Below are 141,460 nucleotides of genomic sequence, written 5' to 3'. Positions count from 1 at the left end.
GGCAGTGGAGAGAAGTGGTTAGATATAGTCTGAAGGTGGAACCAATTAGATCTCTGACCAATTGGTTATGAAATGTGAAAGAAAGAGGAGAGTCAAGGACAACTCCAAGTTTTTAAAATCTGAGCAACTTGAAAGATGGAGTCCTCATCAACTGAAAGAAAAGGGAAAGGATGCGGGTAGATTGGGTATTGGGGGGTAGGGAGGAAATAGGAGTTCAGTTTTAGACATGCTGAGTTTGAGATGTCGATCAGATATCCACAGAGAGGTGTGGGCAGTTGGATATGCAAATTGAGAGTTCAGGAATGAACTTCAGGGCTGGAGACTTACATTTGGGAGTTGTCAGCATCTGGGTGATACATAAACCATGAGATGGATGGTGAGTATAGAGGAAAGGAAGAGGACCGAGGTCTGAGCCTTGGGGTCCTCCAACAGGAATGGATCATGGAGATAAGGAACATCACCAAAGAAGGCTTGAGAAGTGACTGGTGAGATAAGAGAAAAAGATTGTGTCCTGGGAGTCAAGTAAAGCAAGGAGAGAGTGATCAACAAGATCAAATGCGGCTCGTGTAAGGTAAGTAAATTAACAACTAAAGAATTCCCCGTTGGATTTAGCAACATGAAAGTCATTGTTGGAATGGTGGGGATGAAAGCCCGATTCAAGCAGATTTAAAAGATAAGAGTGTATACCTAAAATATGTGCATTTCATTGGATGTAAATTTTGTCACAAAAGAAAGAACTGTAAACAAATATTGTATATTAAGTAATAACATGCGTACTGAAGTATTTCGAGGGAATTGTACTGATTCCAATTTACTTTGGAATGCATAACAAATTAGATGGATTGATGGATGGATAGAGCAATGGATATATGGTTAACTATGTGATAAAACAAGTACAGCAGAATATTGATGGTAGAATCTAGGTATTGGATATACAGGTGTTCACCATAAACTTCTTTCAACTACACTGTATATATATTTTTTAATTTATAATAAAATGTTGAGGAGGGAAGAGAGTAAGAGGAAAGGAACTAAGAGCTGAGACTATAGGTGACGCTTTCAAGGAATTTTGTTCAAAGACTACACAAATAGGAAGGCAGCTGGCTAGGGAAGTGGAGTCAAGGAAGTTTGTCTTTTTGAAGATGAGAAAAATAATAGATGTCTTTACGCCACTGGGAATGATCCAGAAGAGAGAAAAAGAATGATGTTGTAGGAAAGAGAGAAAAGCATTGCCTGTGCAATGTCTTTGACCAGACACAAGGGGATGGATCTCGTTCACAAGTGGAGGGGTTGACTTTAGATGAAGCACAGAAGTTCACCTATGGAAACAGGAGGGGAGGCAGAGAATGTGGGGGCAGATGCTGGTGGGGGTGGGGTGGGGAGGGAGAGACTAGGGAAGTTCTCTTGTGATTGTTTCACGATCCCAATAAGTGGACAGCAAGGTCAACAGGTGAGAGTAAGGGCGGGGAGGAGGTGAGGGTTTCAGGAGAGAGCAGAAAGTGGGAACCACCCATCCTGAAGAGAGGAGAATTAATGGACTGAGGGCATAGCAGGTCCTTGCCTGCCGGTATTCAAGTCTCATTGGAAGGTCGTGGTCAGCACGGCTGTGTGTTTTCCCCCAGCCTTGTTTAGCTTCACTGGTACAGGCATAGAACAGGTGGAGAACTGGATTTTCTCAAGGAGTCAAGTGACCGTAATAACTGACCATGGAATTATAGCCGGGGACAGAGAGAGGTGCGGATGTTAAGGCACGAGGGGCCACGAAACGGTGATGGGAGGACGGGAGGTTCCAACATCCGGGGATCGTCAGATAGAAACACAGGAAGTGGTAAGTAGAGAGTTGGATGCATGAAATTGACATTGTGGCTTATTGATTAAAAAAAAAAAGTGGTCAGGGAGCGAAAGACTGAGGTCGGGTGGAGGTCAAGATTACAGGAGGAGGGATGGTCAAGGAACTGAGAGGCCTGAGGCTTGGAAGGGTCATCGCACACACACTGCGAGCATCACAAATGCAGACTAGAGTCGGGAAAAAAACACAACAGTGAGCCAGGAGCCCAGATCGCTGGGAACTGAGGAGGAACGAACCAGAAGTCAGCAGGAAACAGTGCTAATGACGGGCGGTAGAGTGTTGGCTCTCAGACATGAGCTCCGAAGCCCAGGGGTTTTAGAATGAGGGGAGAGAGAAGGGTTTGTACGTACCAATCAGGAGCAAGGAGGACACCTGTGCCAGCTGCAGGTCCAGCGGTACAAGGGCTACGTGAGGAAAAATGGCCACGGCTTGAGAGGACAGTGGGGCAGCGGTGTCCCAAGGGGGAACCAGGTTCTGTTAGAGCATGTGCGTGAAGGGAACTTCCAGGGAAGGAGGCAAGATATGGGGATTTTTGCTGATAACCAACCATGAACTCCAAAGGGAACAGTGGAAGTTTTTCGGAATGGGGGTTGGGGGAGTGGGAGAAGCGGACACAATCAGGCATGTTGATCCTTCTGGAGATGTAGCGAGTTCAAATGTGGGGTAACTTGGGAGTCTGGAGTCCTGGTGGTTATGGCAACACCAAGACAAAGGGTCTCATGAGATGAGCTCTGGGGTGTGAGGCAGACGGTGGTGGCAAGGCAGGAGTGTTGGCGGCAGAGGGCTGGTGTTTGGCGCTCCCTCTTTGCCCCTGAGGACACATGTTCAGGGTCTCGCCTTGTCAGCAAAGGAGGAATTGCACTCAGTGCTGGTTCAGGAGCCAGACACCTTCAGATTGCATCCTGGCTGCCTTTTACTCGCCTCTTACCTCTCGGTGACTGAGTTTTCTCACCACTAAGTAGAAATAACATCTATCTCCTAGATGTGTTGGGAGGACTAAATAACTAATCCATGAAAGCATTCAACAAATGCTAGCTCTTGTGCGAGCCAAACAGGCAGGGCTCACCTCAAGCCAGGCCACCTCTGGACTTCTCAGTCACGTGAGCCAAGAAACGCCCCTTTGTCGCGGGCTATACTAGCTCGAGTAGAGTTTTCTGACTCTTCTACCCAAGAGATTCCTGGCACAGACACGCTTTTGATCTCCATGAGGCAGATGAGGAAACTCAGAATCAGAGACGTTAAGTTGGTTGCTTAAAGACACACAGCTAAGATTTGAACACAGGTCTGCCTCAAACACAGTCTGCTCACCACTGATGCAAAGCCCAAGTGATCAGGACCCTCCATTATTTCTAATCAAGTCTCTTCCTCCCAAGAGAACTCTGCAAAGGCCAGGAATGGACATTTTGGGAGCGAGAGGGGCTGGTTTGACAGCCTCCTGACCGTGGGCTAATCGCCCTGCAGAGTAGTTTAATGGGCCGTAGGCTGTGCTTGGGAAGATTAATTTTCACATGGTCGGGTGGTCCAGATCCAGGTCTGTGCTCCCTGGAGTGTGGTGAGCAGTAGACAGTGGAGAGGTGTTCTCACACAGGCACATGTCGTCTCCACGCCTCCAGTATCCAGGACAGCATGAGTCAGAGGAGGCGATAGCCCAGGGGTTTAATCTTGAGAGAAGGATGCCAGGCTACACAGCCACACTCTTCACCCCCACCTCTGTCTTCTGTTCTGTATTTACCAATGCTGCTTCTATTATTTTTTCTTCATTTCATGTCTTCTTTTTTTCCTACATCTCCTCTTTCCATAAATGTTTTCGAATCATTTACAGAAAATATATACAAGTGGAATATGAACATGAAGACAAACATCAGACGTCAGGACTAGGTAAACCGTAAATTAGAACAAGAAGTATAAACTAAGGCGATGGGGATGGCCTGCAGCACCACCCACACCAAATGTGATATTTCACAGTTGCTGCGGTTGAGCTTCCTGGTGGCCAAAGCAAAAATGGGAAACAGTCAATTATGTAGTTCAGAATATCTGAATAATGTGGATAGACACACAATGTGCACTCAGAGGAAACAAAGTCTTTTCCAGCCCATAGGCCCTCCACCCCAAAATTTTTCATACGTGTGTACAGGTGTTCCTGGCCACATCCCCAAAGATACATGCAGTAACAGTTTTCATAAGCCTATTTCTTAGAGTATCCTTTGAGGAAAGCCCACAAAATAGCCCCGAAATACAACTCATAAGAACCTCTAGAAAGCAGGGTCAAATGCAAGTTTCTAATGGTTTAGCTTGATCCAATAGCACTTCCCAAACTCTTTCTCAGAACCTCAGAGTTATACACAGCATTGATAACTGTTCTACCAGAAGAGGGTTCCACAGGCAGATAAGGTCAAAATAAAATCAGAATTAAACAAAATCAGGTTTTTTAACTGGAGGATCTCTGAGCGCTTTTAACACTCACATGTCCATGTGACTCGAAGTTCGATGGAACCCTCCTCTCCATTCACTCCATATTTTTTTCAGGAGCATCTTTTAGAAGCTCACAGAGCTAGAGACCATGTTTGAGATGCGTGGCCCACCCTTTGAGACATGCTGATCGATGGGAATGGCTGAGCTAAACTCCTCCAGATAAAAGTCCTCTCAATCAGGCGTTTGACAGAGTTAGCCACCCGTGGGGACAGACCCAGGAGTGCAGTTTCCAGGCTCTCGACCTCACGTGGAAAGGTGCTGGCTCAGGTAGTAAATGGCCATCAACTGTGATTGGATGGCCATCAGCTGTGGCTAGTTGGCCGTCAGCTGTAACCAGTGAGCCATTGGCCATGAATATAACTGCTGTGGCTACACTAGCAGCAAATGGGGGCTAGCAAGGAGATGGTGGCTGAGCTAGCAAGAGCGACTGCAGTTAGCACAGCAGATTGCAGCTAGCAAGTGAGGTTTGTTGGCAGAGAGAAGTGGACGGCAGGTTGCGGATCGTGTAGCTCCTGCTTCCTGTGTCTCCAACCCAGCCGCCAGCGAGAATATAGTGGTATGACTCCCCTATCTATGGCTCCATGGGTGTTCCTTTTTGGCCTCACCATATCCTGTGTTCTCACGTGGGGTGCGGGAGCTGAGACCCCGCATGACATCTTGCATGACACCACCTGATAGTTTAAGGCAATGGTGTTTGACGTGGTCCAGACTTTGGCTCTTCTCTTACTCTCGTGATGAAATAAGGATATTTCTTCCTCAAACTCCTCCTTTCCAGGACTCACACTCTTAGTCCAAACAACTAGAGGACACGCAATAGAGATTGCATAGAGGATGAAGATGAGAATTTCTCACAGCCTGTGCGATGCTCCATCTCCACCAGGTGGGGACCAGGTGTGCTCCCTGGGGGACCTGGGACAGATACAAAGGTGGGGTTCCCTTTGCCTACTGGCTTAGCTGCATGGAGCTGAAGAAGCAGTTAAAGGAATGGAGTCTCAAAGACACGCTAGATGTGTCCCAGGAGATGGTCAGAAGTACGTCAAGGAAGAGTTCCAAGTGGAAGTCTGAACTAGAGCTGGCCAACGAGATAGGGGAGGGCGGGGGACAGAAAAGGCAGTGTCATGCAGGGTCTCCAGTCCCGCTCCCCACATAAGAACACAAGATATGGTGAGGCCAAAAAGGAACACCCACGGACCCATAGATAAGGGGGTCATGACACTATAATCTCGCTGGCGGCTGGGTTGGAGAAACAGGAAGCAGGAGCCACATGACCTGCAATCTGCCGTCCACTTCTCTGCCAACCCACCAACCCCTTGCTAACTGCAATCCACGATTGCTAGCTTAGCCACTGCAGTTATATCAGTGGCCCATGGCTAACCGGTAACAGCTGATGGCCAACTAGTCACAGCTGATGGCCGTCTACTACCCGAGCCAGAACCTTTCCATGTGAGGTCGAGAGCCTGGAAACTGCTCTCTGGGAAGCTATCCCCACAGCAGTTTAGAGGTGGCAGTGGGAAATGGGTCAGAACCCTAGAATCATTCCAAATTCAAAAAAGTGTGGCCTTCGGGGCTTGTTATCTGGTTTCTGTAACCTCAGGAGTAGATGCACTTTGATAATTCTGAGTCGGACAAAAGTGGTTTCATCTGTTGATCATCAGCCAAGAGCGCCAACCTTCACAGCTTAAATCAGGTTCATGAACAGCTCATCGTACGGTAGTCTGAACCACCTGAGGCTCTTCAGCCAAAAAGGCAGCTGGAGAAGATAACGTACAGATTGCAGCTTTGAAAGGGCAGGATAGGGAAAACCACATGTCCGAGGATGCTCGTCTCAGGACTGTTAACGGTGGAAAGTGGAAAAACACCGCAACATGCCACTCGTGGGACCCGATAAACTGAAACATGGCACATTCATATGACAAAATACCACACGACCTTCATGAATGATCGGAAGTGTATTTATTAATATGTGAAAGAGACGTATGACAAGCTATCAAGTAAAAATACACATTGCCAAAATATAAATAACAGGGTCCCATTTTAACAGAAGAAAACATTTTTGTGAAGTAGGCACAGAAAGAAGTCTAAAGGGATATATCAAAATTAGCACTTGTTCTCTGTGGGCTCTGAGATTGCTGATGACTGTATCTTTTTTTTATGTTCTTCAGTAATTCTTTTTTTTCTTGTTTTACCATAATGGCGGATTTCTTTAAACATAATTATTCATAAAAAGCAGAAAAAGAAAACCAAGTGCCGTGTCCCACTTCCTGCGGTTGGGGCCTGAGGCGCTCACGTTCTCTTTTGCATCATCTCCCCTTTTCCATACTTGATCTTCCTTATCCTGGTGTTGTCATTTAGGTTCCAAATCCCCTTCCTCCGTCTCCCCCACCAATCCATCCTCAGACACACAGATGCTTGGAGGTAGATGGAGGTATTGCCAGCTGGGTTCTGAGGAGCACAGAGACAGGAATTCTGGAATAAGAGTGTGAGCTAGGACATCAGCCAGCCCCGGGGGGAAGAGCCAGGGTGATGAGCCATTTGCTGTGACACAGCTCTCTGAGGCCAGTGGAGTGTGGAGTGAGGGTGGGTCAGCCAAGGTCAGAGGTCAGACATGGATCTGACAGTTTGACCTCGTGACGTCACTGCTCCCTCACTCCTTGCCCAATGAACTTGAGACAGAGCCTAAGACTCAGATCAGAAATGTCTTGTAGGGCATGGGTCTGTGGTTGCCAGCACGTGGGATTCCAAGGCGGTCCATCTCAAGAGAACTGGCTCCGTTTCCCCCACTTGCAGCCGGGTGTGAAATTCTAACCCCACTGAGGCGGTGTTTCTCAAACTCCTTATAATACCTGGGGTATTTGAAGTCACACTGTGGAAGAAACAGCATTTTGAAAGGAAAAGAAACAGGTTTTTACTGAGAATGAATGAGCTCATATTTGTACAGCAATTAAAAAAAACAATTATGTTTTATTTGGAGTTTTGGAAGGACTCTGAGTTTTCAAATTCTAATATTACAGCAAGTACAATATAACGCAGAGCAGAATGAGAAACCTGATGAATTTAACATTTGAAGGCTCCGGAGACATTTTGTACTTCCCCTGAGATAGACTTGCTTTGGGCTACACTCCCGATTCTGCCCACATTCAGTTTTCTTTAAGAAACGCTGGTTGAACAGATCACCAAAGGGTTTTATCTCCGTGGCCCTGGAAGGAATCAATTACATCAGTTGCAAAGCAAGGTGCATAAATTACTGAGTGTCCCCTGAGCAGGTGTGGTTGGAGGTGGGGGCTAAAGTAAGCTCCATAATTTCCTATAGTGTGATTGTCTCCATTTTAGCAAATTAAAAAAACACAAAACTGAGCCTCAATGAAGTGGAAATGACTCGTCTAAGGTCACCCAGCTCGTAAGGTGACAGGAGCTGGATTTCTAACTATAAAGCCAGTGCAGATGATAGGTAAGCAGAGGCGCCTTTCAGAAACAAAGTGGTTCCCAAGCTGAGATAGTAAGAGGGGCACAACAGGAAGTAACATGCTGTCAAAAGCTGTTCATTTCTCAGGGAATAGAAGGAACTTTGTCAAAGGAACTTTCATGTTCTACTTTATACATTTCTATAATATTGGGTGGTTATAACCAATATATTTTTCTTCGTGGTGGTCGCCCAACAACATCAAAGGGTTATTCTTTAGACACTCAGCCCAAATAACTACACTTGGTCTGATTTCAACCTCACCCAGCTACCTTCTTGATTATTGGGCTTTCCTGTAAAGCGGACTCTCTGAGGGAGGGGGCACTGGCCAAGCTGACATCATTGTTGTCCACCTGAATTTCTATTTCTCATTATAAATGAATGCAGCTCAACAAATGTTTTCTCCTCCTATCCTCAACCCTTCCTAGGGTTTAGCAAACGGAAAGGAGCATGATATATGCAAGTCAACGCAGAGGAAAGAAGAAGAGTCTCTTAGCATAGTGACACACAGGCAATAGTACACGCTTGGCCGGGTACAAGCTGATTGCTCGACGTTTGATCCTGTGTCAGACAGCAAGTAAAAGCTTCTTCATCTATTGCTGTGTTATTATTTCCCTTGCAAGGGACAGAAATCCAATTCAGGATGGCTTAAGAATGAAAACTGGGGCAGATTTTATAGGTTAATATAATTTAAAAAGCCAAAGATAGAGAGCTCTGGCTTCAGGCATGGCTGGATGCAGGCATTCAAACAATGTCATCAGGCCTTTTCCTGACTCGTTCTTTTTTTTTGTGCTGACCTTGTTTTTAGGCAACTTCTTTGCATACCGTGGCCAACGCAGCTCCAGAGCTCCATCTCCTAGTTTGGAAACCAAGCAATTGGAGAAATTTCTCAGTTAGTTCCAATAGAAATTTCAGAATTGAATATCAATGGCTTGGTTTAGATCACATGTCTATGTCAGAACCAACTGTTGCAGCCAGTGGAGTGGAATATGCTCATCGGTCTGCCCTGAATTACATCACCTCCCCTTTCCACAGAGCTGAGGACCACACAGGATAACAGCGGTGAGCAGTGGTTACCAAAAGGGAAAACAAGCCACTATGGAAGGTAAAATGAATACTAGGGATGGGGAGAAAATAGATGCCCGATGCTAGATCTGGGGCCCCTTTCAGCTTGATCTGGAGGGAAAGAAATAACTGATAGGGCCGGCCCAGTGGCTCAGGCAGTTAGAGCTCAATGCTCCCAACTCCGAAGGCTGCCGGTTTGATTCCCACATGGGCCAGTGGGCTCTCAATAACAAGGTTGCCAGTACAATTCCTCGAGTCCCACAAGGGATGGTGGGCAGCGCCCCCTTGCAACTAGAAAAACGACAACTGGACCTGGAGCTGAGCTGCACCCTCCACAACTAAGACTGAAAGGACAACAACTTGACTTGGAAAAAAAGGCCTGGAAGTACGCACTGTTCCCCAATAAAGTCCTGTTCCCCTTCCCCAATAAAATCTTAAAAAAAAAAAAAAAAAGAAAGAAAGAAAGAAAGAAAAGAAAAAGAAATAACTGATAGTCAGAATGAAGGCTTGAGGAGAAGAGATGTGATGACCGGGGTAGGGGTGGGGTGTTAGATTTCAGAGATAGAGGAACCCAGGGGGGAGGTGAAGCAAGAGGGCTATGCCTACCCCCTGGGATCAGGGAAAGAGTTGGATCAGAAGAGCTGGACTCTGTAGACCTCAACAGGTGACACGAGCAGATCACTCCACGTGTCCTTGCAGATTTGTCCTGGCCTCAGTGAGGCAATTGTTTGAGGGAGTGGATTGTGCCACCCGCCCTCTGACGTTCAGGGCAAGGTAAAGAGATCACGTTTTCTTAACAGCCATGCTGCTTATGTCTGTCAGTCCCACATGAGTCCTGTTAGCTTGAGTCAGCTTTCTGGAAGCCAATTGCCTCCAGCAAACTGACCAGATTGAGTTTCTGGAACCATGCAGCTGGGAACCCGACCTTGGACACTGGTAGATTCCACAAGCTCCTGCCCCAGAGAAGGCCCCTTGGCGGGCAGCCAGCTGTCCTGCCCTGGCCACACCCTGCTTCAGCTTTCAGGCCTCCAGTGCCTTCTTTATAGCGCTGTGCCAGGATTCCAGGAGACCGCAGATAAGATCCCTGACATGGGGCTTCCTCAGAATAGGCCAAATAAATGGCCGCTCTTCCTCTTACTATTGGGTGTGCAGTGTGCCTAGCACACAACTAATGGCACCTGCTATCAGGTATATGAAGTGCACAGCAAGGTATGGATGAGATGCTTGAGAATCAGTTAACTGTTACTACAACAGTCGTGACTTTAGAGGAACCTACTGCAGGAGCTGGTGCTAATTAGCTGTGGGATGGTTTGTTTTTTTCTGTGTTTGGTTTTCTGTGTTTTTTTCTGCCCCCCACTACTCAGAATACTTTCCTATCACTCCTCTCTTCTTCTTCTTCTTTTTTTTTTAAATTAAAGTTTATTGGGGTGACAATTGTTAGTAAAGTTACATAGATTTCAGGTGTACAATTCTGACAAACAAATGAAGGAACAAACACTCGTCTTTTCTTCATGAGGCCACCTGCTTGCAAATGTGCTCAAAGCACAAATTTTTGGATGATCCTGACATCCAAAAGGTTTTGTCTGAGATCCCCCCCTATCGCGGTGTTTCTCAAAGTGGGGTCCCCCAGTCCACCTGTGTTAAAATCATGACGATGTCTGTTAACTGTGCCTTCTTAGATCCCATTCAAACCTACTGAATCTCAGTCTCTGGGTTTGGGGCCCAGAGAGCTGCACTTTAAAAGGCTCCAGGGGTGGTGGGAATTCTAATGCATCCTAAAGCTCACAAGGCACTCATGAGTCACCTGGCTCCACAGGAAAATCCTGATTCACTCGTAGGCCCTGCCCACTTTGGCCCTTCCATCAGGTAATTCAAAGTCTCCAGGCCTGCAAGTTACTGATTAACCCTAGGTTTCTAGAAAAGAAATAATAACAATACCTGAAGGGACAACACAAACCCAGAAACGAGCTGAGCAGCCCTGGGAGAGTGGCCAGACGATTGTTGTCACCAGGCACCTTACAAGAAGGAAACGGAGGCTTGATACACCCAGCCTAAGGTCAGACTACATCCAGGTGCCAGCGGCACCCGCTGACTGACGCTCCTTGTCTATGCCCAGGCCCTGAGCTGCCACGTCCCACCGGCTCCCATGCCCAGAATGGCCTGCACTGAGGTCCCGCATCAGCTAGCACCCCAGCAGCCCCAGCCTATCTCTGCAGGAGCCACCACCACCAACACTGCAGTCCCTGCTGGGGGTCATCGCGGGTCCACGGATCGTGACCTGGAATGCCTGGTGTGCCGGGAGCCCTACAGCTGTGCCCGACTTCCTAAGCTGCTGGGCTGCCAGCACTCCTTCTGTGCTGTCTGCCTGAAGCTTCTGCTGTGTGTGCAGGACAACACCTGGTCCATCACCTGCCCACTGTGCCGTAAGGCCACCACCGTCCCCGGAGGCCTCATCTGCAGCCTGCGTGACCAGGAGGCCGTGGTGGGACGGCTAGCCCGGCCATGCTCAGAGGTGTGGCTCTGTCCTCAGGAGCTGCTGAGTCCTGCCACCTTGACAGCAGGGCACCCCGGCTTGGCAGGAGAGGATGGGCAGGAGGTGGCAAGTGCCAATCGCGTGGCAGCCCGGCGCCTGGTGGCACACCTGCTCCTACTGGTCTTGCTCATTCTCCTCATCCTGCCCTTCATCTACCCCAGCCTCATCCAGTGGGCACTCTTCATCATCATTGCCCTGGTCTTGCTGATGGCTGCCCTCTTCTGCTGTCACCCCAGCAGCCAGGGCGGCTGCTGGCCCTCCCCCAGGACTCTCTTCTGCAGAGAGCAGAAACACAGCGAGATCTCTTCTGTTGCCTGAGTGCAGCCCGCCCAGGCCCCGTTACTCTCACAGTGAACAGGGTAAAGGGCCATGATGTAAGACTGGCTCCCTCGGGAGATGAAATGCCAGCCAGACTTGCAAGCCAAAGCCAGAATGGCTATCTTGGGTCAAGAACTACGTGCTTGGATGATAGACTCATCTGTCCATGGTACAGCACAGCTAACCTGTTTGGGGTGGGGACCAGGCACAAATGACTTGCATGATAGATGCAAGGCAGGGGGGCTTCTGTTCCTCTTATTACAATGTTCCTGGTTTTTCTTTCTATGCCTTGATGAAAGTATTACAATATTGAAGAACAAATAGAACCAGAACTCCTTTTTTTTTTTTTTTTTTTGCAATTTATGTAGCTGGTTTTGTTTTCTTGCTTTGTTTTGGTTCGGTTTTTTATGTGTGTTTGGTGCAATTTGTTTATATTTCTGCCTCTTACACGGTTTCCCTCCTGGGAAGTTGGAGCCCAGGAGAAGTCCTCCTGTGCCCCCTCCATTGCGGCCATATTGTGCCCATCACACCTTAACAAAGGTGCCCGCGGCTTGGGTCTCCCATTGAGTCACCCCCAAGGAAGGAAGGAAAGAACTTGTGGGGGGAAGTGGTACTCCATGCTGCCGGGGAGCTCCCACATTAAGTCAGCAGAGCTGGGGACCGGTGGAGGGGACGCAGTGGGTCTGGGAATTCATTTGCCCCAGCACCCCGCCAGGATTTCCCTGTCATCGGGCCCTGAGTTAACAGAGAATCTCAGAGCGCCAAGGGCTCCCCCGCGCCACCATCCCCCACAGCAGACCCCGCTGCCCATCTGATGTACAGTCCCCCACTCCAGAATCAAAGTGTATGGGTGCTGCTTTCTTTATTACGGCGTCTCAACTCCCATTTGAGCTTTGGTCGTAAAGATAAGAGGCCCCATAAATGCAACGGTCCTCTCCAGTAACCCCACCTTTTCCGCCTTGCTCTGAGAGTCATTCATCTGAAAGGCTTTTGTGTCTTTTCTCGACTATTTCTGCTCCGTAACATAGAGGAGGCTTCTGCTGGCGGGATGATCTTATAGGGTCACCCAGGTCAGGCCTCAGCCAGGGAGACCCGGGGGGTGCAGGGCAGCGGAGGGTGGGAGATGACATTGTTATCTCCTTGCAAAGGCCCCTTCATTGGGAAGTAGAGGTGGAGCCTCAGAGAGCACGCTGAACACAATCCATTGTCCTTCCCTGCCCCCTTTCCTCCCCGTCCTCGAATGACAATTGCAGGTTGGAGACTTGTTTAGAGTGACTGTACCCTGTCAGGGGTGGGGGGCATGAGAACTCTGCCCCGGCAGCACAGGAACTCGATCACGACCCTGTGGTTCTGTGCTGCTGAACAAGGTCTTGAGCTTCATTGTCCCCAAAATGAGCCAGTAGGACTGGATTATTCCTAAAACGGGGGGGCGAGGGGGGGCGCAAGTCTCATAACACCAGCAGCAGCCTGCGCCAGGGAGCTGTGTCCTGCACAACTAGATTGAGAAACAACAGCTTGGAGGGGAGGGGAGGAGGTGAGGGGAGAGGAGCAGAGGGGAGGGGAGGGAACATGAGGGGAGGAGGTGGAAGAAAGCGGGGGAAAAAAGAGAGAGAATGATAAAAATGGGTTGGCTTTCCTGCAGAATTTTACCACTCAGTCCCAGCCTCCCCTAATGAGGGCTATATTGGCACATAGTCCCCAACCGGCGTGTCCTCCAGTCCCTTGGACAAAGATGTCCTGAAACTGCTGTCACCAGGCAAAGATGTCCTGACACTGCTGTCACCACTCCCCTTGAAGCCCAACCACCTTCTGGCCCTTGGCAGTGTGGAGACAGAGAACACCAGAGGCCAATAGCAGCCCAGGCTGCCCTGGAGGGCAGCAGAGGAAACAGGAAGTGTTGCAAGGGGATGTGAGTGGAAGAAACCAGAGAGGCAGGCCAAGGCTTAAAGCTAAGTTCTGGCCTAGTGTGTAACCAGTAAAAGTTATGGAACTTCTCTGAGCCTTAGTTTGCTTACCTGAAAGTGGGGGAGGACATCCCATACCTCCCAGGGTCTCCATGACGATTCGAAGTGCTCCTGGAAGAGAATGCTGTGTCCTAATGGGCTGCCTTTATCATCAGTCATTGACCCCCCTGGGTGAATGGCAAACAGGGGACTGGCCTGGATGATGGGGTGTAGAAGCCAGTCCAAAGTGGGAGCATTGCCCAAGACAGGCCAATCTAGTGAAGAACTAGTTCTTAGGTCCTAAGCGGGGTTCTAAGGATGGAGAGGAATTGCAGGAGGAGGCCACATTTTATCCCCATCAGACCCGTCTTCCTTGGAGTGAGTCACACCTGGCTTGAATTCTAGCTTCAGCACTTACAAGTCACCTCTCCTCTCTGAGACTCAGGTTCCTTGAAACAGAGCTTATAATGCATTTATAGGGGTACTGGAGGAAGTAGTGAAGTCATCCATGGCTGAGCTCTTAGGGTCATACGGAGATAAAGCAGGGAAATGAAAAGACAAGGCGAGAGAGAGGGGTTGCGTTCTAGAACGTCCTAACAGGAATGATGAGAACAGGCTCACCTTATTCTCTTATTGATAAGGAAGTTTATTAAAACCTCGCTACCAGAATTCACCACCCCCATCATCAGCCTAAGCATCAGCAGGGTCCTCAGCAACAATATAATAAAACAATAACTGCTAACATGATTTGAGTGCACTGTGCAAAGTTTATTACGTATGTTATTACGTATATTATGTGGTAGGTACTATTATTACCCCCAAATTACCAACAGGAATGCTGCGGCACAGAGAGGTTAAGTAACTTGCTCCAGCTCACACAGTGAGGCATTGGTGGGACCGAGAGTAGACTGCAGATATCCAATGAGTGTGGACTTTCAGTCCCTTTGCTGTGTCAGATGGAACATTCCGGGCGCCTTGTGTAAGTATTCAAGGTATGTGCCCCCACCCCTGGATGAAAGGGGGAAGAATTAAGAAGACATGGCATTCCACCATTTGGTTACAGCTTCCTGACTTAGCGAGTGTCTGGGGCAGAGGGTTGTGGGAGCTCACCTGTCCCGCTACCCACCGCCATGTTCTCATCTTACCTTCCAGCCCCTGTTCATTATTGGAACCTCTTTTCAAATGACAAGGAAGTTTTTCAGCCTTTGCTAGAACAATCAAGTCTTTGTGGCAGGCAGAGGAAAGCATTTCCAGGCATGAAGGTCATTCCTGCAATTTCTCAAGCTCTGGGAACAGCATAGAGCACATTCAAAGGAAATCAGATCCCAGCTCTTGAACCTGCCTGGAGCTATTCTTATGAACTTTATCGTCTTGTCAGAGGATCTTGAAATTAATTTTTTTTTAAGGGGGATTATTTGAGGGTCAGTAGACAACTCTCTGAAGAATTCAGAACACCACGGAATCTAGGATTCCACGGATGGAATCTAGGATCCATTCATGCATTTATTCAACAAATATTTATTGAGGGTCTGCTCTGTTCCAGGTACTGAGCAGGTTATTTAATTTTATTTGATAAGGAACTTTGACAAGGAAGGAAAACTAACATACGCAAAGCACCTGTTATGGATTGAATTGTGTCCCTTTCCCCAAAAGAAGAGAGGTGGAAGCCCTAACCCCCACTACGTCACAATGTGACCTCTTTTGGAAATAGGGTTTTTTACAGAGATAATCAAGTTAGAATGAGGTCATTGGGGGGGCCCTAATCCAATATGGCTGGTGTCCTTATAAAAAGGGGAGATTTGGACACAGAAACAGATACACACAGAGGGAAGACAATCTGAAGACACACAGGGAGGATACCACGTGAAGAAGACAGAGACCAGGTGACGCAGCAGAAGCCATGGATGACAAAGATGGCCAGCAAGCCACCAGAAGCTAGGGAGGAGACATGCAATAGATTCTCCCACCGAGCTCACAGCGTCTTGATCACGGACTTCTAGCCTGCAGAACAGTGAGAGACAATAAATTGGTGCTGTTTAAGAAACGAGGTATGGTGGCACGTGTGGCAGCTCTAGGAAACCAATACAGCATCGACCCTGTGCCTGTGCTTGCACCGTGCCTCTTAGCTGGGGCTACTTCAAGTTCAGCGAAATAACTTGCTCAGAGTCTTGTAGCACGTAAGTGGCAATGTTGGGCTCCAAGTCAAGTCTGATTGACTCCCAAGATTAGGTCTTACTTCTTCTCCCGTTTTGTGGATGGGAGACATCAAGATTCAGAGAAGCCCTGATATTCCACTCCCCCCTCCAAAATTGTGCTCAATGTGTCAGAGATGGAGTTGGAATCAGAACCCACACTTCCTAGGGGTGGCCGGTTGGCTCAGTGGTTGGAGCGCAGTGCTCGTAACACCAAGGTCGCCGGTTTGATTCCCACACGGGCCAGTAAGCTGTGCCCTCCAGAACTACATTGAAAACAACTTGACTTGGAGCTGAGCTGCGCCCCCCACGACTAGATTGAAAACAACTTGACATGGAGCTGATGGGTCCTGAAAAAACACACTGTTCCCCAATATTCCCCAATAAAAATTTAATTACAAAAAAAAGAATCCACACTTCCTAAATTATCTTTAATCTTTGCAATAACCTTTGAGCATTACTGAATTATTATCCTCATTTCACAAAGTAAAGAGTTAAAATCCAGGGCGTTAAGGCACTGACGCAAGGTCACAAGTGAGAAAGCTACTAGAATTTGACCGAACTGACTCCAAAGCTACGTCTGCACTTCCCACTGCTTCAAAGTGCTTCTTAGCAGCCTGTCTACACTGAGAAGCAAGCAAGCGTGTTTTTCAGAATGTTTGCAGTACTTACCATAAGAGCTTGTTTGCTCAAAAAGGACAAAACCATAGTGGACATTTGTCTTCTCATCTTTCCTTTGACTGTCTTATATTCAGCTGCCCCCTTTCTCTTGATCTTCCCATCTCCCTGTCTGAGGAAACTGCCCTGTAGCTAATCTTGTCGAAAGAAGAGTTCTACCAGCAACCACTCACCAACTGGGACACTCAGTCCTTTCTCTACCCACTTCCCATTTCATCTGAGGCCGTCACATGATAGAAGTCACATGATCTTTTCCAGAACTTGAATCTGGGGCTCGTGATGGAGGGATGAAGGTTTGAAAGTGGTAGCAGCAGCAGCAGACCAGGTGGTCCCCATAGCTCTTGTTTTCAAGCCACTGGTTGATTCAGTGAACGCTCAGCTTCCTTCCCTACAATCAATTTTTTTTCTATATAGCCAGAATCAGTTTCTGTTGCTTGCAACCAATATTCCTGACCTGACTGGCGTGATCTTTTCACAAGGTATACATATATCAAAACATCCAACTGTACATCTCAAATGTATATAATGTTTATATGTCAAAGATATCTCAAGAGTTGCTTTAAAAAAGATACATATATATATATATATATATATATATATATATATATATATATATATATATATTTGTTTGTGAACCTGTAAGTCACAAAGAAAAATGGTTTAAACATGAGTTTACTTAATGGCCTTGATTAATAGTTTATAAGAAACAAATAAAAATTGTACTTCAAAAAAAAAAGATTCAATAACATCAAACTATTCTCAATAGAATAAGGATTGAAGGGACATAATTTTCTATGTATGATCCAAGGTGATTTAATGCAAGTTCATGTACCAGCTAAAGATATGTCACGTACCACTAAGGATATGGGTCTCGTGCAATAAAAAATGTCAGGCCAGGGGCAAGTGCAAAGCAGTCTTATAGATAAGAAACAGGTAAGGGTCATCACCCAAGCCTCTGTGTGACAGGTAAGGTAGAGGACTACAAAAGTATTACCTGACACACAAGAATGGTGGGGGAAAATATTCATCCAAGTGGTTTTGACCCCAAACCCCTGCCACTTAGCTTAACCAATTCCACTTGATGGTCCAATTAACAAAAAGATGTTAAGTTCTTTGGGTCAAAGATGCCTTGGAAACATAAACAAGAGATTGCTTAGCAATGTAACAATATCCATGGTAACTACAAACCTTCTGTAACACTCCACCCTGGACTTCCTCTGAACGCGTGTCCAGTCCCTCCCCACCGGAGCCCTGTTTACTTCTGAGCATCATGAGGAAAGGAGGGACCATAAACCATCTTCTGAGTCATTCAGTCTTAAGTTCAGCATGATGGCATCATGAAGATGCTCTACGGGAAGGGAGGTGGGACTGCCTTCAGTGATAACACCCCAGAATTCAGTTTCATTCAAAGAACATCCAGGCCAGATCAGGCCTGGAAGGATGGACATCTATGGGACACAGCAAAGGAGCCATCCCCTCCGGGGATCTATTATCTGCAACTCATCCTGCTAGGGCTCATTATCTGAAACCATCTAAATAGCGTTGACTCTGTATTGATATTTAAGCCTACGGGAGGGCAGGATAGCAGAATCTGCCGAGTCCAGACATCTTGTAGCTGGCTCTGCCCTCTTGTAGCTGGCTCTGCCCTCTTGTAGTTCGATGACCCTGGCCAAGTTTCTTATCCTCCCTGAACCTCAGTTCCTTCCTCTGTGTAATGGGGCTAATAATAGCATAAACTGCATAAGATGAAATGATATAAAGGATGAATGGAAAGCATGCAGAGCCAGCCACAGGATAATGTTCCCTAAACAGTATTCATGGTTATTTTTCTAATTTCTGGTAGAAACTAATCCAGGAACTCAGGAACCTATGTCTCCATTATATATTTTATTGTGCCTAGCCCACAGTAGGCACTCAACAAACCCAGGCCCCTTCCCAGGCCTCTTTGATAACAGCTTCCTAACTGGTTGCCTGTGTCCACTCTTATCCCTCTGTCCTCCACAAGGAGCCGGAGGGATCCTTTTAAAAGGTGAGGTCATGTCACACCACGGCCTCAAACCCTCTACAACTCTCCATCTCACCCAGAATAAAATCCATAGACAAGCCCTCCATCAGTGGTCCTGATGCTGGGCACACATTAAAACACCTGGTGAGCTTGTGAACAACACCTATACCTGGCCTAACCCCAGACCAGCAGAATCAGAACCTCTGGGGATAGGGCCCAAGTAGGGTTGCCAGATAAAATATAGAACACCCAGTTACATTTGAATTTCAGATACACCGTGGATAATTTTTTAGTATAACTATGTCCTCGGCAATATTAGGACATATCCCTACTAAAAAAGTACTTGTTGTGTATCTGAAATTCAAATGTAACTGGGTGTCCTGTATTTTTATTTACTAAATCTGGCAACCTGGGCCCAAGCATCAGCTTTTCCCCTGCTGTATCTACAATGCCTAGAATCTCAACCACTTCTCAATAAATTCTGGTTGAATTAGTTAATGGTTATGAAAAGGCTTCTCCTTCCAGCACAACTCTCTAAATGTTTCTTTGGGAGGAGGTGATAGAAGACATCTTAGTAGAAGTATCTTTTACTAAGAATAAGTACATTCTTCAATGTTCAACACCAAACTTCAAAAATTTCAAAGACATACAAGGTTGGACAATGAAGTTCGTGAACTCATCCTAGAAAAAGTGCTACATACCTCATTGCTGAATATCACTACGGTCACCTTCCAAGTACTCCCCTTGGGAAGCTATGCACTGACGCCAGCACCTAGTCCACCCTTCAAAGCAATTTTGGAACTCTTTTTCTGGAATGGCCATCAGAGCTGTCGTCGTACTACCCTTGATGTTAAAATGCCTTCCTTTCAATATTTCCTTTATCTTTGGGTAAAAAAAGAAGTCATTGGGGGCCAGATCAGGTGAGTAGGGAGGGTGTTCCAATACAGTTATTTGTTTACTGGCTAAAAACTTCCTCACAGACAGTGCCGTGTGAGCTGGTGCATTGTTGTGATGCAGGAGCCATGAATTGTTGGTGAAAAGTTCAGGTCACCTAACTTTTTCACGCAGCATTTTCAGCACTTCCAAATAGTAAACTTGGCTAACTGTTTGTCCAGTTGGTTTAAATTCATAATGAATAATCCCTCTAATATCAAGAAAGGCTAGCAACATGGTTGCAATAAGTTCACGAACTTAATTGTCACACCTCATATAACAGAGGGATAAACACATTTTCCTCCACCTTTTCTACCATAGCCTTGATTTTGGATTAGGTCCTGTGTGCTGTTCAGTAGGGGTGACTGGGGTTAGGGGTGGGCAGTGGGCACAGCTGTAAATGGATCCAACACCCAGAGTCAAGAGTGTTCAATGGCAAAGCCATCATGCAGTGACACGTGGTCCCACAAAGCCAATCTGGCTGGAAGGGGCCACCAGACATTGAGAAAAGGAGGGCTGCTGGCTGGAGGTTTTCTGTTGGCATCCACTTCCAGATGGTTACTAATATTCCATCTCAGCAAGGCCCACATGCTCATATGTAACTCTCTATGTCCCTGAAGGGTGCACCACTGATCCATTTGACCCTCACAGTAGCCATATAGGTAGGCAGAGCAGTGCTTCTTGGTCCCAATCGGCCAGTGGGGAGATGAGGAGATGGAGGTCTAAAGCATTCTAGAAAGGCATGAGTCACTGGAAGCTGGTCTCTGACCCCATCCACTGCCTTTTCCATTCACAGTACTAGGCTGTCTCCACCGAAAGAGCAACAGACTTTGTAGCCACAATGATTCATGCTCCCGCTTGCACTCGTTAGCTCTGTGGCTTCTGCATTGCCTGGCCCTGAGCCTCAGTTTTCTGTCCTGTGGAATGGGTGTGATAAGAATTTATAGGTTTGCGAGGGGAATAAGATCCATTTGTGCATTCATTAAATGATCCTGAGCACCTATGAAATGCCTGGCACAGTCCCTGGGGCTGGGCACACAGCAGAAGACAAGGCAACCAATATCCCCTACACACACTCTCCACACTTTTAAAATCTAGTGAGGATAGCAGATAATAACCTCAAACAGGAAAATGAACAAAATAATTCCATAGCGTGAGAACTACTTTGATTAAATAAAACGGGACCGAAAGCTTGGTGTGATTCCTCTGCACTTAGAACAGTACCTGACACACAGTAGGTGCTCAGTAAATATTTATTCAATGACTGAATGTGCTGGTAGTCAGGGAAGACTCCCAGATGCCACCCTGAGTGGACACCGCAATGGAAAGCTGGGAACACTGGAAGAAGAAGGTCGGGGGCAGAGTGCCAGGCATGCGCGCCTCAAATGCAAAGGTCCTGAGACTGAACCAAAGTTAGGGGTCGAGAAACAGAAAAATCCGGGAGAGCACAGATATCCCAACACTCTGTAAACTTCAAAGTGCTGTCTATACATGCGGGGAAGGTGTTTCCGAGGCTGGTTCTTTGATTTTACATAATTTACTCTGGAAGATTTCCTTCCAAGTCACTATTCGATCCTTCCCTCCGGAGCCAAGCCCCTCGCGAGCCCTTTCTGCAGAGTGGAACCTCGCAGGGCCGTCTCTGGAGCGCTGATGTGCTGCTGCTTCCTGGAGGGGAAAATATACCTACAAATCGAGTTTTGTGCCTGGGTGTGCCCGTCACTTCCTGATGCCGGCACCCCTGTCTCGGAGTGACAGCGGGACTAGCCGGGAAGGACACGCAGCCCGCGAACTGGAGCCCGGAAGGCCCCACTCCCGACTCCTGTCCGCCGGGCGGCGGGGCCAGACGCGCTCCGGGCGGCGGGGCCGGGACGGGGGAGGAGCCGGGCGGGAGGAGCCCGAGCCGCCGAGTCCTTCCAGCCGCCGCCGCCGCCTTCGCTTCCAGGTAAGGGGCCCGTCCCGCCGGGGCCACTCCCCGCCGCCACCCCGCGGGCTCCACGCAGGAGCTCCCGCCTTCCTGGCCCCGCGGGCCCTTTGCCCCCTACCCCTCCCTCTGCCCCTCGTGAGCGCGGGATCCACCGGGAGGGGCCGCGCGCTCCCCCAACGCTGAATACCCTGGAGTCAAGGCTGCTTGGTTGTTGCTTGTTTTCTTTCTGAGCCGGAAGTGCCCTTAGAAATCACGTGGTGGGGCAGCTGGGGAAACTGAGGCCGGGCGGAGCACTCAGGTGTCTCCTGCCTTCCAGCTGGAAGCTCTGGGCCCTTAGAAGTCACGCAGCCCCTCCCTTCATAAGTGAAGACGCTGCTCTGGTCGGGGGAGAGAAGGAACTTGCCTGAGGTCACACGGGGTCACCGGGGTCAACGAGCTACCTCGGGTTGCACGCAGCCCCTCCACGCATCTGCATGCACTGGTGAGGAAGGCCTCTGGCACCCCTTGCCCCCTCTCTCCTTGTGCCTACAGCCTCCCATCTCACAGCAGACAACTGAGGGGGGTTGGGAAAAACCTCTGAAGAAAAATCCAGGCCCCCAATGTTACAGGCCAGCCATGTCTCCCCACCCAGCCACTGTTGTTAGAAGAGGGAAGAATGACAGCTACTCACTTGAGAGTGTATTTACAGCTAGGTAAACCGATGCTCGGAGAGATGGAGTGGATTGCCCCAAGCCCACACTGCAAGGAAGGACAACAGAATGAGACCCTGGGTTACCTCCCCCTCCCCAGCCTGACCCAGTGCCTGGCACAGAGTAGGCCTTCCCATGTCCTTTCTCTGCCCTGCCCTGGGGTCACACAGGGAGTCCAGAGCACAGCCAGGCTAGAGCCAGGGTCTTGGCCTAGGGACTACTAACACAAAGTAGGAGTCGACAGGTTAGTTCTCCTCTCGCTAACCCAGTGTTCATTTCACTACAGAAAACATGAAACCCCTTTAAGCCTTAGGGGCATCTACTCATCCATTCAACAAATATTTATTGAGCACCTACTATGCAGCAGAGTGTGATTGTTTTAGCACTGGGATACAGCAGTGAACAAGACAAGTTTTGTCCTCCAGGAGTACACTGCAGAGTGGAATAAAACACTTCCCTTCAGTGGGAGTTTGTCGGGGGTGGAGGGGGAGGCGAGAAAGGCTGGGCAGAGAGGAGAAACCATTGGAATCTTTCCAACCTGTGAAGTATGGAAAGAGGCAAAGAGAAACCAAACCTCACAGCCTCAATCAAGCCCTCTGAGCTTTCAGCCCTTGCTTGTTGGAGATGCTCTACCAGCCTGAGCTTTCTCCCCCACTCCCCAGGGATTTGGGGGGGCAGTGCTAGATGGGTGGGGAGTGGTTCAAAGGAAGCCCTAAATTAATCCAACAGCCTGGAAACCTGGCACTGCCACTTCCTGGCTGTGTAGTCTTGTCACTCCACCTCTCTGGGCCTCTGTTTTCCTATCATACAATGGGGGCCATAATACTTCACAGTGTTACTGATACTATGTCAAAATGCTTCGTATATGGTATGGCACAATCCAAAGCATGGCTTGTGCCAGGGGCCTTGTCAAATCAGGTATAAACAAGAGTGTTTGTTTAGTGGCTCTAGTAACCCTGTTGATAACCTGTTACTGCACTGAGTAAAGAAATGTAAGAGGCAGCCATGAGGGTGGCTGAGGTCCCGGCTCGAGCAATGGAATGCCCGTGTCACAGTCAACATTTCAGCTTTTACAAGCCTGTGCAGCGTCAGACAGATGTGGGCTCAGGTCCTCACTTTGCAACTTCCTTCCTGAGTGACCTTGGACAGTTTCCTCATTTGTAAAATACCTGTCTCCAAGGTTGTCATGAGGATGAAAGGAGCTGAAGCCACAAAGGGCTTGCAGTGTCTGCCACTTGGGAGTCCTTTTGCTTTTTTAGGCCTAAGGCCTAGGAATGGTTGGATGGACACCATTAACTGATTCGATTGCCGTAGCTCAGCATGTGAAGTTTATCAAGGTCAGAGCCTGGCAAATTTCTCAGGAGCCTGAAACCACCTCTCCCTGTACTGGTTGCCACCAGACTGCAGTGGTTGGATCAGCCACCTGGGCCCGCACCTGTGGGACCTGAGAAATGTCATTCGGTGGTTTATCCCTGTGTCCTTTATGGCCTGAATGTTTTGTAAACATTGCTATAGGAGCTACAGAGGAGATGGGGGCCCCGCTGTCTTGCAGGCAGAAGGGGGCTGGAGAGAGGATCCCACCCACTTTCCACTTAGCGACCCTCCACCTGGCAGCCAGACCGATCCAATTGTACCACCCTCTGTTTAAAACCCTGTTGTGGCTTCCCATTTTCTTAGGGTAAAGAACACAAACCTTAACATGGACCACAAGGCCCTGCACAGTCTGGGCCCCACCTATGCCAGGGCTACTCCTCCAGCCCATCTCAGACCACTTTATCAATGCCCTCTGTGCTTGAGGCACACTGCTCCCTCCCTTCCCAGGACCTTTGCACGTGCTCTTCTAGACCATTCCTCCTCACGCTTCCTTTTCACAGGTTAACACCTCCTCATCCTTAAGATCTGAGCCCAGCCTTGACTTTCATTCCAAGTACCCCAGGCCATAAGACATCCCCAGGTACGTGGGAGGTTTAGCTCAAGTGGAATTATTCACTCATCACTGGGATTAATTTCTGCCTGTAACCTCTACACCACCCAGACTAGAACCCCCGTGCCTCCAGGACTGGTCCACGTTCGGTTCGAGGTGCTCAGTAATGAAATCTACCTCGGGTAGGTGTTCATTCATTCCTTCTTTCACCTACTCTGTCAGGCACTGTTCTAGGATACATCAAGAAACATGACACAAAAGCCCCTGGCCTCGTGGAGCTTTCTTTAGTGAGGGAGACAGACCACAAACAAGCCTGTAATCCGCTGTCAGATGGTGGCAAATTCCATAAATAAAAGTCACACAGGGTCTGGTAGGAGCGGGGAGTGGTACCAAGTTTCCCCCGAAAATAAGACCTAGCCGGACAATCAGTTCTAATGCATCTTTTGGAGCAAAAATTAATATACGACCCGGTATTATGATATGATATGATATGATATGATATAAGACCCGGTCTTATAGTAAAATAAGGCCGGGTCTTATATTAATTTTTGCTCCAAAAGACACATTAGAGCTGATTGTCCGGCTAGGTCTTATTTTCAGGGAAACACAATACCTGCTATTTTAGACCTGAATGAACAACTGAGGGAGCTCTGCTGGAGGAAGCACTGATGTCATGAGCATCATCCACTCCTACCCTGATCCTCCTAGTCTGTGGGGACCAGTGCAGAAGCAACCAGCTGTTATACCTGAGAGGAAGTGAGAGGCTTCAGAAGAAGCAGGCCGCACTTTAGTGGGACAAATCCAGGAAGGCTCATGGCAGTCCCTGATTCCCTGTAATGAAGTTGAAAAGAACCTGGGTTTGAAGTCACACAGGCCTTGAGGGTACATCCTGGTACTGCTATGTACCAGCTGTGTGGCCCTCACCGCTGTGAGCCTCAGTTTTCTCATCTGTATAACAGGAGCAGTGATAGTCCTCCTCAGAAGGTGATTGTGAGGCTGACATGGGAATCACGAAAGTAAGCCTACAGGAAATCTTCACTGATTTTATTATTAAACTGTGCTTTTGGAAAAGGACACCATTTGGACATGAGAACCCAGACTGAGAAAAAAACAGCAGAGCTGAGGCCCAAAGTGGGAAACCCAGCATGGGCTGGAAGTAGCGGATGGTTCAGTTCGGCTGAAGGCTGGCTGGAAGAAGGGGAGTAGAGGAAAGCAAAGGAGGAAAGACAGGTTGGGCCCATCCCAGAGATGCTTGGGGCTGGCTGAAAAATGAGATGTCAGCCTGTGGACAGATAGGAGCTAGTGAGATTCATCATCATTTGGTGGTTTTCAAGTGGTGTTTCAAATCTTTGGGGCCACTTTAGGGTATAAACTAGACCAAAGGGAAGCAGTATAGTAGTAGCAGTATAGTATCATAGGTAAGATGGCTGCCTTGGGGCTAAGACCCAGGCACAGGTGTAAATCCCACATCACTTGTCCAGCAACCTTGACCTCCATTCCTCAGAGCCACTCTGTCTCTATTTGTAAAATGGACATTATAGCACCTACGTTATAGGATTGTTGGAAGGAAATGAGATGGTGAGAAGAAAGGGGTGGCACGTCGCTGACATTTACCAGGGACGTACGGCTCCGATTTATGTAATTAAAAATAATTAACTGTGGTGAAAATACACAGAACATAAAATTTACCGCCTTAACCACTTTTAAGTATACAGTTCAGTAGTGTTAAGTATATTCGCATTGTTCTGTACCCCGTCTCCAGATCTTTTCAAGTTGCAAATCTGAAACTCCATACCCATTAAACAACTCTCCATTCCCCCCGCCCCCCAGCCCCTGGTAACCACACGTCTACTTTCTCTCTGTGATTTTGACAACAATATCTCCTGTACTCGTACGTTGGATCATAGAGTATTTGTCTTTTTGTGACTGGCTGATTTCACTTAGCGTAATGTCCTCAAGTTTTACCCATGTGACAATATGTCAGGATTTCCTTCCTTTTTTAAGGCTGGTTATGTATATAACACATTTTATGTATCCATTCATCTGTCGATGGACAGTGGGTTGCTTCCACCTGTTTAGCTATTGCTGTCTTAAACATGGGTGTTCAAATATCTTTTTGAGACCCTGCTGTTCATTGTTTTGGGTATACACCCAGGAGTGGTATTGCTGGATCATTTATGGTTATAATTTGAAGGTAGGTGTTGAGGGTTCCCCACTAGATCTCCTCTTGCCCACCAGCGAAATCCCTGGGTCTCTGTGGAGCAGTTTAAAAACCGGTGGGTCAAATGAACCATTACACACTTTGCCATTTCTCCCCCTTCCTTCCCAGGCAGATTTTCCTCTTGAATTATTTTTTAGTTATCCCAAGTGGAAGCCACTATTCATTCAACAAATGTTTATCAGTGCCTGCTGTGTTTATGTGTGGGCAGAGGGAGACAGACAATAGCAATACACATAAACAAGTAAATGCTGTGATGGGTGCTGTGGACCAAGCAGAGGAACCAGATAAAAGGGCCTGGGGTGAAAGGCTGGGGCAGAGAGGTTTCACTGAGCCGTGAGATTTGAGGAAAGACCAGGGGAGATGAGGGAGTTGGCCGTGTGGTTTTCTGGGGGAAGAGTATTCCCAGCAGAGGGAACCGCCAAGGCCAGGACCTTGAGGTGGGGACGTGCCGGGTGGCATCCGGGAGCAGCAGAAGGATGGTGTGGCTGGAGCTGAATGAGTGAAGGGGAGTGGAGGCAGAGAACAGACTGCACGTGGCCCACTTGCCATTATAAGGACCGTGACTGTGGGTGTGGAGGGAGTCATTTGTGGTTTGGAGCAGAGAAGGGACATGATTTGACTTCAGTTTGAGGTGGAGCTATCTGGATGCTGTGTGGCAGATAATTAGGGGAGAGGGCAGAAAGAAGTGGGAGACTGATGAGGAGGCTCCTGCCGGAGAGATGATGGCAGCTTATCTTAGGGTGCGAGGAAGGGAGGAAGGGCACGGTGATAAATGCAGACCCTGGATATCCACCTCATGCTGTCCCTGTCCTGCTGCCCCTGTCACCAGCCTCTCCTCCGGGCTGCTGAGGTGACGTTGGGATGGGAACTTTCTCTCTGTGCCAACATCCCTTTTTTCTTCTGGTTTGTAGTGGGATTGTCCAAAACCCTCTGGATTCTTCTATGTTGAAACTGTTGCCATAGAGACCTCCTGAGATGCTGCATTTACAACTGGCTTCCAATTTAACTTCTAGATAGAGGTATGGGACGAATGGTTTCTCTCCCAAAATGCCAGAGTGGGGAGGGGGAGTAAACTGGGCCTGCCTAGAATCCTCCCTCTAGAACCATCTCAAGATTATCTCACTGTGCGTGTGTGTGTGTGTGTGTGTGTGTGTGTGTGTCTGTTCTTTGATCTGCAGTCTTCTGAGTTTCTGGCCTAACAGTGCAGTGCAGTAGTTCTATTTGTTGTAAAGGATTTCTTCAGCCAGATGCTTTCCTTTCTTCTTGGCTCCCAAATAATTAGTCCTCAGCCTTCGTGTGACACTCTAGCCATCTCTCTAGTAGTAATGCTCATTTTGCTGTGCTGCAGACTCATTTAAAAATGCATCTGTGACCAGTGAACCAGAAAAGAGGAAGAGAGAGAAAGTGACACCCCCCCCCAAAACACACACACACACACACACACACACACACACACACACACACACACCAAATTTGACCTTGGCCTTCACTGACTGCTCCAAGTTAAAAAAAAAGAAAAGAAAAGAAAAGAAAAGAAAAAAAAAAAACAGGCCACAGGTGGCTGCTAGTGTGTAAGAAAAACAAAGTTCATTTTTGCATGTGATCTTCTAAAGGCCCAGGCCATGGGGTTTTGAAATGATATAAAGGATTTTGAAGAACGATATTGACCATATTTGATTTTCAACTTGGTGCTGACTTTGGAATTTTTTCATCTCCCCAAGGAGGAAATCCACCCATGGTTTCTGGCGGCAGTCAGCAAATACTGGGTGGGCACCTGCTTGTAGGTGCTTGCCTGAGGGTAAATGTTTGTGGAATGACTGTCAACCCCACCGCTACTGACAAAAATAACTCAGCCAGCGTTTATTTTTGGTGATGGATAATGTGACTGGCTAGACAAAAATCATAATCGTAGCGCATCAGAACAAGGTCCCCCTCCAGCGTGATCCCTGGCTGTCCCGTAGCTGGGCTCTGCAGTCCAGCCATGGGCGAGCGTTCGCCCTGTGTATGTTGTTTCCCTGAAAGTCAGGGCTTTTCTGGGTCAAGTGCAGGCCTTGGTGTCTTCACAGTGCCTGGACAGGGACAAGGCCCCCAGGGGGCCCCTGGGAGCTACTCTGTCAATCAGTGTGAGCCCCAGGTGCTGCTGGACCAGCTCTGTGCACGGCAGGTGGCCCCAGGGCACAGAAGCACCACTGGCCCTGACCAGTATACACAGTTCAGGTGGCACAGCCCCCCACCCCACAGTTGCCACAGCTCAGGGTGTAAGGAGTTGGAACAGACAGTCCGTGCAAAGTGCCAGGGCTGAGCTCCGTGAATGGTAGCTGCCTGCCGCCCTGCTGAGAGAGATGTCCCAGGCAGAGGGACCTGTGGAGGCAGAGACCCAAAGGAGAACAGTAGCAGCCAGACTCCTCGAGCCTGGAGAACCCCATCCTTCACTCCCATAGGCCCCTGAACCCACGCCCTATGGACCCACAGGCTGGTTTTGCTACTGGTTTTGCTGGTTTGCTTCTCCAGGGCAATTTGCATATTTCTCTGAAGAACCATCCAGAAGCTGCATAACCTGTTTTCAGACCTAGAGGGGAGGCCCACAGTTGTTTCTTGAAATCCTGGTAAGTATTATTTAAGCTTTTTTTTTTTTTCCTCCAGAAATCTCGCCATTACTTAAAGTGGTCTTATTTTAACTGTTATGAGTTGATGTATTGTATGTTTGCCCCACTAGGTTTAGCTTCGTGATGGAGGGTTGTTGTCTCTCTTTCTTCGTCACATCTGTGTCTCCATCATGGAGGATGGTGCCTGGTACCTATAGGGGCTGTAGGTGTTTATTAAATTAACTGGTTAATTTGGGGAGGAGGTGAATATTTATTTTTAATTTATTTAGACCTTAAGAAAGCATCTTTCAAATTCTATAGAGATATCTCACTGCTTTTTTTCTTTACTTTTTATTTTAAAATAATTATGGACTCCAAGCAGTTGTGAAAATAGTACCAAGAGGCCCCACGTACCCGCACCACTCCCCGAACCGCCAGGGTCTTACAATTAAGTCTTAAATTAAGTGTGATTCCTTAGCCGGAAGAAGTTGGTCTGCACAGTTTGGCCCCTGTCAGCCTCCCCTCCAACCTCGTCTCTTGCCTCCCACCCCTCCACGCCCACCCATTGTCTAAACCCTTTGTCCACCGAGCATCATTTTGGGTCTTCAGCATCTTCTCTCCTCTACCTCTGGGTCTTGACGTGTGCCGTCCCCTCTGCCCGGAACATGCTCTCCTTCCCCACCCCACCCCTGTTTCTGGTATCACCTGCGCTAGGAAGTCAATGCTGGGTTCCAGGCCCCCTCTTTTTATCTCTCTGTCTGTATTTCCCCCGTCACAGCATTTATTCTGCAGGTTTGTCATCATCTGTTTACTTGTCTGTGTCTGCGAGTGTCCTTTTCCTTCTACTGGAATTCCCTGTCCCATCCATCCACAGGGCTGTCCCCCTTCCTCCCTGCAGGCCTCTGCTGGAAGGCCACTTTTCGTCTGCATACCGAAGTCACTTCCCTCCTAACCATCACTTCCCCTGCCTAAGTATTCTTCCCAGATGACCACTTCCTCACCACATGTTGACTGATTTATTTAGTGGACTGTGAAGGGCACGGATCCCACAACCAGACAGCCCAAGTGCAAATCTTGGTTCTACCACTTTCTAGTTATGTGCTCTTGGGCAAGTTACTGAAATTATTATTATCGTCATGTATCGGTGTATTATTGCCTACCTCCCCCTAGAATGTAAGCATCTTGAGAGCAGGGAATTTGTCAGTTTTGTCTCTAATCTGCCCCAAAGCCCAGAACAGGACATCACATATCATAGACCTTTCCTTTGTTCATCCAGAAAGTAGTTATGGAATGTCTACAATATTCGAGGGCTGCTCAGAAAGCTAGGGGTACAGCAGTGAAAAAAAACAACCAGGATCCTGCCTCATGATGCTTCTATTCTATTTGTATACATAAGTAAATGAATAATTTTAAAACGTTATTCAATATAGGACTATGTATTATAAAAATAGAACATGGTGCTAGGATAGAGGGGCAGAAGTACTTTCACCAGGGGCATCAGGGAAGGCGTCTCAGAGGAGGGGACATTTGGGCCGAGGCCAGAATAGTCTCAGTGATGTCAGGAGAAGAGTGTCCCAGGCAGGGGGAATGACAGGTACGAAGGCCCAGAGGGGGAACCAGCTTGCATATCTAAAGAGCAGAAAGACAGCCAGCGTGGCTGTAGTATAGTGAACAAGTCGGATGTGAGGGGCATGACATAGAGTTTAGAGGAAGGCAGAGCCGATCACACAGGGCCTTGCAGGCCTTCCTAAAGGGGTTGGTATTCATCCTGGCGCAATGGGAAGCTTTTGGAGATGTTTAAGCAGGCTAGTGATATGGTTGGTATATATGACAAAAAGGCAACTCGGGCTACGATGGAGAGAATGGGTTATAAGACATCAAGAGTGTATTTTGTTGAATGAATGAATGAATTTGGCCTGACAGAGCTCCTTGTGCACTAAGCGTATCCCCCTCTCCCCGACGGTTAGAGGCAGGCCAGCTCGTGATTCTCTGATCAGAAGGTGGTTTGTTCTTGAACTAAGAACCAAGGTGGGTCTCCCCAGATATTAGCCCAATAAAATCCTGTCTTGGGCTCCTCTGGGTAACAGGAACAATGACCGCCGCCTCCAAATGACACATGGAGTCGGTTACATGTAGTGGAAATCGCTAAGCCTGCTGACATCATGGCTGGCTGCCGCCTCTGGTGCTTTCCTTAGAGCGTGGCTTGCTCCTGTCCCTTTGGTCTGGGATGATCCTCCGGACCAGGAAAAACTGCTGTGAACCTCAAACGTGGGTTCCCGGAGCAAGCATTGGAGGCCAGTCTTGCTGGGTGACTTTGGGCCAGGTTTTAACCTCTCTGTGCCTCAGTTTCTCCATCGGAAACAAGGGAAGAAGGATCCCTGTGCTGGTGGAGAAGAAAGAGCGTGGGGTTTGGAGCCAAAAGTCTGGTTTGACTTTCATCACATACTTACTGTATAACTTTGGGGAAATCGTTTGGCCTCTCTGAGCCTCATTAGAGTAGAGAATTATCATGGCTCATGTCCTGTTTAACCTCGCATGGTAGTTGTGAGAATTAGATGGATTCGAAAGTGGTTTGTAAACTGTTATTGCCGAATAGATGTTGGTTTGTTGCTTCTAACAACTTCAGGGTTATTTTTTTGAAAAGCTAATGAAATATTAGTTGTGGACAGACTTTTAAATAACTCCTCCAGAGAAGTAATATTTTGAGAATAAAAATTTTATGGTTCAGCTGGATGAGAATGAATTTTATGGGCCAAAATCAGTATAGAGTGTGAGTATTAGACTAGAAAATCTCTTGGTGATAGAATGAGAGTTTCAAACAGAGGTAAGTGGCCAAGAGCTCTGGCTTTGGGCTTTGGTCTATCATTTACTGGCGGTGTTACTTCTCCTCTGAGCCTGTTCTCTTGTTTTCACACTGGACGTTACGGTGCCCGTGTTTCCCCGAAAATAAGACCTAGCGGGACCATCAGCTCTAATGTGACTTTTGGAGCAAAAATTAATATAAGACCCCGTATTATATTATATTATATTATACCTGGTCTTATATAAGACCCGGTCTTACATTATAGTAAAATAAGACCGGGTCTTATATTAATTTTTGCTCCAAAAGACGCATTAGAGCTGATTGTCCGGCTAGGTCTTATTTTCGGGGAAACACGGTAGTACCTGGCTCACAGAGTTGGCTGAAACCATCCATGTGAAAACTGCAGCCCGGGCCTGGCATCCAGCAATGGTTCGATAGTGTTAGCTCTCATTACTAGTTACACACTGTTGCCAGCCTCTGTGCTGAGCATTTCGTGTGTTTGTTTGTTGATTATTTTATGCATTTATCTCTTTGACAAACATTTATATAGCATGAGCCCTGTGCCAAACTCTGTTGTAAATGCTTGACAAATACTAACTCCCATGCTGTGTCATTTACTGCTAACAGCAATTCCAGGCAGATACTGTTGTAGTCCCATTTGTAGGTGAAGAAATCTAAGTGCAGAGAGGTTATGTTGCCCATGGTCCCATATCTATTAGATGGAGGTGCTTGGATTCACACCCAGGTCTGTCTGATCCTGAGCCTGCATTCATGTCCACAAAGTGGGCAAGACTGGTACCTTTCCCGGTACCTGCTCCCAGGGCCCTTCCTGCCCCTTGGATGCCTGGCTTGGCTCGGTTTGTTCCCTCTCCTCTCCTCCCCTACCTTTCCCCCACTTCCTTTCTTCCCCCTCTCCCCCTTGATCTGTTCTTCAAGTTCATGTAAATGTAATCCTACAGTATGTATTCTCGTGAATGGCTCTCTGCTTATCATTTTGCCTGTGAGATTTACTCATGCTGTTGTGGTTAGCCAGACTTCGTTCTTTTTCATTGTTGTGTAATATTCCAGGATGTGAATATGGCACCGTTGAGCCATTCTACGGTGGGTGGACATGCGGGTTGTTTACTCTTCGGGACTATTATGAATGGAGCTTCTGTGAGCGTTCACGTACGTGCCTTTGGGTGAACATAAGCCCTCATTTCTCAGGACTGGAAACTGCTGGAACGTAGGGAAGACATATGTGTATTAGCTTTAATGGATAATGTCAAACCATTTTCCAAATGGTGGTACCTGTTTACACTCCCACCAGCAGTGCATACACGTTCTCTTTGCTCCTTCTTCTCACCAGTACTTGGTATTGTCAGTCTTTTGAGTTTTACCCATTTTGGTAGGTGCGTGGTAGAATCTCAGTGAGTTTTAATTTCCATTTCCCTGAGGACTAGTTTACATTCCCACCAGCAGTGTATGGAACTTTTATTGGTCCCTTATCCTGACCAACACTTGGTATTGTTGGTCTTTTAATTTTAGCCATTCTGATGGGTGAATAGCAATGTCTCTTTGGGGTTTTATTAGGTTGGTGCAAAAGTAAGTGTGGTTTAAAGGGTTAATAATTGCAAAAACTGCAATTACTTTTGCACCAACCTAGTAATTTCTATTTCTCTGCTGAATAATGATGTTACACATCTTTGCACGTTGCCCATTGGCCATTGGATATCTTTTATGAAGGACCTAGTCACGTCTTTGGCCCATTTTTAAATTTGCCTCATTTCTTTGTCTTAATGACTTAGAGGAATTACTTACATACTATGGGTACAAATCCTTTGTTGATATACATATTGAAAATATCTCCCCCAGTGCGTGGTGTGTGTTTTCACTCTTCAAGGTGATGCACAGAAGCTTTTAATTTTAATAAAGGCTAACTTATGAATCTTTTCTCTTATGGTTGATAATTTCTGTGTCCCATGTAAGTAACTTTTGCTTACCACTTGGATGCATTTCTCATTGGGATTTTTTTTGCCTGCAGGGCTGGAAATGGCCACATGGGACAGATCCAGCCGCAAGCTGCCTCAGGTGGCCGAGCCAGCCATGGAGGGTGAGCCACAGGTGCCCATGGGCCGGGAGCTGTCCGAGGCCAACCGCTTCGCCTATGCCGCCCTCTGTGGCATCTCCCTGTCTCAGCTATTTCCGGAACCTGAGCAAAGGTGAGTGCTTTTGTCTCACAGAAGGAAGGTACTGCTTCTTCAGGGTGCCAATTACCGACAGCCCAAGCTGCCTGCCAGGTACTATGGGGCACCACAAAGAGGAGAGAGTCATTGTCCTTGCTTTTAAGGAGCTCACAAGCTAATAGGGGGATATGACATCTCTCATTCGGCACTCACTCACCATTGGACGTACATGGAAGGTATACATGAGTAAGATGAACAAAGCAGACACTAACCCTGCCCTCAGCTACGACACAGTCTATTGGGGGATTCGGTATTTATTCATTCAGGTGACATGCATTTGTTGAGCACCTACTATGTGCGGGGTGTACTGCAAGGCCCTGTGGATAAAACAAAGAAGAACAAGGCCTGGCTCCTGCCCTCCCAGTGCTTACAATCTAGGGGTAGGGGGTGTCCAAATGACTGATTGTAATAGCAGACAGATGGGGTGTCATGGGAGCAAAAGAATGACAAGTAAATGACAGTATTACTATCTGCCATTGTCAATATCTAGCATGTGCATGTAAATTGTATATTTAAAGTCCGAATAGCAGTGCTGTTAAGAGCTCAGGCTTTAGCCTTCAAGGCCTTCATGGATTCTATGGGGAGAGTTTGGAGGCAGGAGGAGGCCAGTTAGGAGGCTGATGGAGTCACCAGGGAACCAGGACGGTGACTGAGGTTAGGGGAGGGCACAGCTTAGACAGACTTTTGTCAGGGAGACTGGAGGTGACTAGGGGACAGGCTGGATGTTGTGGACTGGGCAGAGGGAAGAGGGAACTGTCCCCAAAGGTTCAGGCAGAGAGGCCACCTAAACCCTACTAGTCAGGGTATTTGGGGCTACAAGTAACAGGACACTGTATCAAAAGGGCTTAAAGAATAGATTTGTTTTTCTCACTTAACAAGAAATCCAGTGGTAGAGAGTTCCAGGCTTGTTTCAGTGCCTCCAAAAGCCTTCAGTTGGCTTCTCTGCAGCCCTCTTGTCCTTCTTCCCCTCTTGATCACAAAATGGCTGCTGAAGCTCCATCCGTCATGCCCCCAGAGGACAAGGCCCAAGGCAGGAAGGAGGAGGGCAAGGATTCTCCTCCAGTTTCTCATCAGGGAGGAAATCTTTTTCAGAATACCTCAAGAAGGTTTCCTCTTTTGTGTTGCTGGCTGGCTCCAGTCACGTGCCAAGCCTCACCTACAAGGGAGGCTGCGGGGAAAATGAAGGCACTTGCCATTTGAAACCTCCATCATGGGAAGGGATTCTGCTGGCTAGAAAGAAGGGACTGGGGAATTACTGCTGCAGAGAAAGAAAATCCATCAGAGAGGGTGGTCGTGAGGAGGGAATGTCTCGATGGCCCCTGCAGAGCCTGGCACAGAGCTATTGCCAGACACATGTTGGATGTTCCATTGTTAATAATGAAACCACATACTCTATCTGGAGGCTAGAATATATCTCATTGGATAGTCTATTCCCAAGCAAGCCAGATCCCATCTCCTGCAAGGGTTCGACTCTCTCCCTGTTCTGACCCATACCTGGGCCATATTTGGGAAGCCTCTGTCTTTCCAGAAGTTTCCCCTGACCTGATATGCTGGTACATAGGTGGGGAAGAGCTTTGTGTACTTCGTTCAGAGAAGCAAATATTTACGAACCTGGACAGTGTGCCAGGCCTATGCTGGGCACCTCCGAGGATGGCGCACAGAGAAGTGAGTTATTGTCCTGTGTCCTCTCCCACCCACCCCCATTCACGTCCTGTTCTTAGCACCAGCTGCCTGAAGCGTTTGCCTTGGGGCACTTCTTTTCTGAACGTTTTTGATGCAGAGTGCCAGTTCCTTCCCCGTGGTTAATCTTGGTTTTCCTGGGGCCAAAACAGTTTAAAAGACAACCTCAATCTTTTTACAGCCCAGATATGCTGTCGGTTTCAGTAATCTTAAGAAAATATTCTGTGGCCATTTCTTTCCACAGGGGGCTTAAAAGCAAGCCTAAAAAAGACTTCTTTCCCATGCTGTAAACGGCACAGAGGCTGTTTTCCTCCGATTAACTCTTTAATAAACATGGGGACGTGAATGGGTGGAGCAGGGCCCGCAGACGTTTTCCGTAGAGGACCAGGTGTTTGAGCTTGCTGGCTCTGCGGTCTCTGTTGCAGCCCCTTAGCTTTGCTGCCGTAGCCCACAAGCAGCCAGAGACAGTGTGCAAAGGAAAGGATGTGACTGTGTTCCAATGAAACTTCAAATCTACAAGCACCGGCTGCGGGCCAGTTTTGGCCGCCTGGGTAGCTGGCTGGTCCCTGGTGAGGTGGAGGAGCTTTGGAGTGGGAGGCAGGATCCCCGGACTTTAGGGGAGGCTCTGCCCTGCCCAGCGCAGACCCTGAATCAGACATTTAACCTCCGAGGCCCAGGGGCTCCACTGGCAGGGGTGGTAAGGATGCAATAAGAATGAAAGGGGATGTTTGATGCACCTGCTTAGCCAGTGCCTGGCGCACGGTGAGTGCCCAGGAATGTAAGCCCTGGACGGGACAGTCTCTGCGGTGGGTAGGCGTGGCCTCTGGAGTCCGAGAGTTGTGGGCTTGAACCCTGGAGCTGTCACTTAACCCCTCTGGGTCTGAGTGTCCTTATCTCTAGAATGGCAGTAAAAATATTGCCTCCCTCCCCATAGAGTTGTGGTGGGAAGTAACAGGCACTGTGTGTAAAGCACTGAGCACAAGGACTGACGGACAGTGGCTCTGTGATTGTCATTTGTTGTCACTGTTGATGTTCATGAATCTCGTCTAGACCACCAACCACATTGACAAGCAGTGACCGAGGCCTCGCCCATCTAAAATGCTGTTTGTTGTTTGATAGATTGCTGTACTGCCACTTTATCGATTCATTTGTTCATTTAAAGAAACACGTATATAGTGCTTTGCATGTGCCAGGTATTGTTCTAAGCATATGACAAACATTAGCTTAGTTAATCCTTTCAACATCCTTATGAAATACATTTGATTGTTATCGCCTCTGTTTTACAAAGAAATGGAGGCACAGAGAGGTTAGGTAACTCGTCCAAGATCACACAGCTAGTAGCCGAGCTGGGATTTGAAGCAGAGTTTGTGCTCTTTATCCCTCCGCTCTTGTTACAAGATGCTTCTCTGCATCCAAGACTCTTCATGGACACAGGACCAGGCCACGCTGCTGCCCTCAGTCCCGAGCCCTTTCTGCATATAAGTTTACCCCTAAATAATGTTCAGTTCACTTAGTCATCCCCTGCCTGCTATGCAAACGACATCCCATCCGGGGCAATACCAGTAATTGCAGAGAGTAAATTATTATAATTGTAATAGCAGGGTTATCAGGTGCCAAACACTGTCACCATGTCCTTTAATCTTTCCAACCACCCTATGAGGCAGGTCCCGTTATCATCTGGCGAACGTTGGTTGAGCTGCTTCTCTACGCCAAGCCCTGCTCTGGGTACTTCATATGCATCACCTCATTGAATCCTTAAACAACCTTATGAAGTTGGTCTCTTCAACCCATTTGCAGATAAAGAAACGGAGGCACAGAGAGGTCAAGTTGCTTTTGCCAGGTGCTGCGTCGCTCAGACGTCCCTTTAGGAATGAAAGACTTTCCCCCAGCTGCTAAGAGGGCTGCCAGTGCAGCCTGGGCTGGCTGCAGCTGACGAGAGCCACCTTGCCCAAGGTTCTGCCCACTTCCTGGGGCGGCCTTCATCCGATGACTGGCTGCTGTGGGGGCATAAAGGCCGCCCAGAACTCTCGCCCCACAGGGGGCAGCTCTGAAGGATCACCCAATCTTCAGAGCTTCCTGCAGGGTGAGCTAAGGCTTCCGTTGAGACTGCATCGTACGTAGCCCGAAGCGCGACTGCGCCCCTGCCCTGTCCTGCATCCTCCCTGTCCTCCCGCAGGCGCTGGTCCCAGGGGATACTAATGATTCTGTCAGAGCTGCTTCCTGAGGACCTGGGCCATAACAGTGGTGGGACCAGGATTTCAACCTGAGCTTCACTGCTGCTGTCAGGGGCATCTCCCCTCCCGGGCTTCAGCGGCCCCAGCTCTTAGGACTGGAAATGGGTGGGATCTGTGGGGGCCAGGGCTGGGAGGTGCAAGCAGGGAGCCTCTGACGTCTCCCCCACCACCAGGGAACTCTGTTTCTGGGAGGCCTGATTCCACCCCAATCTGGCCAATCAGAACCAGGGGTACACTACCCAGGACAGTGCAGTTGAGGCTGGGGTGCTCGGTTTGGAAATAGACCTGACTTCTCGGTCTCGGCTTTTTCTCTGGGCTGTAATAATCAGCTCCACATCCGCCTGCCCACCCAACACCCCACTTACCACTCTCGCTGCCGTGAGTGGTAGCTTTGAATGAAAGCCTGATGTGGGCTCTGCCACAGTCTCCGAAATGCCATGTGCTTCCTGCAGCTGTCGGGGCGCCTGGGGTTCCTTCCGCCCTAGAGCACCCCAGCCATCCCCCACGCAGGGACTCCTGTGGGACTCAAATCAAATGCCTGCTGTGGAGAGAGACCCCACAGTGGCAGTAAGCATGGTGGGTGGACACTCTTGCTCCGCATTTTATCCACTTCTGCAGTGTGGCAACTTTTCCCCAGAAAGCATGTCCTGGGGGATTTCCAGCAGCAGCAAATCTCCTCCTATGGGAGCTTCTCCTAGTCACTGCCCTCACCTCTGCAGGCCAATCTGGGGGCTCCCTCTGGGGGCTCCCTCTCGGGACTCATCAGGCCTCGATTCCTGCCACTATCCTCGTATATCAGTTAGTTAGTTACAGCCCTGTCTCCACCTGCTGTGAACTTCACATCGGAGGCTGTACCTCATTCATCTTTGATTCCTCATCCCCCAGCACGGCCCCTGCTCAGGCGGCCCCAGCACACGTGGTCAGGAACTTCTCACTGCCCTCATTCCTGTGGTTTATCAGACTCTAATCAAAGGTTTGGGGGGGAGGGGAGCTAAAATCCCTACCACCTGAAATTGGGTGTTTGGCTATCTGTACTCCATGGGCCTCAGTCACCGTGGTCTTTTTGTATGTGCTGACTGTTCCCATCCATGAGCAGATCTAATCTGAACTTCCCCACGGCCTTGTGAGTTGCACAATCCGGGAAGCTTTGGGATCTCAGTTGTGTCTATCTTTCAGCGCCTTCTGCACAGAGTTTATGACAGGCCTGGTGAAGTGGCTGGAGTTGCCCGAAGCCGTCTTGCCAACCATGTCCGCTTTTGCCAGTGGCCTGGGAGGCGAAGGAGCTGACGTGTTTGCTCAGATTTTATTGAAGGACCCCATCTTGAAGGACGACCCGTTGGTGATCACTCAGGTACACCCACCGCCTGGGTGGCGGTTTCCGGGGAAACTAGAACAAATGATTTCCTTCCACAGTCAGTCTGAAAATCACTTCTAGTGGGGTGGGGTAGTTGAAAGATATAATATTTCATCATAATATCCTTTGATGATCATAGCTAATGTTGAATTATCATTATTGAATATTTACTATTGATTTAATTGATAACTTAAATAGTGCTTACTATGTGCTAGTACCTTTAAAATATTAACTCATTTAATTCTCAAAGCAACTTTGTGAGGTAGGTATTTAACTGAGGCACAGAGATTAAGTCACGTGTTCAAGGTCATGCAGCTGACACGCAGCTGAGCCCAGATTTGACCCTGGGCAGTCTGACTCCAGAGCCTGCATTCCTGAGTGCCAAGCTCTGCTGCCTCTCTTTTCAGAAGCAGCAGCTTTGCTATGTGCCCTTGGGCATGTCACTTACCTGCTCTGTGTGCGGTTAAAGCAGGCAGCTTGTGACACGGGCTGTTCGGTGGGACAAGTAAGCAGAGTTAAAAGCAGCCTTCCCCTCCTTCATTTCACTCCCTGAAATTCTCACATGTTTATTTATTTGCTTACTTGTTTGCCTGGTTTACCACTAGCATGTAACACAGAACTATTAGATTGGTGCAAAAGGCATTGCGGTTTAAAAGGTTGAAAATAATTGCAATAACCACGATTACTTTTGCACCAACCTAATATTTTGTCTGACTTGTCCCCCCACTTAGTAAGAGTCAGTAAATATTTGTCAAACGAGCAGGTTGATGACATATCAACTGATTGCCACTTCCTGTTACTTTTCCCCCAGGACCTGCTGAGCTTCTCACTCAAGGATGGTGAGTTGATTTTTCTTCAGTTCTGTAAATTGTGGGCGATCATCTTAGCCCTTGGCCAGTAAATCTAGTGTTAGGTGTTGCCACCTGTAGCTTGGTCCCCCGGGGTCTTTTTGGTGCAAGAAAGGAAAGGAAACCCCGCATAGTTGGGGAGCGGGTGAACACTTCATTCATGCCATGTACTGGGTGCTTCTTAGTGGTTATTTCATTTATTCCTTGCAAGGCCCTGTGGTTTTACCTTCCAAGTAGCTCTTGGATCTGGCCCCTTTCCCGTCTCTACCTCCTGCTCTGGTCTGAGCTACCATCAGCCCGTCCTGGATGACAGCAGCGTCTCCTCACTGGTCTGCTGCAACCACTCTGGCCAGCAATTTGTCCTCCACCCTGCAACACGAATGACCTTTCCCGACACATATCTAACCATGCTGCCTCCTGGCTCCGTCCTCAGGGCCACTCCTGCTGCACTCAGGAAAAAGACCAGCCCTTCCTGATGGGCTGGCCCCTCCCCTACCTCAGCTCTCACTACCCTCCACCTCCCCTCTTTCCACATTGGCCTCTTTGAGTGTGCCCTGCTTTTGGCACCATGACCTCTTTGCACATGCCCTTCCCCAGGCTGGAGAATTTCCTGCTCCTCTTGCCCAGGTACTCTCTACCTCTCCCTCCTGCCTGCACTCGGTCATCACTTCCCAGAGAGGTCTTCTGGCCTCCCCACTGGAACACCACCAGCGCCCTGTCAGCCATGGTTGCAGCTGAATTCCTGGTTCCGTGCTTCTTCGCTTGGTAGCTGGCTCCCCTCCAGACAGTAAGCTCCATGCGGACAGAACCCATGCCTGGTTGTCTTCACCACGTACTTCCGGTGCCTAACACAGCACTGCACGTAGAGCACACTCAGTAAACATCTGTTGAGTGAATTAATGAAATGGATCCTAATACTCCGTTTTATGGATGAGGAAGTCAGCTCAGAGAGGTTCAGCAGTTTACCCAAGATTGCTCCGTAAGTGGCAGGGCAGGATTCCACTACGTTCACTTCCTAGGGCTGTCGTCACAAATTACCGTCGTCGATGGGTGGCTTAAAGCAACAGAAACTTGTTGGCTCCCAGTTCTGGAGACCAGAAGTCTGAAAGCAAGGTGTCAGCGGGGTCTCACTCCCTCTGAAGCCTGTAGGTGAGAATCCTGCAAACCTCTTTCAGCTGTTGATAACCCCAGGCAGTCCTTAGCTTAAAGATATGTCACTCCAATTTCTGCCTTCAGCTTGCGTGGCTTTCTCCTCCTCCTATAAGGACATTGTACAGGTGTCCTCATCTAGAGATCTTTAACTTAGTTACACTATTCCCCCCCTTACCTGCGATTCCACTTTCCAGTTTCAGTTACCTGCGGTGAACCGCAGGTCGAAAATATTAAATGGAAAATTCCAGAAATAAACAATGGACAAGTTTTAAATTGCACATTGTTCTGAGTAGCATGATGCAATCTTGCAGTCCTGCTCTGTCCGGCCCAGGACATGAATCATCCCTTTGTTCAGCATATGCACGCTGTACACGCTACCTGCCCGTGAGTCACAGAATAGCCATTTCAGTCATCAAATGATTTATCAGAGGGAGAGAGAGAGACCACATTCACATAACTTTTATTATAGTATATTCTATCATTGTTCCATGTTATTATTAGTTATTGTTGTGAATCTCTTACTGTGCCTAATTTATAAATCAAACTTCATCATCCGTATGTATATATAGGAAAAGGTAAAGCACATAGAGGGTTCAGTTACTATATAGTCCACAGTTGGAGGCATCCACTCGGGGTCTTGGAATGGCGCAGAGAAGGTTGGTGTCATAGTTGGGCCATTTGTTCGAGACCTTTCCCACAAACTCCATGAGGGAGGGCCCTGTCTGAATTGTTCACCGTTGTATCCCAGCATCTACAACACTGACGGTCACATGGCCGGCACTGAGTGTTGGATGGATGCATGCATGCATGCATGTAAGGATGAAGGGATAGAAGGATGATGGACACGTGGATGCATGCGTGCGTACATAGATGAATGGACGAAATTATGAATAGATAGAAGGATGGATGGATGGCCTTTCTTTAAAGAATGAGCTTAGATACTAGTAGGGTGATTTGTATGAAATTTAGGGTTAAACCATCCTCTACAGAGATTGATGAGTAGGGGCCCACAACAGAGGAGGCAGCTTGATTAGTCATGAAAGCAGCCTAGGAAATCAACATGAAAATCTGCATTTCTCAGAACTTCCTGGAAGGTTGACTTTTACTGACAGTATTGGGATCTTAGTTACAAAACGATGCCATCTTGGCAGCTGGGTGGAATATTTTTCATGTTAATCACTTTCTTCTCCTCTTCCAGTAACAACCCACAAAGCTCTTTGCCCACACAACTGAAAAAATAAGTCTTTTGTGTGTTGAAGGTTAAACTGAATCTGAGCTAACGCTAAACCGGGTTTCTTAACCTCAGCACTGTTGACATTTGGGGCTGGATTCTTTGTTGTGGGGCCATCCTGTATATTGTTGGATGTTTAGCAGCAATCCCTGGAGTCGATTCACTAGACACCAGTGGCACTTCCTGCGTTATGATAACTAAAAATGTCTCCATACATTGCCAAATGCCCTCTGGGGGGCAAAAGCAGCCCTGGATGAGAACCAGGGCTCTAGGACCCCAAATTTGGCCATTTCAGGTGAGGTTGGTTTATTTGTAGTTGGTCATTTTTATAAATTTTTCTAGGTACTCTACGTCCTATACATATATCTGAATTATCACATAGTCTGTAATCCTCAGGTCAACTTCTAAAGTAGGTCCTGTTATCCCCACTGACAGGAGAGGAAAGTAGGCTCGGAGGTTAAGTAACCCAGGACTAGGGTTTCCGAGTGGGAATTCCCACCCATTCTCGGGAATTTTTTTCACTTTTCCATTCCCGAATCTCGAGAAAAGTTGGTCGGGAATTCGGGAAAATCGGCTCCTTGAACCCCAGTGGTTGGTAGTATCGGCCGTCACTTTGTGGAAATGATTCATTGTGGAGAACAGGACACAGTTTATATCTCAGGATTCGGGCACGGGAAAGCGAAAAAAATTCCCGAGATCGGGTGGGAATTCCCGCCTGGAAACCCTACCCAGGTCTACATTTCAAAGTTTCGAAATTCCACTTAAGGCAAAGCGAATCTGGTTGGTACCCAAGAAACTTTCAACTGAATCGTGGGTTTTGCCCTCTGTATTCTGAAGCCAAAGATAGCATCAACTCTAAGGCCTGGGACCCAAATTGGTGCACGCCACGTGGGACATGGCAACCTTTACTGCAAGCTTGGCTCTACTTTCTGACCTGGCTTTTATCACTCAATTGCAAACCCCACCTCCCCAGTGAGTCAGAAAGTTCTGAGGTGAATTTAAGTTCACAGTAACTCAAAGACTCCTGTCTCCCAGAGTCATAAAAGTGATGCCGAGACTGCCATTGGGCTTTTTCAAGTCCATGTTACCTCGAACTTTCAAAGTTCTTTCCTGTGAGGGGGAGCAGGCACCCCGAGGCTGACCCTTAGCTCTCTGTGCTCTACGCCCAAGGCCACGGGTGTACATAAAGGTGACCCATTACCCCGGCAGCCTGTTCTTTGGAAAATATTGGGGGATGGGGCATTGACCCAGGGATCTCGGCTCTGCCCTCAGGGGGCAAGAGTGTGCCAGCCTTCCACAACGGCTGGGCAGCACCAGTGCCCACCCCAGACCCACAGCCACATACTACATGAGCCCTTGACACTCAGCTAGTCCCTCTGGCCTAGGAAGCCCAAAGGCGTGTCCAGAGTCACTCCAAAGTGTGTTCAGACCAGCTCCTCTGACCTTGGTCCTTCGGGTGCGTTTCCAAAACTGCTGGTCCAGGCACTAGACTGGGACCTAAGCAGCCCTCAGGAACAGTGGGGGAGGTGTTATAGTCCCACTGCCCTACTAGGCAGACTAGGGAAGAGCAAGGTCTGACCCAGGTTCAAGGTGAGGCCAGGAGGAAGGAGCAGATGCCAAAAGGCACGGCAGGCTTGGGAGGTGTGTGGAGGAGACAGTTCTGCTCCTACAGCCATGGTTCCTCTGTCCTGAGCTAGGCCAGAGGCACAGCTTCTGCAGCCAGACTGCCTGCTTCACTACTCACAAGCAGGGTGACCCTGGACATGTGACCTGAGTGCTCTCTGTCTCCGTTTTCTCTTTGACTGAATGGAGACAATGTCATGCAGGGTGTCATGCGTGGTCTCAGCTGCCGCTCCCCACGTAAGAACGTAGGACATGGTGAAGCCAAAAAGGAACACCCACGGAGCCATAGATAGGGGAGTCATACCACTATATTCCCGCTGGCGGCTGGGTTGGAGACACAGGAAGCAGGAGCTACACGATCCGCAACCTGCCGTCCACTTCTCTCTGCCAACCAACCTCACTTGCTAGCTGCAATCTGCCGTGCTAACTGCAATCCGCTCTTGCTAGCTCAGCCACCATCTTCTTGCTAGCCCCCATTTTTGTGCTAGCGTAGCCACAGCAGTTATATTAATGGCCAAAGGCTCACTGGTTACAGCTGATGGCCATCCAATCACAGTTGATGGCCATTTAGTACCCGAGTAAGTAACTTTCCACGTGAGGGCGATAGCCTGGAAACTGCACTCCTGGCTCTGTCCCCACACTCCACCCCTACAGGGTCTCGCCTCACAATCTGTGACAAGTGTCTTCCATGAGGGGCCCTGTGCGAGGAGCCTGGAGGTGAATGCAATATCCTAGACACAGCCAGGCTCTCTGGGCACAGCCAGGGTTTCTCAGGGCACCACCAATCCTTCTGGGCACATCCAGACTTCCTGGGCTTCTTAGGGTACCACTAGTCTCCCTGGACACAGCCAGGGCCTCTCAGGGCACTGCCACTGTCTCTGGGCACAGCCAGACTCCCTGGATACAGCCAGGGCCTCTCAGGGCACTGCCACTCTCTCTGGGCACAGCCAAACTTCCTGGACACAACCAGGGCCTCTCAGGGCACTGCCACTCTCTCTGGGCACAGCCAGACCTCCTGGTCACAGCCAGGGTTCTCAGGGCACCATGCTGGAATAATAATGGCTCACAGGCCATTCTGCTAGCGAAGCCACGGCAGTTATATTAGTGGCCAATAGCTCACTAGTTACAGCTGACGGCCAACTAGCCACAACTGATGGCCATGCAATCACAGTTGATGGCCATTTACTACCCGAGTGAGCACCTTTCCACGTGAGGCCGAGAGCCTGGAAACTGCACTCCTGGCCCTGTCCCCACACTAACAGTACCCGCCTCCTCGGGCGGCTGTGAGGACTCAGTAAATCAGTACTTGTAGAGGGTAGTACCAAGTCTGTTCAGAGTGAGCAGTGGACAAATGAAGCTTCCAGTATTAATATAATTGTTAACCATAGGGTGTTTCTGCCAGAAGAGAATATGTTTCTCATCCAACATAATCACCCTCCCCTATTTTGACCTCTCCCAACAAATCTGTTCGTTCGTTCATTCATTCATTCATTCATATGGATGTTCCATTCTTCACTCATACAAAGATGATTCCACATCTGCTTTGTTTTAGGCACAGGCCTAGGTGCTAGGGATGAGCAATGGATTTGGAGCTTATATTCTAGAGGGGGAGACAGCAAAGAGGTAGGCAAATTTAAAAATCAAGTTATAAATGGTGATAAGATAAGAACATATCTCCTGGTGAGGGAATAGAAAGCAATGGAAGGCAGTCAGGGAGGACTTCTCTGAGGAGGTGACATTTGAGGAAGGAACTGAGTGAGGAGCAGATCTTGGGGAGTATATTCCAGGTATTGTCAAGAGTGACTCATCACTGTGAGAGATGACCCCACCCAGAGGAGGAGAGAGGCCTTACCCAGTAAACCCACTTTCTCCCTTGTCCCCTGTGGGAGCAGGACTCAGAAGATACTAAAAGTGGAGAATAAGTCTCAGCTGAAGGTGGGAAGCAGAAAAGGTCTTTGGTGCTGCCAGAGTGGGTGGGCACATCAGAGGACCCTGGCAGACAATGGGTCAGCTTCAGTTAATGAGCCAACACATCCTAGTTGGGATCCTACTAATTGCCAGACATTGTCCTGAGCACTGGGAAACAACAAGGGACAAAGCACAGCTTTCTGCCCAGATGGTACTGACATTTTGGCGGGGAGATCCAGACAGTAAACCCATCCACAGATATAACAGTGGTAGGAAACACAGGAATGGGGACAGGGTGACTGAGGCCCGGGCTGCTCTACTTCAGAGGCTGATGGCTCGTCTAAGGAGGTGACTGATGAGAAGGGACCAGCCAGGTAGAGCTCTGGGGGAGGGGACTTCTAGTTGGAACAGCATGTGCAAAGGCCCTGGGGCAGGAATGAGCTTGGCTTCTTGGTGGGACAGATACTGGTATGTGAAACAAGGACCGATAGAAAGCGAGATAGGAATGGGTGGCGGGAAGGGCCAGAAAATACACCCTTTGTGGACCATGGGAAGAAATGTGGATTTTATTCTAAATGCATGAGGGAGCTGTTGGAGAGTTTCAACCTGGGGGAGAGACCACAGTCCAATTTACGACTTGAAAGAATCATTCTGGCCGCTGTGTGGCAAATAGAGTGCGGACGCAAGCTTGAAAGATTAGAAACCAGGGGGATGGCTGGTAGTTGAAGAGCGATGGTGGACCCGGTGGTCGTGGCGGGCGATGGCCCTGGAGATGGGGCACAGTGAGCAGACTGAGGATGTATTTTGGAGATGCAGCTGTCAGCATTAGCTGGTTGGATGGTGGGGGGATGGAGAAACCAGAAGAATAAACAATACCCAGGCTTTTGGCCTGAGCCCTAAGACAGGGTAGGCAGGCCCTTGAGGAGTGGGTTCACCACCTGGCAAGTTGGCCCGAGAGCCAAGATCAGAAAACCCGAGTGTCCTGGGTAGCCTGGGACCAGTGCCCCTCCCCGACCATTAACCACATGCCTTAAAGAGAACATCAGCTCCAAGTCCAGCAGCCTGGCCACCACCATCCTTGAAATGACCCTTCCATGAGGCTGATATTCTAAAGCCTCGTGCCGGACGATACCTTGGGAGGTTACCTGTGCCCTTGGCAGCCTCTATCATGCCGCCTTAACCAATCAAATACAAATTCGTGGCTAATTATAATTGCCACCAATTAATCACCCCGGCCAAGGCTTGGTTAATTTCCGCAGCTCGGTTATCACCTGGCTGTAATAGTCTATGATCCTATTAGGGAGCGGGGAGCTCCTTTGTTTGGAGCTTTAATTGACCTAGTAACCCCAAGACACAACATGGAATTGTCTGTTCCCCAGCACGTAGACAGTTCTACAACTAGGGAGGCAGCCAAGGGCAGCCAGGCCACGGCTCACTCTCGGGACTCTAGTTCAAGGAAGGAACTGGCTTATGTTACAGAAACTGAAACCTCAGACTTCAGGATTTGGGGGTGCTGTGTCATTTTGAAGGCGAGCCACTACTACTTGAGCATAGTATTATATTGCCTGGCATTGCAGACACCCAGCAGTGGAGTCCAAGTCTGTAACATTCGTTATGGGCCGGTCATGGAGCAAGAGTCCTCAGCTCAAACCCTTGTGAAGTGACTCTAACTATATTTCCATTTTCCACCTGAGTGAGGATGAGCTATTTGCCTAAGGTCAGACTCACAAATAGAATTCCTACCAAGGTCCGTCAAGTCATTAATTAAATATTTATTCTTTGTGCCAGTCTCTCTGTTCTAAGGACTGGGCATAGAGCAGTGAAAAAGAATACCCTCATAAAGTTTATGTTTCAGAGGGAGAGACAAACAACAACAAAAATGAATGGGTATAATATCAGAGAGTGGTGAGTTCTGTGAAGAACAGAAATGCAGTGTAAAGGGATAGAGAGTAATGGGGGGGATTGGGAAGGCCTCTCTGGGTGGGACGTTTGAGCAGAGACCTGAAAGAGGAGGAGGAGCCCCACATGAGGATCTTGCCTTCTAGGGACTGGAAACAGCAAGTACAAAGGCTCTGTGGCAGGAACATTCTAGAAGGTGAGGTCAGGGAGTTGGCCAGGGACCTCGTAGGTCATGATAGGGTTTGGATTTGGTTCTCGTCATGACAGATTTCAGGTCTACATTATCTCCAAGGAAAGAAGAGAACAAAGTACCAGGTGCCCTGACTGGAGTCCCATCTCCAGGCATGGAGACATTTCTGGGGTTGGGGAGGAACCAAAGAAGGGGAGAGACCCAAAGGACAATCAGGGGTGACAGCAGTTCTCTTTCTCCTACTCCTGATCTCCAGACCAGTGGTTCCCAAACCTGGCTATCCACGTTCAGAGACAGGTTCCCAGGTTCCATCCCAGACCCTACTGAATCCGTCTCTTGGAGGTGGTGCTCACTGGGTCCGAGAAGGCTCATGTAACACCCCTCTTGTTCCCACCAGAGGTTGGAACCAGTTGAGAGATTTCAAAGGAGTGAGGTCGATGGAGCTTCAGTGTCATCTGATGACTGGAGAATATGGCGGCAGTTTGGCTGCTTAAATGCGCTGATATGCCCTACCTGAGAGAACCTAGCTGCCCTGCTAAGCTCACTGCGAGGTAGAGTGGGCAGGCAGGTGGGTCCTAGAGGGCAGAGAGGCTGTCAGACGGGACCCAGTCGGGGAGAAGAGGCAGGCAGAGAGCGAGGGTGTGACATCTGAGGCCAAGGAAAGGAGGGTCCTAGATACCCTCCAGGGTATATAGGTTCTCACATAATGCTGATGTCCCACCAGCATTCACATTTTAGGTAACGCTCACCATCACACGGCCCACAATGAAGGAGGGTGCAGAGTAGCTGGATGCCAGGCCGTTGGGATTTTCCCTTTTTGTCAAAAAGATCCAATTTGAAGGAAGCCTGTCATAGTACTTGAATCATAAAGAATTCACCCTAAAGATTAGAAGAGTTCATTCATCCCTTCACTGAATAAACATTTTTTAAGCTCTTACCAAGTGTTGGGCTTGGAGATACTGATGAGTAACTAGTGATGTAGAAAAACACAGACAAGTACCATAAAATGGGATAGATGATAAGAGAGAGGCCTGTGTAAAAGACAGCGGACCCCCAAGGAAAGCATGCTCTAGAGAGGGTTCAGAGACAAGGTGCTGGTCCAGCCACAATTTGGGGGGAAATAGAAGTTCAAGGCTTAAGTGGTAGACAGAAGAATGCCCCTTCCCCTAAGACGTTCACATCTTTGGAATCTGTGAATACGTGTATGTCACCTTACATGGCAAAAGGGACTTGCAGTGAAGCTAAGGATCTTGAGATGGGGAGATTATCCGGGATTATGTGGGTGGGCCCAATCTAATGACAGGGTCGTTAAGAGGTAGGCAAGATGATCTCAGAATAGGAGATGGGGTGACAGAAGCAGAGGTTGCTTCTGATTGGAGGAAGGAGCCACAAGTCAAGGAATGCAGGCAGCCCCCAGCAACTGGAAAAGGGAAGAAAACAGATTCTCCCTTAGACCCTCCAGAAGGAACCTGCCCTGCTGACACCTTGATGTTAGGATATCTGGCCTCTAGAACTGTCTTGTTTAAGACACCAAGTCTAGCAATTCCTTACAGCAGCCATAGGAAACTCATACAGCTTACTTTGCATGAAGCACTGTTGCAGTGATTTATAGTTATTATCAGGAAACATTCAACCAGAGAGGTAAATGATCCAAGGCCCTTCAGATGGAAAATGGCAGGGCAGGTGTTAAAACCAAGACTGACCAATTAAAGAACCGTTCCCTTGGCCACAGGAGGGCAGACCTTCTTCTCTGTCGCATGGGGACTGGACCGGCACCGTCAGATGCACACAGCCTGGCGTGGGGGGGTGTAGGAAATGACCCCGCATGCCAGACTACAAGGCATGTACTGGGTCCTGTGGGTGGAGACATGATGGAGGTGGAGGAACCAGTGAAGATTTGCTTGGGGTAGGCCAGGCGGGGGATGGGAAGATGCGGAATGGATGCAGCAGCGATGTTTTTAGATAGATTCCGTCATTCTCAGAGACTTGGGAAGTGAAGCGGGAGGGGAAAGTAGGATTGTGGGTCTTCCTGGTCTCTGGCTTGGGAGCTGGGTGATGCCGTGTTCTGAGGCAGGGCACCCAAGAGGATCCTTTATGCCACACAGGGCATATCGTCTGGCAGACGGGCTGGGGTTTAACAGCTTAGGCTGGTAGTGGAGTCAGTTTGGGTAGAATAGGGGCCCGTGGTTCAAGATCCTATCTATCCCTGGTTGTACTTCCTGAAGACAAATCGCTTGCATAGGGCTGGTTCATTTGAACCCCTTCAGTTCTCCCCTTCTTATGAACCAGATATTTACATATTCTTACAGGTTTCTGAGCTACATAGACAGACCACCTTTGGTTAGATTTTGACAGATTAAGTTTTCCAATTATAAAATTAACCCAAGAGCATTATGTGTAATTTTGAAAAGGAAAAAATAAAAAATTCTGTTTAACGTATTTTCCTTTTTTTGTTTGTACTTTTTTTGTGTGTTTTTTTCCTTTGTTGCAACCCTGTGGCATATTATCAAGTAAATTTTCTATCCATTTAAAAAAAAATTGTTTCATTGCATAACCATTTTTTTCAATTATTACAAACTTTTCTTAGGAATCATTTTTTATGGCTTTATAGTTTTCCACTGGGTGGATATGCTGTAGTTAAATAACTGATCCCTTGATACTATATTAGAAATCTGCAGATTATTCCCACTTTCATATTATAAATGCAACAGTGAGGCCTTTATTTACTAAATATTTTCTATATTTGGGATTGTTTTCTTAAGGTTAGAATGAAATGGAATTCCTGGGCCAGAGGTGATACATATGGTTTTCCCATTTTTTTAATTGAGGTAAAATACATATAACATAAAATTTAGCGTCTTACTCGTTTTTAAGTGTACAGTTCAGTCTCATTAAGTACATTCATATTGTTGTAAAACCATCATCACCATCCATCTCCAGAACTCTTCGTCTTGCAGAACTGAAACTCTGTGCTCGTTAAACACTAATTCCCCATTTCCCCACCCCCACAGCCCTGGCGGCCACCATTCTACTTTCTGTTCCTATGATTTGGGGGATGCACATTTTTAAAGTTTCTGATATATATATATTGTCAGATTGCCCTCCAGAAAGTTTATATCAATGCATACTCCCACCTGAACACCCGTTTTCATCACTTCCATAACAACTTTGGGATTAAAAAGAAAAAACTGAACTTTGCTGATTTGGTGAAAAAATACTACCTTGCTTTTGATTAATATTTTTAACTGTTGCACAATATTCCATCCAGGAAGCTGTGCTATTGGTTAATTGACTGGTTCTCATGAGGTTGAGTGTTTCAGATGTTTTCGGGGTTTTGAGTTTTATCACTTACACTGCTGTCAACATCTCTGTGCTTAAAAGATTAACTGACTCTCACCTGGGATGTTTCTCTTTCAAGGGCGCTATGATGCACGGGCCAGAGTCCTCATTTGCCACATGACGTCCCTCCTCCAAGTGCCCTTGGGGGAGCTGGATCTCCTTGAAGAGACATTCCTTGAGAGCCTGAAGGAAATCAAAGAGGAGGAATCTGAGTAAGGGAGCCCTGTGACGCCAGCCCCACCTACCAGGAATAGAGGGCTGCCACTTGAGTGCACTTTTCAGATAACGGTCCCCTCTTTCCTATCCCCCCATTTAGAGATGATGCATTGAGGTGGAAGGCGCACTGGGCAGAGCTTCCCAGTGTAGCCCTGACGCACTGTTTGTCCTTAGCAAGTCACTTCCCCTCTCTGGGCCCCAATCCCCATTTCTAGAAAGAGATGATTGAATGGATGATTGCTAAAGGGCTTGTGACTTTATTCTGTGACCCTGACATCCGGCTTCACATCAGGTTCTCATGACACTTTGTTCATGGGTCAAAGTGGCCTGGGTTCAAATCCTACCTCCAACTGCTTTTGACCTTGGGCTGGTGCCGCCCCTTCTCTAAGCCACAGTAGTCTTATCTGTAAAATGGGAATACAGAGTGTCCTCCCAGGGTCATGAAAAATGAATATGATCATATTCTAAGGTGTTTGGCCCAGGGCTGGCACGAGCAAGTGGTTTGTGGGCATGAATCCTTCCCTTCCCCCATGTGCCCCTGTACCTGCCAGTTGTAGAGTGGCTTTGCTAGCTATGTATTGTCGGGAGTGTGTAGAGGGAAATTACCCTGGCAACTTGGCCAGAGCTCAGCTCTTTGCTGAGCACCTTATACGGAATCTAATCCCAGCGCAATCAATCGATCCAGTCACAGCCTAATTGCAGGCTCCTTGCACCAGGCACGTCTCCCAGCCTTGGTTTTTGTTCAGCTACGATGGCTTTCTTTGAACAGCCAGGTTGTGCCAGCTCATCCCAGCTGGGAATTTAGCTCTGAAGCCAAGTTTAGAACTGCAGTTGCCCTCCTGCCAGCGTTTGGAGGGCAAAGGGAAAGACTGTTTCCTTGAGAAGGGAAGAAACTTGGTCTGTTAAAATAACCTGAAAACTGACTTGTCTTGACTCCCAGAGCTGTGTCAATACCAGGTCGATTACCACCATCACAAGGGCTGCCCAGATTCTAGGGGTATATTGGGCATTTGTCGTGTCTTATGCTCCTTGAAATGAAGGACATTCTTAGCTGTTATTTGGAAAGCTTATTGTTGGAAAGAAACATACTCTCCAGAGGATTTGTTCTGGTCATACCAGCCATGTCAGATCAAGAAATATGTAAAATCAGAAGTTCGAACATGACCCAGCTCTGCCACTTACCAGCCGTGTGATCTTGGGCAAATTAGTTAACTTCTCTGGGGCTCAGTTTTCCTCAACTGTAAAATGGGGATAATAATAGCAACCTGCTCATAGGGTTTTTGTGGGGCTCAGATGAATTCACACATGTAAACTGCTTCGAGCAGGCCTTGCGCAGATGATGTTTAGTTGGTAAATATCATTATGTGCTATAGGATCTATTGTTATTGACGGTATTGCTATGTCTGGGCCATTTCTTCAGAAAAATACTCCACATGTGGAGTTTTTTAATTCAATGTTAGGGACTTTGGAGACCTCTCGAGTTCTATCTATAGTCTCTGGAAGGGTCTGAGACCCAGGAAAAGCATGGCAACTGTTCAGCCAGGAGACCTGGTCCTCAGTTTGATTCTGCTACCAAGTCTCTGTGTGGCCCTGGGCACGTTGCTTTCCCTCTCTGGGCACCAGGACCAGTTTTTTCACCTCTGCAAGTAGAGGATCAAATTATATGTAGGTTTCTTTTAACTCTAAGGTTTTGTGTTTCTGCAAGGTGAGCTTATCACTTGGCACGCCAAGGCGATCCTTTTTGCAACTGGGGTTCAGAGTGTGACAAACCACCTTCCAGTTCTTGGGTCCCCATCTGAGCCCTGAGGCCATCTAAGCTTCTCCCACTTGTTTGGTGACTTCACTTTGCTGTGCCTCAGTTTCTTCATCTCTAACAGGGGGATAATGGGAGTATCTCCAGCATAGGACTGTTAAGAGGATTGTATTAGTGAATACCTATCAAAAGCTTAGAACAGTGCCTGGCACATAGTAGGTCCTAGTAAATGTTAGCTGGAGGTTAACTGGCCACATCATAATAACATTGTCAACATCTAACTTTTATTGAGTGCCTACTAGATGGCGGCACAAGATGTCACCTCATTTGGTGCTCATAACAGTCCCCTGAGGGTTTCACAGGGCAAGAACCAAAGTCAGAAGGATGCCGTAACTTGCCAAGGCCACACAGCTCGTCAGGGCACCATCTAATTCAACCACCATATCCAGTCACTGGCTGCACCCCAACAGTGTAACCGATCAAACCCGTGGTTGACCATCCCAGGTTCCCTCCTTAATTCTGAAGAAAGCAGTAACGATAGTTCTTTTGTAGGCTTTCTGAGCTTTCACTAGGAAAGTGTGTCTAGACACCCCGAGATAACCTCTCCCTCTCTAGCAACTGAAAACTGATGACAAAACAGAAGAGGGTGAGGACCACCCTCTCAGGGAGATAAGATGGCGGGGAGTGAAAGTGATTTGTGGAACCATGCAGTGGGCAGTGTGGCCTCTTTCTCTTCACTCGGTGACGGTGGCTTCAGCCTGGGATTTGGCCCAGACCTGCATTTTGGCTGCAGCCTCCATCTTTGGAAGGCTGATGTGGAACGCCAACTCAAGGTCGTTCCTGGCATTCCAGAGCCTGAGTGCCACCGGTGACTATGACAGTGTGGGTTGCCATGGTGTCTAACCAGCGGGCAAAGTCAGTAGCAGAAATGAGGGCTTCTTCCTTCAGGTGATTGCTGTGCTCTTAACTCGCACGTCCAAGTACAGGATGCGTTGTCGACGTAACTCAGAGCACGTCCGCCTCCTCTCGTGCTTTAGATGTTGAACTTTAGTCAGACAATTGAAGTAATTGCAGGGGTTAAATGCTGGGGTAATAAATGATGACTGGCACAGCTCTTCGTTTTATGTACAAAGCAGTTATTAAACACGTTCGAGTACTTACCTAAATAAGGAAATCAATTGGCAATTCAGGTGAACGTTGGGAGAGAGTGCCTTAGCTAAATCCTTTTAGGAAAAATATGATATTCTTTTTGGTTCAGCAAATGTTTATAAACATTTAAATAATAATACACTTTAAATAATAATACACAGCAGACTACTAGAGATTAGAGTATATCATCGAATCTTTGTAAAATTGATTTGATATACTAGCATTCATACCTTTAAGTAAAACAGCTTCAAGAACTATACTTACTTTTTAGTTATTTTATTCCCTTCAGGCTATGAGTTTTCCCCTCTATAAATTCAGCTAAAAATGATGACTATCATGGATGTGCAGATGTCACTGCAGGAACAATCTAGAAGGAGACGGTACTGAGAAATGTCAAGGGCACCACCTCAAAAATTTGACTATGTTCTGAAAAACAAATCTGTAGTAATCATTAAAATTTTATAACATTCCGGATTTGTTTTACTATCCCAGAATTTCATTCTTGATGGTGATTGGCCTATACTCCAACTACATATTTTATTTGGTCAAAATGTCTATTCCACACCCCTCTGGTGTTCATAGATGTGGACAGTGAGTGGGGGACTGGATCACTGACTGCAGTAAGATGTTCCATCCTTGTATAATGAATCGGTTCTGTTTAAGAACTGTTTCCTGAGTACCCTCCAGGTCCCAAGGCCAGGGCCAGCTCCTGACGGCAGAAAGCAGGAATGACTCCATCTGTGCCCTGAAGTTTTGGCCTTGTGGTTCTCAAACTTGACCTACAGGAGATCCCTGGAGAGCTTGTTACAGGTAGCTTCCTCACCCACACGCCCTGAGCTTCTGGCCTGGCAAACCATGATTTTAACAGCTATCCCCTGGGGATTCTGAAGCAGTTGATCCAGAGCCCACCCTTTGAAAATCAGTGGTCTAGAATTGCAGGCTAATACATTATGGAGGTTCGAGGGGCCCAGGGTCAGGACATTGCGCCAACTTTAGGGCTTGGGCAGGCTTCCTGGAGGAAGTGACTCTTGCACGATGAGTAATGTTTAGCCAGACAAAGGAAGGTGAGTAGGTCCTCGACAGTAGAGAGGCCGGGAGGAACACAGGTACTGAGGCATAGACAGTATGCCTGCAGGGAGTTCATTGTTTCTGGAGGGCAAAGTGTAAGTTACAGAGTGATGAGCAATGAGGCTGTGAAGGAGGCAGGCACCAAGTCACGGGAGGAACTGAGTGTTACCTGGACAGGTGACACTGTCCTCAGGGCCAAGGGGGGGCCAGGAAGGAGGCAGAGAGGGAGGCAGACAGTCGTGGTTACACTTTCCTGCTTGACCTTGGTCACTTTGGTGGTGCTGTCATCATCCTTCTATTTCCAGTCCCTAAGTGAGAAGAAAATTCAAGCTCAGAAAAACTGGGTGAACCAGCAAGATCAGGGCACAGCTGGGCTCACATGCCTCTGCCCCAAACGTCCAGACTGTTTCCTAGGCAGTGCCAAGCATCCCAAGATGCTTCGAATTCACAGAGCTAGCATTGTGTATTACTATGGTTTGTCCTCAGCACTTGAATTTTTTTCTCAGGCCTTGAACTCCGCCCAAAGCAACTAATTTCCAGCCTTCCTGTTTGCAACTGAGGGCCAAAATGTATCTCCTGTGTACAGGAAGAAATTATCATAATAATGAAAGGAACGATAATAGCAACAAACATATCAGAAAGATTACACTATGCCAGTGCTGTCTGTGGATTATGGCACGTAGCTCTCACAATACCCCTGGGAATTAAGTACTATTATTATCCCCACTTATTCGAAGAGGAAACTCAGGTGGGACCGGTAATTTGTGCGTAGTCACAAAGTTAGTATGTGGCTCTGTCCGTCAGGATGGGCTAGGTTTTGCTGCAGTAACAAATGACCTCCAAATCTCAGTGACTTATAGCAACACAGGTGCATTTCTTGTTCATACCGCATGTCCACTGCAGATTGGCCGTGGCTTTAGTCCACACTGTCTTGGTTCTGGGTCCCAGGCTGATAGAGTGACCTCCGTCTGCAGCACTGCCAGTCTCAGGGCAGAGCACATGGCTCCTGCTCTGACTGGTAAAGATTTTGCCAGAAATGACACACGTTCTTCCCACCTACATTTCATTGGCTAAAGCTGGTCAGGGGACCATTCAGTTCACTAAGGCAGGGATGCATAATCTTTCCGGAGGGAAGACCAAGGCAGGGAGGGTGAACTGAGTATCCACTGGATGATGATACGCTAGCACCACAGTCGAGGTAGGATTCAAGCCTGTGTTTACCAAGTTTGAATCCGGACCTCAGAATCCATGTTCTTACTATCCCGCCTTCCACTTTGCTAGATGCATGTGGTTCAGCCTCATCCCACACATCTGATGACATGAATCTCAGTCAGGAGAAACCAGCACCTGTGACGTGCATGGAGACGTCTAGCCTTGGTTTCCACTTCTCTACAGGGGAGTGACATCCGTGCTGAGCTGTACACCCAGGAGCGGCTTAGGACAAAAGTTGGTTGAGGCAAGCTGGCAGAGCACCAGAAAGCACAGCAGTTCCCCGAATGCCCAATCCAGATCCAGTGCCTTTTTGATGACTGGAGGATGGATTGTTTCTCACATTCTGTGTGATTCATGAGGAAAGAAATGGGAAGGAAGCAAGTATTGGTTAGTACTGCCGTGTTCTGCTCCCCGATACCCAGCACCCAGAAGGACCTGCACGTCATCCATGCTCAGTAAACATGCGTTGCCTGAATGGATGAAAAAGGAATGAATTTGATCCTTACAAACCAATCTACCTTAAGAGGTAGATGTTATTATCCCCATTTTACAAAGGGGAAATGAAGCACAAAAGATGCAGGTGCAGGATAAAAGAGCCACCGTTTGAACTACCACTCGGTATGCCGTTATGCCATGTGCTTGACAGACTTTCTCTTCATTGATCCCTACAAGCCTTCAGGTGGTGGGTACTCTGAGCCCATAATTTGTTTGTCATCTGGGGACAATAAAACTGCTTCTAGGGTGAGATAAACCACGTGGAATACAAAGCACGGTAGCTGGCATACAGGAATTCCTCAATAAATATTAACCATTCCTTTCAGTATCCTCGTCACCTGCTATCACTCGACACACTGAGTTGTCCAAACTCCAACTTCAGTTCAGAGTTCGCGCTCGTCATGACTGCTGCGGTCAGCTCTCGGTCTCTGGTCCTGCTCCTTATTGTCCAAACGCACTGAGGGCTGAGTGTCCGACAGGAAAACAGGGCTTAGCGACCCTCCTGAGCACTCACAGTGGCCGTTGTAGGGATGCCGCTGACCTCAGTTCACTCTAAATGCTTCCCTTCTGCTACGTTTTATAGCTTTTACATTTCAAGTCTGAACGAGTCTAGCTGTTGCCCCAAGGCCAAGGTCTCCAATACAGACATTTCGCTAACCCATCTTTGGAAAGATTATCCTGAAGAAAATTAGTTTCTAAATCTCCCAGAGGGAGATGAGCTCAGATGGCAGAGTTAGGGCTGGGGAGGGAAGGAAGAAGGGAGGCAATGGAGTCTGATTCTTTGTGGTACTCGTTCTGGGTCCACTTGTTAAAAGATATCTTTGTGCTTCTTTTGCTATTATTATTATTATTTTTTTGTCTTTTCATCATTCAAATTGCAACCCTGTTAGGATGGATCCGTTGGGTAAGTAGCACATCTCACACACTGGGATTCCCCAGCTGGGTTTGAGAATGTTTTCAGCTTTTTAAAACCATCAATGGGCCCATGGCGTCTTTGGTACCTTGCTCTGCATGACGGAGTGCCCAGATCTGATCCCAGTTTGGGTGTCGGCGAGGCGGGGAGGTCTCAGGGGGTCCCAGGCACAGCCAGCCCTAATGACCATCTTCTTCTCCCCCAGAATGGCCGAGGCATCCCGGAAAAAGAAAGAAAACCGGAGGAAATGGAAGCGTTACCTCCTGATAGGCCTGGCAACTGTCGGAGGTGGGACAGTGATCGGTAAGGCCTGCTCCAGGTGAGATGGTGGCACGTGGGCCAGTGCAGTGCAGAGTGAGGGATGATGCCAGGCTGGGAGCAAGAGTGGAGAGTGCAGAGGATCCGCTGGGGGTGGCCTCGGGCACACAGTAGGTGCTCCATCTGCAGTGTGTATATTAGTATATAGGAGGTGGTGGGCAGCCGATAGGGGAAGAACCCAGCAGTCCACTTCCTCACTTCCACCTTCACCCACCATGGGCTGCTTTCCTTGCAGGTGTGACCGGGGGTCTAGCTGCCCCTCTTGTTGCTGCCGGAGCCGCGACAATCATTGGCAGTGCAGGTGCAGCGGCTCTGGGCTCAGTAGCTGGCATAGCTGTCATGACCTCGCTGTTTGGCGCAGCCGGAGCTGGCCTGACAGGTAAGGTTCAAAAAGCAGTGGTGGCCGTGAGGGATTTCCTGCCAGGGCGGCTCAGCTTCTAAAGGACACACCCCGATTCTCCCCAGTGATGGCTCCCCAGGAGATGGAGGGGGAGGATATGTATCGCTTTTCTCATGCTGGCTCCCAGCCCTGCCAGAACTTTCAGCAGGCTTCTCAGAGAACTGGGTCGGGATAAGGCCCAGCTTGAGAAAGTGCACCTCGTATATGTGGACTTCTTGAGAAGGGTCTGATTGGACCTGCTTGTCCCCATTTAGGAAGTGCCCAGACAGGCTGCCTCAGAGACACTACGAGGGCTTCCTCGTGTACGAGAGAGCACGTGGCTGCCCCTCATTCACCAGCATCACCTGGGGGAGTTTTTCCAAATCATCTGTGTCAACAGCCCCCCAATCCCACACAGAGATTCCCGTTCCTCTCAAGTGGGGTATCACCTTCCCATGTTGAGAATCTTGGTCAGTTCCATCTGCTTTTACTGAGAGGCATGTGTTGTACCCCTGACGTGTGTGGGTAGGAAAGTGAGACAGAACCAACTGAGTTGGCACAGAGTGGTGGTTATGAGCCTGAGCTCTGAGTTCCAGCCCCTGCTCTGCCACGCGGGGGCCGGCCAACCTTTGGAAGCCTCTTACCCTCGTCTGTAATGGGGGACAATAATGACACCTACCTTAATGTGTTAAAAAACGAGACGTCTGTCCAGGGGCTGGGCACATGGTTGGCGCTCACTGTGTGAGAGTCTGACCGACATTCCCCGGGGTCCCCAGTCACCTCCATTCTCACTGTTGTATCTGGGTCTTTAGGATACAAGATGAAGAAGCGTGTTGGGGCCATTGAAGAGTTCACATTTCTGCCTCTAACGGAAGGCAAGCAGCTACATATCACCATCGTCATCACAGGGTGGCTGGCATCCGGCAAATACCGTGAGGACCGGGGGCGGGACGGGGGGCATTGGCTGAGCTGGGCCTGCTGCTCTGGGCCAGACCCTACCCTGGGCTCTTCCCTGTGTATGTCTTTAGAAGAAGGGTAAGGGAGCCCCATTTTGCAGAGAAAGAAACTGAGGCTCAGAGAGGTAAAGAGACTTCATCCCATATTTAGCTACTCATCCATCCATGTGTCATCTGTCTATTCAACTATCTACCCATCCAACCATCTATCTACACATCTACCCCTCCATTCACTCACCCATCCACCCACACCCATCCCTCCATCCCTCCATCCTCCATCCCTCCATCCCTCCATCCCTCCATTCATCCATTCATCCACGCATCTGCCCATCCCCTCACCCACCCATCCATCCATTCAGCAATATTTACAGGGTGCTATTACATTGTGTGCCAGACGCTGAGCCAGGCCCTAGGAATTTAGTAGTGAGAAGCATAGTCATGGCCTCTGTCCCCATGAAATGTCTGGTCTGAGGCAGGGAAGCTTTATGGGTGGCATAATAGGGGAAGCACAGAGTTTTTCTGGGGAATGAGGAGAAGGTTCCTAGAGGAAGTCACATTTAGGCTAAGGACTGGCTGGGAGTTGGATGGGTAGAGAAGGAGCCAGAAATGTATATACCAAGCAAAGGGGCAGCGTGTGCAAAGGCCCAGAGGCGCAAAAGAGCCAAAAGGAGCACCGAACGGCTGAAGCTGGGAACTGGAAGGCAGGGGTATGGGCAGGACCAGGTCACACGGAAGCATGTGAGGCGAGGAGTTTGCATTTATTCTCAGAGGAAGTGGAAGGTAGCAAAGGTGAGAGGTCTGTATACCCTGGCGGTGTGACCTCAAGCAAGTTACTGAACCTGTCTGTGCCTCAGCTGCTTCATTTGTAAAGTGGAACAAACTATTGCTGTCTTCCAGGGTACTTCCAAAGATTAAACTGAACAAGATAACATGTGGAAGGCACCCCGTTTCTAATTAGCATTTCACAAACACCAGTTCCCTTTGCTGCTCTAACTTGAACGAGTGTGTTTTGGGGGATTCCACCAAGGTGGTACTGAGGACGGACACCATGGTCTGCTGAGGGCCTGGCTCACGTTTGCAAGTGCCCAGTGTGAGGCTCAGCAAGCAGTTCATCGCTCAGAGAGGGAGCACGTGAGGCCAGGAGGTCCAGGGCATCCCAGTCAGACACACGTACTTAGAGCCTTCTGGTTCCCAGATCGCTAGGATCTGAGGGTAGAAGCCAAGCGCGTCTAAATGGCACAGAAGGAAGCGAGTAAGAAAATGTCCAGGCTCCGTTTAGAGGCAGGCTCCTGAGTCTTATTGGTGTGTGACTGCCGGGCCCCGTCCCCACACACAGCAGGTCTCTAACACTAACGGAGCACCTCGGAGGGGCGCTGCCCTGAGTCAGGCATTTTACCCACACAGTAGGAACTGGACACGCATCACGCATCACCTCCTGTGATCCTCACAGACACCCTCTTTGTTGGGGCTCCGTCTGCACCACCAGCAGCTGCCACGCATTGGCGGGGGGTGGGCCTCTTGTCTCTCTCCCCTCAAGGGTGAGTGGTCCCGTCACTGCCTTTCTGGGAAAGTGGGGTGGGGCATCCTCTGTCACAGACAGGAGAGACCCCACTTACCTGTGTCTTCCCCAGGCACCTTCGGCGCTCCGTGGGCGGCCCTGGCCCGTAGCCGCGAGCAGTACTGCCTGGCGTGGGAGGCCAGGTACCTGATGGAGCTCGGCAATGCCCTGGAGACCATCCTCAGTGGTCTGGCCAGCATGGCGGCCCAGGAGGCTCTAAAGTACACGATGTTGTCTGGTAAGCGTCCCTGTCCCCGTGGCCAGAGCAGGCCCTCTCTCCCCACCCACGCTGGTACCACACCTTAGCGTGCCCGAGGCCACCGCCACAGCAGGCAGTGTACTGGGCCCTGGGGACATGGAGAGGCTAAGGCTACAATCCTGTCTGTGGGACGTGTGTGGGCTTTGTGGGGAGCACACGGGTAAACAGCCTGTGACATGACCACATACTGTGTCAGTTAGGTATTGCTACATATGAAGCCACCCTAAAACTCAGTGGCTTCACAGTCACTTATCATAATAGCTCAGGGGTCACGAGGCTTCATTTGGCTGATCTTTGCCGGGCCTGCTCATGCATGTGTTGCTCAGCTGAGTGTCCACTGATGCAGGCGAGCCTTGTCAGGCCCTGCTCTGTTTGTCTCCCATCCTTCTCCTGGGCTCAGCAGGCTAGCCCACACCAACGGGGGAGTACATGAGAGGCTAGCAAAAGTGCACACGTCCATTTCAAGTCATCTTGTTGGCCAAAGCAAGTCACATGGCTAAGCCTAGAGTGGATGGGCAGGGCAGAGGCGGGGGCCGCTGCAGAGCTATGAGGCAACGTGGGACGGTACCGTGTGGAGTGACAGCTTGGGGCCATCTTTGGAATCTCACATATGACAGACGCTTGAACTGAAGGAATCTAGTCCATGTGTCATAAATGCATGCACTTCAGTTTTCTTCTTTGCTATTTAGCAGGGTGACAACACTTGGAAAACGTAGAGATTCCAAGTTAGTGACTCTGCGTGTACTCACTCAAACATCCATTAGTCAGCCAGTCACTTCCCTGCCAGGACCCCCACTGCCTTCATCACTGACATACCCCCTCCCCAGGCATTGTGGCTGCCCTCACCTGGCCGGCCTCGCTCCTCACTGTCGCCAATGTCATCGACAACCCCTGGGGAGTGTGTCTCCATCGATCAGCGGAGGTTGGCAAGCACCTGGCCCACATCCTGCTCTCCCGGCAGCAGGTATCTGGGAATGGCTATGGGTGAGGGCCAGAGGGGAAGTGAGGGGCTGACTTGTGCATAGCCGTGAGTCCTAGAGGCAAGCCCGCGTGGGGGAGCTTTGGAGGAGTGGGTGGTCTTCACGGCCCCTCCAGTTCAAGTCATGACAATATCCTAGGATGGACCAGTAAGAGTTATAGACTATACATCTCTTGCAGGTAATTAGGTGAGGACTGACTAGCACAGCTCTCTGCAGGGATGGACAAGGCCAGGTGTCCCTTCCTAGAAGGACAGAGCTACCATTCGAGCAAATCATCAGTGGTCCAAATACCATGTCACGTGGTCCGGGTGACATCCACATTCCAGACAGTCGGAGGCAGGAAAGTGGAATGAAGGGCATTCCTAGAAGTCACACCTCTTGCTTCCGTTCTCACCCCCGTGACCATCCCTAGCTACAGGGGAGTTAGAGAAACTCAGTCTTTGGCTGGGTAGCTGGGTGCCCAGGAAAACTCAGGCATTCTGTTACCAAGGACAGAGGGAACGCAGGTGTTGGGACTTTGTCACAAAGTTCCTGCTGCATTGCAGTACTATTTAATGGAGGGTTTGCTACGGTAGTAAATGGAGGTGGGGGCGGGGGAGGCTGGATCCATGTATTGGCACGAAAACAAGGAAAAGGAATAGACTGGTGAGAGCAGACCGGACCTTTGGAGCTCATCCGCTCCTTCCCCTCCTTCCGTGTAGAACTTGTACCCAAACACCCCAGATCACATTTGTTTTCCTTACGAGTTGCCTTTTCTCATAGTTCTTTAGTCAGAAAGTTCCTCTTTATATCTCTTACCATTTAAGGCTAAGATAGCATGTCCTGCCTTCCTATCTAGAAACAGAACAGCTGTCCCTACCATGTCACTGTTTGCCTTCTGCCACCTCTCCCCGCTCCAGGAGGGCCCTACTTCCCTGCAGTCATTTGCCACAAGGTAGATGCGTCCTGTCTCTGGGGGAACAAAGAGATGGTGGCTGGATAATGGTTTGAGATGAAAGGGAATTAACCCAGCCAGCAGCTGCCTGTGGGCCTTGGAGGAAGCCAACTCCCCCAGCAGGTTTGCTCCTGCATAAATAAGGGCTCTCACCCTCCTGATTAAGACCTCAGAGCTCCATGGTGGGAGTAGCACATGCAGGATTCATTATGAGCCAGGCAGGCACTGAGTAGGTAAGGGACCCCCTCGTCAGGACTGATGTTTTGCTAGAACTGGCTGTGTCCCCTCCCACACACCTGTGTCCTTTCGTCCCCCAGGGCCAGCGACCCGTCACCTTGATTGGCTTCAGCCTGGGAGCCAGAGTCATCTACTTCTGTCTGCAAGAGATGGCTCAGGAGAAAGGTGAGTCTGGTTTATTGTCACCGGAGAAAACCCTTCCCAGGTTCATCCCTCAGGCCAGAGGTTCTGGGCTGTGTGTCAGAGTCTTGTGAATGTGTTCCTAGCTCATAGAAATAATAGCGGAAGGTTTTAAATCGTTTGAAAATAGACAAAATAGTTAAGTCATTTGGAACATGTGTGTAAATTAGAGTGGACATGAGACTGTCCTACAGTATTGATATTGGCCTTTGTGTTCTGATGCGTGTTCTCAGATGGGATGGAAGGGAGTGGGAGAAGCTGAAATCGAGGTGTCGGCAGGGCCACGCTCCCTCTGATGGCCCTAGGGGAGAATCCTTGGCTCTTCCAGCTTCCGGTGGTTGGCGGCACTCCTCCATGTTCCTTGGCATATAGATACATCACTACTGTAATTCGGACTCCATCTTCACATCACCTTCTCCTTTGCATCCTCTTCTCTTCTCTTCCCTTCTCTTCTCTTCTTTTCTCTGGACAGTGTCGTTGGATGTAGGGCCCATTCAAAGGCAGGATGATCTCATGTCAGGATCCTTAACTAATTACATTTACATAATGTAATTACATCTGCAAAGACACCTTTTCCAAATAAGCTCTCATTCACAGGCTCCAGGTGGACATATCTTTTTGAGGGGGTGGGGGGCACTGTTCAGCCCACTACAGACACCTTTGGGGAGTGTGTCGTGCCATCCAATGACATACTTTCTGTGCTGAGGCGGCAGAAAGCTTGAGTGCCACTGCTCTGTGCCTCAGGGATAGCTCTGTCATCAGAGGCTGCCCATAGGAGGGGGTGGGGACTGAGGTGCAAAACCTGGGGTGCGAGGGGGTTCCCTATTTGTGAGACCCAGACTAACATCTGTCCTGGGGAAGTGCAGCAGCAGAAGGACCCTGAGGGCAAGAGAAGGGACTCCTAGGCCTGATAGCAGAGCGTGGATGGGAGAGGGGCTGGACTTCCTCTCAGCGTTCTCACTCAGGATTTCTGTGGAAGCCTCTGTGAGCCTCAGCTTCCCCACTTATAAAACAGAGTTAATAACTGCCACCCCGAGGAGTATGGGGGGGTGTCCCATGTGTAGTATTTTTGCAAATTAGAAAACCCGTCATCGACCAAATTCAGCTCCAGGATGTCAGTTTGCTGCGTCTGCCCTTCAGAGTTTTTGCCAACCTGAGGCTACCCTTGAAAATGGCCCGTGACCACTCTGCTTGGTCAGCTGGAGTGTGTGTGAGCTGATTGCTGACCAATTGCTAGGAAGCACGGAGGGGTGGGACTGTCTGCCATTGGCCGGACCAGAGGGAACAGATGAGTCAGGGCTGACTGGTGTTATTTTCAGTGTTGGTGTTATCATTGGGCATGGGAGAGACCCTGGAGCTCAGGGGCTATTTTCCTGGTTGCAGAGGCGAGGTGGACATGCCGTGCTTGGCATTACCCAAGGGCAGGCCAAGCCCCTGTGTCAGCCCTGCTCACACCATCTTCTCTGTGCCAGTTTGCAGGGCCACAAAGCCCCCTGTAGCTTTCAGCAGCCTCCTTTTCACCTGGCTTTGTCCACATCAGTGAGCAATGGGGAGGCACCACTCTCCTATCTCCAGTAGCTCTGGGTAACCTGGGACCACCACGTGGAAGGGCCTGGGGAGCCAGCTCTGAGCCATGTTCACCAGGAACATCCAGGTGGGGTCAGAGGTCAGGCAAAGACCACTGAGGAGCTAGGGCTGGATCTGGGCTCTGGTAAAGGTGAGGCTCCATTTCTACAGCAGAGAACATTGCGCCTTCACTTTCTGTATTCATTCCTCTCCCATCCTGGCAGCACCAGAGACAGAGCAAGTCAAAAAGACATCCCTTGCCTGCCTTTCCTGCTCTGTGTGGAACAGATAATCCACCGGGACCCTCTGGCCTGACAGGAGGAACCCCCTGGATAGCCAGCCACACCACCTCCCTGTCCTCGGCGCTTCGTCCCCTCCAGGAAGTGGCTTTGTTGCGCTGCAGCAACGCCACTGACTCCTACATAATGTCATGTTCTGGGTCTCTGCACCTTTGTGCAAGTGATAACTATTCTGGCAGAATCTCAGGAAAGATGGAGCAGCTATTGCTCACACAAAACACCAGAGTCTTTGCTTTAAAAACGTGTGGGTTATAGGGAGGCAGGCTGGGTGTGTCTGTCAGCTCTTGGTGCAGTAATGCCACATAACAAACACCCCCAAACTCAGAGGGTCACAGGTCCAAATATCTTCATTCAGGGTATACTGGTTGGCTGTGGTTCGGTTGCTCTAGAATAGGGTCTGTATCTGGCTGTAATTTGGGTGGGCTTGGCGCCAGGCTGTGGGCTGGACTCAGATCTGCTCCACGTGGACACGTATTTGTCCTGGTGAGGTGGATGGGGCAGCAGCCGCCCAGGGCGTGCTCTTCTTACGGTCCATCGCTAGAGAGCCAGAGCCAAGCCAAACCACGCATGCCCATTTACGACCTCTGCTCCTGCATTCTGTGTGCACCAACATTCTGATTCAGTTATTTATCGCTACACCCTTTCCAAACATAGTGGCTTAACACAGCAATAACTGATGATTTCTTACACTTCTATAAGTTGACGAGGCAGTTCCTCTCCTGGCTCACTCGTGCAGTTACACTCAGAGCTGTAATGCCTAGAAGGCCCCAGCTGAGCTCACTCACTGCCTGGTCACCCTCCCGTAGGCTTGCCTGGCTTCCTTACATGGCGTGCTCAGGCCAGTGTTTGAAGAAGGCAAGAGTGAAAGCTGCAAGGCGTCTCAGGCCAAGCTTCCAGAACACATCCCTTCTGCCACACTCTGTTGGTCAAAACAAGTCACAGGCCAGATCAGATTCAAGGGAACAAAGCAGGGGAATAGATTCTTCTTCTGGGTGGGAGGAGTGGCAAAGAATTTCCAGCAATTTTAACCTTCCACACAGTCTGCTGGCCAAAGCCAGCGACGGCCAAGCCCGAGGTTGGTGGGGTGGGGCAATGCACTCCACCCACGGCCCGGAGTGAATCTTACCAGGCAGCAACCCAGACTCTCGTGCCGCGGGGAGGAAAGCATGCGCTTGGCAGTCAGCTGAGATCTGGGTCTGAGTCCTGCCTCTGCTCAGCTGGGTAGTCCGGGTTGGGCAAGGACGCAACCTCCGTGGACATCCATCTCTCCATTTGCAACAAGAGGTTAATACCACCTCTGGGCAGTGGCAAAGGCCGGAGAACAGGGAGGTCAGGCAGCCAACCCAGTGCCTGGCCTGGTCAATACATCCTGTACCAATCTTCAGGTTGAGGTGCTCCCTTCAGGTCTGGATGTGGCTGCAGACGCCCCTTGCTCTCTACAGCTGCTCCGCTTGCACACCTCCCCCACCGCACCCCCACCGCAGGGAGGCTCTTGAAAAGTTGCCATCCTCTGAGCTGTCATCATTTTGCTCCTTTCCTGTTTATCTTTTCCCCAGCCCATGCAGCAGACCATCTGCCAGCGTGACGTGAGCTTGTTAATAGGACCAATTCTCAATTTAGAGGAGAAAGGCGTGTCTCTGTGGCTGCCGTTAGCATGAATGACATGTTAACTTCAGATGGTTAATACAAGCCAAGCCTTCGATTCCCTTACTGATCAAATTGAATGAATTACCATTTCCGATTGGCTGTGGCAATCGGAAGTAAGTGCGCCCATCAGCTGCCTCCATAATGTGAGGCTGGAACTGGCGGGAGGGAGGCAGGTGGCCTCTCGGTGACCGGGCTTGTTAGTGAGACACTGAGATATTCCTGTACCTCTGCCTTTTGGGAGATGGTTCCTTCCTGCCTCTCTCCTGGTCATTGCTCCCGGCCCTGGATCTTCCCGGCCCACTGATAAGAATTGGGGCTTTGGTATTAGGCAGTCCTGGATTGAGGTCCCAACTTTGATACTGACTAGCTGTGGCACCTTGGACAAGTCACTTAACTTCTCTGAGCCTCAGCTGCCTCTTCTGAATTTGGGGCTTAAAACACTTAGAAGTCTCATTGGGAGAATCAAATGAGAGGATGAATGTGAAAGTACCTGCCCCGATTTGAGTACATTCATAAACGTTTCTTCCTCTAAACACTAATCTGAAGACCCACTGTGCGCAGGGAACTATGGTTAATGTTGTGTAGATAGAGGAGCTTGTCATTTTGCGTCCACTTTCCAGACCCTGTGTTAGACCGTGAACCCCATGTGAAACCGGAGGCCAACTGCACCCAGGGCTCGTGCCGCCTGCGCCACTCAGCCAACAGACCCACACAGCAGCTGGTCTTAGAATAAGTGTTTATTATCAGAGCACCAGTGGTCTGAGAAGGCAGCGGGTTAACACCGCCAAAATCTGCCTTAACATTCTCAGACGAGCTTGGGGGTATTTAAGGAGAAATCTGGGTGTTCCTCCAGACACTCTGTGTTGGTTTGGGGTCTGCATGGAGCCTTCCCTCTGGCCACGTGATTCTCTGGTGGAGTCGGGAACCCAGGTGCAGTGATGGGAGTAGCCTGGAAAGTGTGCTTGTCCATAGAGAGTGTTATCAGTAAGCCTGCGGGTATCAATCATAAGTGTCAGGGTAATTTTCTAAAACAGGGACCTAGGTGGCACAGGGGACATTTCGAGCTCAAGCCACAGGGGGATGATCTATTGTTAAGCTATCGGTAGGTCAAGGAAAGGTGAGGCCGGGGACGTTGCAAGGCCTCCGCTACGGGGATCCCAGCGGGCCTTGCTTCACCTGTAGGCGGGATCTGCCTGTGCCCTACCGTCTCCCTGGCACCTGGCACCCGGCACATTTTGAGTGCTCGGGAAGATGGAGGAACTTGACTTTGGGCAAAGGAATCAAGCACACACTGAGGTGCTCATGAGCCAATTGCAAACTCACTGTGTGCCAGGCTGTGTACTAAGCACTTCCATGCCAAACTCACAGCAACCCTAGAGGGTATTCTCCCAGCTTCATGGTTGAGAAAACTGAGGCTTCGGGGGTAAACCACGCAAATCCTGAGTGCCAGAGCCAAGACTCAACCCCAGGTCTCACTCCTAACCACTGTGCTCTACGTTACAGAGGATCTAGACCTTGAACGATGGGTGAGGGTCATCCAGTAGAGCTAGAGGGGAGAACATTCCAGAGAGTCGGGCCAGCAGGGCCAAGGCAGGGGTGCCTGGGAGCATTAAGTTTAGGGTTTCTGTAGCCTATGAAGGGGGACCGAATTGGGACAGTGGGAAATGCTTAGGACAGGAACCTGGCACAAAGTCTCGAAGGCCTGGCTCAGGAGTCTAACTGGTTAGATGCTGTGGTCCCTGAATCGCGGAGCGAATGAGTAGTTGGGCGGGTCCTATGGACGGTGGAGATGGAAGGAGCAAGCGCCCTGCAGCCTGGAGTTCACCCATGCACGCACACTCACACACGCTGCAGCCACTCAGCCGACCCCACAATTCTCCAGATTAAGTACAGACTTCCCAGCATGACTCACAGGCCCTGCTCAGGTCTGCCTTCCAGCATCTTGCCCACCACTGTCCCTCACACTGGGCTCCAGCTGGACCACCTCAGCTCCCAACAGACCATGATCTCTTGTTCCATCGCCTTTTCTAGATAACTCCCACTTACTTTTCAGGTCTCACTTTGTCTGGAAACTTCTCCACATCCTCTTTTCCAGCAATCCAGTGAGCCTCTGGCCTCCAGGGCTTTACAACGTATCATCCAGTCCCCACCCTCCAGACAGAGCTGCAGGGACACAGCAAGATGCAGGTCCCTGTGCTCACTGGGTGACAGGGCCACACAGCTCTTCCCCACAGAAAAGATACCAGCTTAGGTGCTGCACGTGTGCAGGCTCTGGAGTTAGGGCATCTGGTTTGAATCCCAAACCCACCTCTAGGCAAGTGACCTAACCTCTCTGAACCCCAGGTGACTTGTGTGACACACAGCAAATAACAAGAGTACTGATGTAGAAGTCGTTGTGAGGATTGAATGCAGTGCATGCGGGCTGTAGTAAGAGCCCGGTAATTCTTCTGGGGTGTTTATGTTACACTAGGAACTGTCCTAAGCTTTATGAAAGGGAGCTGGCGCACAGTGTTGGAGCTCCCCACACCCTCAGGTGACGTGGGCCTGCAGTTCCTTTTCCTTCCTTTTGCGGCACCCACCTTCTCCCCTCTTCCTCGACACCTGCCTCCCAAGTCCTGGCTGGTGTTACCAGTGGGGCTCCTGTAAGTCTCCAGCTGGCCGCGATCGTGAACGAATTATTCATCCTTCACCCAGAGCTGCTGTTCTGCATCCAATTCATTCCAGCTCGGCTGTCTAGTTTCGGGCAGACCTGCGTATTTGACCCTGATTAATCTGCACACATAGGAGACCCTCTCCGCATTGCAGGAAAGCTGTCATTATCTGAGTTAGTGTAGGTAAAAGAGGAATTACTCTAATGCATTTGAATCCACTAATTGTTTTCTGGGTTCCCTTGAGACCTAATCATGAAATGGAGCATTAAGTCCCAGAGTCACCTCAAACACGTACTCCTTCAGCCAGCCGTCCCTCCCACTCCCTCCGAGCTGTAGCTCATCCTTCCTTCCTGCTCCCCCAAGAACAGCCGCCTATAGAATTAACCATCTTCACAGCTTCATCTTCCTTCTTGGGTGATGTTTTAAACAGCAGGGGGTTACTGCTTTGGGGATATGCCACCTTACAGCCAGGACTACCCTTCCCTCAAGCTCAGTGCTTCCATTCAAACGGGTGTCTAGACTACAAGCCCCTTGAGGGCAGGGGTTGTGTCTGACCAACTCTATGCCTCCAGTGTCTGGGTAAAGCCAACAGAGTGCATGTTCGACGAGTGAATTGAACGTGAAGTTTAACATTATGAGCTTTCACATTGTATCAGTCAGGATGGGCTAAGTTATGCTGCAGTGACAAACACCCCCCAAACCTTAGAGGTGGAACATAGCAAAGGTTCGTTTCTCACTCATGCTACCTGTCCACTGTGAGCAGGTGGGGGCTCTGATCGTTGCGATCACTCAGAGACCCAGGCCGATGGAGGCTCCCTCTCACCATGTGGTTCCTCAGCAGAAGACAATACAGTGACTTATATATCGGCTCTTAAAATACTTTCACCTGGAAGTAACACACGCCACTTGCACTCATGTTTCATTGGTCAAAGCAAGACACGTGGACATTGCTAACATCCAGGAGGGGCCTGTGAATGTATTCCCAGATGTGCCTGGAAGGCAGAGAGCCAGACCTGTGTGATGAATGGCACCAGTGATTATCACACTCATTCTTATATCCACTATGGGCACCTCACGATTCCATACAAATAACACTAAGTAGCAGGCTTCGTTCCCTGAACACATACTGGAACTTCACACTCAGTTGGCAGCCGGAAGACCTTAGTTGGATTCTGGCGTCTGTAATTAATTCTCAGCTGAGACGTCACCATTCTCACCAAGCCTCGGATTCTTTATGTACAAACCAGGGACTTTGCTATCTTCCCCAACCTTGCCTCACCGCTTGGAGGATAGAAGTACACCATGATGGAAAGGCAAAGTGGGGCAGGCGCTGAGGATGCGGGGGTGAGAGCTCCAGTGACTGATGGTACCCAGGAAGTAGTCCAGGAGCTCAGCCAAGGGGTCTCTCGGATGATACCCAGCATTTATCCACAAAGGACCAGAGCTGAGCCCAATAGGAAGCTGGGTCCAGTCTGGCAGGGAGCAGGCCCCAGGCAGATCTCACCCGAAGTTCTGAGCTCTGTCAATGGCGATTAGCTCCAGACCATGCTCAGGGCCCAGCAAATCAAGGAAGAAATGGTGAAAATGTAGTGCTGCCCACAAATGGGAACGACTGCAATAACAGTAACAGCAATAGTAGCAGCAGCTGCCATTTATAAAGGCCCAGCGCTCGGCTTGGCTTTTGCTCAGGGATTTACGTACATTTTCTTCACCCCTCACAACAACCGCATGCGACACATCAGTCGGCCCCCATCTTTCAGATGAGAAGAGTGAGATTTAGAGAAATGGGGAGTAGCTTGCCATAGAATTAAGATTTTGATACCTTTCTCTGACTCCAGAACTCCTATTTATATGATTATTTGGGCCCTCTCCTGGTTAGATGTTGTCACTCAAAGCAGTATCTCAAACCAGATCTTCCAAACAGAGAACTATTCAAAATCAAATTCGCTCCATTGGTTCACATTCATTAAGTACCTACTGTGTGCCAGGCCCCATGCTCAGCTTTGGGGAAATGGCAGTGAGTAAGCCATGTCCTCATGGAGCTTACAGCCCGGTCTACTGAAATAATCTGCTCTCTCTGAGACATGAGTGGGGGTCTTGCAGAATGGTTATGGGGATCAGAAGTGATATGCGTCAATCATCTGAAAAGCACCTGGCACATAGTAGGTGTCCAGTACAGGGAGCTCTTGCTGTTCTTCCATACCCAGTTCTCGGGCAGCATCCTGGTTGGGGCTGACCCTTACCTGAGCCTCTTACCCTTAGGTGGAGACCATAATCTCCACCACTGCAAGCCCGTAAGTACTTGGCTTAGGAAATGGGAGTCACAAGAAGCCAGTCCACCCAGGGCGCAGTCAGATGCTCAGCAAGGCTGCCAGACTGCTCTGCTCCTCCCACAGCTCCAGGCAGGTGGTCTGGGTTTGCAGAGGCACAGCGGGGGCTGGACCACACTCCAATGTGTGTCATCCTAGAGATCTGCGAGGCATCTTCTGAGTTTTTTCCATCTGTTACTTGGATTCCCAGAGCTGCCTTGCCACATATTCAGATGTGCCCAGGCCAAGCAGGAAGGACTGACTCCCAATGGGAATCACTTGCCTTCTGCATGAGTATTTGAATGCTTGATGCGGCTGAGGAATCTTCTCTTCAGGCAGAAATAGATTCAGCTGGGGTTTACTGAGACCCTACCACCTACTTGCATGATTGATTCATTCTAATCATCATCTCGCCAGCTAACAATGATTGGGCACTTCTAGGTGCCAGCCACAGCAAAACACCTTATTTTATTTAATCTTTGCGATAATCCTATGAGGTTTGAACTATCCCCATTTTACAGATGAGGAAACTGAGGCTTACAGAGGTGCAGGAACTAGCCCATGGTTACAGGACTAGTCGTGATGAAGCTGGAATTTTGATCCACAATGACTGACCCAGGCTCTTTGTCATGACTTGATCTCTAATCTTTAGAGCAACCTCAGGCCAGAATAATTATCTCCATTTTGCACCTGAGGCTCAGTGTGAAGCAAAGTCATGTGCCCAGGTGGGTCCCTTAGGATTTTTTGGTTGCAAGACCTGAGATCTCCATCAGCTGCCCTTCCTTCAGCCATACCCAGAGCCCCTCTCTGCCCAAAACAAGGAAAACTGGGGGTTCAGGCAATTCCTGTCTGCTAAAGTCCAGGCATCCTGCGCTTTCATACCTGTTCTCACTGTCTAGAATGCACTCTCCTCCCCCTGGCCACCAGCCTGGAGCCAGCTCAGACACATCTTTCAAGATGTGCCTCAAAAATTCCCTCCTCTACACTCCACATGGAAGGAAGTCTCAGACTCAGGAGCATTTTGAAAAGAAAAGTTGTTTCTTGCACAAAGATGTAAACTGGTTACGCTTCAGAAGGCCTGGCTTGCCAAATTACACACACACACACACACACACACACACACCCCACCAGGTTCTTAAAGGGAAAACATACTCACGATTACCAAGGTTACAGAGTTTTCGTCATTCTGTTCTTGATGGAAAAGGAGCCATTTTCTCCTGAGATTATTTCTCACGAAGCCACACAGCGCATGCAGTATCTTCAGACATCAGCCTTCCAAACACTGGAGACAGAGTTGTTCTCACATTAGAAAGTCAACAGCTTATGGGAAATGCTCATTCATTCTGGGAACTAGGCAGGGTGACCCTGTTATCTCAGAGAGTCAAGTGTGAGTTTGTTTGGGGTGTTACATCACGACGGGATGAAATATGTCTGCGTACGCCCAGTGGCGACCATTTTATTAACTCTGATCCTCGCAGTGTCCTTATGAGGCAGGGATTATTCATCCTGTGCTACGTACAACTGCGACTGAGCCAAAGGGACTTGCCCAGAGTCAGAGCAGGGAGGTGGCAGAGCTGGGATTCCCGCCCAGGGCCTGACCCCTCAATCTGGGTCATTCTACCTCGTCTGTCCCCCTCCTTCCCCCTTGACCCAGGTATCTGTTTCGGCCCTCCCTGCTCTGTGTTATGTGTCATGTGTCAGGTCTCTGTTCCCTACCAGAGGGTGGTCGGCTTCAGGGCAGGTGCTGTCTTTTGGGTTCACCTCTGGCCCAGGCCTCGGCACATAGGAGACACCCAATACATGTTAGTTGTTGATTCATTAATGAGGGACATGAAAGCAGCCGTGAAGTCTGCTGTGCGTGCCGCCCGGGGCCTGTGGGTGCTGGAAGGCTTGAGCTGCCTCAGCAAAGTAGAGCCCACAGCCCCCGAGACCTGGGCCAGCTGCCTGGCCTATTGCCCAAGCCTCCTGGTGACCCAGGGCCCTGAGGCCACTGCACCGCCACACCGCCCAGCAGACATGATCAGCCCACCATTCACAGCCCATGCAATGATCCTGCACACGCTAAACCAAGACCAAACCTACACCTGCCATATGTTTGTGTCTTCGGGCAGGAAATGCACGTAGCCACGATTCCCAGAGATGAACAGTCCACTTCTGACAGTGGTTCATCTGCCAGCCAACGGGATGAATTTGCTTTGGGAGTGACTGACCCTCTGACCAAGGGTATTTCTGGCCCCAGCAGGTGGCGAGGGCAGGGATGGCAGTGCCCGATGCCAAGAAGAACCACCATCCAACTACTCATTGAGAGACTCTAGGTCCCAGATCACAGTAGATTGTTCACTTTTCTATGTATTTGCTTTTAAAAAGATTTGGAAAATAAAGTAGTTGGAAAGTACGCTCAATTCACACTGACTCATGGTAGCCGCCTGAGCCAGGAAGTGGCCACGTGAACCAAGCAATCAGCTGTGCTTCAGTTTACTGATGCATTTATTCTCCTCTTCATTCCAAAAGGATTCGAAGGGCAATAATTAGAGGCCTTACGTTTGTCTCTGCCCAATGGCCGTGTCCACACAGTTGGCAAGACATCACGAGATGAGCCGGCTTGCGTGTCGCTGTGTTCAGCCAGCAGATAAAAGCCTGCACTCCGGGCACTGGAGCTCATTAATTAAGTTAGGCCTGGCTTCCCCATCTCTTTTCCACCTGTAAGCTGCCTCCATGTCATCACTTTTCCCGGTGTCTTCAAGACACGGGACTGTGGCCACTAGTTGAGAATGAGCTGAAAGAAGGAGCACTGGAGCTAGAGTCTAGAAACCTGAGTTCAAGTCCAGACTCTGCTGGTTACTCTCTGGGTGCCCTTAGGCAGGTCACCTCACCTCTGAGCTTCAGGCAAGTTAGTAAAGTAGGATACTGATGCCCGTTGGGAGTGTCCTGGGACGTCGTACCATTTATTGAACCCATACTATGTACCAGGAACTATGCCAAACTAAGCGCTTTGCATATTTTCTCTCCTTTAATGTACTGAGATCCCTGAAGTGTAGGTATGAATATTCCTATTTTATGAGGGAAGAGGCTGAGGGCAGGAACTGTCCATTTCCTTCTCCCCTGTGTCACCAGAGCCTGGCGTGGGACTTTGCACAGAGAAGAGGCGCAGTGATGTACCCGTGGCGGACCAGGAGTCTGCTCTAGCCCGTCCGACTGCACAGCTGGCCTCACAGCACAGGTCTTGGCACATGGTAGACCCGCAGAAAATTCGCGTTCCTTTCTTCCTCTCTCCATTACTTCAGCCAGATGGATTTATCTGAGTTGCACTCACTGCATCTGTGCTCACGAAAAACAGTCCCATCTTTGAACGACTGGCAGCTCCCAGGGGAGGAATGAGAAGCAGAATTGAGGACTCATTTGCTGCTTTCATCTAAACTAATGGGGTCTTTCCAAGAGGCTTGGACGGGGATATTGCCTACTCCTTTTGAAAGGCATTTGCTTCCTCTTGGGGGTGCAGACACCCTTGATGTTGGCCAGGGAGGTTGCTGACACCCTGATGGATGGACCAGAAGCCCTGAGGACTGAGGTACTGGGGTGGCCAGCGTGTCCCCAGGTCTGGTCCTAGGTTTTTTAGAACCATGATTTTATCCATTTTGCGTCCAGAGCTGATCAGAGCCCCATTAAGCAAACTCGTGAGAGATAGTGTGAGAAACTGAATGCTGATTCATTCAGGTCCACCAATAATTGTCACTCTCAGCGGGTGGAGCAGGTATCCACGCTCACTGCCCAAGTTCCCGGGGAAACAGAGTATCTGCATGTTTCTGTGGCGAGCACAGGGCTAGGGGGAGAGTGGCCTCCAGGAGTGTTGCTTTTCCTGGCCATGCCTTGATGACCATCCCAGTCTCATGGACAGATCCCCTCTCCAATGACCCGTCTGGTCCCTTCCCTCCTGACCCGCCCCTTCATTCAGAATTTTGTATAAGCGAGTCCTGTGCAAGAGTCTCGGTCCATAGTAACTGAAGAATCCAGGCTGTCTGCAGAGAAGAAGCATTCCTGGGGGGGATGGGGGCGGGGAGTAGGGTTCAAAGGGGAAGAAAACACCCCAAGCCTCGGTAATTTACATATTAATTAAGCATCTCGGTTCACAGCATTCTGTAATGGAAACTGTTGGGTTTTTTTCCCTGGTATCTAGGATGTCCCATGATCAGCAAGCCCGCTCAGCCAATATTACCAAAGCTGTTATCTTTTAGAGAGTTGCCAGGCCTGTTGTGCAGAACAGAAGATAAAAACGTTCCCGCCTGTGGGTCAGCGCATTCCCTATACTGTGTATTTTAAGGACAGGGCTTGAATTGGGGGCATCCCTGTCTCTGCCACCCCAGCACAGGATGTCCCTGTGTGAACTCTGACCTTTCAGGTCACTAGTATGTTCTTCATTATTCTTTATTTCTTCCATCTCTTGCTCATTCATTTCCCCAGGCCTCTACTTACATACTTGTTTATGCAAAGTCTCATCTCCTTCCTCAAAGGATTTGCAGGACTTCTTAGGACATACAGCCATGAAAGCAACAACTTGTGGATAAATATAAAACATCAGGACCAGAAAAAACACAAATGTGAATGGGGTTCACAAGCCACTTGGGAGAGTCCAGGGCAGCAGGGTCTGGAGCAGAAGAAGCTTGGCCCCTGCAGCCAGGTTTGGACCTGAATTTCAGCTCTGCCACGTACTAGCTGAGCAAAAAGGCGCTTATACTTAGCCACTATGCCTCAGTCTCCTCACTTGTGAAATGGGTCTAGTAATATTTTCTTCAGAGGATGATTAAAAGGAGTAGGTAGGGTAATATCTGTAAAGCACGTAGCAGAATGACTGGCAAGTTGTAGGTATTCAGTAACCACTATTTTTGTCACTGTTAGGGTTATTATATTTCCTCCTGTTATTACCCAGTTGCTGTAATTGAGCTGGGTTTCTGGTTCCCCGTCCTTAAAAATGGAAAATACACCTGCTTCTAGTGGCTTCAGCTAGTAGCTTCCTAACAATCAAAGCAAAAACAGAAAGTGTTGACTGCCTGTTTCTCATTTCCGTGAAGGGATGTGGAGATGTCAGCTCCACGGGTAACAAGACCTCCCATTTCAACCTGGATTACTCTGTCTGCGAGTCGCACCCTCTCCTTTTTGGAGCCTACTGCTCGGGTTCAGACTGTGAGCCATCAGAGCCTCAAACATCTCTGCCTTTGGATAACTAAAAAGCTTAGGGCTGGGGGTTACAGACCTGGAGCAGGAGAAAAATGTCCTGGGTGGGGATAGTCTTTCCAAGAAGCTGCCTGATAGTCAGCAAGATTGTTGCAGGGGCTTCTTGGGAAACTAAGATTAGAAATAGCAATGTCTTCAGCTTTGGTGAGCACCTGGCTACATGAAAGACTATTAATTAGGTGACAGGTCCCAAATTGGATTTTCATTTGGGTGATTTTACACTTTGTAATTCAGCAGGTGCTAAAGATTGAGGCGTCATGGGACTGGGGTTGAACCTGGATCACAGGCGCAGAGAGCAATGGAAAGCAGAATTTTTAGTCCATCCTTCCACATTTCTCTGCAGAAGTTTGATGAGAACAGCTGCTCCTCTCCAAACTAAGAAAGCATTATTCCAAGGGGCAGAGCGGGGAAGGGAGCTGATGTGTACTGAGGATCGATTGAGAATCCATCTTGAGCTTCTTCCGAGTCACCTTGCAAGGTGAGGGCATTGTTACACCTGGAAGCAGGTGTATTTTCCATTTTTAAGGATGGGGAACCAGAAGCCCAGGGAGGTTAGGTGACTTGTCCAGGGGCACACAGCCAGTAATTAGCAAATCTGGGATTCTAATCTAGGTGTGTCTGACTCTAAACCATTTCCTATTAACCCTTCTTTTACGTTTCTTCTTATGATGAGCTTGATGCCCTCAAATTGCTTATAACCTTAGTTAAGAGAATAAATACCCATCTTAAAACAGGTAAATAACAGTACCAAACACTACGTCACAGAGCCTAGAAATGAAGCCGTTCAGAGGAAGGATCCTTTTTTCCCAGATGGCAGGGAAGGCTTCAGGGAGGAGGTGGCAGGCCTTGGAGAGCAGGTACGCTTTGAGAGGTGTGAGGAAGGCCTTCAAGCCCAAGATTGGCAAGAGCAAAGATGCAGAGGTATCATGGGGAGTAATCAGAACTGAGGTTTCTGCTCGGGCGTTGGGAGAGGTAAGGTGGGGGAGACGAGCAGGGTCCAGCACGCAGCGGCTCGCCGGCTCGGGTGGAAGGCAGAGACCTGGATGTAGGCTCTGACTTGAGTCTTTAGTTTTCGTGCTGTCACATGATGTGTTTATCCATTAGTCAGCAGACTTCTGCTGAGGACCTGCCATGTGCCAGGACCTGTGCAGGGCACAGAAGGCCGCCAGACTCCATCCCTACCTTGGATGGTTGGGGACCTCTCTTCTGAACACAGTCCCTACCCTGTCCTACAGCCATTCCCGCCTGCAGTTGCGTATACCCATCTGGAGTCCTTTTCTCTCAAACTCCGCTTCCCCAAGGCTGGGGTCTCCAGCCCCAGTTTGGCCCCGCTTTGGATTCTCTAAACAACAGAGCTTGTTGAACTGCACCAAACGAAGCCAGTTGCTTGAATGCCCTTCAGGCCAGGCCCTTCGCATGTAGTGTCAGCCAGCCAGGGAGAGAGGGACACTTGTTCCTGGTTCTCAAGAGAGCAGGGTCAGAGATCTCAGGGACTTTGTTCATGATACACAGCTTGTAAGCCACAGAGCTGAGGGTGGGCCTTAGGTTTGTCTGACTTCCACACCAGGGGTCTCTACACTGCCCCAGAGGGACGCATTTGATAGCTGAGTGTTTACCCAACTTGCGCAGACAGCACAGCTAGTTGAAGGCAAGGCCAGGGGCGGAGTCCCAATCTCAGGGTTCCTCTTAGGACCCCAGGGAGCACCGGGCGCTCTGAGGTGTGGCCAGCCCACCCTTGGAAGGGGGCGCCATCCTCTCTAATTGGAGTGGCATTCCAGGAAGCTCCCGTGCCTGTAGACGCCTAGAGCTTTTGTGGTTGCCACAGCGCCACCTTGTGGTGACATTCAGAGGGAGGGGCACACTCTTCACAGAGGAAGGGGCTTCTCCAACCCCAGCACCAGGTGGGTTTCCAACACTTGCTGGCTGGGACGGGTCTGCTGACTGCCTTCCATTGAGGGCTTGTGCAAAACTAAATAGCTGCCCCTGCTTCCTGAGAAATTTCCATGCTATCTACTTCTATCCTTCTGGTTTGCATTTATTAGGCACCAAAGACTCAAAGAGGGTAAAGAACTAATATGTATCAAGTACCTGTTGTGACAGGTGTTTATAGACAGCATCCCATGGAACCTTCCCAACAGCCCTGGAAGGTAGGGATTCTTGGCCCATTTTCCAGGTGAGGCAGGTGCACTCTGGCTTATATGTTATCAAAGCAAAAGCTCTGCCCCTCTAAGTGTGGCTGGACTTTTAGGCAACAGCTGCCCAAAAGTGTGCTGTTACTTCAGTGCCCATTTCTTCCCAGATGAAAATCAGGAGGAAATGGTCTGATAAAAAATGTCTTATAAAGACTAAAAATTAGACCCCATTAGTGACAAATTCCCTTTTTAATGACCAACACACTAAACATCAGGGTCATGTGGCCCTTCTAGTTTTTAAGGTAGAAGGGAACTCAGTTTTGTTTTTGAGAATTTTGCAGCCTCGCAAAAGTCACTGGGAGGCCCCTGCCCGTGTGGCAGACCCAGATGGAGAAAATCATTGCCAGAGATGAGGAAGGTCAATGACCAACCAAGGTCATGACATGTCACCAGTTAACCTTCCGGGGATCTGGGCTCAGGCTAAGCAGATCCATGAACATGCATGCTTGCTCACAGGGACCCTCAAAGATGCAGGCTGCTGCTTGCCGCTCCACGATCTGGGGCTTCACAGTTTGGCAGGGCTGTTCATGCAAGGGGACGGCGAGTTTATCATAAAGACTTACTCCTACCAGCAGCCTTATCGGTGCTCTCCACCCTGACTGTTCCTACCAGCAATTGCTGTGCCACCTGTTTCAGAAGTGGAATAGAGTTGTAAAGCTCAGGAAGGGGTTAGAGGAAGCAACCACAAGGAAATTTTGTGTTATACCTAGATCCAGTCAAGTTAGGTAAATTACCTGCTGAAATATGACCATCTTTTAAAATAGCTGTACTGTCAGAAAGTGAACCTAATGTTGTAGTTCAGAGAACATCAAAAGTTAAGTGGACTCAGGTGGACACCAGGCAGTCGTGACCATTAGCGGGATGATAACAACCACTGTGAACGTACGGCCAGGTCTTCCAACCACAGTCCTTCTCATACAGCTTCATAATTTGTGCCATTTCTATTTACCATGGGTGTTCCTCTTTAATATTTTTATGTCAACTCATAATCTTGACTTACATAAATTTGTTGTATACGGAAACATTACTTTAAATGGAAATTCAATATTACTTGTCATAAATGAAAAGAACTGTAAAAACTACATTAAAAATAAAACAATGCTATTAAGATCTAGCATGATGCTGTCACCTGCCAAAGGCTCTTAGCCTGAGACCTTTACCCTTTTTTTGAAAAGGAACATTAATAAATAATGGAGAAATATTAGAGCTATATTAGCAACTTCTCGAGTGGCAGTGGTGTGGACTCATCAGCCTGAAAATTCTCCCATTACAAATACTCCAGAAATGCTAGACAAACTATAGCAAATATCCCGTTAAATGCTTAGCTGAGTTCCCAAGAAGTAAAGAAATCACCAGAGGTATTTCTGTTCCAAGGAGGGAACAGAAAACCAGAGCAACAAGCATGTGCACTGACTGGAAAAAGGAGATGTCTCCTCAGGGAATTCAGAGACGCAGGACCATGCCTCACTTGGATTTAGAGTTCAAATTTATACTACCTGCATGATCCAGGAATCCCCAAGTCAAAAATTTGACACCAAACTACTCTGGAGAAAAATAGGTCCTCAATCCAGGCTACCTGGATTCCAATATATGAGCAACTTTAAAGATGAGCTCAAAATTTAGACTTATAAAACACACAGAGAGAAAAAAAATACCACGTAGGAAAGTCACAGAAACCACAAACATCAGGATTAGACCCTCAGTCCTCAATAGAACAGTCTGAAGGGTCCCCCTCAAAAACAAAGTAATGTTTATAATTATTAAAGACAAATTAAAATATTGAAAATAAGTAGAAAGAATAAGACACTGGAAAAAAAAACAGAGAGATTTGAAAAAAAATCAATTGAAACTTCTAAAAATGAAAAAACTGAATCATTGAAATTAAAGCCTTACTGGGTAAGTTAAACAACAGGTTAGACAAAGTAAAGAGAGAAGAAATTAATTGGAAAGTTGATTTGAAGAAATTAGCCACAGTGCATCATGGAGAGATAAAGAGAAGAAAAAGGGAAAGAGAAGTGAAGTTCAACAGTTGCCTAATACAAATTCCAAAAGAAGAGAATAGGAGAAGAGAATTTATTGACTGAGAATTTTCCAGAATTGATTTCAGAGATTCAAGGTGCATGAGTCTTGAGCAGGATAAATATTGTACACTTACACACAGTATAGTGAGTCGCCAAACTTCAAAGATAAAGAAAAGATCCTAAAATTAAAATAAATAAATAAATAAATAAATAAATAAATAAATAAATAAATAAAGGAAAGATTACTTACCAAGAAGGCTCAATTAGACTGATGAGACTTCTCAAAACAACAGTAGAAGCTGGAAGAAAAAGAAAAAGAACGGTTAATCTAAAATTCTATATCTAGCTAAACTATCATTCAAGACAGAATGAAATAAAGATATTTTCAGACAAAGACTGGATACGCTTACCTCTTGCTGCAATAACTACTCAAGGATTTACTTCAAAAAGTGATGAAGATTACTGTGATAATATGTAGAGAACATCTAGCACAGTGTCAGATGAATCCAGGACCATGGTGGGTAAACAGTAACTGACTGCCCTTGTTACAATTGAATAAAAACCTCCAAACCCCCTCTGTGCTTGATATGGAACTTGATCAAGATTAGCACTTGAACACACCGCCTTGATCTTGCATGAAGAATTCTGCCTTGGCTTACTTTACCAGTTCTCTAGGTGGACCCTGTCTTTGCTCCCAAAATCACATCCCTGAAAACCAGCCACTCGCCAACAGCCTGACTGGGTCACCTCAGCACCCAGGCATCATTCCCACCCACTCCTTCCCCTTCTCACTAGGTGAGAATTCAAAGAAACATTCATCCAGCACTGGTATCACCTGGGATTTTTAATCCCTTGCTCATTGCACATGAGCTATCAGTACTTTGCAGTGTTTCAAATATATTGTGTTTGCATAAAATGGCCCTAATTCTCTACCCCTTCCTGTATCCACATCCTTTTCAGTATAACCTTGGAGCTCTTCCCATCAAGAGATGGAGTCTGTTTCTCTACCCCTTGAATCTGAACTGGCCTTGTGACTTGCATTGCCAGTAAAACGTGGAAAAAATGACATCATGCCAGCTTCAGGCCTCGGCCTTAGGAGACCTTGCATGGATTCCACTGTCTCCGAGAACCTTGCCAGTGTCATAAGAACAAGTCCAGACTAGCCCATTGAAGGATGAAAGACTACATAGAGCAAAGCCATCATTTGAGCCAGCCTTCAGCATACCAATCCAGTTAGCTGTAGAAACATGAGTAAACTCAGTAGGATCAGTCATGCCTGTACAGTCACAGCAGAACTGCCTAGCCAATTAATAGACTTATGAGAAATAAATGGCTATTGTAAGCCACTGAGTTTGGGGATGATTTGTTACACAGCAGTAGCTAGCTGATAAAACACATATGACATTTTATTTATGTATATGCATATGATGTGTGATCAAAACATATGGCGAATGTTTAAATTTTAAAAAGTTTATTACAGTAAAAGACACATTGCCATTAATCCCCCTCAAAATAGTCCCCCTCGCTTCGAACACACTTATCCCGTCGTTCTTGCCACTTTCTGAAGCAGTTCTGGAAGTCTTCTTTGGTGTGTGTCTTTAGTTGCGCTGTTGTGGTTGCCTCGATGTCCTGAAACATTTTGACTTTGGGGAAGAGCCAGAAGTCGCACGGTGCCAGATCCAGGAATAAAGTGGAGGAGGACACACCACAGTGTTTTTATTTGACAGAAATTGCTTTACCAGAAGCCATGTGTGACACGGAGCCTTTCCGTAGTGATCAGCAAATGGAAAGTGCCATCCAATGGAAAGGCAGGGATCTTCGATATGGGAAGCAATGCGTCAAACCTTAGTAACAGTGTGCAACAAGTTTCAACTTGTTTGGTGCAGTCAGTCGGGTGTGAGCTATGGTTGAGAGAAGGTGTGTTTTAAAGTGTGCTGTAAATCATCCTCCATCATGACAGCACTCCGTGTCACACATCACTTCTGGTATATGGCAATGTCTGTCAAATAAAAACATTAGGGTGTGTCCTCATCCACCTTGTTCGCTGGATCTGACACCGGGCGACTTCTGGCTCTTCCTCAAAGTCAAAATGACTGTGAAAGGTAAACATTTTGAATTGATTCGGGACATCAAGGCAACCACAACAGCGCAACCAAAGACATGCACGAAAGAAGACTTCCAGAACTGCTTCAAAAAGTGGCAAGAATGATGGGAAAAGTGTGTGCAAAGCGAGGGGAGTATTTTGAGGGGGATTAATGGCAATCTGTCTTTTACTGTAATACATTTTTTAATTTAAATATTCACTGTATTGTTTGATCACACCTTGCGTATCTATAATGAAACTGCTTGCTCTATACTTGCTATATAGGCTGCAGCTTACCAGTAGCTGTGTTTCTAAGGCATGTTGATGTACTCAGTAAAGTGATCCTTTCTGATGGGAAAATTTAGTTTATGTGTCAAGGTGTGTATGGGCTGATTGCTGTAACTCTCCACCCCAAAACAGAAAGTACGTCATGTTTCCTGTAGGCCCCTTTTCCTTTTTGTTAGCAGTATCTTCTCACCCACTTGATGTGCCAGAGATTAACAAAACAAAAACGGTCACATACCCTTGGCCTTGTGCACACACTGGGATATGAATCTTCTAGCAAATGTTAGCCTGTTAGTGTGTCTCTTGAATGAACCAAATTGGAAATACTCATCTTGGCAGGAGGGAGTGTTCTGTTTCTAATATACAATTTTAGAAGATGTCACGGTTGTCAAAAGACTTTTATATTTTGGTGCAAGATGACATTTGATTGCAAAGGAAAGTGGGACAGGAGAGTAGGAGAAAAAAATGCAGGCATAACCAAATCCCACTGTGCCACTTACTGTGTGACCCTTTCCCATAAAAGGGACATATAGGCGTGCTTACGTCCTAGGATCATGATGGAGAGTAAGTGAAATGATATATGTCCAAAGCACTTACGCGCCCAACGCAAGCTGTGTTGATGATGATAATGATTTAAAAAAAAAAGAAGGATTAAGGAATAGAATTACAAAACTTTGCTTTTTAAAAAGCCTTTGCAGCAAGAGCCAATTTCATTCCCAACCGCTATGAATTTAGAACAACATTACTGCCCATGATATTTTCAAGATACAACCAAGCAAGAGAGTTTGTCCGTAAGCTCGCACAGATACATTTAAACATCCTGACCCTTGAGTCCCTAAACTCCCACTTGGCTGAAAACTATTTCTGAGCCATCACTAGATGCCTGCTGAAATGCAGAGCAGACTGTCATTCAGTCAGCTGGCTCTTTCATCTCCAAGATAGCAGACATCACATTTGAGGTGATTTAGTTCCCTTCCGTGGAATTCATCCACCGGTGCTTTGTCCTCAGACAGACCTGGCTATCGTCCCTCCCCAGGTAGAAGCAAGGAGACGTCAGGCGTGCGGATTAATTTCCAGGGTGCCAGAATGCTGGTAATAGTCTTACCACTCTGCAGGGCCAAATAAAAGAGATGGGAACCAAAAGGAAGAGACAAGGCTTATTTGTCCCCTAAACAATTCATCCCAAATCCTTATAATATGTCCAAATGGGCTTCTTTAAGCAATTCTTTCTGGTATGAACCTTATTCCAGTGGGGGATGAAGGGGGAACAGTCAAAGCTTCCCTTTCGCCTTTCTCTGTCTCCTTTTCTACCTGTCTCCTTCCCGCTCCCTTTGGCGGCTTCTCTCTCTGTGTTTATCGTGTGTGTGTGTGTGTGTGTGTGTGTGTGTGTGTGTGTCTTTGGAATGGATTTTGTTTGTGTTAGATGCAGTTCATATCATTTCCTTCAAGGTCTATTTTCTGGGCCCGCAGTCAGGAGGTAATTTTCTCTTCCATTTCCCACTTATCACTGACTGCACACATGACCCCCTGCCAGGAGGGAGAAAATCCTTCTTTTTTGCTGCTCAAACTTAAGATCCTTTGGTCTTTGCAGCCCAGGAGAATCTCATTATTGACAACGTGACAGGCATGTGGGAGTGTGTGATGCGGCCTTTCCAGCCATTTGGCGAGATTTCTGTGTAACTCCTACAGGAGGCTGTTTGGAAATACCTGGAAAGCTCTGCGCAGGCCTGCCTTGCTTTAAGAAAGCCCGCTCTATGGAAAAGACAAAATGACGAAGGTCAAGCTAGGAGGGGTTATTCCCAGTTACAAAGGGTCCCCTCCCTATACAAAGGATTTCCTGTCCGGTGGGTTCTTCGAGCTGGCCCTGCCTGGTACATTTTAAGAATGTTTCCTTTTAGAAAAACTCAATTGATATATAATTTTAAAGACCAAGGCAATCGTGTAGATGGAAATTTGCTCTTATAAAGACACTGTCTGTTCTCGGCTCCTGATTTTTTTTGAAAAAAAAAGAAGTGTCAAGTGGTGGATGTGTCATATCAGGAATCCAGTGGGAACCACTGAAAGCATAGGAGCAGTTGACAAGATAGAAACTGATGTATGTAAATTCTGAGGGATAAAAGTCAGGGTAGCTACACAACCGTGTGACTATACTTAACACTACTGAACTGTGCGCTTTAAAATGGTTAGGATGGTAATTTTGTGTTACGCGTATTTTACCACAATTTTTTAAATGGTAAAGGAGGAAGTGTTTAACCGTAGTTCACAGCTCTGCAGCTGCTTTTCTCCAGAAGCTCTGCTCTGAAGGGAGCCAAGGCTGCTGTTCACTGCTACCGTCTGTCAGTCACCACCACTTCCCACCACTGCTGAACGCCTGAAACAGTGCCTGCGATTGGTGGCTGTGATTGGCGATTGGAACAGACATTGACGATTCACGGCCAGGTCATCTCCACAGACGGTGCTTCCTGCACACCACTCCTACCCACTTGCCAAATGTGTGCGAGTAACCATGAAACAGACACCACGGACCAAGCCCCCTCCCAGACACTGCCCTGAACACGTAACGTCACTCCAGCCCGGGAAATCAGTATTATTATATTATCTCCACTTTACAGATGACAAAGCTGAGGCTCCAAGGTACTAAATAACTGACCTCAGTTCACACAGAGGCGAAACCAGGATTCAAACACAGATTTCTCTTATGCCACAGGTCGGGCCACATGCCCCGGACTGTTGATTCCCAGCTTCTTTATGCACATGGGCCCTTTCTAATGGGAAACATGGTCGCCGTACTTTCAGTATCTCCTGGTTGAGAAAATAGGGAATGACCAAGAGCTACCTGAATCCAGGAGTTCTGTGAGTCCCGACAGCATTGGCGCAGAGTTTTAAAATCACGACACGACACCTGATGTGTGAGTCATGAGGCATTTACTTGGCTTCTGAGACCCTCAAAGTCACTCTGGATCTTTTCCCCCGATACTGGATGCCTCTGAACTGCGCCACGAATCAGCTGAAGGGTCTGGAGACCCTGAGCCTTCTTAGAATGTAGGCGAGGCCCAGGAGATTCTGTAAATACAGCCAATGTCAGTCAGATACTTCTTGGGAGAGTTACCTTGAGTCTTTGGGTCACACTGTCTGAGGCAGGGGGAGGAGACTGAGGCAGTATTAGAGTTAGAAGGACGTTCGTTATTCTTGCCCATCACAGACTGCAGCCATTCAGAGCAGCAGCAAGTCCCCCAGAGCAGAGCTCTGGAAATGAGCAACTGAAGAGCTGAGAACAGTGGTTAAACACTCTTCCATTTACCTTTGGCACTCTTCATTTGCTTTTATCCGGTCTTCAGAAATCCCCAACTATCGCTGCTGGGAAGAAATGGTGCCAAGAGGGAAAGAAGGAAAAGGAAAAGGGGAAAACAACCTCTTCGCATTTATGCTCAGTCTCAAGGGTTCGCACTGCTGCGCCTCTTTGCTTGCTTTCATTCATTCCACAAATATTTATTGAGCACAGCATCTGTGCCAGGCACTGTTCTAGGCCCTGGGAATTCACCAGTGAGCACCAAAAAAGAACACGCTCAGCCCTCAGGGAGCTCACATGATAGTGGGAGACCAATTGTAAGTGAGATTTTTTTTTTAAGTAAAACAGGCAGTAAGTCAGATGGTCTTAAGTGCTGTGGAACAAAAGGAATCAATCAGAGAAAGAAGGTGGGCATATACCTGGTCGGGGTGGAAGGTTGTATCTGCCTGCCTTGAAGGGTGACAGTTAAGCAAAGAGGTGAAGGAGAGAGGCAGGTGGATGTCGGAGGGAACAGCATTCAGGAAGAGGGAACAGCAGGGCAAAGGCCTGGCATGTGCTGGAACAGCAGGGTCAGTGTGGCTGGAACAGAGTGAGTGAGGGGAAGGAGCAGGGAAGGTCACAATGAGCTTTGCAGGCTGTCACAATGACTGACTTTTACTCCGTGAGAGATGGGTCCCACGGGAGTGTTTTGAGCAGAAGAGTGAAATAATCTTTACTGCAGTACAATTTACGTACTACAAACCCCCCCCCCATTGTAAGTGTACAATTTAATGATCCTAGTAAATGTACAAAGTTGTTCAACCATCATGACACCCCAATTTTACATTTCCGTCATCCCCAAAAGATACCTCATGCCTGTGGCTTGCATTTTAAAGGGATCACTTCAGCTCCTGTGTTAAGAATAAAAATAAGAGGTAGAAGCAAAGAAAGTGGGGGAAAGAAATGTTTTTCACCACACACATGAGTGACGAAAAGGACTAAAAGTGGAGCGGTGAAGACATGACTGATAAAGCTTTTGTTTTTTAATTACTAGGGGTATGGAGCCTCCTTAATGCCAAAGTTATAACAGAAGGAAGGGCCTCCAGCTTTAACAGGAAGAGCAGGATATTAATAACATACAGAGAACTATTTAAGAAATAAGAAATCCAAGACTTAAAGCTGTACCTGCCTGTGACTTCTGAACTTGAAGATGAAGGAATGCACGTTGGACCCCTGCACTCTTTTATGTAAAAAGGCTGATTATTTATAAAGCTATAGGACTATCTTTATACCTTAAAATTCACAAGAAGAAAAGTTGATGGTAGCAATAGGAATAAATCCAAACGTGTTTCAGCAAACATTCATTGCCCCTGGAGCAAAATCGCGGTACGGTCTCACATTAGCTGACGTTAAAATGTTGAATTCTGGTTTCTTTTGTTGATCCGGTTTCTTTTGTGAGAGCGTCATGCACTGAATTCTCATCATGATGTGAGGGATCCTCAGTGCCTATGAAGGGGCCAGCTTGATACTGAAAGCGGTACCTGAGGAAGGATTTTCTGTATTCTACAGAGATGGCTGAACTCTTCCGGCATTGTAAGGTTTGGGATTCAGCAATGAATTTTGATAATTTTTCATTCCAACATCTACCACAGCAGCGAACAGCTTCTTTTTCCTAACCCAGGTTTCCTCTCCTGGACCATCCCGTTATGGGAACGGTCAGGCAGTGATGACTCTGAGCTGCCATACAGACCCACCTACCTTGGGTGGATCTAAAGCCATTCTCACCAGCTTCCCTTAGCTAACACCTGTGCATTACTGAGAGCCTGCCCCGGGGCCTATCTCCAGGTCTGCAGTGTCACAGAGAGCAAATCCTCTTTAAAACCTCAGAAGATCACATCTGAGTGTGGCCAACAGTCTGAGGCCTCATAAGACAGTTGCCAGGCGGCTTCAGAGATGAGTAAATGTGTTTCCTGCTTGCCTCCGCCCTGACTTAATTTGGCTGTGCTCTGAACCGTTCTATGAAGTTGAACTACTAGTCTCAGTTCAAGGTCACAGGCAACTACTTTTTTGTTGCTGTTTTTCCTAACAGCTCTCCGGTTTTGTAGTCCCTTCCAGGATCCTAGGATCAGCTCTGGGCAACCCAATCGGGAATCCTGCATTACCACTGCTGGCCACAAGAGGTCCCAGCCCACCAGGTGTCAGCACCGAGGGCTGGAAAGTAGTCCCAGCTCGTCAGTGACAGTGGCTTTCTGTGGGCGGAGCAGGTGCCTTGAGTGGCCCGCCCACAGAGAGAACTGCTGAGCTCTGTCGTTGGCCCTGGTCTACAACCGTTTGACACTGTGAGAGCAGTGACAACCCACGTGCGATCACTGCGCTTTGTGTTATTACTGCAAACAACAGAGTGTGGCCCCAGGGACCCAGCCCCTTTCCGTGCAGCCTGGGTTCTGGTCCCAGCTTTATTCCCACTACCCACTAACTTGGACACACCCCATCTCCTCTAAGACTCAGTTTCCTCATTTCCCAAGGGAAGGAATTAGAATAAAATCTTGTTCCCTGCAACCTTGTCAGCAAAGCAAGCACCCGAAATAACCCTTACGTGAGGGGTATCTGAGTCAACTTTGCTATGCAGCACAAACTGCCAGCTTACTGAAGTTCTGTGTCCTTCTGCCAGATTATCATCTCCCTGGAAGCAAAAGGAGTGAAAGGATTCTGTGCTGCATAATCTTTTAACATCAGAATCAGAGAAGCACTCAAAGAGCTTGCTACTACAAAGGTTCTCAAACTTCTATTAGCCTGGAGCCCTTTGTTGAAACAAACTCTGACATTGAAGCCCAAACAGAAAACAATTAGATACACTCTGGTTAGCAACCAGAGCCCAGAGAGAGGAAGCCAGCTGTCCTGGGTCACTCAGCCACAGAGTGGCAGAGTTGTCCCCCCTCCTGGGCACATTCTCCAGGAATGACACTGAGCATGCGGCTTCCCGAGATGTGTGGGAACTCAGAATCATAAGAAAGAGCTATGTGTGGGAAACTAGGATTCGAACCCAGGGCTTTGCAATTGCAACGTGCATATATTGACCTTCCTGAGGGATGGAAGTTGAATCATCATTCATCATTCATTGAAATCTCTGTTGAGTCCCAAGTACACCCCAGGCATTGTTCTAGTCCCATACAGCTGTGAATGAGGCACTGTCCTCAATGAACCTAGATGTGAGAGGAGGCGACAGATATAAACAAGTGACATCTGACAGGAAGAAACATACAGCGGAGTAAAGGGATAGAGAGTGACAGAGTGAGGGGTGTATGGGCACCTCTTGTTGGTCAGTAGCGATGCTTCTCAGAGTGGTTTGCACGCCCACTTGTGAACCATTGGCTTCTAGTCTGCAACAAGATCAAGGAAATGCTTCTTCCGTGTTTCTGTACTTACAGGACAAACAGTCCATGGACCACACTTTGAACAATGCTGGCCTACAATATCTCTGAACCTTTAGATCAGTGTTGTGTATTGGTTCATTAGGATTTCGAATCCACTGGTTTATGATGAGCGAAGTTGTTTGTTTGCATTGGGGAGCCCATGTCAGGACAATGACATCAAAATTGTGCTACTGAGTGCTTGTCAATAATGAACATTTGGAAGAGCAACTCTGAGGTAATGGACCTTTAAACTTTAAATACCAAGAGTTTGTGAGGACTAAGGTTTCCAGGCAGGAATTCCCGCCCGTTCTCAGGAATGTTTTTCACTTTCCCGTTCCTGAATCCCGAGAAATAAACTGTTTTTTGTTTTCCACAATGAACCGTTTCCACAAAGTGACAGCTGATATACCAACCACCTCGGTTCAAGGGGCCGATTTTCCCGATTTCCCGGTCAACTTTTCTCAGGATTTGGGAACCGGAAAGCGGAAAAAATTCCTGAGAATGGGCGGGAATTCCCTCCCAGATACCCTAAGAGTGTTAGGTCTGGGCAGGGCCACTCAGCTGATCTAACAGCTCTCCAAGGACCTTGGGACATTAGCTCCAGCTGGGTCGCTAAAGGCTCCTCTTTGCTGGCCGTGGTGAAAACCGTGCGAAAGCCCCGTGAGAGACCACCTTGCCCGCCAACACCGGCACCGTCGTTCCTCCGGCATCTCGGTCGAGCTCCAAGGGACTGGCAATGAGTGCTGGCAGCTTGGTTTCTAAGCCCACTCCTGAGAACCAGTTCGCGGAAAGGTCCACTTCAGCTCAGTTTGGACTTTCTTCCATCTCCCCTTTGCCTGGAACAAGAGTGTCATTAATGTGTTACCGGTTTGCAGTATCTTATTCCTCCATTGGTTTATGAAGAGACATTATCCTGTATGCTATTGGCTTGAGAAATAGCATATAAACTGTAATCCCTGCAGTGAGCCCGTGTTAAATAAATTATTGGCAAAGACCATCTCCGTCTCTGAGCATAATTTTGCTGCAGTCAGTACAGCTGATGGGTGTGCTCCCTGTCCTGGGACCCAGTCACCCCCATCTCTTCATTCCCCCCTTCCTGCCATACTGCATAGGCCCAGGGAATTGTATGTATGTTTGCATGTGTGCGTGAGTATGTGTGTGCACATGTGCATGCATGAGCGTGTGTGCTTGCACATGTGTGTGCATGAACATGTGGAGTGTGTGTGTGTGTGTGAGTGTGAGAGTGTGTGACACCCGTCTCCTCCACCACTGCGGGAGTCCCTCCCGGGACTGACGGCCTTCTCCGGGTCTCTCACCAGATTGCCAAGGGATCGTTGAGGACGCTGTCCTGCTGGGTGCACCCGTGGAAGGAGACGCCAAGCACTGGGAGCCTTTCCGGAAGGTGGTGTCCGGGAGAATCATCAATGGCTACTGCAGGTCTGTCCAAAGCCCAGGCCAGTGGGGAGGGGGCCCTTACGGAGCAGCTAGTGTGCTGGGGACACAGATGTTGGAGGCCTGGCACCTGCCCTGGTGGATCCCAGGAAGCGGAGGGCATGGCCTGTTGCTGTTCTGACTTGGCAAGCCTCCGTCCCCAGAGGATGAAGATCTTGGAAAGGGTCTCCCTGTGTCAGGGATGATGGCAGGAGAGGCTGGGCCGGTTACCGCGATCTGGGGGCAGGGGGCCATGGGTGAGTGGGACATAGACTGAAAAACAAAGATTAGGCCTCAAATGGAGGTCTTTAAACGCCGACTAGGAGCTCATATGTGTGTTATTTGGCAGCACAGGAAGGGGCTAGAGGTCTGGACTGAGCTCTCAGCACAGTTTCAGGGTGGGGGAGGGTGGTAGAACGGGAAGCTGGCAGTGATGGGGGAGCCAGTACCCACACCAGGCTATGGACCTCCAGCAAGAGGTGGGGCACCTGCCGCACATGACAGCTGTGGGCTAGAAAGGAGGCAGCCCTGGCTTAGGGTTTGAGAGGAGGACGTGAGGGGTTTCAGCCAAGGCTGTGCCCGAGACTTTGGGGAAGAAAAGTGATGAAGTCCACCTCTGAGACCTCAGGAGATCGGCCTGAGAAGGTGCCCTGGGCCCATCACCCTCCAAAGGAAGCAAAGGATGGGGCAACAGTGTTTAAAAGCTCACGAATTGGAATTGCACAGCCCTGGCTCCCTTCACTGGACTCAGTTTCCCCATCAGTAAAGGAGGAACAATACTGGTGACTCCCTACAGGATTGCAACGACGCTTCAACAATTTATAGAGTTGCACATGCTTCGTACATGAGATGATGTTACTATTTAGTAGCGACAGCAGCAGCAGGGGCCACTTGGGATATTCATTCAACAGACTTCCAGGGAGACCCAACCTCAGGCCAGGCCCCCTCGCCTGGGCTGCACCAGGGAACAAGCCCCAGCCCCATGTTGCCTAGCATCCGGCAGGGGAAATAGTCAGGAAAACAAGCAGCCCCTCAGACAGAAGCTTGTCTGCAACACCAAAATCCAGAAGCTCCAAAACCAAAGGCTTTTCCCCAGGTGTCGTGCAAACTCATTTAGTGACAAACTTGCGCTGAGCATGAGAGAGACTCCTAGGCTTTACTTGTTTCTCCCACTGGGCTTGTGAGCTGAGTGACGTAGGGTCACCACCCCAAACCTCACAGGGGTGTTATGTGAAACATGGGGTACAAGCCAGATTACCTTCCCAAAATCTGAAACATTACTCTGAGTTCTGAAATCAATAGGCCTCTGAGGATTTGGGATAAGGGACCCATAATTGGGGGTCACTGCCACAAAAGCGCAACTGCTGACCACGTCACCAGAGAAGGTGATATTCCAAGCCAAGATCCAACAGACAAGTTTGAGGTTTAAGAAGCAGTTGGGTTGGGTGGCTAGTTGTTCATGACTGGCTTTATTGACACAACTTTGAAAAGAACAATTAAAAAAATGAGGAGGTAGGATTTGTTGGGGAAGTGGCTGATTCACTAGGTTATGAGCAAGAAGTTTCCAGAAGGCAGCTGAAAATGCAGCACTAGAACTCAGAGGAATTAGAACGGCAGCGAGGCCCAGTGGGATCGTCAACTTCAACTGAAGCCAGACGGAAAGGCAAAATGTAGAAAAACAGGAAATGCTGGATTCCTGATTCTAAGGAATATATTTCAGGGTGAGAGGAGGAGGAGGAAGAGACTCCAGCCTGAGGTTAGGGGATACTCAGAATCATCCAACATACTGTGCCCGAGACCTTCTGCTGAGCATGGAAATGCAAAGATGGACGTGATGAGAGTCACTCACATCTAGCGGAAATAGACAATTATTTTTAAAAACCTAAAAATGCAATAATGCAGCAATGGGGAACTGGGGAGGATATAACAGGTATTCGACTCTTACCGCCCGTGAGACCCTGTCTTGGTTGTAATTACCTCCTTCAATCCTCCCCCAAACCCTATGCTGGTAGTATTATTAATCCCATTTTACAAGTGAGGAAACAGGGCCAGAGAGGTTAAGTCAAGAGACCAGTTAACTTTAATTTTCATCTAAGTCCAACCGTCCTAAGTAGGACCCAAATCTGAGGGGAACAGATTGGGGAAGTCCTTATTATCATTTTGATGATTTAGCCCACAGCAACAGCTCAAAGCTAAAGTTTTTAGCCATGGTTAGAGGGCATGAAGCGAGACACAGGAATTCAGCCAATCACTTTGTCTCTATCACTCATTCTCTAAGCTGAGTTCTTAGAATCAGGATATGGTAACAGAAAAAAAACAAAGAACAAAGAAACAAAAGACACAGCCATAATATATAAAGAGCTCGTGCAAATCAATAAGAAAAAATATAAGAAAATGGCCAAAGGATATCTGCACATAAACTCACAGAATAAATACAAACACTCAGTAAACTTCTGAAAAGAAGCCCAACCTCATCATTAATGAAATAAGTGCAGATTAAAATCAGTAAGATACTATTTATCACCCATGAGATTATCAAACATTTAAAAATAAATAACATTCAGTGTTGGTGAAGATGTGAAGACATGAGCACTGTCATTCATACACTGTTGGTGGCAGTTGAATTTCGTAAATCCTTTTTGGAGAACAGTTGGCAATATCTATCAAAATTTTTAATGTGCCAGTTTTCTGACCTCACAGATTTTGACTCCTAATATCCTGATATACTAGATATTCACACACATACACAGAGAGGGGTGTACAAAGGGGATAGCTGCAATTTCATTTATAATTAATAATTTAAAACAACCTAAATGACCATAGATAAGGGACTAGTTAAGGGAGAGAAAAGCAAGAGCAACAGTACATACTGTGATCCCATTTATGAGGGAAAAAAACGCTGCACGTGCATATATGTACGTCTATGTCTGTCAGTGCACAGGAAGGTCCAGAGGACATAAGAAACTGATAACAGCGGCCACCCCTAAGGAATGGACAGGCACTGGAAGTAGGGCGTATAAGATACTTTAATTTGATGGGAGTTTTTTTAAGTAAGGATAGTTTTACAGCCATAAAAGAAAAAGAATGGACCAACCTTTGATGTCGGGCAGTCCTTGGTTAAAATCTTGGCTCCACCATTTACCTATTGCATAGCTTGGGACAAACAACTCTGGATCTCAGTATTCCCACCTGTAAAATGGGAATAAAACTCCCTCTTCCCCAGGGGTTCTAGGAAAATTAAAACGAGAGTATGTAGGAAACGGGGTGGCACTTAGTAGGTGCCCAAAAAGTGACAGCTGTTATAATTACTACTACTGGGTACATTCACGTAACACGTGATTTTTTTGGTGCTTTTCATAAACAGCAAAGGAAAGAATTTAAATTGCATGCGTGCAATATGAAAGCAGCAAAATCTTATTAAACCCATCTGTTCTGCTGAGAACCTGAGGCTAATCCGCTTGCTTTTCAACTATTTTGCGAGATCCTGGGCTATCTGTCTAGAAAGAGAAAGGAGGAAAAGGAGGAAGAAAAAGAAGGAGAGAAAAGGGAAGGAACAGAACAGGCCAAAACAATAACTGTACTTTCTTGGTTAAAATAGACACCAACCAGCCGTTTATATTCTTGGTTCCTGAAGGCATTTTAGTTGCTATGAACCTACTTAAACGTGGAGGGTGGGGGTGGGGAGAGCTTCAAGCCAACACCGCCAAACGATATGCACTTGTACATTTATAATGTGCATTAATACAACTCTTTGCAAATCCCTTCACTCACTTGGGCTTTCACAAGCCCCCGGAAGCTAGCCGTGGCCAGTGGTACTGCTCCCTACTGTACAGTGAGGAGAGTGCAGCTCAGAGAGGGTCAAGTGCCTGGCCAAGGTCACACAGCAGAGCCAGGATGTGAACTCAGGCAGGCCTGTCTTACTCCACGATGAGATTGTTTCATTCTGAGCCCCGTCCGTGTGGGGAGGGGATGATGGTAGAAGGAGGAGCAGAAAGGTCCCCTGCCCACAAGTGGCTCCAGGTCTGTGAGGAGCCGAGGCTCGCCCTTCAGCAGGCCACGTGATTGCAAATGAAGGTTCCAGTTGTGTGATTCGTGCATCAGCGTTGTCTCCAGGGCCGGGAAGCTCGGCTTGCTGGGCCCCACCCCAGGGAGTTCCGGATGCAGCTCAGGATACGGGACTAAGGCACAGTCCTGCTCCCAAGGAGCTCTCTGCCGAGAAAAGGAAAAAGCCCCAGGAATGGACACAAAGAGGACATGTGACGAGCGTCACCAAAGGCGCATATGACAGGCACACGAGGCTGTGAAGGAGTGATGTCGGGTGGAGAGGCTCGGAGACTCCCTGGGGCAGCTGACGTTCCAGCTGAATGCTGAGAGCGTGGGTAGGAGCCCATCAGAGCGTGGAAGACAAGGCCGAGCAGAAGAGGCCACCTGCACACGAAGGCCCAGAGCAGGAAGTGGGGTCGTACCCTCTGCTTCCTGAGCGCTCGTGGAGGAGCATTGCACACAGTGTGCCATCTCAGCATCTCAGCACACGCTCCCGCCCCCCCGAGAGGTCAGCTAGTGAGGAGACAGGCTCAGCGGAGTCAAGCAACCTGCCCAGGGTCACACTAGAAATTGACAAGGCGGGACTGGAACCTGATTCTGTGTGGTGCAGAGTGTGGGCTCATGGCCCATCCAGACGAGAGAGACAGAGGAAGGGTCTTGAATGCCAGTGTGGTTTGCCCTGCAGTTTAGAGGACACAGGACCTTCTAATGTATGTTTCTGTTCTGTCCCTAAATGTGTATAAACAAGTACAATGAGCATTTTCAGTAGAGTATTGTCATAATTAAACGATTTATAAGAACGGTGCTAACTTTGCTTGTTTATAATTATCTGTATCAGAAACCTTTAGGGATCACTCTCAGAACCAGTATTCGATGCACGTAACTCTATGATTAGTTCAGTAAAACAACTTGAGTTAATCTCTCTTCTTCTCCCCTTGGCCACCCATTCTTAGAGACAATGCCTCTTGGGCCCTCGATACTAAGATGATTATTGGGACCCTGCAAGCATGGCTCTCTGGAGAGAGTTAAGGAATTTTCTAGAAGAGAAAACCTGTAGGCAGTGGGGAGTCATGGCCTTCTAAGAGGCGGGGGCCATGGTCAGATGAGCGGGTAAGGAAGGCCATGGTGTCTGGAGGAAGGTGAGGCCAGGGCAGGGAGAGTGGGGAGGCAGCCGTTGCATCTGTCCATGGGGGGTTCAGGGGCTGCCTGATCTCAAGGCTGGAGCAGAAGGGCTGGGCGTGGGGGAGGGGGGGAGGTAGGAATCAGCAGGACTTTGTGGCAAGTTGGCCACAGGGGAGGGGGTGCCTAAGACATTGCTCTGCTGGTTTCTGGTGCTTGCGGGATGGGTGATGGTAGTGGAGGAGCTGAGTTTGCGACACGCGTGAAGGTCTGTAGAAGATCCCTCGACTCTGGGCCCCAGTTCTCCTCGGGCCTTCAGGGGAGTTGGCACACAGGTCAGAGACCACAGAGGGAACCTGGACCGGCCACCACACCCTGGGCCCCAGAGAGCCTGGGGACTTGCCTGGGGCTGCACAGCTGGTCCCTCGGGTAGGTCAGGGGCCTCCTGACGCTCAGCCATTCTCCCTCTACCCTGCAGCGACAGAGGACCACAGAAATAATCGACTTTCAAGTTGCCAGGCAAACCAGAGTTGGAATTGGTCTAAATAAAAGACAACCCGATGTGCTAAGCTGGATTTCAGTCCTGCAGGCAGAAGGGAGCACAGAAATGTTCACACGTACAGAGTTGCTGAGCCGCGAGGCCCTTGGCCAGCCCAGCTGAACCCCAAGATAAATTCAGGAGTTCGAGAGGGAGGGCTGTCTCATAGACCTCCATGGACTGTACTCACTGCACCTGAAGAAACAGGGAGCAGAGGGTCCAGGGTTATTTTCTCTCGATGGTGTAGGGGGTGGGGATGCAGGGGTGGGGTTCACAGCACCCATGAGAGTGGAGGAGTGTTCCCAGGGCTGTGCCCTGCCTGGGTGTCCACCCTCGCCTCCTCCGAGATAGCCAAGGTCAGGGAGACCTGCTGGCTGTGCAAGGTCTCACTCAGAAGACACCACTACTCCCTCCAGCTCACAGACGGATGAGGGAACTAGACCCAGAGTTCCACCCTTCAGGGTGGAGTGGTTCTCTGCCCCAGGAGGGCCCTGCTGCCTGTCTTTCTTTTCCCAGGGAGCCCTGGGCCAGCCCCCGCAGGGAACTCATCCGATCTGAGAGCAGCTCCTGCGCAACATGCTGACTTGTCGAGAACGTCATCCAGCTTCCTCATCCTCTCATTCAACAGACATTCGTTTATTGCTTGCCAGGCACTGTTCTCAGCTCTGGGGACCCAACAGGGAACAAAGCCGCCTTCAGGGAGCTCGCATGCCCCGGGCAGAATTCCCAAGTGTCCGCGGCTGCTCCCACCGTCACTCCACGGTTGCAGTCACAGCCCTGGTTTCCCACAGAAGCACCAGTCCCACCAGGCGTCCCATCCTTGTCCTGGGGCTCCCCTGAGGCTGATGCTCACCCCCTTCTCTGCCCGCAGGGGGGACTGGCTACTGAGCTTCGTGTACCGCACGTCCTCGGTGCAGCTGCACGTCGCCGGCCTGCAGCCTGTGCTGCTACAGGACAGGAGGGTGGAGAACGTGGACCTGTCCTCTGTCGTGAGTACTGCCTGTCCCTCCCAAGGTGCTGGGTTTCCAGTGGGGCGATTCGCTACTCCAGCCCCACAAGCCCCACCCGTGGACACTAGCCCAGCTCATTTCACCCCAGAGGAGGGAGGCTATAGAACCTGCTTGGGAAGAGGTAACTCCTATTTATGGGGTCATCCTTAGGCCAGCGCTTTGTCACCACCCCCAACTCTCCCACCCCAGATGACTCGTCAGGATAGCCTGTTTCTCCTAGAAGTAGCCAGAGGACACAGGTAGAATGCAGGGGGTGTTCCAAGGACTGTCACTTTGGAAGCATCTGGGCAGTTTTATTTAAAATGCCGATCCCTGGGGGCCCCGGCCCAGGCCTTCTAAATCCGGCTGTAGGAACGGAACCTGCAAGTCTGCAATTAAACATACTCCCCAAGGATTCTTACACATCGATGAGTAGGCTGGACTACAGGGGCAGACAGTTCCAAAGAATTCCTTCTGGGAATGGGTTGGAAGGGGACCCCCTGAGCAGCCACACAAACCTAATTTGAGTTTCTAGATCCACCTTTCAGGCTTGAAGGAACCTTGCCCACCTGCACACACCTATCATAGGGCGTTAATGGCTTCATGTACGGGCACGTTCAATGCCCAGCTCTGCCCTAAGCCTTTTGCAGACATTGCTATCCCCATTGTACAGATGAGCACACTGAGGCTTTGAGAGGCTAAGGGACTTGCCCAGAGTCACTCAGCAGGAACGTGGCAGAGCAGGATGCAAACCCAGGTGTAAAGCAGTGGGCATCACCCTTGTTCAGGTAAACGTGAGAAACAGCAGGAGAGGTGCCTGCTAGCAGGCGGGTGAGGGTAACTAGCTCCAGTTACATCCACAAGCAGACTCCAGCCCGCGATGCAAGGGGCCCATGAGAACAAGAACTGTGGTTTCCAAACATTCTTGGTTGCCATTTACCAAGTGCCAAGTGCTTCCCAAGTGTAACCCAGTTTCCTCAAGTTCCATATAAGGGGAGTTTGAGCCAGCTGCGCCATCCTGCCTAAAAGCAAAAAACCAGGCCCTTCCCTGGGTGTCTGAAAATCTCCAGGGGGAGGGCACTCTGGAGGACTAGCTTCTCCCCCCGCTACTTCACCAGCCGCCTGTCCCGACGACCCCCCACTGCACTTTGATGGTGAACGAAGCTGGGTACCTTGGCCCCTCCTCTACCGGCACAGCTAACACTAGGCTGCATGTTTATTGAAACTTGACTAGAGGAATTCTAGCACAAAAACTTAAAACCAAAACTTTATCAGGCACGGCTGCTACTGAAGCCATGGCCTTGCCCTAGGTCGCCCGGCTTCTCACTCAACCTGCCACCATGTTGCACTTACATCTTTGCTCCCCCAAACTCCCAGGACCCTAGCAGACAAGTTCTAACCTGCCAGAGGAATACAAATGGAGCAGCCTGTGCCTTCCTAACTGGGAACTTTGGGGCTGGTGGTGGCCCCAAAACAAGAGGAGGTTCTAGACCCATCCATGCATGAAACTGGTCACTCCTGGTTAAAGAGACAGGCTTCTCAGGACAGACGTGAGCTTCTAGCCACAGGAAGCCTTTACGACCATCTTTATCCCTGATAGGCTTGCTTCATATGCTGTACACCTCACAACAGCCCCGTGTAGGAGGTAGTGAGAATCCCTGAGACTTGAGAGAATAGACTCACATAGCCAGAGAGTCATAAACCTGGACTCTGAAAGCAGGTCCCGAGCCTGTGCTGTTACCTCCCTGTGGGAGTGACGTAAGCCAGGTAATAAGACCAAGAAACCGCAGGTAGCAAGACTCAGAGCGATGCCTTCTGACCTGTGTTCAGGGGTCTCTGTCCTATTTGAGGGTCCTGGTACCTTGAAGGGGACGGGGAGAAATGACTTTGTGCCTCACCACCCGTAGAGTCTCCCTCTGCCTGAAGAATCAAACAGAAAAAGGAACAGCTAAAAAAGTTCCTTTTAACTGAAAATTCCCTTTAAATGCCACAAAGCCCTTGCAAGATCCAATTTCCGTCCCAGGAAGCCTCTGAATAGGATACACTGGAAAGAGCACAGTCTTGGGCACCACAGAGACCTGGCCTAGAATCCTGGCTTGGCCACTGGTGTACTGGCTGTGTGACCTTGGGTCAATTACTTAACCTCTCTGTGCCTCAATTGCCTCATCTATGAAATGGGGAGAATCACCTACTTTCCAGGGCAGCCTATGTGCGATGCTTGTGCATAGTAGACCCTCCTTTAATAGTACCCTCCTCCCTTGTCTCTGCCACCACTTTCAGTTCTTCTGCCTTTTGGACAGCAGCTTCGCAGACTTCTCCCTCCTCGGACTGCCTTCATGGCAGCTTCCCAGCTCTTGCCTAATAATAGCTCTTTATCACATTAGGAGCACACCACAAAAGGCAGTGCTCTCCTCTTTTGACTAATTAGAATAATTAGCCTTGCCTTAATGCCGCCCTCCTATTTTCCTCGAAAATTCTTGCTGGAGGAGAGGTTGCTGGCAAAAGAGTTTCCGTTACTGCTGTTGGGAGAAGCACTGGCTGCTCTGTACTCGGAGCCAGAGACATGCAGGGTCGGGACATGGGCTGTGCCCTTTGTGAATTACCTCAAACATCAGCCAGCCACTCCAAACGTGGTCTGAGGTGGCTCCTGATCTCAGGACAAGCCTGAGCCAGGAGTGAGTGAGGGGCTGGCCCTGTCGCAGGTAGGGGCACCTCAAGGTGAAGAAGCAAAGACCGGGCTGCCTCTAGTGTGGGGCCTGGCTTGTAGCAGGCAGGGGACTCTGCCAGTCCAGGGGCCAATTCATGAGGCTTCTAAGGGCGGAGACCCAGCCCAGAGTCTCTGAACTCTTCGTGTCCAAAGGAAATGCCAGCTGGCTTCTAGACTTAGCAAAGGCCTGGTACAAAATGCACTCAATATTAATAATGATAGGCAATATGTGCCAGGCACTACTCTACATGCTTTGCAGATGTTATGTCATTTGATCCTCATAGCTGAAGTAGGGATAATAACCCCATTCTACAGACGTAGAAACTGAGTCTGCAAGAGAGGACACTGCACACGAGTGACAGAGCCAAATAAACCCAGGGAACCTACCGCAGAGTCCACACTCACACATTTCTGACTTCCGGTCAGTGACCTCTAACTCAAGACCAATAAATAAGCCTGTTTCATGTATTATCTAATTGAATCCTCACGTGGTGTAGGTGTCTGTGTTAGCCCCATTTTCCAGATGAGGAACCTGAGACCCCAGAGGTAAAAGAACTTGAAGGGGCCTGATAGGCTTGGAAGGAGTTGGGCAGGCAGAGGTGGGTAGCAAGAGCCTTGGTTTGGGCAAGTCCAGCTGTCTTGCAAGGCAGGAAACAGGAAATGCTGAGGCCATTCATACCGTATGGGTCCAGTAACAGTGTATACCCACAGTGAGTACCCACAATGTACAGGGCTGGCCCTGGGGAGGAGAGGTGAGTTAGAAGTGGTCCCTGCACTCCTCTATCAGAAAACAAACGAGTGAGCAGATGAAGACAAAAGGGTGTAGTGAATGCTACCACAGGTGAGCTCCAGAGAGGGTCCCTGACCAGTGTAGGAAGGTCCCTAACCAGCGTGGGAAAGTCAAGAAAGACTTCTCCGCACCAATGACATCCAGTATGTACCCAGGTGAGTGGCAGATTTCAATCAAGACAGCCGGGGAGATGGGCATGGGCTGAAACCTTTATCCAACATCAGCCACCCCAGAACTTTCCACTGCTAAGAAGAGATTCTTTTCCTATCCTCCTCACCCCTGCTTTCCCATCTCTCTGGCTAACTGTACAATCAGAACTGCCAGCAAGTTCTCCCCCTAGGTCTTTGCAGAATGGCAGCTCAGGAACTAGGGTTTGCTGAGACCTGGAGCAACTTGTGGCCACAGAGAGCCAGAGCTGTGCGCTGTAGGACAGCTGCACAGTGGAGTTTCCATCTGAAATCAGCTGTAGCCAATGGCCACAAATACCTTCCTTCCTGTCCCGCCGGCCTCCACCCAGCCCTAGCACCAGCCCTTCACCAGCATTAAAAAGGTATAGGGAGGCCGTTCTTGTTTGTCCTTGTCGGCCTAGGATTCTGCTGGCTGGAATTCAGACGTGATGGCTGGAGCTTGAGCAGCCATTTTGTGTTCCGAAATGGATCAGCCTAGCTAACTCCTTACCCTCTATCCCCCCTTCCAAGGAAGCTAAGGTATGAGAACTTATGTTTATGAAGCATCTACTATATACCAGGCACTGTGCCTTGTGGTTTGTATGTATTATTTCTTCCTACCAACACCATGAGATGGATATCACTAACTAATTGGGTAATATCCCTATAAAGTATTTTGGGTCATATATGGAACATAATAGTAAGAGGCAGCATATACTGAGTCCCTACAAAGTGCTGGACCCTTGAACTCTTGTAGCAGACATTCACGGTCGATGTTATGATCTTAGTTTTACAGATGGGGAAACTGGGGTTCTGGACATTATAAGGACTTACCCACTTACCAGTACGAGATAGAGCTAAAGCTGGAGCCCCCTTTGCTCAGATCGCAAACTTAGGTTCTTTCTAGTGCCATGCAGCCACTAATGTCCATCCTGTATGGAAGGACACTGCCCCACCTTGACCTCCACTCTGAGCCCAGGGATCCAAAAAGCCCCTTCTACATGTGTATACGTGTGTGTTTTCACTGAACACTGTTTAAAGGGGTTGTTAAAGAAAGGAAGAAGAAGTAAGCAGGTTCTGGTTAGGAGAAAACCACAAAACTGTGCAGGGAACTACCTTTCTATGTTCTTGAAAAATCATTTGAATAATCCAATGCGATTTGTGATTCAAATGGAAATGCAGATGTTACCAGACAAGCCCTTTGTGTTGTTTTAACCTCCCCAGTGTTTTCCTATCTTCTTTTTACACAAAAACCTTCCTCTCCAGCCTTGAAGGAATGTGCTATCTGTATTTGATTTGCCTTTGACATGAAAGCAGAGCCCCTAGATTGGCTGGGAGAGCACGAGGTTCTCCCTGCTCTGCAGGGAGCAGATCTGAGCTAAGTGGCTTCCGCACACAGCATCTCAAGCACAGTACATGGCTTTCCTCTTCACGGGCTCTGTGTCACTGAGCAAACCACCCCTCTCTGGGCTTCACTTTCCTCATCTGTAAAATCAGAATGATTTTTAAAGTCTCCTCTCCCCGACTGATTTTCTGTGAAGAGAATAGACCAAATTCTAATCACACCCCTACTTTTCATTCACTGACACATCCCAGCACAAAAATGGGGGTGTCTCTATTGTTGGAGGAACAAAGGTGGGCACTTCTGAGTTCTTGACCCGTGTCTTACTGAAGACTCGGGTCCATATAACAGAGGCCGAGTGAAGTGGCTTAAATGTACAAGAGTGGATGCTGTCATGTAAGAAAAGGCCATACTAGGCAGGTCAGGGCTAGTATGGTGGCTCCACAGTCTGCAGGGGCCAAAATTCCCTGTGTTGCTCCTCTGCAAGCAAGCAAGTGGACTTCAGTGAGCCAGCCATCAAGAAAAAGGAAATAGGGGGGAAAGAAGAACACTCCCCCTTTTAAAGAGACTTCCAGGAAGCACCACATAACACTACCACTTCATCTCATGGGCCAGAACTTGTCACATCACTATACCTAGCTGCAAGGGAGGCTGAGGGAGGTAGCCAGCTATAAATTGGAATTCTTGTGACTAAGGGAATGGGGAGAGAGTGAATTGTAGATTCCCTGCAGTCTGTGCCACAGCTCGATTTTCAATTTGGGGGCTTTACCTGGGGGAGCCTTCACATCAGCCACACTCTGATGTAGGTACTCTTCTTGTCCCCATTTTACAGCTGAGACAAGTGGAGGTCAGAGGGGTAAAGCAGCTTGCTCAAGGCCCCAGAGCTGGTGAGCAGCAGAGCCGCCCTGCTGTAGCCTAAAGCTGCAGGCCGAGAATGAAAACTTCCACTCCCACTTTCTATTGGGAGACTTCTTCCTGCCCCCAGAGGACCCAGACTTTGTAGAGAAACTTCCTTCATCTTTATTTAATGAGTTCTAGAGCAGCCTTGAACCTAGAGACTTTCCACCCCACTCTGGGTTTTAAATTCATGGAGAGTTAGAGTCATGGCATTGGTGACTGGGGGAGAAGTTGAGGCCCAGGAGCTTAGCTGGGGGCCCTGAGGAGGGCGGGCTCTGCACACCCCCAAGGGCCCTCACTCACTGTCCTCTTGCAGGTCAGTGGCCACCTGGATTATGCCAAGCAGATGGACGTCATCCTGAAGGCTGTGGGCATCCACACCAAGCCAGGCTGGGAAGAAAAGGGGCTGTTGCTGGCCTCCAGCAGCCTGCCCCAAGAGGAGCCCCACGAGGCAGCAGCTGCCTCCTCTTCAGACAAGACCAGCGACCAGGATGGGCAAATCCAGGATCCGGCACCCAGAGACACCCCCAAAGTGGCCACATCCTCTGACTCCGGCCAAGCCCAGGTGCCAACAGGGCTGGACCAGTCTGAAGGTGCCTCCCTTCCTGCTGTTGCTGCCAGCCCTGCTGAGAGGCCCCAGATCTGCAGCCATGGTGGGAGCCCCAACCCACTGGGCTGTCCCAACTGTGCCAGCAAGACCCAGGAGTCCTGCCCAGGGCTGGATTGACCCCAAAAGGAGACTTTGAGCCGTCTTCCCAGATTTCCATATGCAGAGCTCTTTTACCCCCCTCCATCAGGCTCCCTGCTTGAGCTCTGAAGAATTTCCACCAGTGCCTTTCCTAAATTGAAGGCTTTGAGATTCAAAAGCAAGGAATTGAAAGAAGAGGGAATCATAGGGAAACCATGGTCTCTCTCTGGGAAAGCAAGGCCAGAGTCCTGCCAAGTCAACCAATCAGGATTGAGAGCCTCAGGACTACCAGCCATGGGCTTGTGGTACTTCAGATCGCAGCTGTGGGGTCTGGCTGTCCATCAGGTGGTCCAGGGGGCCTCTGAGGCTCCAACCCACCTCTCTCCCCTGGCCTCAGGAAAGCCAGGTGTCTGCCTGCTCTTGCATCGACTCCAGCGCTGCCCATCAGCCCACAGGCACCACTGACGCACATTCAGGGCAAGTGCAGGTGGGGATGGGCAGCTCACCCTCTGCTCTTAGGAGATCCGATCAGATGTGCCACACACAGCTATGCAGGCTGTGCACTGTACAGCGACAGAGGCGTCAGTCACACAGACGCGCTGTGAAGGGCGTCCCCAAAGTTGTGCTACATGGTGGCCCTGGATGTCATTGTAACAGGGCGTGGTAAGTACATGCTGAATCTGCATGCGGTATGGGTGGGAACTGGGCCTGGGGGCAAGGATGGATTCTGTGTTCCTGTAGCAGGAACAGAGGTGATGGTGGTTATAAAAATAAAGAATAATAGATGGCACGTGCTGTTTACCAGGTACAGAGTGCTTACATGGACTGTCTCAGTGGACTCTCACAACAACCCCATGACGTAGCTACTATTATTGTCTTCATTTCACCTGCAGCTATTGAGGCCCAGAGATGTTAGGTAACCTATTCAAGATCACACAGCTGGTCAGTCTCAAACTCCAGCCAGTCAGCCTCCAGAGCCAAGTTCTTAGCCACTGTATTTGCATCCGTGGGAACCTTCCCTTTTGTTTCTCCCACTGTCCCTGAATGACAGGGTCAGAGATAATCCCCCCACCCATTGTGCAGATGGGGAAATCAAGACCTAAGCAGAGAAAGTATTAAGCTCTGGCAGAGGTAGTGGGGAAGAGGAGAGGCAGGAGGAATTAGAGTGTTGGAGTTGAGCTGGTCCTTGAGGGTATGTATATTTGTTCATTTAACAAATATTTACAAAACTTCTGCTACTATTAGTCCAAACAGCCCATGTCACCCATGGAAAACTGAAGCCCTGACAGGGAAAATGACTTTGCTGAGGTCCCAAAGCAAATTAAGGGCAGAGTCTGGACCAGAACCCAGGATGCCAGAACCCAGGGTCTCTTTCCACTTTACCAGCTGCTTCTCCAGCCCGAGTAGCCCCTCAAGCAAATCCAGTCCACACCAGTCACTACTTTCAGCTAGTGTTTATTGAGAGTCCACTCTGGGGGCAGAACGGAAGCCCCAACAAGCACCATGACTGACTCCTCGATGGCCAGCAGCCAGCGCTGGAGTTGAGTCTGATCAGCACCAAGGAGAGCGCCAGGCCACCCACGGAGTTTGGGTTGATGGAATTTGGTGCTTGGTGAGGGTGGGGGAGGAGTGTAAGACAGACCTCAGACTGAAAAGGAACCTACAGCAGGTAAACTGTAGGAACAGAATCCCCCGTCCAAAAAAAAACAGGCCCCTGTGTCAGGGTTCACCGCCTGCCTGAGGGCCCCAACCCACACCAGACACAGCTCTTCAACTCTACTGACCCAAGTGGCTCTACTCCCATTTCCCTCAGGGACCCCAAGAAGGCCACAAGGAGGTGGGACAAGGGGCTGGTTCTGTCCCCCTCAGCTGGTTCCCTTCTAGATTCAAGGAAGCCCAAGGCAGAGGAATACCCATCCCAGATGTTGTGCCAGAACCCAGCAGTCGCCTCTTTGTCCCAGGAGAGTCAGTGCAGCAGCTTGGGTGCTGGGATGGGGCTGAAGAAGATGGAAAAAACAATGGGAACCAATAGCCCTTCCTGGCCCATAGCCAGATGCCAGGGGGCTGGATGACCAGCAGGTACCGCCTCCTGACCGCCTGCCGGATGCTGGATATCCTATGAACATTGTCCGAATTCTCATGACACCCTAGGTGGCAGGCATTGTTACCCCATGTTGCATGTGGAATGACAGGCTCAGAGAGGTTAAGTAACCTGTGCAAGAGTTAGAAAGTAGTAGAGCAGAGATTCGAATTTATGCCTGCCTGACTCCCAGGTCCAGGGGTTTTCTGTAAGGCCACATACATCCTGAGGGGCTGGCCAGTCCAAACACTGTCCAGCAAAACAACCTCAGGGTAAAGCTCATCTAAACCAGCGCACGAGTCACCAGGGCTCTTGCTGACACTCAGCTTCGGACTCAGCAGGTCTGGGTGGGGAAAGAGGTATGCATTTTTAACAAAATCCCAGTAGGTGAAAGGCCATGAACTGCACTCAGATAAGCAAGGGATCCCGCGCTGCACTAATCCGTCTCTGCACACAAACGCATCCCTCCTAGGCAGCCCGATCGAATGTGCAAAGGAGATGACTGTCTTCCTTCTAATCTGAACCAACAGGTCCTTTTCCCCATTCCCAGGGGCCATCAACCATCCTCTACACACAGCCACACGTTATACTCAGCAATGCAGCATCCTGCAGAAAACTCACAGAGCAGCTATTATCCTTCAAGTAGGGGGGACCTGGAGTGGGCAGTGGGGGCTGATTCAGTGCACCCCACTAGAGCTCAGAGGGCTCCCAGGAGACCTGCAGTCTCCTGGCCTCAGCCAAGAGCGGGCCCGAGGCGTTGGGGACTTGGTTCCATCCAGTCCAGCTCCCTGGTGACCAGCTCCAAACCCGGATCAGTTCGTGGGGGCACCAAGCGGATGGAGCCGCAGCGTGGGCTCCGCAGGATCGATGTTGAAGAAGTTGACCACGGCAGAAGTCCTGGCAGGTGGCGGGGGATCCCGGGTGGCCTCTCCCGGCAGCAGGAGCTGGGCTGCGAGCTGCAGGCCTGAGGAGCCTCCCGAGCCTGGGTCAGAGACGGAGTCAGAGTCCGGGGGCAGGGGCAGGGGCAGCACGTGCTGCAAGCTCAGGCCCGGCCGGGGGCCACTGTGAGAAGTGCGCATGGAGGGTGAGGCCAGGCTGGCCCGGGGCTCCTGGGCGCAGTGGGGACAGAGCAGGAGCCTGCCCAGGGCCCGCTTGAAATCCCGCATGAAGAGTGGGTAGATGATGGGATTCACGGTGCTGTTACAGTAACCCAGCCACGTGAGAACATCGAAGAGGCCTGGGGAGACGCAGTCGCACACAGCCTGGAGGGATGGAGTGGGTCACGTCCGGTCCCGAGGCAGGGACACCGACCACCCCACCCAGCACATCTGGGACAGACACACACAAACATATACACCATGACAGGCAGCCCACCTCCTCCCTCCCTGTGTCTGGGCTGGGGCTCGCCAGCAAGGCCCGGACTCACCTGCCCCCTGCAGTGGCATTACCTGGGCTATGTTGGCCACAAAGAAGGGCAACCAGGTCACAAAGAACATGCCCAGCAGAATGCCTAGTGTCAGGCTGGCCTTCAAGGCCCTCCTGCTGTGCTTGGTGGCCAGCCGCCTGCTGTCAGCAGACTCCACCCCTGTGTGTGGCGTCCTGGGCACCTGCAGAAACAAAGGCCAATGCGCCAGCTGAGAAAGAGCCCCAGTCTGACTCTGATCCCAGCCCCAGACTGAGCCTCGATCCTAATTCTAGACCGAACCCGATAGCAGCAGTAAACTGTGCCCTGACCCTTGACTGAGCCCCAACTGTCGTCCTAGACTGAGGTCTGACCCAGACTCCAGTCCAAGCCCAGCTCACCCTCTCAGACTGATCCCTGATCCCCACCATAGATTGAGCCCTAGCGAACCAAGGTCTCCAGCTGAGCCTGAACCCTGGGCCAGTCTGAGGCAAGCTTAGCCCGAGACTGTGCCGTGACCCAGCAGTAGACCGACCCCGGATCCTGACCCAGCGCTTCACAAGGAGCTCTAGGAAATGCAGTGAAACGGAGCAACACTGCTCCAAACACACATCAGGCCGTTCAGAAGATCCACCCTCCATGCAAAGGACAACTCTATCAGAGCCAGCACACACAACTGTAAGCCCCTCCCAAAGCCTTTGGCGCTGCACGCATTAGCTGCAATTGAAAAGTACTTGACAAAAGAGGCCCTGTCACCATTGTCCGGGGCTTGGCAATCTCTCTGTATGTGGGTTCTCTTCATATTTTGGAATAATGGTTTTGCTTGCACTATTACCCTCACATCCCACAACATAAAGTGGTTTAAAAAAAAAAAGTACACATAGCAAATGTTTACAATGAAACCTATTGTAAATTACGAGGGCTGCTAGTGACCTGGGCGTTTTGCAACTCAAATTGTGGACTGGCAGACGTCTCCATTCCCAGACATAAATTTCAAGAGCAGGGGTGTGGGGAGAGAGGGAGGAAAAAAGAGCTGCTCCACAGCAGCCATTGAAAGGGGGACATGGGATTGGAGGGCAGTCGGTGACCACAGGATGGCCACGGGGTTTGAAAATTAATCTGGGGAACGTAATTTAGTGGTTACCAGAGGGTAAGGGGGTTGGGGGGTGGGAGATGAGGGTAAGGGGGATCAAATATACGGTGATGGAAGGAGAACTGACTCTGGGTGGTGAACACACAATGTAATTTATAGATGATGTGATACAGAATTGCACACCTGAAATCTATGTAATTTTACTAACAATTGTCACCCCAATAAATTTAAAAAATAATAAAAAAAATAAAATTAAAAAAAATGAAATTAAATACATACAAAAAAAAAGGGGGGGGACATGGGGACGAGGAGGTTAGGATTTGACTTGGCACCTTGGCCACTGGCAGTCCCAAAACAGGGAAAGACTCTGTGAACCGGATGTTCCTTTAGTTCAGCAGTAACTTTTTTTAACCTCATAAGCCCATTAGAGAGCTAATGAAATCTACAAATTGCTCTCTGGAAAACTAAAAGCTTATAAATTTTTACACACACACACACATCTCCGCACTTCCAGAGGGTTCTGAGACCATCGTGAACCCCTAGAGATCCATCCATGAACCCCTAGATGTCCATGAAAGCTGAGACGTGAAGGTCCTCCTCTAAACCATGCATTGTAAACAATTTGGATTTTCACACATAAGGTTTACACAAAGTGAGACCCACCGATATTCATAATTTAAGTAAAAATCAGTGTGCAGAGGTGTGCACAATTCATTGAACTATGTAAAGGGTCTATGTGCCGCCAGGGAACACATGGGGGCTTTGAAAGCCAGGAATTCCCCCCAACATTTCCTAAACTACATGAGAGCCCAGCTTAGTTCGTGAAGCACAGTGGTGGGTTGGGTATAGAGAGAGGAAAGAGTCAGAAGGAGGCAGGAAGGGAACCAGATTCCCTGGCAACCTTCACAGATGGGAAGTGGGTGGAAGAGGCAAAGCCAAGATGTGTCAGTCCCCGAGGGCACCAAAGCCAAACCCCCCACCCGGCTCTCAGGAGCTCCGCTTCCAGCAGCCCTGCTCTTCTCTCCCACTTCCTCAGAGGAGCCAGAATTGGTTCCTGTCCATGGTGCTGAAACTCCAGCTCCATACTATTTTTCTATAGGATCAGGGGAGCTGTTTCTGGAATGGCGGTGGGCAGGAACGGAGAGATAAAGCACACTGTAATTCCCCCCCCGAATGTGCTTATCTAGGTGAAGTCTGGTTATATGAATCTCAAGGACAAGTTCAAAAAGAGCCGCCAAAGAGAGGCTCTTGCTTTCTCCCGTCTTGCTGGGGCTGCATTGGGCTGAAGCAAGAGCTGGGCTTTTAAGACAAGTGATCTAGCTTCCGAGCATGCCTCTACCACTTACTTGCTCTGTGATCTTGAGCGAGTCTCTGCTCCCACATCTGTAAGATGGGAGAAACAATACTGATCGTACGGAGTCGCGGTGAGGCTGCGGATAATAAAAGCATGCAGTGTCCAACACAGAAAGAGGCTAAATACATGGCAGCCCTGGTGTCAGCCCTGGTGTATGGATGCGGCTGGAGAGATTTCAGCACGCTCGGGAGCCCTATCCTGCTGCCAGCAGCTCTGGCTCCCTAAAGCAGCACAGACGTCAGGACAAATGCTCTGACTCACCATGCTGTAGCCAGGGAGGGAAAGAAGGTCGGCTTTTCTCCTTCCTCTTGTCATTTTCTCTCCTCCAGAGTAGTCTCCATATGGTTTTTGTGCAATCTCCTAAGATCTGCCATGTCTTTGAATTGCTGCCATCAATGGGGACAGACAATGGGGGGGGACACTGTCTCCAGAAGGCCGCACCCATACAGGTACCCCTCTGACCCCTGATGACCTGTGAGGGGGAAGCCACCGGAGAGCCTTGATCTTGTCAGAACTCTAGGGCACTGGGAAACTGAGACACTTGAGAAGATATCTTGGGGGCAATCGGCAGGGGAGGGAGCTCCAGAGATGGAGTTAAAGATAATCTGAGGTTCCCTCACTAATCTTCCTGGGAGCAAACCTGAGTTTTCTTTCGCCTCTTCTCCCCAAGAACACAGACAAAAGGAAGAGAAAAGGCAACTGAGGCTCAGAGAAAGTAGGGGACCTTCCCAAGGTCACGTTGTGTCGGTACAAAGCCTCACACCAAAGCACCAGTGACCCCAAATCAGCACTGTGATCCCCATTTATTGAGCACTTACTATGCACCAGCATTTGATATTCATTTTGCTAGTCAATCTTTATGGGAGGTAGGTATTATCTCCATTTTGTAGACAAGAGTCAGAGAGGCAAAATAACTTGCCAGGAGTCACACAGCAGTTAAGTGTTGCCACAGGGATTCAAAGTCATTTCTGGCTCCAGAAACTGCAATTCTTCCACCCCACCATGTTGCTTCTATTTGGGGGGGTGGCATCCATGGGCCACAGTCAGGGTGGGGTTATAGAAACCCCACTGCTGTCACTGAAAGGCCTTCATGGAACAGAAGCCAATGGTAACCAACAGCCCACACCCTGGGGTCTGGCTGGTGCCAACTTCCCACTCCCACTTCTCTCTGCCCCATCGTCACCCCATAACTCCTCATGGCCACGTTGTGTTGTTTGCATGTCCCTTATACATGTCTATGACATGCGTCATTGTCAGCAGGCAGCTACCTGGAGGACAATATGGCAGAGCCCTTCCAGGAGGCAATTCTACTTACAGGCTCCTACGTTCATAAGCACCTGTACACACATCTGTACACTCGACATATACAAGAATGTCTACCATATCACTATTATGATAGAAAAAAATTGGAAGTAGCTTAAATGTCCAGCAAAAGAAGAGCAGTGAAATAAACCATGGTACATCCCACTACACAACACTACACAGATGTTTAAAAGAACAAATCGATCAAATGGAAAGATCTCCAAGACACATGAAGTGACGGTGGCCAGTTGCAAAACAATACAGCAGGATTCCATTTGTTTAAGAAAATGCGCAAAACACTAAATTTCTTTAGGTACATAAACAAATATGTGAACCCAGAAAAAGGACTAGGAAAACATACCCTAAAGTAGTGAGCGTCCCTTAGAGTGGAAGGTGATTGCATGGAAGTCAGAGGGGTCTTACACTTTATATTTGAATTTTTATTTTAAAATGTATTTGTGTATTCCCTTGTGTAACTTAAAATGTTCACGATCATCTCATCATTCCATGAGGGTTCTAAGGCAGACTCTGGAGCCAGACTACCTGGTTTCAAATCGTGGCTCTGTTACTAAGTAGCTGAGTGACCTTCCACAAGGTACTTCACCTCTCTGGGCCTCAGTTTTCTCATCTGCAAAATGGCAATCATAATGGCATCTACCTCATAGGATTGTACTAACGGTTACATAAGAAAATATACAGAGAGTTACTCGATCAGTGCCTGGCACGTCGTATGTACCACGTAAGCGTTCGCTAGACTGTTCATGTTGTTACTAGTACCCCGCTTAGCTCTTTGAGATGGTGATGATCCTGCTGGTGGCAGCGATGGTGGGTTGTGTTTTTTATCCCTAGACCGGTTCAAAAGGGGTGAGCTCCTAGAACCATATATTTTACCACAAGAGGAAAAGACAGGAACTAACATTTGTTGAGCACCGACTATGCGCCAGGTTTACATATATTATCTCTTTGGTTCTTCAAACAGCCTCAGTGATAAACAGCATTACCCCTGGGGTAGAGGGAGGTGAAGGACTTGTCCAAAGTCATGTGGATATGATGGAAAAGAGGCAGGATTTGAACCCATGGCCAGCCAGACACACAAGGCTCCTGCACCCAGCCCTGGCAGCACCAGGTCGCCTGGTTCTCCCAGCAGCAGACCAGGCTGCCATGCTCAACACTGCTCCCCTGTCAGCCGCTCCCCAGTTCAGCCCCCTTCTTCCCTCCCCACAGAAAGATATTTCTGTGATCACAGCCTCCTCCTCTGAGGAGGAGGAGGAAGCAGAGATGGAAGGGAAGATGGATTGCTAAGACAGAATAAGGCATAGTTAGATGAGGGAGGGTGGAAAAAGCTAGGGAGGAGGGAAAGGAGAAGAAATTGACGGGAGGGAAGGAGGAGAGGAAGACAGGTGCACGTAGAAGGAAGAAAGAGAAGGGGATGAGATGGAACGAAGGAGAGAAGGGTGGAAGGAGGGGAGAACGATGAGGGACAGAGGAAGACGGTGGGGAGAGGGCCGTGGACCACAGAAACACAGGGCTCTTGGCAGACAGAGAGAAGCTGAGAAAGCAGGAACCCTCCGCGAGGCCACCTTCTGCTGCTCTCTACCAGCCTGTGCTCCCACACTGGTCCCTCTGGAGCCTCCCAGGGATGAGCCCATTCCCACACAGACACACACCTCTCTCTCTCTCTCTGTCTCCCCTTGCCCTAGCGGCATCTCACTCTGACACCACTACCTCCCATGCCGCCCCCTCCATCCCCAGCCCACGGTCTCTGCCTCAGCTGTAAGGGTGACCCCTTTTCTCACAGTCCCTGGGGCTGGGAAGACCTGGCTGAAACCACTGAGCCAAGCAGTGGCTTTTTAACAGCCTGTTCATATAAATAGGTAGAGTGGGATGTGGGGAGAGATCAAATGCTCAAGCCTGCTCAACCCCCATTTCTCAGCCCCAGAGGCTCTGGGACTCTGAGAGCCTTGCCCAGCTTCCTTCCCCCTGTGGGGAAGCTGGGAGCTGGAGTAGGGAAGGGAGCTAAGGGCTAAGTGGGGCTTAAAACAGGAGGAAAGGAGCCCGACGCACCCCAAGTTTTGTTCGTTCTCGTGGGTTCCTTGAGGTCCAGGCATTGAGAGAGCCTCCATTTCCATGCTGTGCACTGCTGGTCTCCAAACAGGCCAGCTCAAGTGGGAGCAAAAGGGTCATGACCCAGGAGGCTGGGGTACAGGCAACATCCAGAAGCAAATTCCCCAAACCAGCAATTCTCCAGGCAGCAAGGAAAACAGGCACCCAATGGCCTGCTCAGGAGGAGCCAAGTGGTTTTGCAAGCAAGGGTAGTGGCGGGGTCTGACGTTTCCTCATTCAACCCAAGAAAAAAGGCTTTCCAGAAAGTGGGATGAAGTAGCATAGACACATTTCTGACTTGCAGGGCCCATTCTGCCTCAGAGGCAGGGTGCTGGCCTAAATGACCCATGAAGACGCCTCCCAACTTTTGGTTTTAGGGCTTATGCTCTCTGCACTTCAGTTTACAAACATGTGCACAGCAAATGATAGATTCTGAATTTCACTGGGTGAGGCACCTCTGTTATAATCACCACAACGCTCATCACGGTAAGGTTTTATGATCAATGTCTGTCTCCCTGCCTAGAACAGATTCCAAGAGGGCAGGAACTTCTCGGTCCTGTTCATCACCACATCCACAGCCTAGAACAACTCCCGCACAAAGTAGGGACTCAACACATGTTACCGAGCAAATGAATTAAAGGTACTAAAAAGCATGGGATCCATCAGCTACCGGAACTGACTCTGAAAGGAGTGGGAGAAAAGGAAGCAATGAGAACAGGGGCTGAATCGCCTGCCCTGTGAAGCGCTGTGTTCATTTCACTCCTTCCATCAATATGCACCGCGCCAGAAAGAACAGCATGTGCAAGGTCCTGAGGCAGGAAGGAGTGTGCTGGGTCTGCTCAAGGAACAGCCAGGAAGCCAGTGTGGCTGAAACAGAGAGTGAAGAAGGAGGCCAGAGGAGCAGAGGGCCAGGTGACATGAGATGTGAGGCCACAGGAGCAAGGAACGACCGGACAGGACTTGCAATTTAAAAGGAGTGCTTCGGCTGCTGCGGAAGATTGAAAGGGAGCAAGAATGGAAGCAGGAAGTCAGTGGGAGATTCCCACAGGCTCCACCTGGGGGCAGGCGGCAGCAGTGGAGACCAGACGTGGCCCCATGTGTTGAAAGTAGAAATGAGAGGACATGATGTGGAGGGTGAGAAAAAGAGATGTATCCAGGCTGCCGCCAAGGTGCTTGGCCTAAGCAACTGGAAGCATGGAGTTGCCATTAACTGATACAAGAAAGACTCTGGGGGGACTGGGGCCGGGCCTGGAAAATCGGAGTTCTGTTTGGCCCAGTCTGGAAGTCATCTGCCTATAGGTGGTATTTTCAGTCACGAGACAAGGTGTAAATGTGGAAAAGGAGCGAGGAAGTTGGAGGACTCAGGCCCAGGGAGGCCACAGCTGGGGGCCGCTCAGGAGAACCCAACAGAGGAGACTGAGAAGGCTCAGCCAGTGAAGAAGGGTGACATGGGGCGGTGTCCCTGAAGCAGTGTTTTACGAGAGTGTCACCTCCCACAAGCGGCGCGACACACACAGGGGCTTTGGCATCCACCAGTTCTGAGCTTGAACCTCACTAACCAGCTGTGCGACCTTGGGCGAGTCACCTCCCCTCTCCCTGAACTTCAGTTTCCCCATCTGTCAAACAAGGATGGTGGTAGTACTTGTCTCGTTGGGTGTTTGGGGATTAGCTCAGCTAGGTGCCTGGCACGTGGTGAGACCTCAGAGACTATCAGGCTGGAGCAGTGAGCAGCTGGAGGACTCTTGCCCAGGTTCTGAGACTACAGGTTCAGGTTCAATCCTGGTACCAGCTAATTAGCTTCATGGAAAGAACATCTGTGTGTCACCGGCCCCGCTGGAATGGAGAATCCAGACTTCTTCTGCCCCAACCTCACCGAGGCCAGCCTGTTTCTCCCATCCTTACTCACTACGCAGCGCTCCCTACAGTGTGGGATGGGAGATGACTCTAGGTGGTAAGTGGACACCCCGTAAAATAACTGGGTCCCAGTGACAGTTCTCATCCAGCTATTCTGGTTACATCATGAGGAAGTCTCACAGAGATGCAATTTCATCTTTAACATCTGTCCTAACACTTAACAGAGAGGAAGCAGGCCTCGGCTCGGTCACTTCAGCGATCCAAGCTGGACTTCAATAACACTGCTGGGTTCTGCACCCTCACCGAAGCTGTGTCTGATCACCTTCTATTTATGGCAAAGATATTGATTTTCCATTTCCGGAGGAGAGAAGTTTTCTTTCTAAATAAATCCCTGGCAGTGGAAAGATAAATGAGATGATTTAAAGAAAATGCTGAGTACTTATGAATGAAGTGGCTTGAGGAGTGGGGGCGGGGCGCTGGGTGGAGGGAATAGTAAGCCAGATATCCCAAGGTGGTTCCTTTTGCCTGAAGTTTGGGAAATGCTCCTTTACAAGAATCCAAGGAGAGAGTGGGGATAGCCCATGGCAACCATCCTACAGCTAAAGAACCAAATCAGTCATAGCCACCTGCCGAGATTCAAGAATGTTCTCCAGTGAACACAGAAGATGGGCGAGAGCAGGCCTGCAGCCAGGACGTCCAGCCCCCCAGGGCCCCGCCCTCATTGATCGGCCAGCCGCAGCACTAGGATGGAATAAACAAGACTGCGGACAAGCCTTTCAGCCCTCGGCCAGTTCCCATCCCAGGGACCCACGAGACCCAGGGACCCACAAGACACCCTTCCGTCCTGCAGGAGCCTCCTCCACCTGAGGCTAACCAAGGTAAACCTCGAGAGCCCAGCTGGAACTGGGCTTGTGTCCTAGTTCTCTGGGACTCAGGCCTGGTCTGTCTCAACCCCCATCCCTCAGGTAGATAATAGGACTTGGGACTGTGCGGCCTGGGTGACAAGAGCAAGTGCTCCCCTTCTAGACACTGCAGGGCCTTGAGCGAAGGACACCTACCCCCTTCACAAGGACACCGGCCCTCGTGGAGTTTACATTAAAGTGGGGGAGACAGACCATGAACAAGTCAACAAATAAACTGGGGATCCAGCTAGGGAATGACAGAGTGGGGGAGGGCGGGGGGTCTGCAGACACAGTGGTCAGGGATGGCCTCTAGGGAGAGGTGATCTGTGAGCTGAAAAGGTCAGACAAGGGCAGCTCTGGGGGGGAAACATTCCAGGCAGAGGGAACAGCAAGTGCAAAGACATTGACAGGGAAGTCAGTCTGGTGCTTGCTAGGAACCGTCAGAAGGACCACATGGCTGGTGCCGAGAGGCAGGGGCGAGAGGTGCAGTGGAAGAGGCTGGCAGGGTGGGGTCCTGACCCGGGTCTCCTCTTTATCTTGACAGCAATGGGGAGCCACTGAAGGGTTTGAAGCAAGGGAGTGACGTGGTCACTTTTTTCATTATTGCTATGGCTCTTGTGCAGAAAATGGATGGGGGTAGGTCTGGAGTGGAAGCAGCGGGAGCCAGCGGGACCTCAATGGTGGTTTGGATTAGGAAGGTGGCAACTGTTTAGGAGGCAGCAGCAACAGGTCTCACTAATGAATCCCATGAGCACGAGGGAGAAAAATTATCCCTAAGTTTCCGGTGTGCGATGGTATGATGGTGCCATTTGCCATCCTGGGGAAGACAGGGGAGGAACATGTGGGAGACTTGGGATACCCTGAATTCCCTGTTGCATGTTACCTTCCAGAAGCCTCCCTCACATCCTGGGGGGGCTGTCTGTAGACAGTCGGGCAGAGTCTGGAGTTCAGAAGAAAGGTGGGAGCAGAGAATGGCCACTTGGAGGTGGCCAGCAAGTGTGTATGAAGTGGTGGATGCCCCATAAGCACCAAATGGCGGCTCATTCCTCTCCATCCCACAAGCCCTGGTCTCCCTGCGCACCCCAGGTACCTGCGGCGGCTCCAAGGCCTGGCCGGCCATGCCAGTGGTGAGAGAGGCCACCTGCAAGGCCTGCTTGCGGGCGGCCAGCAGGATCCTGCAGTAGGTGAAGCAGATAGCGCCTGAGGGCAGGAAGAAGGTGAGGCCTGATGCCACTAGGACGAAGGGCAGGCTGGCCAGCAGGCGGCACTGACCCGGGGCGGGTGCTCGCGCGCGGCCCAGCTTGTGCCAGCCCAGCAGCAGGGGCAGGAAGGAGGCGAGCGCTGCAAGGCTCCAGGCGCTCAGGACGAGCGCCAGGGCGCGTGGGGGCGTCATGCGCAACTTGTAGCGCAGCGGCGAGAGGATGAGCAGATAGCGGTCCAGGCTGATGAGGCAGAGGTTGAGGATGGAAGCGCTGCAGCACATCACGTCGAAGGCGGCCCAGAGCAGGCAGAGGTCACGCGCCAGCACCCAGCGCCCGTACAGCGCGTTCAGCATGGCCGGCGGCATCACCACCAGCCCCACCATCAGGTCCGACGTGAAGAGCGACACCAGGAAGAAGTTGGACATGTTGCGCAGCGCCCGCTGCGTGCAGATAAGCGCTATGAGCAGCGAGTTGGCCACCGCCGTCAGTGCGATAACCACACATAGCGCAGCTGCTACCCAGCCGCTGCCCGCCGGGTCCGACGCCAGCCCCGACCCCCAGTCGGGGGTGCTATTGTGGGCAGGGCCAGGCTCTGGAACCATGGGGACGGGGGATGGACTGCAGGGCGGGGAGGCCCGAGACGGGTCCTGAGGACCGGCGAGAAGCCACAGTGAGGGACCTGGAAGAGTGGAGGCTGGCGGGGCGTTGTCAGTGAGAACAGAACCCCCCCGCCCCGCCCCGCAAGGGGGGCAGGTGGGAAGAGAGGAACAGGGCGATGGGTCAACGGGCAGCGACTGGAAGAGGATGGAGAGAGGTTATCTATGGGCGTTCTCGGGTGTGGGGCAGGTACACCTGGGTCAAATGGGTAGGAAGTTTGGGAGAGGGCACTTGAGGAGGAGCAGGGTGCCTTAGCGGGAGCGAGCAGAAAGTCAGGAGGATGGGGACGCCAGAGGACTCTTGGAGGTTAGATGCGTGGAAGCAGAGCCCCTAGAAGGGGCGGTAAGGTTGGAGCGAGGGCGCCTGCCTGGGGCAAAGACCCAGGGAAGTGGGAACAACCGGCAAATGGGAGGCAAGCTCTCCCGCGGCAGGTAGGCGTGTGGGGGCGCTAGGTCCGGAGCCGTAGTGCTTGGGGTCGCAGGGTGGCGGCCCACGGGCCAGAGCTAAGCCCCCGGCGGGGAAGGCAGATCTCACAGCCAATGCAGAGGCACCCCTGGGATTGGGCGAACAAGATCCCCTGTGGCGTGTGAGGGGACGCCGTGCGGGCCGGTGGGGACTGAAGGAGCAGCGACAGCGCCTCCGCCCCCTCCCCACCCGGCCACCGCGTCGCGGGCCCGCTACCGCCGGCGTTTGGTACCTGGGGCGCTCAGCGCTGCTCCGCCGCCGGCGACTGCGGCAGGTGCCGCGGGGCTGAGAGAGGAAGAGGCGGCCGCGGGGGAGGGGAGGCAGGCGCCCAGGGAGCACGGGAGGCTCCGCTAGGGGCCGGAGCGCGCGAGGAGGAGCCGGCAGACGCTGCCAGGAGTGCGCGGTCCCCGCGCGGAGGAGCTTGCGCCCCGCCCGGTGGTGGGCGGGGAGAGCCGAGCCCCCGCCTCGCAGGTAGGCGGGGTCCCAGGACCCCAGGCCTGTGGAGGGACGATTCGGTCAGAGTGCCCCAGCAGCACCAGGTAACGTCCCGCCTGTGGTCACCTCCACGGCCCCACATACGCATCCCCAACCCACAAGTGGCAGCGGCAGCGCAGGAGGAACTTAGAGGAGGGGGCTGTGACCTATCTTTATCCAGAACTGCCCCCCCAATGTGGGGCTGCCCACCCACCACGGGGTTCACCACATTAACAGGGGGAGCCAATTGGGAGAAATTGGGCAGATAGCTTGACAGCCATATGTGTACACACACATACATACACATATGTACATATAATATATAATATATGTATACATATCATCTATAATAAACTGTATGATACTTTCTTCAAACCTTTAAACAGCAGGTTACTTCCTCAGGGTCTTCTGAGCAAAACCATCTCCCGACAGCACCAGGCCCTAAGGATGAAATTTCTGACCTGTTGGTACTCCCAGTTTAACAGAGCATGAACCGATTTGAGAAACCCCAGGCCTGGTGGGGTAGAAGCACTGCAGGTAAAGGGGTGGGGTGAGGCATCCCTGGCTGTGAGCTGGCTGTGTATCCCTTCCCCTGGCTAAGAAGAGTCTCTACTGAACACTTCACAGATTAATATTGTAAATTCCATCCATTCATTCAACAAACATTTATTGAGCACCTACTAAGTGTCAGGCACTGTTTTGACCAATTGGGACACTATAGGAACCTAAACAGAGATTCCAGCTTCATGGAATTTACATTCTAGTAGAAGGAGGCAGACAATAAACACCAAGCATAATAGATGCTTAGTAAATGAACTATATATGACATCCTGAGCTAAGGATGAGGGTAGGGTCCTGAGGCTTCAGGATGGAGAAGGGTCATTGCAGATGAATAAGAACAAGTGCTCAGTAATTAGATGTTTGCCCTGCCATATAGATAGGTCAAAAAAGGTTATTTCTGGTAATAACTCTTATTATGGGCAAGGCTCCAAATTTAAACTCTTTACAAGTTTCTCTTGAGCCCACAGAGTTTCAATTGCCTTTAGCTCGAAAGAATCTGGGTGCCACAGAGGCACATCTTGGGGCAACTTGTTCTGAACCCCTACAGCTCCCACATAGAAGGGTCCTGCTATGTGTCCCAGGGGCTTTATTATATTATTCTAACCTCTACAATAATGCTGAGAGATAGGTGTTAAACTGGGGCTCAGCGAGGCCAAGGGTCTCACCCAAGGTCACCAGCAGCAAGTGATCAAGTGGAACTGAAACTTGGGTCTACCCAACACCCAAGGCAGAGAAATCTCAAGACCCTACAGCACCCCTCACCCACCCGAGCCAATATTTGACTCTCAGAGCCCCAGTCTTGCCCACAAATGGGTCTGTGCAGCAGAAAGTGGAACCTATTGTCCCTTCTAATACCACCTGCACCACCATGACAATTTCTGTTGTGCCCCAAGGAACCGCGTGTAGTATACCAAGCTCGGGCTGAAAATCCTAAAGACCACACTTGGGATCCCCTTTCTGCTGCTTACCAGCTCAGTGGACTTAGGACCAGCCCCTCGATCTCCCTGGGTCACCATTTTCTCATATGCAATAGTTAGCAGAACAATACAGCACTGCAGGGACTCTGCTCCCGCTCCGAGCACCAGAACACAGGATATGGTGAGGCCAGAAAGGAACACCCACGGAGCCATAGATAGGGGAGTCATACCACTATATTCTCGCTGGCGGCTGGTGGAGACACAGGAAGCAGGAGCCACACGATGCACAATCTGCCGGCCGCTTCTCTGCCAACCAACCCACCAACGTAGCCACGGCAATTATATCAATGGCTAATGGCTAACCGGTAACAGCTGATGGCCAACTAGTCACAGCTGATGGCCATCTACTACCCAAGCCAGCATCTTTCCACGTGAGGCCGAGAGCCTGGAAACTGCTCTCTGGGACTCTGTCCCCACAAGCACCCATCTCACAGGGTTGTTGAGGGGATGAAATGACCTTGGTGTAATCTGTAAACTTCACAGTGCTGTGTTATTACTAGCTGTTGGCCTCAGTGTTCCCATCTGTACAATGGGAATGCATTCAGCTCTGTGGAAATTCCTGTAACGCAGGGATTCCTGGTTGAACAACAGCAAACCCGAGAGGTGCCGTGTACTTTGGAGCCCAGTGACCTGAGTTCATAACCCAGATTCTGCTCCTCGCTCTATGCACTTGGCAAAGCCTCTTAAGTTCTCTACTACTATAAAAAACTAGAGTAATGAAGATGTGACTAGAATGAGTATTTAAACCATTTCACACAGAGGAGCTGCCTGATAAATTTTAGTTTTGAACCATTTGTGACAACATGGATGGATCTTGAGATTATAATACTAAGCAAAATAAGTCAGACAGAAAAAGCAGAGAACCATATGATTTCACTGATATGTGGTATATAAATCAAAAACAACAAAAGAACAAGACAAACAAATGAGAAACAAAAACTCATAGACACAGACAATAGTTTAGTGGTTACCAGAGGGTAATGGGGCTGGGGGGTGGGAGATGAGGGTAAGGGGGATCAAATATATGGTGATGGAAGGAGAACTGAATCTGGGTGGTGAACACACAATATAGTTTATAGATGATGTCATACAGAAATGTACACCTGAAATCTATGTAATTTTACTAACAATTGTCACCCCAATAAACTTTAATTAAAAAAAAGTTTAGTTTTGAAAAATTGGTGGTATATAGTGGGATAGAATATTAGTCCCTCTGCTTTAACTTTTGCTGTCAAGTTTGATAGCCTTTATTTTTTTTAAGACCTAAAGAAGACAAGACAAAAATGTTAATGTTTGTTCATTCTGGGTGATAGACTCACTGATGTTTGTTACATTATGATCTATATTTTACTATATAATTAAAAAATAATTTTTCCCCAAAATCATTGGCCTGGGGAGTGGTGCCACCTTGTGGCCACACTATTATCTTGAGTTTAAGAACTTTTCTGAAGTCCCGTGTGGACCTAAATTTATCTTTTCTGTCATGGATTGATAATGTCCTAGACTTCCTTAACATTTCAAGGTAGAGAGGGACCATCAAGGATGGTTGGCCTTTGCTTGCTTACTTCTAGCTACAGGCTGTTCTCTCCCTAGAGGAGAAGGGTGGTGACACAATGGGACAGCTGAGTCTTAGGAAGTCCTCTGCCCCAGGCCTCCATTTCTGTCAGTACATAGAGGACCAAGGAGAGCTCCTCATTACAGAGATGGAGAAACCGAGGTTCAGGAAGGGTGTGAGGCCTGCTCAAAGCTGCTCTCATGGAAGACACGAGTTTACCCAATTGCTAACTCGTTTACCCAACGAGTTTACCCAAATCATATGGTTCTCTGCTTTTTCTGTCTGACTTATTTTGCTTAGTATTATAATCTCAAGATCCATCCATGTTGTCACAAATGGTTCAAAACAAATGGTTCATTACCCAATTGGGTAAACTCGATGAGGGCAGAGATTTGTCAGTTTTGTTCACTGCTGTATTCTCAGCACACGTTAGGCTGTCAGTAAATATACAAGGTGTGATCAAAAAATACGGTGAATGCTGCTGCTGACTGCCATCCAATGGAAAGGTAACGTTGTATTTTTTGACCTGGATGGAATTGTGTGAGCTGAGTTTGTACCCAGGAACACTATGGTGCACTCTGAATATTATAAGGGCTTATTAGAGTGTTTAAGAAATAATGTGCATAGAAAATGGCCTGAGAAATGGGCAAACAGTTTCATCCTCCATCATGACAATGCTCCGTGTCACACATCACTTCTGTTATAGCAACTTCTGTCAAATAAAAACATTATGGTGTGGCCTCATCCACCTTATGCACCGAACCTGGCACTGTGCGACTTATGGCTCTTCCCCAAGTCAAAATAGCCATGAAAGGAAAACATTTTGAATCGATTCAGGACATCGAGGCAGCCATGACAGTGCAACTAAAGACACTCATGAAAGAGGACTTCCAGAACTGCTTCAGAAAGTGGCAAGAACGATGGGATAAGTGTGTTCAAAGTGAGGGGTGGTATTTTGAGGGGGATTAATGACAATGTGTCTTTTACTGTAATAAATTTTTTTAATTTAAACATTCACCATATTTGTTGATCACACCTTATGTTCAACGAATGGATGAACAAAACTATCAGCCCAACCACCAGCAGTTATGGTCCAATCATTCATTCTCAATAATTGTAAAATAGCTGACATTCACCTAGGTTTTACTATATGCCAGGCACTGTTTCAAGCTCTATATGTATATTGATTTATATAAAGCTCACCATGCCCCCAAGAGTGAAGAAGGTGTGGTTATTATTCCCCATTTTACTGATGGGAAAACTGAGCCTCAGACATCGTCATTGACTTGCTCAAGATTACACAGCTAGGAAGTGGCTCTGCCAGGATTTGAACCCAGGTAGATAAAATTCTCCCTGAGGCTTGGAGAAGGGGAAGAAAACTATTATAGTTGGGGTTTGCTGGCTTCACACAGGCAAACAAAACAGGGAAGCTGGGACCAATTAGCCGCCCCTTCGGAGAGGGGCCTGTGTAGACGGTGCTGTGTCAGTGTTAATCCCTTGTAAAGATTTTTATTCCCTTGCGGGGGCGGGGAGTGATTGAGGGGACGGAGGGGGAGCTGCATTTTTTTTTTTTCTGGGCTGTCTTGGTTCAGTTTGAGGTAGGCGAAGAGAAAAACTGGCAGTCGTTACTCCACATCTCACTCCCACTGGCAAACTGGTACAACTAGCGATGTGTCTCTGTCTCTCAAATCTGGCTCCTCCCACTCGCGGCTCCCACATCCAATCAGCAGCGCCTCTCCCGTGCGGCCTCACCTCCCAGACGCACTGCCGCCACCCAAGCCTAGTCTCCATCATCTCCTGCCTGAACTACTGCAGTTTCCAGCCGGTCTCCAGCCGCCCCTTCTTCCTCCCACGAGACTTCTTTTCGTCTCACTGAAACCCAGCTCTGCGCAGACACTTCGAGGACTCTTACGGCCGAGAACGAAGTCTGATCTCTGGCTAGCATTCCAGGACTGCCATCAGTCACGCCAACCCATCTTCCTGCTTTCTTTCCAAGCAGCCTCTTATTAACTTGTTTCTGTGAATTTATACCCTGCCTTGTTCGTTCCACACATAGGATGGAGGCAGCTCCTAACCAAGACACATCCTACTGAGACATTGCTCAACTCTCCCGGGCACAGCACTAAAACCACAGCCCCAGTAAGTCCTTCCCTTGGACCTGGCCTGAGTCCTCGGAAGCCCCGTGGCACTTTCTCTGCACGCTCCAGTGAGTCCTCACCTCCAGCCATCTAGAAAGACTATTAATATGGCCAGGGCTTGTCCCTACAAGACCGAGGGGTCACTGAAGTCTGCGTACAGGAGGTATACTTTTCTCCAACCCAATTCCAATGTCAAGCAATGCATGGCTACCATGAGTGGTCATGCAAGTTCTGCCCTGCACAACGGCAAGAAATGCCATTCTGGAGTTGGGAAGTACACAACCTGCACAACAGTACACAGCAGCCAGAGTCGGCTTGGGTACACTGAGGAAATTACATTGTGTAGTACACAACTGTCGAAACGAGAGGGCACCAGATTAGAATCCTGGGGCCACTACTTTCCATCCTGGGCAAATCACTCTCAGGGCAGAAAGGCCCTCATTTTTCTCATTAGCAAAATGAGGATTTCCCAGGGATTAGAAATAATTTATGTAAACTGCCTCATATGTGGTGGTTACAGCAACATGTGCAAGGAACCACCCACACCACCCGCCCTGCCCCCGTCTCAATAGTTTGGAAGAACCCAAGTTCAATTGCACAGGGGTAATGTTACCAAACTTGTAGAGCCATTGTGATGGAGGAAAGGCCTGCAGAATGGTCAGGAACCTGCCAAGCACACAGTAGGTGATTAACAACTGGCAGCCACTAAGGTTATACTGAGAGCAGAGTGATTAGGCCAGGCTGCCTGGGTTTGAGTCCTGTTGGTGACATTTCTTAACTGTGACCCTGAGCACATTCCCTAATCCCGCTGCACTTCAGATGTCTTGCCTGCAAAACGAGGGCACTCTGTGTATACATACACTGGGCGGTGATGAGGGTTCAGTGAGTGAATTCATGTAAAGTCCTTGGCACAGCACCGCACCCCCTACATTAGTTTGTAACCACCGGTTTTGTCCATTTCCCCTTCTCCGGGGCCAGCCCAGGCTGGGGCCCAGGAAAAGACTGGTTGATGCTGGGTCACTGGGATGGTGAAAAGAGACAGCGTGAGGCAAGCCCAGGGACCAGGGGTCAAAATAAGAAAAGCCTAGTTGGGGAGGCCCAGCCAAGGTATCTTCAAGGCCAGAAAAAGTCACCCGAGGAAAAACGGAGCAGGGAAGACAGCGGCCAGGGCTGCAAAACATGCAGGGAAGTGAAAGGGTCACCAGGACGCAGGGAGGGCCTGCTCAGGGTCGGTGCTGTGCAGCCTGCCCCCTGCCCCCTTGGCCCTGACGCCGGGCCCCTCAGGGAACCCAGGTCAGCAGAGCCAGCCAGTGAAGAGGACTCAGGCATTGAACGAATTTATTCATGAGAAAACTCAGGGTCCGTCAGGGAGACAATCTACTGGTTACAAGCTCCAGAAGCTCTTGTCAGGACAGCTATGAGGGCTGGGGCACCCCCAAGCAGGGGGTTGCTGGGGCTGCTAACCACCCTGGGGACAGAAGAGCAGACACAGGCAGTTCTGGGTACTGAAGGGTATTCTGTCCTGCCCTGTCCCCACCCGGCCCCCCACCCCCTCTAGGGTTAAAGTGCTGCTGGGAGGGGGAAGGCCGGTGGGATCGGGCAGCTAGAGAGCTGCAGGAAACACTGGCCGCCTACAGGAGCCCTCACTCCTCCTCTTCCTTGTTCCTTGAGGCTCAGCCAGAGTCCGTCCCACGCAGGTCCCTCCATGGAACCTCTGAGTAAGGGAAACCCCTCCCCACCACCAGATATTTAGAGAGTTCCCCTAACAGGTGGAGACTGGCTCCATCAGCTTTCTGAGGGGCCTAGGACGTAGGTGACAGAGGGAGGTACTAAGACCTCAGAGAAGAAGAGGGAGGGATGCTCTTCTGTGATGATGGTCTGGGGGATCAGTGCTCCCCCCCCACAGGCCCAGAAAGGCTCCTCCCTTGTCTCCCTCCATCCCGTCGAAAGCCAAGGAAGCCAGAAGCCCAAAGGGCCGGCCCCCAGCTCCAGGGCCACGAGTCAGCAGGTCCTGCCCAGGCCTGACTCCCAACCATGGAGGGAGGGCCACTTCAGTGACACTGGGAGAAGCTTCCCCGGGGATGGCAGTGGGGTGGGAGGCCTCTGGGGAACTAGAGCTCCCTGCTTCCTAGCCTGGACCCAGCCCCTCCCTCGGGGTGCTGCTGGCAAGGTGCCCGCGCTCAGCTCAGGGCCCAGCTTCACTATCTGCACCCCAGGGGCCCTGCCCCACCAGAGGCTGCGTGGGCCTTAGCCTGGCTCCTGCCATTTTGGATGGCCTCAACGCCACCTCAGCAGCTTAGCCAACTTCCTCCCCCTCCTAAAGGCTCATCTCTAGGAGGCAAAAAGGAAGAAAACCACCCCCCTCCGAAAAAGAACCCTGAAGACCTCTGCTTCCTCCCCCGACTCTTGAATATATTAAATTGTGCAGCTTGGCTCCAACCCCTCCCTTCAGATCTCCATGGCAACCGGGAAGCACTCCAAGTCCAAGTCTGAATCCAAGTCCATCCAGTGCCAAAGGGGGGGCTTCAGCCTCTCCCCCCAACACTTCCCCCAGAATTCCACAGGGGACGAGAGGGGAGGAAGAGTCAGGGGCCTCAGTCCTCAGCCCCCTCTTCCTCAGTGTGGGGGCCCCCCGGGGGTTCCTCGGGCTCAGGGGTCTGCCCATCAGGGTGGGGGTGAGGATGGGGGTGGGGATGAGTGCCCGGCTGGGAGCCCAGCCCGTCCTCGCCCTGCACGTAGACACTCAGCCCCTCGTGACTAGGCTCCTTGCCACACGCCTGGCAGCTGCAGTGCAGGATCTTCTCCACCAGCTTATCCACCCTGGGCACCTCCTCATGGCCAGGGCACTCCAAGGTTACCTGGAGAGGGCAGGATAGAAGGGGAGAGATGTCTCCAAAGGCCTGGGGCAGACAGGGAAGTCTCATGGGTAACACATTCTCACGGGACCAGGAATCCCAGAGACTCTAGAATCCTGAGCCAACCTGTGATACCCCAGGTAGCTCGGTGGGGCCATCCAGGGGGAGAGGGGTTTGAGTCCCTACAGGTGCCACCTGACTTGTCTCCTCACATCCAGTCCTGCCACCTTCCTTTCCATCCCCTCACAGCAGCCAGAGGGCACCCTGAGGGAAAAAAATCCAATGTGCCCTTCCTCTGCCTCAATTCCCCTCAATGCTCCCATGTCACTGCACTTGGAGAAAAATCCTGGCTCCTGACTAAGGCCACCCAGGACCTTCAGGCTGGCCCTGGGGGACCTCTCCGCCCTGACTTCGGGGCACTCCCGCCAACTGTGCTGACTGATCTGCCTGAGACTTTCCACATGCTGTTCCCTCTACCTGGAAGGTCCTCACCCAACGCATCTCCTGCCACCTGTCCCAAACTTTACCCAATTACCTTCTCCTTAACCTCTGGGTCTGAGCTCAGACATCTTTCCTCAAAGAGCCCCCTCCCGAATCTCCAGCTCAGTGGAGGTTCGCCCTGTATGAACCCCATTAGCAACTTGCTCTGCCCCCAGTTACCCTTCTTTCCTTCCTTTTCTTTTCCTCCCTCCTTCCACAGAGCACCTACTCCATGCCAGCTCTGGAGACACAAGGACAGACATGGCCCCTCCAGAACTCAGAGTCCGGTGGAGGAAACAGAGTTGTCAAAGTCACCCAAATACAGATGGGAACCGGGGACGTGACAGAAGCAGGGGCACACAGTGATCAGGAAAGGGGCCCTGAGAAAACGATGTTTGAGCTAAGAGCGGAAGGATCACTTGAAGCGAACTAGGTGACGAGGAGAAGGAAGGGGTTCCACACAGGGAAAGGAGCATGTGCCAAAGTCCTGTCATGGTAACGAGCACAGCAAGCACGAGACTGAAAGGAGGTGAGTTGGTGTCAAGTTAGTAAAGAAGGTACGAAGAGCAAGATGAAGCTAGAAAGGTGACCACGCCAGGCCTTGTGGGGCGTGGCAGGCTGGGCGGAGGCTGGGCAGGGGCTGGCAGCCGTACTCACAATCTCCCACATGGACTGGGCTGGCATGCAGGAGTCGCAGTGCACCAGGGATTCTGTAGACTGTGGGAAGGTGTTGGGAACGCTGTAGCTGAAGCACTGTCCCAGACACGCCCTGTGGGAGGAGAGGTCACCGAGCCCGTGATGGGCAGCCCTGCCCTCTTCCTCCCGCCCCCCTCCACCCATCTCCCCGGATCCCACCTGTTCTGGATGGACTTGGCCTCACAACCGCTGTGCCCCACGATCTGGGTTATGTTCTTGGCCTCGCACCAGGCACTCTTGTCCGGGAACAGTGCCAGCTTGTTGATGGGTGGTGGCGCGGCCAGCAGCATGGCGGGGAGGACAGCCGCCACCAGGACCCGAAGCATCATGCCCGTGGCCTTCAGAGCCCTAGAACTGAGCATGTATTTCAGGTGAGGCCAGCAAGGCGCAGGAGGTTGGGCAAAGGGCGGCAGTTGTGTCAGGAGCGTGGGTCTGACAGCCGACTGCCTGGATTCACGTCCTAGCTCTACCGCTTACTAGCCAAGCACAACCTTGGACCATTTATTGGTCCCTTATGCACCTCAACGCTAGGGCTGCTGATAGTATGTGCATCCGATGGGTACTGTGACGATGAAAGGAGGCATATGAGAAGCCCTCAGTGAGGCTAGCAAATAACACACGCTGTCTGTGTTCCTGATTTGTATAACTTACCAGGTAGTTTCGAGCAAGTTACTGTTCATCTCTGCGCCCCCGTTTCCTCGTCTAAAAAACGGGGGTGATGATAAGGTGTATGGCAAAGGGTCGCTGTCAGTACCAAGCAGGACACTGAGTTTCAAGCACGTGGAGAACACTCATTAGCTCCGTCTTCACTCTGACGCTGTGGGTCCTCCAGGGAAACACACACAATGGCCCACACAGCACCGGCCCTCCAGGGCTGGCCATCCATCAGCATGTCTCCCAGACACTGCCATGGCTGTCGTATTCCGATGGCGGGAAAGCTGACCTCCACCTTCATGTCACTGTGAATTCTTGGGCCACTTGGGCTGGCTAGACCTCAGGTGAAAAAAACTAACCCTGAACTAGACTGGTTTTCTTTTTTCTTTTCTTTTTTTTTTTGATGCCCCACCAGAGCCTCGAGCTTTGAGTCTACACATAGATGGTTATCCCCAGCTCCATCCTAACCCCTAGTCCAGCAGGAGACCGTCCAAGCCAAGCTCTTGACCCTCTGTAAATTAGCTAGGACAATGCCAGAATCTGCCAGCAGATGGTGCTACAGGACAGGGTGTGTGTCCCAAGGACCCGGGAGGAGGGGACATTCCCAATGTTCTCGGACTTCATCTTCTGTAGGTTTTGCCCACTCCAACACCTCAAAAAGAGTGGAGGAAGGAGGCTTTGGAGAGACTCAGAAAGAAGGGCAAGGCCTGCAAGGGGGTCCTGTGGGAAAGGACCCTGGACTGGGAGTCAGGTGCCTACACATGCTGTGTGACCCTGGATACTCACGCCCCAGAGTCCCAAATACTGTACGATGAATGAGGTGTCTTGGACCACTGGTTTCCAAGCCTGGCAGGTCCTCAGAATTCCCTGAGGACTTGTGGAGTGAAAGTTCTAGAGTGGGTGGGAGTCTGAATTTCTGACAAAACTCCTGGAAGCTTCTGATACACATCCAGGCTTGGGAACCAGTCCAGGTCAGTCAGTCTGGGATTGTGTGTCTTGGGACATCTCCTGAATGGGGCTGAATCAGGAGCAGGGGCCAAGTACTGTCCCACTGGTCCCATAGACACCTAGCACTTGAGTCGGGCTGGCTCGGGGCTGACATCCATTCAGAACAACCTTCCGCCCACTTTCTGCCAAAAGTGGAAGGTAGTTTGTAAAGTGTCCAGGGAACGGGGGAGGCAGTTGGGGGGTGTTGCCTGCTCCTGCAGTGAAAACCCAGGTGGGCTGGCTCAGCTGGCCTTGCGGGGAGGGCCTGGGTCAGCCTGCAGAGCTGCAACTTCCTCCACAGTACTCTGTCCTCTCCATCCAGCATATCCCCTCAGCTCCTGCCCCTTCTCCCTGCAGGAGGTCTCCAGAAGCAGAGATGTGTCCCATCTCACTGGATCCCGATGCCTGGGTGACCCTTGCTCCTAGCCCAGCAGGGAGGGGTGGAGCGGGGAAAGCAGTAGGAGGTGAGTCCAGACTGTCTGCGCCCATCCCAGATGAGCTTGTGTCACAGCCCAGGCTCTCACCCACACATTTCCGGTCTCGCTCACGAGATGGACAGCAAAGCCCGTGTTTTCAGTATAACCACATCGTAATGAAATACAATGGACTTGCTCCTAACTGGCAACCTAATTAATTTTTCAGCAGGCTTAGCATCCAAGAAGTTGCCTCACTCCTAAGGATGCCCGTCCATCCCCAGGGAATTAGCCTCTGAGTCAGGGTCTGACTGTGGCTGACCAGAAAAGGCCCAGAGGTCATCTAAGGCCCAAGCCCCCTTGGGCCTCCCCAGGCTGGACTGGCTCTCTAGAGACCTCAGAGACATCTGGGGACTTTGGTCCTAGACCTGACCCCATCACAATTCCTCAGGAAGTCAGGGCAGGTGGAGCCAGGGAGGCGATGTGCTGGTTTCCTTGGGATTTGGAATTGAGATGGGATTTTAATCAAAGCCTGGAGATGACACTCGAGTCTGATTGGGAGTTGGAAGTAAGAGAGGTTAGAACTACGGCTGTGGGTCAAGACCAGGCGAAAGGTGAGTAGGGAATGAAGTCAGTAACAAGGTTTATGGGAAGATAACAGTGAGATTTTTAGGGGAGTCGCGGACCTGGATGAGGGGGACTGATTATGAGGGTCGCGTTGTGTCAGAAGCTGAGGAGAAATGAGATACACCGAGGCAGAAGGCCAGCTCTCTTATCTTCCTCCTTTTCTAGTACACAGCTGAGAGTTAATCCTAAAGCCAGCTGTGTCCACAGAGAGGGCGCTGTAATCCAAACCATCAGCCCAGCCTCTCCCCGAGCCCTGGCCAGGACCCCAGAGGAGGGGGCTGGGGCCACCCTCAGCTTCCCCAGCCCAGAAGCCCTGAGCTCCAGTCCTGGGCTCCCACAGACATGGCCCCTGGAGACGCGCAGTCCCAGCCACCCACCTAGAAGCTGTGTGACTTCCAGAAATAAAGTTCACCTCTCTGCACCTACCGACCACAATCCTAAGACAGGGAGCATCGCACGTTCCTTGGAGAACAACTGGGAGGATGCCATGAAAGCACCAGCACCCAGCAGGCACCCAACTCGGGCCAGTTCTCTTCCCCTGGGAGAAGAGATCATGGGAAAGGCTGTGCAGGCATCAGAACCAAAGCTGGGTGCTGGAGCGGGAGGCAGGGAGGACACCAGGCCAGTCTCTTCCACAAACATTTGCCATCAGGACACACCCAGCCCCCAGGAACCCCGGCTGCTCCCACTCCCCCCCTTCCCCCTCCCTCGCCAAGCACTGGGGTGGGCTCTTAACTTTCAGGTTTTATTTTTTTATTGGTTTATTCTGTTTTCTTTTTTCAAGCAGCAACTCAGCGAATGTTTTTTATACAGCACTCAGACCTTCCTTCCTGAGATTTGAGAGCCTCACCCAGATTCTCGGCCCTTCCTCCCACCCTGAAAGTCATACAGCAAGTCATGGGACTCTCAGAATGCCAGGGTAGGAAAGGGGATCGCTGAGTTGATCCCCCTTGCATTGCAAAGGGATTATCCCAAGGCCCCCCAGCAAATCAGGCCAAGCAATGCCCTTCCCCTTGAGTCATGCAGTTCCCTGCATTCCCACACTCATTGACTGAGCACCTTCTAGGATGGCGGCGAGGACGACCAGTATCCGGACGGGGGAGCTGGGGTCCCAGACCCTGTGCCCACTCTGGAGCTCAGAGCCGAGAGGGGGCGAGGCAGGGAGGTGGGTTAAGAGGAAGTTGTTTAGAGGCAGTCAGAGGCGGGTGTGGGGGGCGAGGAGCAGAGATTCTTGATTCTGGATTTGATACAGGATCACGACTAGCTGCCAGTGGTGGGGAGAGGAAGGGCACATCTGGTTGAAGGAACCGCATGAGCAAAGGCTAGGAAAGCGAACTAGCCAGGTGGGCCCAGCACAGCCGCTCCCTGCCTCGCAGGGAGTAGTAAGAGCTGGTGCTAACTAAGCACGAGGCAGTGTTCTCAGCACTGGCCTATAACCTCACTTATTCACTCCTCACGACAACTCTATGTGGTAGGTACTCCTGTTTCCCCCATATGACACATGAAGAACCTGAGGCCCAGAGAGGTTCAGAGATTTGCTTGAGATTTACCGGAAAGTAAACAGTACAAAGAGATTTACTGTTTACAAGGTACCTCTCTGCGCCGCAGTTGTAAGGGCTGAATAAGTGAATATACGTCAAAGTGCTCAGAACAGTGAGAACCAGTAAATAGTAAATAGAACAGAGATGTGAACCTGGACAGCAGCGGGGGAACCACCAGCTACCTTTGCAGATGAAAAGGTTCCCAGAGGACGAAGTAAGAAATGGAGGAAGAGAAGGCATCCCGGAGTCTGGGGAATGGTCTCGAGTGGGCACGAGGCCTGCGGCTCCCTGCCCCTGCCCAGGCCCCAGCAGCTGGTGGCTCATCCCTGTTAACTCTGGTGTTCAGCCACAGCCTGGCCTGGGAGCCCCAGGAACAGGGTTCAAACCCCACTCCCAATTCTGCCGCCGACCAGAGCGTGGGCATGCCTAAGCCCTGCTCCTCAGAACCTTGGAGACATACGATGCTGAGATACTGCGCTTCCTCAGAGCTGCGGTGAGGCTTCAGCAAGGGCGACCGCAGCCCAGGGTGGGGGGGCCTTCTTACCACCCCACCAACCACTGCCAAATCCACGCTCTCCGAATCCTCAGCGACTTTGTGCAACGCCAACGACCCAGATGGACACTGGCTGACCCACTGCAGCACTGTGGAAACTGAGGCACAGGAAGTGGCCACCCTTGTCTCCCACACCAGAAAGAGGGCAGTGAACAAACACCGGAGACCTGCCTTGGCGTCTTCCTGGGAAAAGCCCGGGGAGTGAGGCAGCAAGAACGCAGGCTTCAGGGGCAGGCCTGTGGGGTCCTCTCCGTTTCACTGGCCAGAACCTAGCATGTTCTTTAAGATGCTTGCCAAAAATTCAGAGGCCTGGTCCCAGCCCCAGACATTCTGACCCCACGGGTCTGGGGTGCGGCCCTGGGAAATCTGTATGGGCTCGCACATGATTCTGAAGCCCAGCCAGGTCAGGAGCTACAGCCCAACCCCCCAAAGAAGGTCCCCATAACAGCACCGCTGCCAGGGGCCACCCACCCAACTGCCTGGGTCCTAGTGCCTAGAATCAAGCCTTAAATTCACCAGAAGGGCCTAGATTTCAAGGGAGACCTGGGGCCTTCCCCCCACCCACTGTGAAGCCCTTTGTAGAGCAAAGACTCTATTTTGTATAACAAGTGAACAATCACTCCCCATTTCCCCTTTTAAGTAAATCTGAATATTCAGGGTTGCTTAGGGCCCAGCACAATAGGATTTTCTAGGTAGAAGACATCCAGTCTCTCTCTCTCCCTCTCTCTCTCTCTCTCTCTCTCTCTCTCTCTCTCTCTCTCTCTCACACACACACACACACACACACACACACACACACACACACACACGGCAGGGTCTGGGTCTCCTCCATTCTCCACAACTGACTGTGACAACCGTGGCCAGGTTCCCATCCTAGCTCAGCCACTATTCTCTGCCTCAATTTCTTCATTTGTAAAGTGGGGGTAGTGATAATACCCACCTCATAGGGCAGTTGTGCAAGGAAACCTCCAGAGAGTACTCCTGTCGCGGGGTAGTGCCAGTCACCCTGGGCCACTCATGCTCCCTGAACTCTGCCCACACCCTTCCCTCATCCCTCCCTCACACTGGGTCCTGGGTGGTCCTGAAAATATCTAAACCCAGGGTTGCACCTGCCCTGATGAAAGTGGATTGAAGGGAAACCCAAGCAAATGAGAGTAAGGGTTTTATAAACTGTCCAGTGCTACCTCACTCACATATTCACTTGCCAGGGTGGGAGCTGAGAGGAAGATCGCACTCAGACTCGAATTCTTGGGCCACTGACTCAAGGGACAGGGTCCAGGGGAGACCAGTGCCTTCTAGAAAACACAGGCTGGTCCAGGCTGCCAGACTGTGCATGCTGCTAGGTGCAGAGGGTGTGGCGTTTGTGGCCCTGGGCTCGGGGATCAGCAAGGGTGGGGCAGTCACTGCAGGCCTTGGACTGAGGGCAGGGACTTCCGTGAACGGTGCAACTGAAAAAGGGGCCAGGCAGTGTCAGACTGGTCAGCTCAGCGTGGTTTCCCAGCCCCACTCTGGGGTCCTCGGGCAAGTCCCGGCCCAAGCTCATCCACCAGCTGGCTCACTAAGTGCCTGGAGGCAAGACGGTTTAATGGTTACAAACCAGGCCACTGGCCACTAGTTTCACCTCCCTAAGCTTCATGTCTGTAAAATAGAGAGCGCAACCTGGGAAGGTCCATTTGAGCAGATTCCTTCAAAGGAAGTCTGACTTCTGCGCCGTTGCTTAAGGCCACTGTGATTCCATGACCCCAACCTCGCCGCAGGGTGGCCTCCTTCCTCCATCAGCACTGGCAGAGCATGAACCAACTGTCCAGGGGGCGGACACACAGGGCCAAGCCCAGGCCCAAAAGGCCTACGTGCCTCTGCCAGGCGGCTGCACCTTCCTGGCTACGACCCCCCAAGCCAGGTCATGGCCCTCCTGTCCACAGACCCAAAGCTGTCTCCAAAACAAATCTGTGCTAATGAGCTGCTGCAGGGCCGGCCCGCACATCTGCGCAGCAGAAGTCCCCCTACAGACCTCGCCAGCATCCCGGCCCGCTCCCCAGCATCTGACCCTTGGGGGTGGGGGTGGGGCTGAGATTTCACTTTAAAAGAATGAGGATATGTCCATGGGCTAATGCATGGCACCTATGCCCCCATCCACCCTTCCAGCACACGGGCCCAGGAGAAAGAGGTCCAGATTGCAGGGGTGGGGGGAGAGAGGCATGGGGGTCACCAAGGAAATGCTCCAGCTTCTCTCTCTCTTTTTTTTTTTTTTGGCCCCAACCAGAGGCAAACCACACCCAAGCAGCCCAGCACCTGGGGGAGTTTCAGGAGGCTGGTAGTTTGACAGGAACAAAGGATGAGGGGCTTGTTGACACATTGCTTCCGCACCCCCATCCCCCACCTGCGCCCAGTCTTTGGCCTCCAGCCCTGACCTCTGTTTTCCTGGGGTTCCCTTAGTGACAGGCTGGCGTCCTCCAGCTGGGCGAGGGCCTCAGGAAGCCTGAAAAGGTGCCCTTCTCCCGTGTTGCCCGCCAAGCCCCTGGCCACGCCAAGGCAGGCAGCTGCCCCTTTACTGCTGCTTGTAAAAGATCAGAATCGTCCCGCCCAGGGAGCGGGCGGGCAGGTGGCCGGCAGCGGGGCCCTGTTGTCCAGGCCGCCTCGCGGGGGTGGAACTTTCAAGAAAACTGAGCCCCCGGAAAGGCTGGTTCCCCCTGCCCCAGACTCAATTCCAGGGGGACGACCCAGGCCAGGCCCCGGGGGCAGGCGGGCGGTAGGGGGAGGGTTTCGCTTCTTTTACCGGGTCTAGGAAACTATTCCGACTCCTCCGACACTGGGGGACTGTCTGAATTTGAGGGTGGGCTGTAGGGAGACGCACAGACATACAGAGAGAGACCCCAGAGAGGGGAAGAACGGAAAGACCGAGAGAAAATATACAGGCGGAGGCACAAACCCAGGGAAACTCAAAAAGGAGACAGAAAGGTACAGAACCAGGGAAGAGAGGGACGAAAACAGAGAGACCAAGACACAGACAGATAGGGAGACAGGCAGAGAGAGACAAAAAGGAGGCAGAAACGTACCAGGGTGGAGAGGCTCGCAAAGCAGCGAGGCCCGGCCACAGCCGGGGGACGGGCGAGCCCAACGGCCGAGCTCCGGGCGCTGCCCCGGCGCCCGCGAGGCCCGACCCGCCCTCGACCCGCCGGGCTTTCGCTCCGCCACGCCATCTCCCTCTCGTTCTCTCTTGGCGGCGGAAACTCCTACCAAGACATGGAAACCCCGGGCGAGTCTGGGGACGGGCTCAGGGCGCAGCGGTGCTGCCTGGCCACCCCGTGCCGCGCCCACGTCCCCAGCCCCGGCGTCCGTGCCCTGGGCCACCCGACCGGCCGGGGTGAAGCTTGCAGCCGGGGGCGCGGCGCTCCCCCTGCGGCTGAAGCCTCTGGAAGCCGGGAGCCCGCGAGCCGGCCCGGGCGGGACTTACCGCGCGCGGCGGCGGAGAGCACAGAGCACCCGCCGGTTCCTGCGGAGCTGTCTGCGGGCCCCGGGAGTGGCAGGCCGGGCGGCCCCGGGAGGCTCGGGGAGGCGGCCGGCAGGGCTGGCGGCGGCCCCGCGAGGCTCGACTGGGCTGCGCGGCGCGCCGTCTGCGGCCCCGGGCAGGCGCGCGGTGCGAGGGAGCGGCGAGCGAGCGGCTCCGACGTCAGGGGTGTCTCCGCTCCAAATAGGGAGCGAGGGCGGAGGCAGCGGAGGGAGGGATGCGAACAAGAAAGAGCGGGCGGGCGCGCCGGCCGCTCCCTTCGCGCGCGCAGGAGGGGGCGCCTCGGCCGCCCGGGGCCCGGGCCCCTTCTCCCCGCCTGCCCGCGAGCCCCGGGCCGGCTTTGCGCGCCGACCGACGGCGCGGCGGAGCTGCTGGGCCTGCCCTGGCCGGCACCCTAAGGGCAGGGCGGAGAGCACGGTGCCTCCGCTCGTGCTCAAGTGCCCTCCGCCGGGTTTCTCTGCGCTCCGACTTCTCTCCGCCTAACTTTTTCCGAGACGGGCCATCAGGCCGTGCCAGGCCTCGGTGTAGCAAAGATGGAGGTGTTCCTTTATGTGGGAACCAGGCACTGCAGTCTTGCTCCGAGGGTGTGGCCCTCCAGTCCCCCGAGTCCCGACACCAGGAGACTGTCCTCACTGCGCAGTGCGGGGCGCCCAGCCTATCCGCTCCCTGGTAGGCCACCTGGGTCGAGCCCTGCTCTCAGTACCCTAGCGTCTCTCGCCTTCCGCCAAGCCTCCCCTCAACTCAGCCACTTGGCTTAAGCATCCAGAGAAAGGTCTGAGAGCCCCAGAAGGACTATTCAGAACGAGAGCGCCAGGAAATGGACTTACTTCTCTGGCTCCTGGGAGGAAGAGCAGAACACCCGGCCCAGCGCCCAGCCTCCCCGGGGGTGGGGGCCACCCAACTAATCAGTCTGCACTTGGGCACTTGGGTGGATTGCAGTCGTGCCTTCTCTGTTATGTGTGCCCAGGGGAGTGAGAAAATTATTTTGCTCAAGGCCAGGGTTTGGCGGGAAAATAGAAGCCGAGGACACAATCCTGGGACTTGGTGATTTGCTTTCTTATCCTAGTTGTCCCTGTCCAGCCTGGCAGGAAGCTCCCAGACTATCACATCATAGCCTTGCTCATCTGATGTCATCTGGGTGGCTCCTGGTGGCCTGCTGATAACTCGGTGGTATACTCTGGCCAATCTGGGCCCTCCAAGCCCAGCGTGCATCTCCAGGTCTTCTAGCACTTGGTGATGCTGTTTCCTCTGCCTGGGGGTCCTGTCCCCTCCTTTCATCTCTTGGTAAAAGTGTTCTTCAAGCACCAAGTTGGACAGCCTTCTCAAGCCCCTCAGGTGCCATACATGTCCTCTTCCAGTGTGATCCTGGAGCAGGGGATACATACCTGTTCATGCTTTCCCTTCAGACTGGTTGAGTAGATCTTTCCTCCACTAGCCCAGGGGCTCCTTGAGATCAGGGATCACAGCATCCCTAGCGCTTCAGGTGGAGACAGACAAGGTGTACAGTATATCTGGCTCAATGCAGTGTTACCCCCCACAGGTAAGTGCTTCCACGAGGATAACAATAAAAATCCTAATAGCAGACATACACTGAGCACCTCACTATGTGCCTGGTCCCATTCTAAAATGTTCCACCCACACAATAAATCTATGAAATAAACAGTGTTGTTACCCCCATTTCATAAGTGGGAAAAAAAAAACAAAAAAAACCCCCAAGACCTAGAGAGAGGTTAAGTAAGTGGTCTAAAGTCACACAGTAAGAGGTGACACCAGTACTGTCTGTTGGATGGTCACGTCCCACGGAGCCCAGCCTCGCCGCATTGTACGCAGCAGGTGCTTAAGAAATATTTACCACTGTGCTTCCCCCCACCATTCTCAATGTGGACCTTGGTAGGGTGGGGAGTGAATGTCTACATTTTGTAAGAACCCACTCCAGCATGGCAGGAAGCTAATTGTGTAGCCTAATGAGATTGTCACCTCTCACAGACAGCCAGAAGTCGAAGCCCTTGACAATTCAGCCATCGCTCTCCCAAATGCAGGGAGAGTCTAGAACAATCCCAACCGTCTAATCAAGGATATGGGTTTGGGATTTGAGTCACACCTGCTTAGTGAAGACTAAACATGACAGGAGGGCCACAATGCGAGCAGGGGGTCTAGGAAGGTGACTTGTTAATAATGTCAACAGCTACCATTATGTGCCAGGCATTACGCTAAGTGCTATCAAAGCCTTACCACAATTGCCTCATTATTCCCATTTTACAGGTGAGAAAAGTCAAGGCATCAAAGTTTAAGTTCCCTGCCAAGATCACATGGCTACTGACTGACAAAATCTAGACTTGAACCCAGATCTGTCCACTCCAAGGCCTGTGCTCCTCTGTCCACCACCCTGCTGGCGGCCTCAGAGTCCCCACGCAAGGATGTTGCACCACCAGGACCCAGGGTGGTGGGGCCCCAGTGGAAAAGGCAGAACCTGTCACGTTGGAGTCTTCAAGCTCACAGAGATGCACCTGGTTGGCAGTGGTATGCCAGTTGCCCCAACAGGCCTGGCTGGCACAGGGCACGGGCCTGAAGCCAGAGCCTGTTGGCCTTGAGCCAGACTCTTGGGGCCTGGGTAATGTGGGGCCCAGAGCTGGGGTAGAGGGCTGAAAGCCTCTCTCCCCAGCTCATTAGCAAACATCTGGGCTCAGGAAAATGACCGACCTGGAATGTGACTGGGCTGTGGGGAGCTGCTCCCTCCCGGAGGCTGGGGAATGTGAGCTCCCTCCCGCAGGCAGGGCACAGGCTCAGGCCAGCTGTTTCCTCTAATCCCAGTCAGCCTGGCCTCGACAGGGGTCCAACCTCTGCACTCTCCTGGAGAAAAAGTGAAAACAAGCCAAAGGCCTTCCTTCCCAATCTGCCCCACCGAATCAGAGGGTTGGTCCTGGGGCCCAGAACGGCAGTCCCTCTGTCCTCTGCCAGATAAAGACCAAGGGTGTCCACACTTCCAAGTTTCGAGCTGGGAGGGGCTGTTAGGACTCATCACGGAAGGTTCTGGAGTCTTCCTGCTTGGTTTGAATCCTTGCTCCATTACCCACTGACTCTGGGACTCTGTGCAAGTTGTTTCATGTCTGGGCCTCGGTTTCCTCCTCTGTGAAATGCAGCTGGCATGGTGTGTACGTTACAGAGTTGTTATCGGGGGTCACTCATTTACTGAACAAGTCTTTCTCGTGCCTACTATGTGCCGAAGGTGTTGGGGACACAACACTGGACTAGACCCCTAAGGTCCCCAGTCCTCAAGAAGCTTAAGTTCTGCAACAAGGAGGCAGAAAGTGTACAACTAAGCAGAAGAATGGTTTTTTCATCATCTAAGTGTTATGAAGGAACTAAATGAGCCACTGGATGATGTGATGGGAGAAGTCTCTGGAGACATCTCAAAGAGGTGACGTTTAAGGTAAGATTATGATGAGAGGGAGCCAGGATTCAAGGAGA

The 141,460-nt window shown here is 50.1% G+C and overlaps 4 protein-coding genes across 14 annotated transcripts; 2 read left to right on the top strand and 2 right to left on the bottom strand.

Moving 5' to 3' along the window:
* The first annotated feature begins 8,612 nt into the window (after positions 1-8,612).
* Positions 8,613-11,898, top strand: RNF186 (ring finger protein 186). Of its 3 annotated transcripts, none has more exons than XM_033115189.1 (2): positions 8,613-8,843; positions 10,963-11,898. In XM_033115189.1, the coding sequence occupies exon 2, from the start codon at positions 10,993-10,995 to the stop codon at positions 11,695-11,697; it is 705 nt and encodes a 234-aa protein (XP_032971080.1). In that variant the 5' UTR covers positions 8,613-8,843; positions 10,963-10,992; the 3' UTR covers positions 11,698-11,898. The 3 variants fall into 3 exon arrangements, with proteins under 3 accessions (XP_032971080.1, XP_032971079.1, XP_032971078.1); XM_033115188.1 differs by having other exon boundaries at positions 8,613-8,886; XM_033115187.1 differs by lacking the exon at positions 8,613-8,843 and adding an exon at positions 9,925-10,034.
* An 8,978-nt stretch (positions 11,899-20,876) lies between these two features.
* Positions 20,877-106,051, top strand: TMCO4 (transmembrane and coiled-coil domains 4). 6 transcript variants are annotated; one of them, XM_033114855.1, is made up of 17 exons: positions 20,879-21,390; positions 23,936-24,015; positions 27,118-27,225; positions 28,718-28,812; positions 33,618-33,795; positions 38,910-39,084; positions 39,899-39,926; positions 51,357-51,489; positions 58,289-58,386; positions 58,637-58,780; positions 59,593-59,712; positions 61,368-61,532; positions 62,381-62,517; positions 63,785-63,869; positions 92,167-92,284; positions 98,851-98,968; positions 105,188-106,051. In XM_033114855.1, exons 5-17 carry the CDS (start codon positions 33,626-33,628, stop codon positions 105,596-105,598), a joined length of 1,902 nt encoding a protein of 633 aa, XP_032970746.1. In that variant the 5' UTR covers positions 20,879-21,390; positions 23,936-24,015; positions 27,118-27,225; positions 28,718-28,812; positions 33,618-33,625; the 3' UTR covers positions 105,599-106,051. The 6 variants fall into 6 exon arrangements, with proteins under 6 accessions (XP_032970750.1, XP_032970749.1, XP_032970746.1 ...); XM_033114854.1 differs by lacking the exon at positions 23,936-24,015; XM_033114856.1 differs by lacking the exons at positions 20,879-21,390; positions 23,936-24,015 and adding an exon at positions 24,057-24,167.
* On the bottom strand, positions 106,048-119,526 carry HTR6 (5-hydroxytryptamine receptor 6). The gene is made up of 3 exons (XM_033114860.1): positions 118,740-119,526; positions 109,088-109,246; positions 106,048-108,901 (listed from the first exon to the last, which is right to left on the bottom strand). Exons 1-3 carry the CDS (start codon positions 119,451-119,453, stop codon positions 108,452-108,454), a joined length of 1,323 nt encoding a protein of 440 aa, XP_032970751.1. The 5' UTR covers positions 119,454-119,526; the 3' UTR covers positions 106,048-108,451.
* Positions 119,527-126,999: 7,473 nt separating this feature from the next.
* On the bottom strand, positions 127,000-138,119 carry NBL1 (NBL1, DAN family BMP antagonist). 4 transcript variants are annotated; one of them, XM_033114355.1, is made up of 5 exons: positions 137,939-138,119; positions 137,541-137,717; positions 129,869-130,063; positions 129,671-129,782; positions 127,000-128,536 (listed from the first exon to the last, which is right to left on the bottom strand). In XM_033114355.1, exons 3-5 carry the CDS (start codon positions 130,036-130,038, stop codon positions 128,273-128,275), a joined length of 546 nt encoding a protein of 181 aa, XP_032970246.1. In that variant the 5' UTR covers positions 130,039-130,063; positions 137,541-137,717; positions 137,939-138,119; the 3' UTR covers positions 127,000-128,272. The 4 variants fall into 4 exon arrangements, with proteins under 4 accessions (XP_032970246.1, XP_032970247.1, XP_032970245.1 ...); XM_033114356.1 differs by lacking the exons at positions 137,541-137,717; positions 137,939-138,119 and adding exons at positions 134,645-134,651; positions 136,393-136,483 and having other exon boundaries at positions 129,869-130,057; XM_033114354.1 differs by lacking the exon at positions 137,541-137,717 and having other exon boundaries at positions 137,939-138,074.
* Between the last annotated feature and the right edge of the window lie 3,341 nt (positions 138,120-141,460).

This window comes from Rhinolophus ferrumequinum, chromosome 9 (genome assembly GCF_004115265.2).
Source record: "Rhinolophus ferrumequinum isolate MPI-CBG mRhiFer1 chromosome 9, mRhiFer1_v1.p, whole genome shotgun sequence".
Classification (NCBI taxonomy): domain Eukaryota; kingdom Metazoa; phylum Chordata; class Mammalia; order Chiroptera; family Rhinolophidae; genus Rhinolophus; species Rhinolophus ferrumequinum.
Note: the sequence above shows the minus strand (reverse complement) of the source record. Positions and strands in the feature narration are given on the sequence as shown.

Coding starts and splice junctions, on each gene's coding strand:
- RNF186 (XM_033115189.1), top strand. CDS start 10,993: ATGCCCAGAATGGCCTGCACTGAGGTCCCGCATCAGCTAGCACCCCAG.
- TMCO4 (XM_033114858.1), top strand. CDS start 33,626: ATGGCCACATGGGACAGATCCAGCCGCAAGCTGCCTCAGGTGGCCGAG. Junction 33,796..38,909: donor TTTCCGGAACCTGAGCAAAG/GTGAGTGCTTTT, acceptor TCTATCTTTCAG/CGCCTTCTGCACAGAGTTTA. Junction 58,781..59,592: donor AGCCGGAGCTGGCCTGACAG/GTAAGGTTCAAA, acceptor CTGGGTCTTTAG/GATACAAGATGAAGAAGCGT.
- HTR6 (XM_033114860.1), bottom strand. CDS start 119,453: ATGGTTCCAGAGCCTGGCCCTGCCCACAATAGCACCCCCGACTGGGGG. Junction 109,247..118,739: donor AGGCCTTGGAGCCGCCGCAG/GTACCTGGGGTG, acceptor TTGTTTCTGCAG/GTGCCCAGGACGCCACACAC. Junction 108,902..109,087: donor TTGTGGCCAACATAGCCCAG/GTAATGCCACTG, acceptor CCATCCCTCCAG/GCTGTGTGCGACTGCGTCTC.
- NBL1 (XM_033114356.1), bottom strand. CDS start 136,468: ATGTGCGGGCCGGCCCTGCAGCAGCTCATTAGCACAGATTTGTTTTGG. Junction 129,783..129,868: donor GCCAAGTCCATCCAGAACAG/GTGGGATCCGGG, acceptor CTCCTCCCACAG/GGCGTGTCTGGGACAGTGCT. Junction 128,537..129,670: donor CCCAGTCCATGTGGGAGATT/GTGAGTACGGCT, acceptor TGCCCTCTCCAG/GTAACCTTGGAGTGCCCTGG.